The sequence below is a fragment of the Plectropomus leopardus genome, chromosome 6 (genome assembly GCF_008729295.1).
Source record: "Plectropomus leopardus isolate mb chromosome 6, YSFRI_Pleo_2.0, whole genome shotgun sequence".
NCBI lineage: Eukaryota > Metazoa > Chordata > Actinopteri > Perciformes > Serranidae > Plectropomus > Plectropomus leopardus.
In genome coordinates this window covers 16557867-16690143 of record NC_056468.1, presented here as the reverse complement: position 1 = coordinate 16690143, position 132277 = coordinate 16557867, and the positions used below count along the sequence as shown (strand labels likewise).

Below are 132277 nucleotides of genomic sequence, written 5' to 3'. Positions count from 1 at the left end.
TAACTTGTTATGGTTCTTTGTTGTATTTCTAGAAAGAAATATGTTGGTAAGTAAAATAATTTTGAATCTTTGTACCCTCAAACACGCCTAGAACCCTGACCTTACTCCAAAATCATGTTCAGGTGAAATGGGACATTTAGTAAGGTAATGTGGGCCATCATGTGTGTTTGCTATTTACATGGTGAAATCTATTTATTCGCTCAGTCATTAATTCATTATATCATAATGTAACCTGTGGCTGTTCATTTAAACACAGCTTATCCGCCATACTTTCCTGTTCTTTTGTTGCCTGTTTCCTTGGCGCCATATTGGACATGTATGTGTGTGTGTTTGTGTGTGTGAGAGAGAGAGAGACAATTATGGCTAATTCTGGAGTATTGTGGCTGACAGGGACTCACAGCATCATATTTAATATTTTTTCGAACGTGATAAAAATACTAAAAATGCCAGAAATGTGACAGGGTGGCACGCAATAGCATAAGTCATCATTTTATGGCACCTGGTTGCCTTAAAAACAAGCTGGTTTCACTCTAGACAAATGTCCCTTTTTTAGCTTAATTTTATCCCATTTTTCCTGGATGCATTAAGTGCCTGCTCAAAACCCTTTCCCACTAAAAGTAACAATGAAAATTACAATATTTTGATGATAAGTCAAACATTTCATAAAAAAGCAACAAGTAATGTTTGTCATTACCCTTACTATTTTAGCTGCAGTTCTCTTATTACCAATATGAGCAAATAGCATACCACACGCACGTTCTAGACCACTGATTTATTGACTCTTTGCTAGCCCATAATAGTTATCTCAGATCAATAAAAATAGCACATCTGTAATAACAAAGCAATAACATGTATGGTGACTGGCTGCTAATATTTAAAGGGCCAAAGATGTAAAACCTTATTTGTCTAATTTTACCTGATGTCACAAATTACCCGACTTCACCCTAAATTTTGCCCACTGCAGCTGTTTATCATTCCATTATACACATTTCTATTTAACAGTTTACTTCTACTTATGACCTGCAGTCATACATGCGCTTATTAATTAATAAACAACCCACCTGTTATTCCCTGCCGTTATTTTGCAGTATGTTCTCCCTCAGGTGAGCGATGGTGTTATCATGAACAGACAGTAAATCAGCAAACTAAAAGTTACCTAACACCAGATATTTCCTACAAGGTAGCAGACATGGCCATGTCAAAGAAGCAGAAAGCTGACACCGAGGCTGCTCTCAGGAGCTGTGGAAAGTTGAATACTTTTTCGCTTAAAGACACAACAGTTGTGTCTGTGTCATTAGTGTGCAATGTTTTTAATAGCCTCTATGATGCAAGAAGCAGCTGACCCCCAGGTACTTTTACATTATCTAATTTGGCCATCAGTCAGAAAAGGTTGGACATCCCTGTGGTGGACGCTGTCAGCTTCCTGTTAAGTACAAGGCCAGAGTCATTTCTTCTGTTGGTAAATGTCCTTAACTCAGGAAATAAGGAGGAGGACCGGAGTTGCATGTATTTTGAATGCGTTTATGTCTGCCCATGTCTGTGATTTGCATTTTATTTCAGTTTTTGTACCATGTATGTATTTTTTAATGCGGCAGCCTTAATGTTCAAGACAAATTTCCCATGCGACAAATAAAGTAATTTTTAATCTTGAGTGTTAAACCCCTGTAACAAGTAGAGGGAGCTCTAAATAGTGTTTGTGATGTGAGCAGATTGACCTCTTCAAATACTGATTCTGGATGTTCTTGGTATTCTCCAAGCATCACGATGTTATTACAAATTAAATACAATAGTTCCGGTTGTCCTCTCACGGACTGTGAGTGGAAATGGAAAGGTGGAGCCGTACACCACCGGAACAACGTGTGTTGCTGTAAGACTGGCATACAAAGTGAAAATAATATCCTCTTGTGCCCTCGTACACAGGATATCTACGAGAAAGTGATTTCAGTCATGTTGTAAGCATGTTTTGCATTGCTGGAGCACCGGCAAGCCTCTACGGAATGATTGGACTTTGTGTTGTTATTTGAATGTTTTTTTATTTTTTGTTTTGGGTATATCATTTGGACCCAAATATTTTAGCCGTGTCGATAAACTAACTAACTAACTAACTAACTAACTAATTAACTAATTAACTAGTGTCTGTCGGTTGATACAGTGTTATTAACCTCAATTTCATTACAACAGAGGGCAGAAAATGTTAAGACCTTTGACTTCAAAACACTGGTCGTGTATTCCTTGCTCACTTGGGAGGAGACTGGTTAACTCATGTCTTCACGTATGGGGGGATGGGCTGCAGGAAGGGTCCTTTCCAAATTCTTTTAGCTGAGGCCTGAGTCTACATGGCTGGCTGAGCACTGGGTTGCTGCCCCTGGGCCCTGCAGCAGAGGCACAATTTATGCGTCCTTCCTCACTAGCTTATTGCACAGATTCCTGTTGTCTCAGTGGTATCATATTGCCTGTGTGAGCTACAGGCCTTACTGCTGTTTTTTATCTGCAGAGAAGGCGCTGGAGCTGCACTAGCAGTGTACACTGGGAACCAGTATGTTGGAAAACAGTGGAAAATGAGGGAGGCTGTGGACCTCCGATATCCAGCCCAAAAATAGAAGTAAGGGAGAAAAAAATGGCTCACTCCAGCATTTCCAGGCCCCTGGAGCAGAGTACTGCAGCAGACCCCTCAGAGACTCCCGCGGTGGGGTGGAGAGACGCCGACCAATGGGGGCTCAGGCGTTCTGTGTGTGTGTGTGTGTGTGTGTGTGTCTGTGCGGCTAACTCAGCTCCTCCACAGCTCAGATCCTTTTCTCATGGATGAGTTCAGAGATGGTTTCTGTGTGTGTGTGTGTGCATCTGCCAGCATGTGAGCGAATGGTGCAACCACTGCAGCCCTGCTGAAGACAGACCAACCCTTCCCTCTGTCATTTCCTGACAGTTTGTGTGTGTGTGTGTGTGTGTGTGTGTGTGTGTGTGTGTGTGTGTGTGTGTGTGTGTGTGTGTGTGCGCGAGTGTGCGTGCGTGCATGTGTCGGTGTGTGTGTGTCAGTGTGTGTCGGTGGGAGGCTTATTAATAGTGATGTCTTCTTCCGCCGCCCATGGCATATTTAGTCTTAGTTGATGTGATTGGAATTCAGAAAACATTCATAAGAAATGTGGTGGATTTGTTTGCAACATCAACTCATTTAAACAGATCATAACATAATTTGTAAAACTGATTTCGACAACAGAATGTTATTGAAGTAAAATAATGTGTATTTTTCAAGACAATAGTGACATGAACTTGGTTTTGCACTCTGCGTTGCTGTAAACTCAGAGAAGCCTATTACCTGCCAAAATAATCTGTGTAATGTGTAATACTGACCTTGAAAAACACTCACCTGGTTGCCCCCTCCCTGAAGGCAACAGAGGCACACTGCCCTCTGGTGGTGGTTGGGGAGAAGTAACTATTCCTGGGCATGGAAAATTGTTCAATGGTGTGTATGTTATCTTCACTGTCAAAGTAAAAGTCTCACATGTTGGCATACATACTAAAAACAAAAACATACAGCTGAGATTATCTCTCCTGTATAGCCAAGATGTCTCATTTTCTGTAAAAACAAGTGTACACAGAGGACAGTAATGTGCCCATCAGTTGTTGTTGCTTGTTAATGTTAATCATACTAATATATCAAAATGAACACAGTAATGGCAATGAAAATTTATGAAATGATAATAGAGAAAAACATGTGGTTTAAAAACAGGTTCTCTTCATGTTTTCAAAAGCAGTCAGATCATCTTAGAGGTTAATTCGATGCATTAAAAAAATATATAAATATTTATATTACAGCAAACAACCAAATTATATGTATATCCTGTTTTGGAGATGAAGAAATACTGTGGAAGGCAACAGGTTATGCTACAAAGCCTTTTATTTGTTTACTTGTAACACCACTAGATGGAGGCAGAGCACAGACACAGAGGGAGGAGGAAAGCATCTCCACAGTACTGAGTGTCATGTTTCATGGTTTTTATGTATACGCAGTTCTCTTAACAGAGCAGATCATTACAAAGTTGTACTGAAAGTACATCTCTGTGATCCTATCTTTTACACATGGACCTGAGATCTGACTTGGCTCTTGGTAGTCACACCATGTGTTCCTCGTTAAGTCTGCAGTGCTGGACCAGGACACAGACCAAGGTTTCACAGACCTCGTCAGTGAAACCTTGGCTCTCTCTGGTGTTGGCACACTCACAGGGCCTCTGCTTGTTCTGGTCAAAGCCATATTCAATATGTGATGCATTCTTATTATTACAGTAATTCACTGCTTCTAGTCACAAACTTTTGAAATCATCCAGATTGTCATGGTTTCATGGTGTTTGCCATTTGAAGGCACTATGTGCCACAAATTCTCTGTTCTGTGAAAGGGAAGGTAGGTGCGTTTATTATTGCGAAGAACATACAACGACTTTAAATATGCTCATAAATACTGTTTGAACTATTTGTGCTCAGAGAAGAGAGATTTCATTTTTAGATGTTTGTGTTCACTGATATCTGTTATTAAAGGTTCAAAAGCTGGTTTGAAGGCTTTTTTTTATTTGACAGACGGAATAAAATCTTTTTGAAGTTACATGTGACCGTTTCAATGCTTGTCTTCATCCTCAAAGCACCCTGTGCATGAATACAGACATCACAGTGTCTTTAATAAATACTTATCTTATCAATAGGACAGGAAATTAAGAGTCTTCAGACTTCAGTGCTAGTAATTGTTGGTTTATGAGTTGTGATTTTTTGTCCCTTGTGAAATGTCTCTTTATGCTGGAAACTTTGAGGGTGTTTTTTAACCCTCACATAGGCCTAATGGTCATATACTATCCCTTCACATTAAGGTCTGAGCCATTTTTGACCCAGCCAAAGAATTCCAGTATAACAAGCGTCTTTGCAAAATTTTGAAACACAGATCTATTTGGAATTCATAAATAGCCTATGTGGCATCAAAAACAGGTGATTAATCCTTAAATAATGTTTCAGAGAGCAGGGATAGTGTATTAATCACCCATTATCATGTCATATTTTGCCTAAGACATAAAAACATAACAGCTATAATGATCTGAATATATTTTACTGAAACTGAAAATGGCAAAAACAACCTGGGACAGTGTGGTTCACTATAAAGCAGTTTATAACCTTTACAACCATCAGACACTCTCATTTTATTACAATTAATTACAACAATTACAATTAATTCAACATTTAACCAACAGAAAAAAAAACATAAAAAATTATTTCTAATCAAACACTAGTTTTTGCATTTGCAGCAAATTGTCTTATGTCACTCTTTTTAACAGCAAAGGTACCTAACTTTAAAGTCACGACTGTCCCACAAAACATATACACACATGGCATGTACAGTATCACAGTTTCAAGATTCCCTAAAATCAATATTTTCCAGGATTTGACTCCCACTGGTGGATCTGGAATATCCGTTTTCAATAGATTCAAGTCAAATTTGACCTGGAACAGATTTGATGTAGAAAAATAAGAAAAAAAATACATTTCTTAAATATTTCTTCTTTTTTTTTTTGCAAATGTTGGGTCAATTCAGAACATTGGCATTCAGGGTGTTTCTGTCAAATGTCAAAAAGGGTTAAATTTGACCCGAACACTATGTAAGAGTTCATTTAAGCCTAAGAAGTGCTGTGATATTTAGGAAATCCTATTTTGCCATTTACCTCTGACACAGCATATGGGTGTTGTTATTGTTGTCATGTGACAAAACTAAAAGGGACACATTTCCACAATGACGCATCAAAGACCACAAACTATGGCACATTTGGGAGTTGTGCAAAAGTGTTTTGTCTGCAGCATCCAGTGAATGACCGGAAACTTTTCCAGACGATAATAAACAAACAACAACAATTGTTCTGCAGAATGTGTCACTAATCCTCTAACATATGTCAACAATCCACACAACTCTTTGTATGCAGTCATGGGAAACTGAGTGTTGCTATTGGTTTGAAACATAATGAATGTACTTATCATTGGCTCATCGCCTCCAGTGTAATGCTCTGCTGCGATTTTATTATTAACAATAAATCATCTGTTTGCGTCGGAGTCTCCCGGATTACAAGAGCTGTTTACATGTCGCCTTTAATTAGATCCAAATGGCCTGGATGAAGAAAATATCAACAAATGGACTGTGGGTGTTGTGCACAGTTTTTTTATCGGTAGTGTAAGGAACAAACAATGCATTCATTTCTCTGGCAGATGTTGGCGACTCTCATGGAAGAGCCGCAGTGTGTTGTACTAACATGCTATCCAAGAACTCTAAATAACACAAAGCCAAGGCTATAGGAGAAGTGTCTGTAAACGCAGAGCAACAGCCTGTTTCTTATAGTTTTTTGTGCCTAAACTCCATGGGCCAGTGCATGGCAGTTATTATAGTATACATCAGGTTGGACACACGTCCTCCAATATTCCAACGAAATTCAGATATGCTCAAGATGCTATGCCCTTGTAATAAGGTTAATTTGTTATAACTGTGTTGTTTATTTATTTTATTATAATTACACAAAATCCCCGTATAAATAGTTATAACCTGACATGTTAGGCCTCCAAAGTCAATATGTGGAACGTTCGGGGTTCAGTTCCTGAACCCCTTCGTTCATTTTTGTGGGTCCCACTGTATGTTGTGTGTCTTGCATTGGCCTCTCTCCTTTTTGCTGATGTGCTTCATAGGAGAGGTGGGCTGCATTGCTGTCGCACATTTCCATGTTTTAGACATGCTTTAAAAGTTTGGTTGCTAGCTTAAACATCATGAACATGCTGAAATATTGCTGTGTTGTTTAATTTGTGTAGGAGCCGAAATTTGAGGGCATATTGACCGAGAGAAGTTGTGTCGTTCGCCTGTTGTCAGTTGCCAGATTAAATGGAGACGAGGTGGTTACATCCTGGTCCTGTATTTCAGTATCATGTGTGGAAATGTACAATACTTCATGATGCGCAATCACCGAAATCTAACTGATACCCAAATACCTTGGAAAGACATTTTTCCTTGAACTTCAAAAGTAGCACTTTCATGACATATCAATTTCTCACAACTTGGCCCAAATGATGCAATCAATGCTACATGAGACTTTGTTTCAAGTGTGAGCATGACTAAATTCTGCAACGAGCACAGTTAGGGCACTGTACTGCTGGAACAAGTTGATCCACAGAAATGTAAAATACTGTAAATCCAGTGTTTGGTTATCATATTGTCCTTTTGCTTGAATATCATTACAGTCACAGCTGCATATCTGTTTTGCTCAGATTTGGAATCAGTATCTACAGTGGGAAGCAAAAAAGCCTCCAGTTCTGCTGCTTTACGCACATCCCAGTGTCAAAGAAAGTTATTGTGCCAGGAAGCTTGTAAGTCTCTCTTTGTGTCTTCCCTCTTCCTCTGGGGAGTAAATCAATGGATTCTGTGGTCCTGTTAATACTGCCCCCTCATGTTAGGGCAGTGGAGGGAGGAAGTGACCACATATGGACCTTGTTACCATCCCTTGATGCACACTTCAGGTCACAGTACACGGGTGTGCGTGGGGTGATGCATGTGTGTGCCTGTGTGTGAGGGGACACTCTACAAACGTCTGTAATCCTATTGCACAACTACTACAACTCTTATTTCAAGGTACTTACCAATGTAATCGGTACCTCTTATTGGTAAGTATCTACTCTGACCACAGCTTTGATATTTGATGTTTAAAATAAAAGCACTATATGTTTTTTTTTATTGTGTTATGCATGTAGCCTTAACTAAATGGGTGTGAAAGCTGAGATGAGTTTGATTAATCTGAACCTAAACATTCTCACGATTTCAGCAAACAAAAAAGAGAGGAGGAAAACATTTCAAACTCAGGAAACTAACACCCCTCTGCAAGTGTTTGGGCTGAACGCAAACTATATCCTGAGCTCTCTGTAAACCATAGGCGATTATTTTCACCAGTCATCATGAGTGCAAAGTTTTAAGAGTGTGAGCGGTTAAGAGGATGGGTAAAACATCTGCGTGTGGCACTGTTTGTTCCAAACTGTCGAGCAACACCTCTGTAAGAGACAAATGACAATATGGAGTGTCTTTCATGGCCTTGGCCTCCCAAGTTATTTCCAGGAAGTTACAGTTGTGACTTGATGAAACAAGGGTTGCCATTGTGGTTGTTTAGAATTTCTGTTATCAGTTTATTTCAATCTTGGCTCTAATTTAATGACACTTCCGCTGGACTTCCGCTCTCAATACTACTTTCTAAACTCACATCAGCACACTGGTCGTGTGATCACAGCCTTCCCAATTAAATGGGTTATACAAGAATTACTGGCTTCTGTTTATGTGGGAATACACAAAGTGTGGTATGAATAGCGCATGAGAACAGCCTGACTACAGACAAAATGATGAGGTGTGTTAGCCTCTAAATCTATATGACTAAAGTAAAGAGATTTGTTTCATGACTGTTTCTGTTGTGGGATTATAGCAGGGAGTAGGGAAACCTACGAGACATCATCTCCCTCCCCAGCCTGAGTCATGTCTGAGACACCAGGAGGGGACAGAGGAGTCATTGTAGCACTCTCAGTTTTCACATCTGAAAAACTTGCCTCATACGAGCAAAAATATTTCCCCCCTCGCTTGAGTACATGCCGTGTTTGCATGAATGATACGCCTTAATCACAAGTTTGGGCTTCACGGTCATGAAAGATTAAAGGTTCTGGGTCAACTGACAACCTACCCAAAAATTACAAAACGCTAGTAACAAATATCTTAAAGACAATTGATCAACCATTTCACTGTGGATTTTCCTCCTCGCTCAGCAGTTTGAACTTCTTTTTCGTCACTACATCGCATACCAGTCACGCCCATGGACAGAAAGAAATAAATGGCGGTTAGGAGACACAGCAGAGCAATTGGGATAGTAGAGGAAAAACAAATTAAGTCTGTAACAGTGTGGAACTGAACTAATCTCTTAGACCAAGTACACCATCAGAGGGGCTGAAGATATATTGGATTGTAACGCCTGCAAAGAGTTGATTTATGTTCACACAGTGACACTGGACACTCTAAATTTGTTTCAGTATAGCTTATCATGTGTTGTTATGTGCATGACAACTATGATCACAGTGCTATTTCAGTTTTCACCAGTATTTTCTTATAAGTACAACACAGGAAACCTATGTGAAGATATCTCGTTTTTCTACCAGTACTTTTCCGTGCTGTTATTCTGTTTTGTTATCATAAGGATTTAAGGTCACATGAATCCTCGTCACTGGATTTTACCCACAAGCCACTCATTCACACCTCTGAAATTTCAAATATGCGTCAGTGCCCATTATTCTCTTTATATATCACTTCTTCGTGCAGCTGCACATAACGGATCCATTTCCTTGCAGTCTTCCTCAGTATGAACATGTTTCAACATTTGCAGTCAAAACAGAGTTTAGTAGCCAGTGTCGAAGTAGAATTGGAGTAAATGTTCTTCTGTTGGACTAATATTTAGTGTGTTGAAGATCAGTTTTCTTGGCATTGTTTGGGACCCTTAATTTACGATTAGAGCACTGCAGATATGGTATGGATTCAAATATAGCACAGTCTGTGAACTGTACTCCAGCACAGTAAAACAATGAAGAGGTTTCAAGATTAGTAATGTTTATTCCAAATCCCTACCAATAATAATATCAGAAATGTGGCTGTTTTTACATGACAAGAGTGAAAACGGCCATCCTCAGCATTTATTGTGTTATGGTTTCAGACTGATGAAGACAGTTGGAGAACAGTTAGATACAGAATAGGATGTGTAGGCTCTACAAGATCATTTTTGTCCCCTTGACAACTAAAAATATCATGTTCTTCTCCAGTGATGTTCAGATTTTTAGGCATTCTTATATCTAAAGTGCTTTGAAAAATAGTGCTGTCACTGCTCCACCATCACCCTGACTCCCTTCCAAGGTTTGGGCTGAGCCCAAAATGTTTACAACATCTGGCTCCACCCCTGGTGGTGGCCTCAGTAGGCACATTTGGCCCCAGCTTAAGGCAAATATTTAACAATCAGTGCTGTGACCCCCATATCTGTAATTGTTTTGAACCTGTTTCTTAAGCTGTCCATTCACTGAGGTTGTTAGGGGAGTGAAGAGAGGTAATTTTGCACGTAATGTGACAAAAATAAATACATAAATAGTGAAAACAGTTTATGTTTTGGCTGATAACTCATCCTTTTGCTTGTTAGACCTGACAGGGAGTCTTGAGGAGTTTAATTTAGTGGATAATTTGTCCTGTATAGATAAACAGTTTTAGGAAATACAGTTGTCAAAGTGCGAGTGATATTTGGAAACTCCTTTGTGTGCACGGATAAGAGGATATCTCATCTAGAATCTGTGTTACAGATAGATGATTATACTACCTTTAGTACAGCTGAAAGACACTTTTGTTATTGAAGAATTATAATCTACAGATATTAAGTTTTATCAGATCAAAAGTCCTCTTCAGAAAAAAAAATTAGAGCAAGAAAAAGTTGTGGAAAGAAAAATAATGTGTGCCAGATATGGAGTACAGTGGCCAAGTGGCACATTGCCTTTCTTTCTGGGATATTTTAATGTATAAAAAACCCAGCCAGTATGTTACAGCAAATCTGTGCTCTCTGTATTCAAGCCACAGCCCTCCTGCAGTTTCTCCCCAAAACTTCAATTACTCAAACCTGGGGCTCTCTTTTCATTTCACTAATTCATGAAACATGTTTAGTTGAGCAGAAAAACACAATGTTGAAGTCTTATATTTCAATATTCTCCTTCCAGCGCCAGGCGATGACTCGTGGGTGGTGAGTCGACTCATTGTCTGCCTCCCCTTTAGCTCCACCCGGACAAATTTCACCCTATATATCCAGATGACACCGTTCCAGTGTACTCCGTCATACGTTTGCATGTATGACACCCCTCACAATGAGCCCAGGTAATAAGAGATGGAAAAGATGCCTTATGAAATATCTATGCCTCGGACTTCAGCTATAAAAAGTTGCAAAATGTTCTCTAAAGACCCCCAGAATGATCTTTTACATTTTACATGGAGGCATTCTGATGTTGGTTTAACCCTGAAGTCAGTGGAGAAGTTGGGCTCATTGGCTCATGTATAAACATGCAGAGTGCACTAACTTTGGCATAAATAAGAGGGATAGTAAATGGGAAGACCCACCAAGTGTCGAGTGTGAAGATGTGCCCCTCTATCACCCACTGCGTGTTATTCAAACACGTTTACACAATTCCTCAACAGAAAACAGCTTCAGCAAAGCAAGACTGTTGTTACTCAACAGAGAGGAGTATTATTTTCATTGCACAGCCCCGAATCCAGTGATCACCCAAGTGTGAAAATGGCCTCCTACAACGTCACTGTTGTGTTGCATCACTGTTGTTTCCACCATTCAGCGAACTCGCCAAAATATGGAGGGCCAATAAATAAAATCAAGTGATACACATGTAGACTAATTAGAAACATTTCTTTCCTGTAAAAAAGTTTCCATCTGTCTCATGAGGATATTTATTCTCTGAATCCCTGCAGACCCGCTGCATTGTGTGTAGGCTCTGATATAACTGATTACTCATGTTATTATTTTTCAATTTGAGGTTACACCCATGAGTGTGACTCTCAGATGGGCATCTGACAGAAGTCTCAAACTAATGATTTCAAGCTCGTTGGCATGTTTACTTTGGCCAGATGTACCTCGCCACGGCACTGTGAATAGCACTGCTGTCATACGTGTTATTGTGCCAGGACGCGCCTGGCAGTGTCTAAAACTGTGGGCACACTATGCATTAGTCCAACACCAACTTTATACTGCACTGCCTCTGCTTTTATGGAGACCAGTAAAGTAAGAGTAAACTGAGAGAGATGTGTCCCTGCAAGGAGGATCATAGACTAATAAAGTGAGTTATGGTTATGAGGGCAAGTTGTGATGAATCAAAGATGTTTACACAGACTCTTCTTGTGGAACAAGGAAACAGCTTTTTGCACTTTGCATACGATACTGAGCTGCACAACACATTGCACTGAACAAACGTATTAAATTATTATAGTGTAGTATTACTTATGCAGCCTTTAGAAGTAATTTGTTGAATATTAAAGATGTAGTTTGTTGGATTTTTTTTTTTTTTTGCAGAAGGGATCTTCTCCCATGTGTCAGTGAATAGGAGACCTAAGGTGGCTGATGAAGAACGTGAAAACACGAATGGCCTTTTCTAGAGTCAGTGTTTGGTTTGTAGCCAACATGGCAGACTGTGTGTTAAAGGACCCGCTCTATATGTAGATATAAATGGCTCATTCTTACTTAACAGAAGTTCAGAAAATTAAAAACTAATGAAAACATAGTTCTAAATATTATATACCATATATAATATAAATAATATTATTATATTATTCTGCCAATGGATTCCCCTAAATCCTACACAATGGACCTATAATAGTAATTAACACAGGATACAGAAACTTCCTTATTACTGTAATAAATAATGTTCAAATTATATCTTTCCAGCAGTTTAATAGAGGCAAAATGCTGCAGAGGAAGTTTAAAAATACTAATCAGATAAACTGACAACTACAAACTTCTCTTGCAGCAGGGGAGGAATCTTGAAAAAACAATAAGGTTGTTATGATCCTGGATTTTTGGTAATATTCTGTTGTCTTTTGGACTTTTTTTTAGGGTTTTAAGTTTGCAATTTTCCTCGTTTGATGTATTCATCATGGTCAGGTTGTTTTACTGATTCATTTTGCAGGTTGTTTCCTCATGTGTCATGTTTTGTGTTACTTCCCAGTCGATCAGCTCCCTGCCTGTTCTTCTGCCTCATCACCTTATCCCCCTCACCTGAACTTCATCCCCTTGTCAGTCTAGTTTGTATTTAAGTCCTAGTTTTCAGTTCAGTCTTTGTTGGCACCTTGTTTTGGTTGTGTCTTTCTGAGCTCCTGCTGCTGAACATCTCCTGTAATTGGGTTCACCTGCTCTGCACTACATGAAAAAGGTGAATGAGCCCTTTATTTTCAAATCAGACCACACCCTATTTATATCTGACTTATTTGAACTTGTGTGATTTTATCTGTGGTGGTATGGATTTTGTCTGTTTATTGGTTGATTTTTTTCTGCATTTTTGGGGGCTTTTTTGTGCTTTCAGAGGCTGGGCGTGGCTACCTGGTGCTGGAGCTCTGCATGTCCTCCTGTTGCTTATCCTGCTAATCAACTGCAGCACACCTGCCGCCAACTCCACTCATCAACTGCAACACAAAAGGCCTGGACTCACTGTCCCATGCTGCCAGATTGTTTCCGCATCGCTCAGTGGTACTTTCGGCTCTTCAGTGAAGTTTTAAAGCATTTATTCAGAACTAGCTGCAAGAATTTTTCTTTGGTGTTTCTTGGATTTATGACAATTTGTGTCGGGTTTGTTTTCTCCCAGTGCCTCCTTTCTCAGAGGTCCAGTGCCTCTGCCACAAGCCACCCGGCCTCCCACCACCTTTGCCACCAGCTTCAGCTCAAGTGCCTCACCTGCAGCCTCTCACCACCGGTGCCTCCCCCCTCAAACCACTGAAATCAGCCAACTTCATCCATCTGCAAACTCTACAATAAACCCATTTTACCCTTGTACCCCATTGTCTGCTGGTTTTGCTCTTGGGTCCATTTTGTAACCACAGAAAATCGTAACATTATCCTACATAAAAAGTTGTCGTAGATGAATTCACGCATGTATTTCAACCTGCTGGTGTACGATAGATCTTTAGTCATTTTTTCACTTTTGTTTAGTGGACAAAATGTGTTATTTTGTCTTTTGGAAAAATTTAAGATTGTTGGTTTCCCAGAGGTGGAGCTTGGACTGAAGTCTTGATGAAGCAGTCTGAAGGAGAAACAATTGGCTGGGGAGAGGGGTGGCGAAGTTTCACAAGAGAACTGTTGCATTTATCTCACCATGTTCACTACTGGTGGTAGAGGAGTGCATGTCCCAGCTCATGTCTGTGATTGCCTGCAGGTAACACTCTCATGTGTCATTTGAAATAAAAGAATCAAAATCCAAATAATTACATGAAATTGATGTGTGTCATACTTTGAATTAAAAAAAGGCTAAAACCAGCTTTGAAGTTTTGAAGAAAACCTTCATTGCAAAATTGTACACGTCATCAGATGAGTGTAATACAATAAAGAAAATCCAACTTTCCCATGGACTCATGTGCCAAATGTGTGTGGTCATCAAACATTTAAGTCTGTTCACAGACAACTAAAGAACCTGTACAAACCCAATAATGTTTTAATGACAGATTATGTACTGACTCATCATTAATAAAGTTTTATAGCCAGAGAACTTAAGAACAACTAAAGCCAAATCAGCTTTTCATGTCTGCTAGATTTTAGATCTACAACTACATGTCTTTATTAATTCTTCATATTTGTATCTGAGACTGCAATGACAAGAATCCTAGAAACAAATCTGGACTTCTAAAATGTATTGATCTTTGCACATAAAACATGTCGGTTTCATATTTTGAGCGTTGTGTGTAAATAAAATATGTAATTTGACTGCATAGTTTTGCTGTGATGGAAAAGCAAATATGTGAATGAACATGTAACTTGTGATGTGTGTGTTTATCTGTTTATCTGCCTTATTTTTGATTAAAAGGTATTGACCCTTGCCCTAAACAGCAGATGACATGGCATTTTGCTGATCATTTCCTCGTCTGTGTTTTCTTTTTAGAGTCATTGCTTGGAAAAGCCACTTATGGTATTCCCCAGCATTTCAGCCATGGGAGTGTGGATGTTTCCACATACCTGTACATGCAGTGTCTGTAAATTGTGCAAGAGCTGAAGCAACAATATCTCAGCACACTCACTATTGATGTCTGATAATACTGCTCTTCGTCAGCAGGCTTCACTCAGCTCTACAAGCGCAAGCTGTTACTGTATGTGTTGTTCCATCAACTACTCCGTTCCTATGGCAGCTCCGAGAGATGAAGTACAGACGAGCACGTCCCAGCTCATGTCTGGAAACATGCCTGTTGGACTCGAGTAGCCATCTGAGCTGCCAAAGTGGAAACAGTCCTTGGTCTTCCTGGAAGTGATAGAGGGACTTAAAACTCTAGTAGTCAGAAACACTTCCCACCACAGAGTCTCAGAAGCGTAGAATCCTTACATGGTAAATACTAATGTGATATATAGAGTAGTTTTGTGAACGATGCACAACATAATTCTGTCAAAAAGGACTCCTTTAAGGCCACAAATTATGAGGCTCCGAGTCAAACTGAGGAGTGCTCAAAGGCAAATTCTTTTTCATCTTCATTTTATTCTTATCTTTAGTAGGTATTAAGCACAACAATAACCCAAATGTTTGTAGTTTTAAGTACAAGAATTGACATTTAAGGAATTATTCATCCACAAAATGTCCATTTCTATATCAGTGAATTTGCTATGTTACCTTAACTTTGTGAAGAATCCGTTTTTCTCACATGCCCTTATGGAAAACACAGGATATATTGATTAATTGATTGATAGGAGACAGCAGAACTACATCACAACATTTGTTTACAACTCTCGCACAACTCATGCAATATAATCAAAGACTAATTTATCCAGTCATATGCTCAGTACTTCTCAAACACATGCACTTTCGCTAAAACATTAATATTGGAGTCTAGCATAGAAGTGAACATAGATTACATTTTTTGTGGAAAAAAACATTCCAAAGTTTTCTCTCACAAATCCAAGGTAACATGGCATGACTTAGTTGATTCACAAATTACCATTTTGTGGGCAAAGTATTCCTTTAGAATAACAACATTAAATGATCTGTATGGAGGACAAGGACTTACACAGAGGCCAAAACCAGTTTTGAAGATTTGCATACGCCTTCATTGCAAAATTGTTCACATCATCAGAAGACTGGAAGATAAAGTGATGACTAAAACCAAATTAAGATTGCCAAACTTTCACAAACTCAAACATCTCATCAAACAGTTACCAAGAAAAACTGTGACTGTGTTCAGAGACGAGTACAGACGAGACTGAATGTGGCTTTAATGACAGTGATTGAGTACTCACCCATTATTGATGACATTTGGTAGCGAGAGCATGTCGGAACATCCAAGGCCAAATTGTCACATCAGGACTATAAAGCTTCGTCTCATTTGCGTAGGTATGAAGTCAAATTTCAAAGTGTCTACACTTTAATTCAGGGTCATCATTAATTCAGATCACAGTAACTTCATATCTAGTTCTACCACAGACAAATCCCTGCTGGCACAAACCCTGGGCTCTCCAGCTTTGTGGAACTGCCTTGTTACGCAGATACAACTCCTGCCTTGAGCTAATGAGCATGGAGTGAGATGTCCTCTGAACAAACTGCAAATGCCACCTTCAAAGGAGACATGCAGTGCCCCAGTTTCTGTGGCCACAGGGAGCTGTCTGCCAGGACCAAGCTTAAAAATTTCTCTTGTTACCATAAAATATCTGGTAAAAGATTACATGTGGAAGGAGTTAGAGTGACCTAGAAGGCCAGGGTCCCACGTGGAGATGCAGGTAATGTACAGTGTACATCTTTAAACTACCCACTGTCTTAAGTCAATCACACACATCGTCATCAGGCCTGGTGACCCAGACTTGCCCTACATAAAGGATATTGGTGCCTTTCAACTTTATTCTTGTCATTTGTTCCCTCAGAGGCTGAAAACAAAGGTTGCACTTTCCTAATGAGGAAGTGAGGACAGAACAAAGGCTTTACAGTATGAATGTGATGTCAGGCGTTTTCAATCTATCATACTGTGGCCTTTGTAATCCTCCATGTCTAGAGAGGAGTTTGGGGTTGTGGCTGAAACCAGGAGCAGCCACGAGAGAGGACTTGCCCTATCAGGAAGCAAAGTCACCACAATTTCTTAAGTAAATAAATAAGCAAGGAACAAAATATGAGGTCAAAGGGAGGTTGATCACTGAGATACAGCAGTGGTGCAATAAGGACCAATCCTTTCTACTCATGTATTTTCTGTCTTTTTTTTTTTATCATTAGCTTTCTATGCAGGTACCTCTTTCCCTCTGCTCATCTTTCATTCCCTCCAACAACAATCAACCAATCCTTTATTCCAGACTCAGGGTCCATATAAAAAAACAAACAAACATCACATACAATAAATAGTGTAAAATCACGTCAAACAAAAACGTGTGGTGATCTAAACAAGCTCCACTGATCATTTTAAGGGTCAAGGTCTATTTGGACACCTCTGGTCCACTCAGCAGGAGACGGTGGAGACTTTATTAGCCCGATTGGCTTTGAAGTCCTCGAAATGACTGCAAGAATCTCTCCTGCCTGATCAAAGGAGGGAAGAGACAAGGAAATCAGAATAATCTGCTCCGCTGCTGGAGCTGTGTGGATGATGGTGTGTACGGCGTGAATATTCTAGATATGAGTTATTGTGGATATTTTGATATCTTATCTTACAGAGCTGCACAAGGAGAACTACAAATGTCCAATTACCTGCTGAAGGAAAATTTGCAAATGCATCAGCAACTCAGGAGCATCTAGCATTTAGCCTCTATGTAAATGTTCTTATTTCACATCTGAGAATCATTTTCCATCATCACAACAGAAAATAATAAAAAATAAAGTCATCTGGAAATGAAACTGAATGAGGTCGACATGACTCCCGACTATCTGCATCCATCATATTCACCTCTTTACGACACAGCTGACATTTGCTGTAATTATTTGTGTAAATTAATGATGCATGAAACAGCACACTTTATTGGATGAGGTGTTTTGGATTAAATGTCTGAACTTCATGCCACGTCATGCTGTTCCATCTTTGGCTGGTCCTCCAATACGTACAGAATAAAAGGGGTTCATAGAGAGAGTCTCTCTGGAAAACAAATTAATTTGATAAGATAGCACTACAGGTAAGAGGTAAAATATGTGTTCTTTTTTCATTTTAGGGTGAACTGTCCCTTAAGGTGTTGTTTTTAAAGGGGGGATTGTGAAATCATCACAAATTAAACAGTAGCAAAAATAAAGACATATTTGACATCTAGAGCGAAGGTTGCATTACGCTTTTTCATTGTAAAATGCCTTTTCAAAACTTATGGGGCCGCTTAAACAAAATCAATGAAGGTAATAATGTCAAGCCAAACAGAGCACTGACACACTGAGAAGGAAAAAAAGTCTATATGTCCTTTGCCATTTGGCGTCGACTTGGGTAAATTTTGATTAGCCAACTCAAACACAGAAATCAAGACGTGCATTAAGTCACTTTAGAAACAACAAGACCGGTCCAAATGTTGTTTTAGGCATCCGGTCACTGAATCACCGCCAGATATTCTTTGTCATTGCAACTCTGCCCAGAGTTTAAGGAAGATTAGGGAAAATTCATTTTGATTTAAAAAGTAATAGAAGTTGTCAGTTTGTCTTTGTCCTCAAAAGGCCTTTAAGCCAGGCCCAAGAGTCTAAAGTTTCCAACCATTTATTCACTTTCTTATTGTTTTGTAGGATATTATTTAGCACTGCACCAAAAATGACTCAATATTCTTTGTGTTTGTTAATTTTATGTGAATATCCAGACTGGAGATAACAGCTGCTATCACCAGCTTAAGTGACTTCAGGTCCTCCGTACCGTTTTCCTTTCATCATCGCCCAAGACATCAGCTTGGTTCATTGACCCAGTCCCTCCAGTCCACCAGTATCTCTGCTTCCCAAGATAGAGGCAGATGACTGAGAGCCTCCTGCTCCTCTGTGTCTCCTGTATCTGCGTCACTGCCTGATAATCACAACTTTACCGGCAGCCTTCACTCGATGCTTTATCTCAGCCTGGGAGTGCCAAAACGGATGCACACCAATATGGAATCCACGTTCCCTAACAAGGGACTGTGTGTGTGGTGTGTTGGGATCTGGACACTCATCGGTGATTAGAGTATCAAACGTGAGTGTGTCAACAAGTCACCTACCTTATTTAAATCTGTGCTACACAGAAGCAGAAAATGCAAATGGACTTGTTTTTATCCAGTAGTGTTTACCTCTTAAATTTTTCTTTCAATTTCTCCTGACAAGTCCAAACAGCAGTTGTAATATGATCGTAAACAGCACGTCAGATTTGATAAATTGTTCAATTTTTGTGGCTGACGATATAAATCAAGTCAGACGCTATGTTTTGAAGTCAAACCAATTCTTTCACAGGAATCACATAATTTAAGCTTGTTATATGTGTGTGCGAGTTTTTTAAATAAGTCTGCATTTATGCTTCCAAAGTTAAAATATTAAATTGAGAGGATTTGTCATCTAAACCAGCGATTACACTTGGTTGTAACTTTTCGTAAACATTCTTCATGTCCTCCACAGTTCAAAGCATGGCGTAAAAGGTCTGTAAACGCTGTACTAAATTCTAATGCAGCTTTCATTACTACAGGAAAACGGAAATTCAGATAACTCCAAATGTCATGCTGTGTGGTGCAATCAGCTGGCAGCTCTTTGCAGTAAACCCTGTGAAGATGAGTGTTGACTGCAAGGTTATGGAAGAGGTTATCGCAAACTCCTCACTGTCCATCTCACCTCGTGAGGACTGCACTGCAGATGTGATGCACCAATATTTTAAAGTCCAGTGTGTAGGATTTAAGGGAATATATAGGCGGAAATAGAAAAATAACAAGTATATTTCTTTAGTGTGTAATTATCCGGACATAAGAATAATTTTTTCGTTGCCTCAGAATTAGCCATTTCTTATCTAAATGAGGAGCGAGTGTCTTGTTCAAGGAGTCCGCCATGTTTCCACATTAGCCCAGATCGGACAAACTGACGTGAACTGGAGACCTCTGCAGATCATTTGGCTGCTGGTAAAAAACTGTCCAGAGAAAAAAAAGGTGAGCCACATTAGCAGGTGCTGGGCTGACTGCAATGAGCCTAACAGCATCATAAAATCACTGATTTGCAACATGAAAGTCCTTTATTCAGGGTTTTTACAGGTTTTAATTATCAGGTCCATTTGTTTTGGAGAGGAAGAGACCTCTGCAGATACTTCGGCCTCCGATAAAAACCTAAGCAACAACCAACAAAGGAATCCTAACCGTGAGGTGACGCTTGGCACATGGGAGTAGTTTAAGATGGCTGTAATTTATGATCTTCACCACTAGATGCCACTAAATCCTACACACTGTTTCTTTAAGGTCGTGGTTTCCTTATAACCTAAAACCATTCAAGAAACAGTTTCCTGTACTGTCTGCAGTTGTAATCTTACGTATACACGTGTAATTGAGTCACTACAGTGAGAATATTGACAAAAGTTATCATCATGTATTTTGCGTATGTGAAGTCATTATTAGTGACACTTCATCTTACAGAGAGGCATTTTTACAACAGACAATTATACAGGTGTCAACAGCAAAAAATGACAAAAATCAGCCTTCTTAAACCAGATTTCCAAAAATGTTTTTAATAAATAGCTGCAAACTGACTGACTTTAAAAACATCAGAAGCTCTTTGAGGCAAATATGCAGGGCAGTAAGCCACATGAAGAGCTACACTATCATTTTGTTTGCTGTGAAATACGATCAACATTTCTAGGTACAACAAACAGGGAGCCGAGGGTGCTGAGATTATTTAAAGTCACACCTCGTTACAATTCAGTTTACAAATATAAGCCTCCATGTGAATCGCATGATGGTTATGAACGTTTACGAAGGTCCTTATTGTTAAGAATTTCAAACTGGTCGATGCCACTGTGACAAACTTAACGGGGAAAAAATCTGTCTGAAATGTTTGGACAAACTATCGATCATTTTGATCCCACCAATGATGTCAGAATGTGACTTCTTTAAACTAAACGGCAGATGACAGAAAGCGCTGGCCCCCCAAAACACACATACATCCGGAGTAAACATTCCACATAAGCAAACACGTGGACAGACGTGGGAAGTCCATGGAGGGATCTAGAGACACTCTGGGGCTATCAGCTCATCCCTCCCCCAACACAAGACACATTTTCTGTCTCCGTGGCTACGGTGAGCGGTGACAGGTCTCCGTTTTTACATTATCTAAGTGGCGACCACTGGAGGTCCTGTTGTGCTTCTAGGATAGTATTGTCCATGCCTTGATGTCTGTCCATTTCCCCAGTATTTCCATTTGTGGTTTCCTTTAGACTGCTATTGCAAGAACAATATACTGAAAGCCATGATGACACAGCAGCAAGCCACCCAGGGACTCTTCCGCTCACCTGCAGAGAAAAGAAATTATGTAAAGTTCAAGGCTACATCGTTTAGCGGCATTTCATAAATTTTATTAGAAAAAAATATGACTTAATGTTAAAAAAAAAGGGCATTCATAGACTTACCTATTCTGGCACACTTCCAGAAAATTCCTAGAAGCCTTAAAGATAAAATAAGTAAAATTAGAAGCTGGAACAACTGCCTCAGTTTATTTTACTGCTTTTTAAAAGTTAATTTTGCTTTCACTGCAATAAAACAAAAAGACAGAAATGACTCGTAATGACATTAAAAGCTAAAAAGAGGCTGTGTTGATAAGTCAAGGTCGTAGCTATAGTAACTGCTAGTCTGATTCCTGTCACAACTTTACTAGAGGACTTTCCTTTAAAACCCAGACGGCCATCAGACTTCCATGTAAGGGGTGCACACATTGGAAGAGAGGGCCGCAGCCGGCAAGTCTTACCATCTATTGACAGCTGAGGCAAATGTGGCATGCCAGGCCTTCACTTTTCTGATGTGTTCGTCGGCCTGTGTGAGCGTGTCTGCAAGTGAACATGTTTAAGAGCCAACTATCTTCGAGTTTCAGTCTGACCAGATGGTGTCAGCATCTCATTGTGGAAATTTTCTTGTATTGACTTGGGATAAGTTGCATTTTTTACAATTTAAGCAACTTTTTTTTTTTGAATAACATAAAAATGTTTGTTTCTGTACAAAACACAAATTCTTCCCCTCAAATTCTAGGCCTATTCCTACCTCACAAGAAGCATCTGCATAATGTGTGGCACCAAATCAACACAAATAACAGCTCATGTCTTAGTCAACGAATCAATCAAGAGGGAAAACTATTAAATCATCCCATCTGCCACTCTCACTCTCATGTGTTTGTCTGAAGAGGATGTCCCTCCCTGCTCCAATATACTGTATGTTTGTGTGTGTTTGAGTGTGTGTGTGTGCGTGTGTGTGTGTGAGAGAGAGAGAGGAGTGTAGTAAGTTTGTGAGTGTGCCTGGCTGTTCATCGCACTGTGCCAGACTTATAAGAAATGAATCATGGAGTTTATATATCCAAGAATAATAATGATCCAGTGATGATGAACATTGAGGCCTTCTGCTACTTAACTTGCCTCAATAAGGAGTTTCTTATTACCTGAAAAAATAACCAAGTGTCCTACAGAGAGTCACAGAGACCCGTCGCCCTTAAATCAATACACTCCAAGCTGACACTCAGCACTTATATCAAAAATCAGTTATATCACAGACCATTTCTTGTAGGTAAAAAATTAGGTTTTCTACCACAGGAAGAAAGCAAATGGCTCTGAAATAAGTCGCAATACAGAAGTAAAACACCCAAGAATCAACTGATGAAACTGGAAAAGTTGATGGTGACAGGAAAGAAGCAGAAAACTTATATTTAACATAAATCAATGTGTCTTATAATTCCCTTAGTGGACAGTTTTTGCTGTACCACTTCACAGCATCAAACTGAAATTATAGGCAACATAATATAGGATGTGATCTTTTCCAGTGTCTTCATTCCACCCCGAGGCTTAGCCTTAAATGGTGAGTATATTAACACTCCAAAGATTTGGTTATGCCGTTTGATATAACAGTGTGTCCCACTCAAAGAGACAAAGGTGGGTATTTGAGGCGTGAATTAATCACTGGGAAGATTTCAATGGCAGCTTCACTGTTTAATATCAAATGGTATCTGATCATACCCGGTCTTGTTCTTGTCTAGCAGGCTGGGAGCCAGCGCTCTGATGTAAGCACAGGTGCAGATCAGGAGGAGAATCACTGTTAGCAGCGACTGGAAGTTGAAAATGGCCGACTGAAAGATGAAAGAGAATGATATATTTAGTACAGACATGATCAAGTGCAGCTTACTGGCAATAAGTAACAAAAAATAAATAGAGACATTACAAACTCTGCCTTCACTGAGTGTACTTTATTAAATTATACTGATTTTAAACTACTTGTCATAAGGAATATTGTTGCACCGGCTGTTTATTATGTCTGACAAAGAAGTGGGCTAACCCAGTTAGTCACAACTGTCAAAGATTTCACATCAGATTAGGGGACAGATAGTATGTTTTTCCAGACTGCCAATTATAAAAATACAATCCACAAGGTCAACCACTTTCCTTAAAGCTATTGTGCCTTAAGAAAAATCTCAATCTCATGCTGCCATGTAACAAAACAGAATTGACTGACCTGTCGTGTAAAGTTATGAAAATTGGTTAAACTTTAAATATACTAAAATCTAGTTTTGGTGGCAAACAATACTGCGCATCTCAGAGACAAAGACAAGGATGCTCAGAGATTGTATTAACTGCCTGTGCAGGGACTCCAAAGCAACCAAGTAGCTTTGTGATGATAATGTGATAATGAATTGCATTGTAATGTGATAGACATATTTTTTCTGTATAATTATGCACAGAAAAAAAGGACTGATAAAATAATTTAAAGTTAAACTAAAAATACTACTATATATAAAATACTACTACTAATACTAATAATAATAACGATATTTTAAAAATCCTTAAGACAGAAGAGTTTTTTAGGTCTTATCCCACTTCTGTCATAGTAAAAGTACTACCACTGTGTTATTGTGTCCATAATCAATTTATTACAACCATTTTGAATTTTACATGCATGTATTGTATATAATAATTTTGCACATTGTGACGTTCATATGAGTTTAACATGCGGCGATTATTAAAGGCCCTATGGAGTTATGGTGGACACTTATTATTAATAATATGATTACGATACTACGACTTTCAAATAATATCCTTATTGAAATCTTATAAACGCCCTCATAATGCCAATCATCAATATGCAACCGAGACACACATACCGATACATGATCCCTGAACTATTGTGCAGCTACGTGGCACACACCCCAAAATACTGCGATGCTCGCATTCATTTTACTTATTATTTGTTTAAATTATACCTTAAGCCATTGTTATCACACGGATCGCATTGACACACGACCGCAACTCATGCGATGATGTGAAAATATAATACAACGATATTTAAGAAGAGAAATATACGTGGGATCGCTAGATTTGCTAAACCTTTAGCCTATTTTAGCAAGCCAATGCTAGTAAGCTAGTTTAGCATTTACTTTACGTCCCGCTTTACATCAAATGCTAGTGTCAGTTGTTGTCATAGTGTTTTTCAGACACCAATACAAAGTAGAATAAGTGTTAAAGGCAATGCTCGCGATACGCTGTTAAGAGCAAAAACATTTAATTAATAAAAACAAGCTTACCATTTTTTGTTGTGAGTCAAAGCCACATCACACTTCCTGCTCTCCGGAACATACGTAACGTAACGTGAAATTACGTAACGTCATCACGCATTGCGCCAGGAAACCGCGTCTGCTGATTGGCTGAGAGCAGATGAGGTGAAAGTTGAAATATCTGTCAAAAAAGTGTCAACAGAAAGAGCAGGAATAGTGTCAGTTTTGTACACAAATGCCTTCGCTTGGACGTCGCAGTAGCTAGTCCATAAATTACCGTAAGTCTTTGTGAAAATATGTAAGTTAAGCGTTTTACCTAAACCAAACATACAGTGTATTAAGTCTGACAGAGCTGCACGGAATCACTGCAGCACGTTAAAAAAAAAAAATTGGCGCTTTGCAGCCGTTAAAAGTGAATTATCTAACTGTGCCGACAACTTTAGCATACTTTTTTAAACCATGGCACCCCGGATAAAGAGGTTATAATATAGTAAGACAGCACTCACAGAACCAGGAAGTTGTTTGAATATTATATTAGTGTATTTGTAGGCTGTGAATAATAATAAAATCTCGGGGGTAAGAGAAGGAAGTAAACATCTGTGTCACAAGGTAAATGTGGGACTGAAAGTCTGCTCAATTTTGGCACTGGTAGCTTTAGATGGACATTTATTTATTTCTGACTTGTAGACTTCACAGGTAAGCATCTATCTATCTATCTATCTGCCTGTCTGTCTTAAGTTTTCAGCCCACTTATGGCCCAAATTTGCCCCCCAGTGCTGGGTGGCATTCAACCACTTTCTAACTGACAATAAAAATAAAGTGATGGACACTGGGACCATTTTTTTTATCATTTGAGTATACATAAGGTGCCAGAGTGCATAAAGCAGCATTAAAATAAGGCTTGCTTATAAGAAAAGAGATCCAGTGAAAGATCCTAGAAACCTAGAAATGGCCTAAAATCCGAAAAACTTCCTAAAATCCTAGAAATGTCCTAAAATCCTGGAAATATCCTGAAATCTGAGAAAAGTCCTAAAATCCTAGAATAATCCTCAAATCCGAGAAACTTCCTAAAATCCTAGAAATGTCCTAAAATCCTGGAAATATCCTGAAATCTGAGAAAAGTCCTAAAATCCTAGAATAATCCTCAAATCCGAGAAACTTCCTAAAATCCTGGAAACCTAAAATCCTAGGAATGTTCCAAAACCATAGAAACGTCTTAAAATCTGAGAAATGTCCCAAAATCATAGAAACCTGAAATCCTAGAAATGTCCTGAAATCTGAGATTGTCCTAATGTCCTAAAAGTCTCATAAAATCCGTCCTAAAGTTGTAGAAACATGCATGGGGCTGCTGCTACTGGCCCCCTGGCCTCCTGTCATTTTGCAAAAGTGGTCCTAAGCAAATCAAGCTTTATTATTATTGAGTATTACAGCCATAACAGATATTTGACTTGTATGTATAGGTCCATAGCCTCATAGATCCTACTCTCTTCTTTGGTGACGTTAGACTGAAATTTTTGTGGTTCACTTCTTCCCTCAGAGTTTTCACAATGAAGTCTCCTCCCTCCAAGCAGCCACGACAGCATCTTGATTGCATTGAAACCATGTTTCACAAATCCCTGCCAGCCATTCCTTCTGAGTGACTCCTGGAGAGCTCATCATGTAAAAAGAAATCTGTCAGATTGTAAACCACCCGTAATTAAGGTTTTGGGGATGAAGACTTGGTGTAAAAAGAGACAGAAGTCTCAGAATGGAGAGGATGCTTTCTGAGAGAAAGAGATGAGCGAGTGTACTTTAAACAGAGTCACGTTCCTCGTAATGTGATTAGGTTTTATAGTTGACAGTGCGCTGACCAATTTAGGCTACAACAGGCTTCTGTGCAGTACATGCAGGCCTGATCTCTGCAGTCAAATCATCAGGGCTTGATGTAGCCTCAGTGTGTGCAATGTTTTTATTTTTGTATGAGAGAGACCATCAGGCCTAACCCTTCAGTATAACATTCATAGATTGATGCTAAGAGTACAACTTTTCTCAAATAATGGTAGCGGTTTATTTTGAGTTGTGATATTAAGGAAAGTAATGCTGGAAGTGTACAGTAACAGCTGTCAGATGGTTTTGACCCTCAAGGAAAAGATGACTTAGGCAAGTGGCAGAGGAGTTGGGAATGAAAGTTAGCGTAATTGCACCACAAAGATGATGCTTGTTGTATTATACCTGTGTCTCTTTACTTTTGCATAACCACAATCGTCACTGAGAGTTGCCTTACATTTATGTCTGAACACGCCGGAAGTTTTCACTACTGAAACTTATTTCTGTGTCAATATTGGAGATGTGAAAATGACCTGTTATTGTGCAGCTGAATGCAAGTTGAGGAAGATTTTGTATAAAACATTATATGAAAGAGCTGAGGTCAGGAGGACAACCCGAGAAGGCTAGCAGCGTACGTTTGTTTAAAAGGGCTGCCCTTATGTTGAAATTAGTCATTCCTTCAAGGGTGTGAATGCAGAGCTTAAGTTGGTGTGATCACTGTTTGGCTTTAGCTGGCACACTAGATTGCAGTTTACTTTTTCTTTGCAAACAAGCAGTGGTAAAGTTTCTATTCTAAGTCGCGTCAGTGTCTAAAGGAATGTTTATTCCTTGTTTTATTTCAGTGGAATTCAAATTACTGTGCTACACTATCTGGCACAGAGTTTTCTGTGGATAACTTAGTGAGCTAAATGAAGCTGCCGGCAGTAATGCTTTTGCTGTTCAGCTTGTGTTCTTATTTTATCTTTCACCTATTTTTTTAAAAGGGCCATCCCGGCCAACAGGAAAATTGTGATTATTATTACAGATTATATCAAGGGAGTGTTGCATCCGAGGAGTAGAGAAACAAATGCGTTGCCGTAGTTCCAGCTTTGATGACATAGTCTACAAGAAGACAGATTGCCAGTGATCTTAGGCTATAAATCAGAAACTTGTCATCACTGATCTCAAATGATTTTGCTACCCTATGGGGATAAGAAACCCTTTAATTTGTAAGGAGTTGTGTGGAAGGAGGCATATCTTGTTGTCACAGAGGATGAGAAAGAGCATAAACCCGACCCATCACCACTACATCACGGTCTCCTCTGCAAGCACTAGGAATATAAGTAGTAAAAGTGTCCACGAATAAATGTCACTAGTTTTTCAAACCAGGTCTTTATGTCGAGGCATGCATCATTTGATTTATGGTGACACACACACACACACGCTTTAGCCTTTAGCCCTTAGCCCTTGATTTATTGATTTCTAGTGTTGTAGATGTATGTGTTATATTTGATAATGTTTTTTCAATTTAACAAGTGGCTTAAGGCACCCAATACCTGGAAAGAACAATCAATAAAAAGTAGTGTTGTATAACATCGGTGATGGTCCCGATAACAATCTCAAGACAAGTCTCGTCTTGGATTCAGCCTAATATTTATGTAGTCTTGCCTCAGTCTCAGATAAATAGGACTCAGGATTTTATTTCAAGACTGGCCACGGGGATATCACTAAAATGCCTGTGCCAAAAAGGAGTGAATAAAGATGGATTAGTTGTTTTTGGCTCCTTATTGTTTGTATTTATTTTCTCATAAAAAAAGGACAATTCCCAAATGTCTTTTATTATTTCTATTTAGCATTTCATGAAGACATGTCTCATGGGACACCCATACATACACGCACAGTATGACAATAAAAGAGGCGGATGCGGAGGAGTCTTCATTTGTTTTCTGTGAGTGTCTTTATGGGAATGTGGATCTTTTAGATCAATATGATGACTGCCTGTGGTTTGTATCTTCCACATTTTATTCTAAGTGTGTCATGCAGTGTGGGACTCCCACTTGTCTGGTCTTGGTCTTGACTGTCTCGCCCTGCCTCTGTCTCTGTCTTGATAAACTCCGGTCTTGGACATGACTTGATCTGGGGTTAGAGGATACTGACTGCATCACTGACAGAAGGCTATGACACAGTGTGCTGCTGTTTAAAGCAGCACTGCTTTAGTCAGTGACTGGTCATGATATCAGTGGACTATCCAATAAGTTCTCCTTTTTCATCTTGAAACCATTGCATTGGAGAAAGCATGAGGGGAAAGTCCAGTGAAAGGACAATGAGAGGACTGGCCTAATTGTCTGCACTCATTAAAGAGACAGTTAACCGCTTGGCTTTTTCTACTCTGCATGAACTCTTCATTTCAAGACACAAGATGCATAATTAGAGACTTTCTTTGTGACTCATTTGCCTCGCACTTCCTGCACAGTTATGTCTTGCAGTTTTCATAAGCCTGAAGAAATGACAATGAAAAGGTTGAGCAAAAAAATTACAGAGGGAGTAAGAGAAGAGGATAACGGCTGTGTGTCAAAGCTGTAGGAGAGCTTTGGTTGATGATTTAAGCGTTTCAGTGATTGTGTCCGCCGATTGAGTAAGCGAACAGGAAGACTTCGGGATTGACTTTGAAGGTTTTGTGCAGCTCTCTATTTCTGACAGACAGCGCTGTTTATTTAATTGGAGTGTCCTTCTGTCATTACTACAGGGTCATCGTCCCTCCACAACAGATGTTACAGTAAATAATGAGTAGCTGGGCTCACTTTATGAGGTTAAAGTTGAACCCTTCAGCTCCCTCATCTTGTTCAGCCCCTCCGTCCAGCCACACCCCCTTTTGAGGCACAAAGGGTCAACTTTAATCTGCTGCGGTGTTCTTTGTGCATGTGCATGTGTGCTTGCTCAGGTGAGTGTGTGTGTGGAGGGCACGTGTGTATCTGTGTCAGACCTCTCCTGTATGTCTCATTTTGAATCACCTTGACCACCTGCTTTGTCAGCGTATGGGGAGGATGCAAAGAAAGAATAAAAAAAAAAAAGTGCTGTCACGTCCTAACTTATAGCACGGTGTCCGAAGGCGCTCATTTTCATTTTTTCAAACATGTCCAGCTTGGCTAACTGCCAATTTAGCTGTCCTTTTCCCTCAATCTCCACACACTTTGCCCTGTAGTTAAGCAGGAAAGATGGCCAACTCACCTCTCACTTCACGTGGAAGCAGTAATAACATGTTCTAGCCTGGACATCCGTAATCAAGTAAAAGTTTCTCAAGCTCTCTGAGAGCAGGAAAACGATGTGTAACCAGTAAACCAAAAGGACATTCCAGGGACAATCTCATGGATCATATTTTAGTCCTTAGATCAATCACTTTTGTAACTGATCTGTCGAACAACGGCGTCTTCTGACTGAGACTCAACTTTTCAGTGAAGCAGTGAATCAGTTGGCCAAGACTTTAGATAAGCTTGCTTAGCTCATTGAGCAGCGTAGTATTGGCAAATACTGGTATAGTTTCACAGTATAAAGTAACCATAAAAGCATGAATCCCACTGGTTTTGATTTGCTCATTGTGTTCTGGCATAGAAATGGATGAATTAGTTTTAGATGTGTTAGGCTGCGGCAACAGATGATTGGCACTTCTGTCCTTTGATCAAATCAGTGCAGTCCTTCATATGTTATTGGATGACTTGCTGGGCTGTTATTGGTCGTCATATATTAAACATGCTGTTGGCTCATGGCTCCCCTGGAGATTTGATATTCCACCCAAACTAACCACCAAGATCTAAAGAAATATGAGGTGATAAATAGCAGAATCGAGTCACGTGCCTTGGACTAGAGTCACAAATTTAATGACTTTTAGACTTGACAGAATCAAGAAAGACTTGCAATTTGACTTGGACTTTCACACCAATAACTTGTGACTTCACATGGACCCCCTTCCAAGCACAACAATTAAAGAGTATGTTTTTTTAAAAAGCGTGCCACAGATCAGTTCATTTCCCCTGAGTTTCTGAATCAAGTAACATTAACACTATTCAACCCTAGTGATTGATACATAATTCTCCAGATGATCCACTTTGTTTGAACCAAATCTGACAGCATCCACTGAAGTTGCAGGAGAGAACTATGATGAACAAATAGGTTAGTGAGTGCCAGTTGGGGTAAAAATGACACCATATTTCATTCATATCCAAAAATGCAGTGCCCAACAAGTGACAATATAAATCGTGTAGGTTGAAAATTACAAGCAGAGATGAATCAACTTCCAACATATTTTTTAAACTAATAATTAAAAATGTTAAAATGCATTCATAATTTTTGAAAACTGTATTATTACTCTGTTGTTCAAATGGCATTTGTTGAAGAAGGCATTATGTTTTGTTTAAAAACTAAAAGTTTAGGACTTGGAACTTATCAGTTTTGACTTGAGACTTGAGCGCCAAGACATGAGACTTATTTGGGACGTGTAAAACAATGACCTGTTCCCACCTCTGATGAAGAGTCCATGCAGCTGCAGAATAATGGTTCATGTTTCGTCCTGACAATGTAAAATGTAGTTTTAATGGTTGTTTCAAAGCTTTGTGAGTTTAAGAAGCATAATCATGTTTGATAAACTCTCAAGTGGATGTTTCCACGCTTTGATATTGTTGTACAAACTCATGAGTTGTAGTTTGGCTGCATGAGGGTAGAATATTCCGACTCTAAGAAATCTAAATTGTGTAGATCTTTTGGATAAATGCACACATGCTGACAGCAGACAACATCTGGGCCTTTCAGTAATATTCTTCTATTTATCTCTAACAGTGTTTAATTACCTTGCTGGAGGTCAGGGAGCCCACACTCCCACACAAAAACCTGCCAAATCTCTGTGTGATTCCACTGACTCAGAGACCCCCATTAAAGACACACACAGGGTTGTTTATTATCAAATCCAAGAAGTTAAACAATAAGGGTCATTGATGCAAATGGGAGATAACCTTACAACATCAAAATGGATAGAGTGGAGGGCTGTCCATGGACCAGTAGGTCCACTGTAATATCCTGAACATGAAGCAATGGGCTTGTTACTGGAAAAATGAATCACATATTGCACTTTATTAAGAGTATATTGATTTTTATCTTTGATTTTCTGCAGGTCATGAGTGGCACAGTCCGACAGATCACTGTAGCTTCTGACCCAGGCACCCCTTACTTCCTGCGAGTGGACTGGGTGGAAGACCTCGGTGCTGGGTTCACATTAGCTCTCGCTGATGGCAGCTCGGCATGGATTGGAGAAGGTAAATATTTCAAATATGCAAACAGTATTAAAACAGCAGTCTCGGGCCATGTTTGTAGTGTTTGAACCCACATTTCTCAGCTCATGTGCCTACAAAGACTTACATATTTTGACTGTTGTCTAAAGTTGGTTGTCACCAAGTCTCCCATTCATGAGACTGTCCAAACTGTGCAGACACCTGGCTGAACCCCACCTCACAATATTGTAACTGTTGGTCCTTTAAGGGACAGCAGTGACCTTGTTTCATCATCCCTCTTCGCTCCTGTGCTGCAGCTTACAGGTGTAGAAATTAAATTATGCTCTACAAGGCTCGTCTTTGTATGTGCAAGTCAGCGTTCAGTGTGTGTGTGTCTGTCGTTACATATGCACGTGAGTGCATTTCCCTGGAAGGACACCTGGAACACAGCTATTCCCTAGTTTTCTATTGCTGTCCATCTGCAGAGTTGACAGGCAGAGATGAGGTTGTGACAGCTATGCGCGGGCTTGTGGGTCGTCAGTGGTTCTGCGTTTGATGTGTTAATTGGGACCCTCGGCCCTGTGTGAGCAGCTGTGCAACAGCTGACGACATTCCCCTCGGTTGCTCTGCATGCTTGCTTTTAAATCTGCTTTTACGTGCATCCATGCATTGCTACATAATTAATGTTTGTAGTTTTGCTCTGCAGTCTGCCATCACTTCTTTGCCCTTCTCTCAACTGTACGACTTTAAAATCTCACAAAAATGAGAAAAATGCCATATTTGTGTTCAGTTTCGGAAGATGAGGTGACAAGGGAGGCCAGTGATATGGGAGCCACAAGGAAAAGATATGTAGAGGATCTCCTTAAAGCGCTAACAGGAGGTGAAGGAGGAAGAGGAGGTGGAAGGAGAGGCGGCGACACGGAGGTGTATTCTTTCCACATCACTCCAGATCACTGTCATCTCTCGTATCGGAAGACCTGTAATGACATCTCGGTGAGCAAAAGCTTTGGCTAGATTTTTATTTTTATATCCTGATTGTTGTGAAATCTGCAAGGTTTAGTGAAGTCTATCAAACAAAACACCATTTATTATTTAGGTTTTAAAGTTAATATGATAAATAAACTTCAAATAGACACACAAGCACCCACTCTATGGCTGTATTCATACAGACAACACCATCATTTATTTCAATTGGACTAATGCCTCGGCACAGACGTAATGCCAACACAAAGGGCTCCAGCTAAAATAATGGAGGGTTGTCAGAAAAAAAAAATTGTCTTAGCTTTTGCTTTAAGGCAGTGCAATCAGTCGGTACGTTGCCCTTACAAATATGTACAAGTGCACATTCCTGGTAGACTGCTGTGTTATGTGGAGGCCATATTTCTGGAGACAAAAGATAATTTAAATGTATGTCCCTGTGCTAATGTTTTGCCGTCTGACAAACCGTCAAACTTAAAAATTTATTTTTCTGAATTGTATTTTAGCATCTCATCAGTACCTGATAAATCAGGCTAACAGCAACACCACAAACATTAGCCACATTTCTACCAAATGTTTTTGGTATAGCACGCTTAGAACTGGTGTCTAACGGATATGAACATGTACCTAAATCTAACATCAGTGTAGCGTTTCCACCACAGACAGTGCTCTTACATGTGGTTCCTTCCAGATAGTGATAGCTGTGTCACTACTCCATCCAGCTCTAGCTTTATATCCCTCTTCACAGGCGATGCAGAGAAATGTCTGCACCTCAGTGACTGACCACAAACAGGGTTGCATGTGAACATTTTCAAATTGAAAAAAGAAGAGGCCGTCGTGCTTACTGTCTCTGTAGCAATCATAGGGATATTTGAAACTACCAGGTTTATACATTGAGCCCTTTTAATGCCAAAATGATGATTTTGTCTTGACCATTTAACGGACTGCAATGTTTCTAGCCCCGGCTTTTAGTATCAGATTAGTGCAGTAGGTACCTAAACAGGGGTTTCGGAAAAACATGGCATCATGTAGTGCTTCTAATGTTACCATCCACAATTTTTGACAATGGCTTTACAAATGGCAGAAGGCTGGACTGGAACTGCAGATCTGAAACTGATTTGACTATGGCTCAATAGTTGGATAATAATTTCTCGAATTGGGTACTTTGCATCATTGTTCAGGGACACGTGTAATGTACCATCTAGAAAGTTATTGCAAACTCATAAACTGAAGTGGGTAGCATGAAATTGTCGATCTTCTGTTAAGGATCAATTTTAGAAAGTTTAGAAAGTTTCTTAATGATGTAGACCTTTCAGTAGTTCACCCTTAAATTCCACATCTTTTACTTCCCCCTTGTCACTGTTCCCTGAGGATAAATGCATCTAATGACATACAACAAAATAGAAAGGAAGTCTTAATTTTTACAGGGGGCTGTTAAAAAGATAAGGTTTATTGTGTCCCCTACATTAAAGCAGATTTAGAATGGCTCGGTTGCCTTCAGGCCACTATGGAAAAGCCAGACGAATCATTCAGACATCCAAAAGCAACAATATACAGCAGTTATCTAACGGCTAAGGCTCATAAACCTTTGGGGAAAGCAGCTTGCTGATGGAAAGTTTCTTCAATAGTAATGTGGAGCCAGCTTGTGTTAATGTAAAGAAACAACAAGTACAACAAAAGACCAACACATCTCTTTTTTAATTCATGCAGCAGTCACTGACAGACATGTATTACACGCCTTGCTGAGGTGACTCTCACAGTTCTCAGTGAGTGGCAGGTTTGATGGAGTTCAGGTCACGGTGCTTTCAGGGGATTTTGGTGTTATTCTTACACACTGTGAGAGGATGCTGTAGCCTCCAGGGAGAAGGTCACTCGGGGTCCTGGGACCGCTGTGCAGGTAGAGGAGGACAGAGGGAGAAAGCCCGGGGGTTCGGAAAACTGTAGTGAGTGAGACAGTAAAAGCCTGATTTATGGACAGGGCTGTCCCCATCTAACAATGTTAAACAACAGTTGATTAGAGCCTTTTTCCTTTCTTTCTCAAAGTCCCCCTGGCTTTCTTTGTCTGTGGGCCGTGTATACAAGGGTGCCTAAGCGTACATATGTCTGTCTGGACATGTGTCAACATACTGTTGGTTTTAGATGAGGTGGCCAGGCCAGTGGCGTTTAACGTAGTTGACATAACAGTTACTTTTCCTGCATGCGACTTTGTCACATGTACATCTCATATTTCAGTAACAAAATTATGATATCAAGAATATAAGATAATGGATATTTTAACAACACGTCCTCATTATTGCAATGAATACAAGACAATTGAACATTTTGTCATTGAAAATGACTTTATGATGTTTATACATGTATGTGTGCCTTCCAAGCTGTCTGTAGTCAGTGAGCACCAGAATGCACACACACACACACACACACACACACACACACACACACACACACACACACACACACACACACACACACACATTTTTTTTGTATGTTCTGTCAAACTTAAAAACATATACAGGTACACGATTTTCCGAAATGTAGTTTAATTTAACTGTAAATGCAAAATAAATGTCAGATGGATTGACTAGTATACTGCTCTGACATTTGCTATAATTTCCTGCAGCGCACCGAAAGCAACCAATCAGAACTGAGGAGTCTCTAACACAGCTGTCAATCACTGCTCTTTAACTGTTATCAAACAGCAAAACTAGACAGCACTCATCAAACATGAATTAAGATTCTGTTACTGCATTGCCTATTTCTCGCCTCTAATGTTTTCAGAAACACATTTAAGTGCACTGTTTAGCTGTAAAATGAGTTTGTGACTTGGCCACCATGTTGAAAGTAGTTGACCAAAGTATCAAGTGCCACCCACTGGTTGTACAAACTTCCTCATTTTACAGCTTAGGGGAACACTAAAGTATTTGTCTGAGATCAGGTGAGGTGACAAAGAGGCAAGTCAGTTACAAAATCTTGATTAGTATTTGATCAGTGCTACCCAGCTTAAAAATCTGACCACATTTCATGAGCAGTGATTGACAGCTGCGTTCAAGACTCTCAGGCTCCGACTGGTCGTTTTCCTTCACTTGTAGTAAGGCTATTAAAAGTGCCAAAAGGCAACACAGTGGGCAGAGGAATATGAGTTTTGATTATTTATGATGATGTGTCTCATTTAGTACTATTTGAATATAGTTTCAGCAAATATGAAAAAAAGTTATTTTTTAATTAAAGGTACCAACTACAGCTTTAATGGAGTAATAGATGATCTGTACAATAATTTGCAGTTCATCTCTGATGCCTTGGTTATTGTAAGTTTTTGTGCCTCAGTGCGCTTAATCAAATCAATCACAGTTTTCCCAAATGCATGTCATCACCAGGGAGAGAACCTCAAGAGAGACAATTAAACAGCAGCCGTCATTTGACTTTTGTATTCCCAAATAAGACCGTTTCTCACATGACATAGATTAACTCCCATTTTTTAAGGTGGAATTAGTTTTTTGTTTTTCTGTGTAGGAAAAAGTTGCTGCCAAAAGGAGCAACTAGACCACACAAAATGATTGACACAGTGGCCCAAATCTGTTTAGCCCCAAGTGTGCTTTTTAAACTGTAATCCTTTCTCACATTGTTACTGACAGTAATCATCACTGTGTGCAGTATGTGTGTGGTAGACACACACACATCTAAGAATCCTGTGGGGCTATTTGCATTTACTACCACTCTTGTCTTAACACCTGCATCTTTTCTTCTTTTTTCCTCTTGCTCGCCCTCGTTTGCCTTTTTTTCCCCCCCAACATGCCAGAGGTTAAAAAGTGGAACATGTTTTTCCCAGCTGGATAATTTGAGGGTGCAGAAATGACCAAAAATGAGGCAGGTTTCCTTTGGGAATAGAAAAAAAGGAGGCTAAAGACAAAACAGGTGGTGAACTTAACCTGACATTAATATTTTATGAATATGACCCCAGAAGTTGTAATGATTAATGTAATTTGGGTGTTTGTAGTTAAACTGCTACTAAGCAGGTGTTTTACATGGCTAAGTCTGACATTTTCTCCTCCTTAATGTCTGTTTAAGTACCAATCTGTCATTGGTGGAAAAATAAATATTCTAGTCACTGACACTTGCTCATACAGACACTTGATGTTGTCTTAGATGAAGGACTAAACTAATGAAGTAACTATTTTATATCCATTTAGGCCTGATTGTGGTCATTGACCAAAGTTGATTACACAATAGATACTTTAGTTTTTAGCATTGCATGTTTTATTTGACATCAATCAGTTATTGCATGTGTTGCCTCTCTTTTTGTTTAATAAAAAGTGCGGAATATATTTAAATAGATGACGAAGTGCTGTGATAAGGAGCTTGATGATCAAACAGATGTTTGAGCAGTTATTCGGAGACTTCCTGCCATTTTACAAAAAGTGTCTCTCTCTCAGTGAGCACCACTTAACTCAGTTCTTACTTCAGACAGTTTCGATCCCAGGAGATTGAGACTCTAATTCGTAACAGTCGTGGTAGTTGAAGCCGCAGAAATCTGTGGATGCATGTGACACTGATTGTCGATGTTTTATGTTAGTCAAATAGCACTTGTGTTATAGTTCACTGGGGACTCCAGCTGCACAGCATGACGCCAGTAGTTCATGTTTTGTCATATTCTTATTGGATCATCCCAAATTCTGAAGTGTGAGATGATACAAGATGTGCTCAGACATATTGAGTGTGTTTGCACATTCACAGCATGGGCTTGTTAACATTATTTACAAAAACTAACATTTATAAATTGTGTGCATGATCAACTTAAAGTGTGGCAGTCAGAAACAAAAAAATTCACAGATAAAATGATGAATATGCACCAGATTTTTCATCGTTATTTATCATCTGTACCCTTATGCCAAAGGGCACCCTTTCCTTGTGAAGACTGGTCTTTGTAATCTCATTGGTGATTGTAAACAGTGGCCATGTTTTTGTCGGCACAAATACACACTAAACCAGTGAGCCAGCACTGTGGTGGTTTCTTAAAACAAAAGAATAAAATCCGCTATCATCCATGATTATATGTTTGGCTTTTATGGTTGTAGTTTCTGTTCTGCTTTTAGTGAGTTTGAAATTTATGCCAGATTTTTATCCTTTGAAGTGTGATCCTCCGACACATCTCTCAGGGTTCCCATGGTCTTGGAAAACCTGGAAAAGAAATGGAATTTCCCAGTCTCATTTTCCTAAACCTGGAAAAGTCATTGTTGGTTGGCGTCAGTAAAAATCCTGAACGCTTTGGAAAAGTCATGTAATGTAATGAGGAATGTATGTAATGACATTTTTCACAGTAATCTTTCGTGGATAACCCTCCATGTAATGTAACATAACGGAAAATTTACTTTCCATAGCTGCCGACGGAGTGTTGTTCTCGTATGTGTCGATGTGTGACAATATTTTGTTCACCATCTCGTACGTTTGTTCATTTTCTCCCCACGTCCCCTCTCTTCTCATGTATGCCAGCTAACTGAAATTATTTTTGAACAGAGTTTGAAAAACATCTTTATGGGTCCTTTTAAAATGGCAGTTTTGAAATTTTGTCAGTGAAAATGTGTAGGAACCCGAATCTCTCCTGCTGTCGCCACCAGCAAGTTCCACATCACAGTAGTTTCTCTGTTTGAAAGTAAATCTTAATGATGTCAGATATAATCGAAGATACCTAAGTGAAATTAAGTATTTGAACTATTTACCCCCCTCTATCTGCTACCGTGCCCAGTGTTTATGGGAAAATCCATGTTATCAATGACAGACTGAGTGCAGTCGCCCCTCACTTCCTCCTCTTTATCTGGCCTCACGCCTCTGCACGGCAGACGAGGGAGCTGATGGGACAAGCTGATCTCCACTCCATGCCCACATTTCCCATACTGAGCACCCTTGCCCAACCTCAAACAATGTGCCTTTCATCAGGCACACCCACTGACATCCCTGTCCTCCCTGGAAATTTGAAATACAAAAAGAGGAGACATGCTAACAATATGTTTGTCCTCATAAAATATTTATAATATCACTTCAAAAATATTAAGATCTCATTTTCTTTCTTTTTTTGCAAATGAATATACCAACAGTTTAAAGTCTTTGAACTTTAAAGATGTCATCTTACTGTGATACCACTGATCACTTTTTATTGATTGATGGGCGTCATTGTCCTCTGATCTCTGGGTATAAAAGGTGGATTTGTGCTCCAGTGACGTGTTGGACGGCGTGATAAGGAAAGCTTTGTGTTCTCTGTGCCCACAGTGTGTTATGGTATAATTTTCACTGGGACTGTGTTCTTTTGGCTTTGTCCTCCACACCTACGTACCGTCTTCTCCACGGGTTTGACCTTATGGTCTGCCTAGCTGTCTGGAGACGCACTCACAAACAAACAGTAAGACCACACACACATCGGACTGTGTGCAAACGAACAAACTTACTCTGCAACCTGAATCCTGAAGGAATTTAAATTCACATGTTTTGCTAAATCTTTTGTATCCTTTTTGTTGTGTTCCATGCAGTATGTTTCACCTCAAAGAGTAGATTTGTGCCGATTTGCAAGGTCGTGATATGAAATCTCGAAGAGATGAAGGAAGCATTTCATCTCGTTTTAGAGGGCTTCTTCTTTTCTGTTTGTCTTGACTGCATCTATCTTTTGTCATAAATTACCCCAGTCTGTCATATAAAAGCCATGCATCTAGTGCTGTTAGAGGCTGAAACAACAATTACAAACAGTTTACTGTTTACTCTTACTCATTTAATTGTTGTTTTAGTTAATCAGTGCAGTAGAAAAATGTGGTAGAGTGGGTCGTGGATCACAGACAAACAGTCTGACCTCCCACACCTTGGCAGAGACTGGCAACAGTGCGCTGACTGACCTTTAACTTTATCTCTGTCTCAAGAGAGAGGCTCGAGAAAATAAAGGGAGATTTTTAGCCTTTTTCTGTCTTTAGACATTCTTATCAATTAAAAAAAACATTACTGGTATGACTCGTCTGTCAAACTAAAGCATGCTGTTGCTTTACATTTCCAGATTTATTTTTTGTTTGGTGCATCCTTCCCCTTTCCGTGCTGCACAGTAAGATAAAGGTAAACCTTTGGTGATCTGGAATTCACATGTTTACTTGCCGAAAGCCTGAAAGTAAAGACGGTGAAATACACATCCTTTGGTTTTTAAAAGGAAGGGGCAGAAAAAATAAACAGCAGCTGCAGTGTCATTTCCAATTTTAATCCAGTAAATACAGGTTGTGCTTTCAGCAGTTTAGATCTCTGTATCAAGTGTCTTAAACTGGTAATACCATGTTAACATGCTGCTCAGGAAGATTTATGGTCTTGAACAGTGTCAGGGGGAAAAACTTTGATGACAAAGTTTGGCATTTGACATTATAATGGAGTGAGGCTTGTGTAGTAAATGTAGGACATTTCAGAATTCCTTAAAGTGTTGAATTATTAGTTTACTCAGTGTGTCAGAGTTGAAGCCTTCACGTTATCCGTCCTCACGTGGCTGATTTATTGCCAAATGGCTTTCTTCTGAAGGCACAGCGAAGATTTAGCGACAGGTAGCAAGAGGAAGAGGAGAAGTCTGAGGAGAAGATCAAAGCTTTTACAGACTTGACACCTCACAAATTGTGCAGTTCCTTATGTGTGCAGGGCTTTACTGAATGTTTGGTTTTTACATTCAGTGCTTCTGTGTAGTTTTTTTCTAATGAATCTTTTAATGTCTGATGTCATGAACCTAAAAAAATGCTTTAAAAAACCTGAAACAAAGTCCCTAACCGAGTTTAAAGTAAATGGACAATCAAGAATGAGGCTTAACAATCCCGGACTATTGGGTAAAGCCGATGTGTGCATGGTAGTGTGTAAGTTAGTGTTTCCTTGAAGTTTTATCATTCATTATTCAAATTCACAATTGTGATAAAGCCAAACTTCAGCCATTCTTACCGGGCCTCTCCCTGCACCAGTCTCACCATTTCCTTTTAACGGTTGACCATCTTACACAAACATTGAGTCGCTTTGTCAACTTGCTGATGACTTATGAAGGTCGGCGTCACACAAATGTCCTCTAAATCTCTGAGAGGAACCTGCACTGTATCACTGTGACATCCTAATGTTGTTCTACATTTTTATGAGTTCTTGGGAACCTTGTCCTCCTTGGATCCTGGGTGGTCTCCTCTGTGTCTCGATCCCATTATGTTGACTTTTGTTAAATCACTGATTTCCTTGTTTTGATCAGACTGGCAGCACTGAATAAGAATTATATATATATTATATATTAAGAATTATCTCTTAATATATAGGCCCATTGAATTTATTGTGGAATGAAGTCATCATCTTTGGTGATTTTAAATCTAAAAATGAACTTAGGAGCATATGAACCATTGTTAATTTGGTGATAAGTGGTCCATGTTTTGTTTACTCATCATGCTCATAATTCACGCGAGGATGCACACGAGCCCCTGTGCTAATAAAGTGCATTTTTGCAGAGGGCAGAAATGTATCAAAGCTTGGTGGTGTTCAAGCCCCCAAAGGAAAAAAAAGATCCAGGGTTCCCACACTCATGGAAAAGTCATGGAAAAGTTTTGAAATTTTGTCAATGAAAATGTGGGGAAACCCTGAAAATCCCATGTAAACAAGACTAAGGCTAGATCTACAACTAAAATTTCCATTTAAAAAAATCCTTTAAAATGCTGCTGATCCCATTTTAGATTGAACACTTTGGGGTTTTGTTTAAGTCTGGAGAAGTGGAGACTTTTGAAAGTGATGACGCAGACTCTCACATTTGCTTCCCATTTGGTCTGATCAGTTACAACTTGTCAGAGCCAAAACATTATTGCTAAGCCAACATACCTTTTGTGATTTTATAGTTCCTGTGTTGATACTTTATTACTCTTTTCCTATTGCAATGTCTTCCTCCGGCAATGGATAATGCGTCTGCCTAGTACTGCCTTAGTATTTTGCAATATTTGCACTCGCAATTTGTTCTTTGTCACCTCAGTCGCCTTACACTTGTGTGTTACTTTCAGTAACAATTCCAGCTCTTTGTCACTTTGTTACTTTTTCCATCTTTTTATTATTTTATGTAACTTAGCAGCTAATAACAGAGTAAACAATCTGATCCTGTCACATCAGCACGTACATACCCAGTATACAAGAATAGTCATGTAATGAAAACTTATTAGTATGGCTGTAGCCTAAGAGTCTGCAGTTACACTAGTGGCTTTGTAAAACTGTTAATAGGGACAGTAGTACTTTGCACAAAACATTGCAAAAAAGTTTGTTTTGTCAGAGACAAAGTCAGATGGAGGTGTAGAATACATAGTGAAGAAGAAGAAAATGTTATATTTGGGAGGAGGACACTACCAAAGACAAGATAATAGGCTATAGTAGTGAAGCTGTGGGAGCGACATAAAGCGAATGTCCACTCTGCGTGTGCAGGTTCACCAGTGGAGGAGAAAACAGCTGTGTGGCCTGCCAGGACAGCATCGGCCCTGAACAAAAATGACAAGTATTTTATGAGATCTTTTGAAGATGGCGGCTTTATTACAGTGGGTCTGTGACCTTGACACAACCCAGTGAAGATTTAGCACCTCGTCACCTTCTGGTTTCCCAGTGCATCACGAGCTGTACCTCTGTGTGTGCATGAGAGAATCTCCAAGGCAACAGGCAAACAAAGATTGTGCAGGTATAAAATATGTTTTGCATGGCAGCTTTGATGAGCAAACTCGCCTCTAGCTTATGTCCTGTTTAGCCCATTTAAAATTGGAGTGCTAAGGTAGAATTTTGAAAATTTGACACATCAACTAAATGTTCGAAAACATCCGAGTTTTTCAGCCCCTCTCTATGAGCAAGTGTCAAAATGCAAACCAAATGAGGAATGTTTTATTACATCTGAAGTATGTCTGTGATTCCAAAAAGCCAAGAGAAGAAGCAACAGAGAGGAAACTGTGTGCTCACTTGCATAGTTTACTGGTGACCAATGAATTCATCCTGTATTACTCCCAGACAGAAGAAAACACCTCAACATCTTAAAAAATCTATCACATCAAAGAAAATGTGATGTAATGGTTTGTTGCACCTCTATACTGCAGAGCCTCCTGGGATGACGTTAAGGTGCAAATGCTTACTCACTTTTTACTGTAAGCAGGTTTTGAAGCAGCTTTAGATGACGTTATTCTTTTAATCCACTAATCTGTGCATCAGTTTGTAGTTTTATTGGCAGATATGCTTTTCTCAGGTAACTTTCCACAGCTTCTCCCAGAGGATCACTTGGTGCTCCTGGAGCAGCTGGGAGATGAAGTCTTAAAACCGTCTTGCTGTCTCCTCCCAGAGTCGATGCTTCACATGTGCCATGCACTATCTTAACTGTCACCTGTCATTACAGAGGAAGACCGGTCGAGTATAGAGGTCTCTCTCATAAGATGTTCATGAATAATTAAGCCTGCCAATCTGCAGAGAAAAGGATATTGCTTTAGCCGGGGTTTTCAACAGATTTATTTTTTGTGGCGGCCCGCCATGTTAAAAACATCTGCCACCACATATTTATTTTATAATTTTGGAGCTGGACCATTATTGCATCACACTCTCAGAGCACAGGGAGCACTGTGGGCACAGATGGAGTAGAACATCATACACAGTGAAAATGAAACTTAATCATTAATTACGCTCAGCCTAAAAGATGGCATTAACTCATCTCTGTAGCAGCTGCACCTCGAATTCATCACGCTGATTTAATCAGCTCTGACCGGCTCGCTCAGTTATCCACCTCATGACTCAAACTCCACAAACTGCTGCTGAGGAAAAAAGAAATCATGAAGGGTATTGCCTGTGCTGCATTCACAGACCTGTAAAAAATGTTTGAATTTAGAAAGGGGACAGAGAGTGATGACAAAAAGGGACACACACACACACACACACAAGATAAAAAAGGGGGGATTTTTCTGACCCCCCTGGGTCTCAGCTACTGCCAAATACAGCATTTAATTCTGTGGAAAACACTGCTTATAAATGAATTCTGCTCATACAGCGTGTAGTTTTATTTGATCTTACTTTCATTTCCCTCTTCTTTTTCTACTCTTTTTGCTGCAGGTGCACTTGGGTTCAGTTGAGCTCCAGCCAGCTCCAGATCCTCTAGAGCTGAACCGGGCGATGATTGGCCAGTCCCTAAAGCGCAGTTCAGATTTGGAGTCAAAAAACATCCAGCTGCTGGAGGAGAACTGTAGACTGAAACAGGAGCACAAGAGAATACGTCGAGAGTAAGGATTGGCAGCTTTGTTTTTTGTGCTGATGAACTTATATGTGTGTTTATGAGACAATAAGTGATGGAAAGCAAATGTGAAGTTTGAATGGAAAATACCCTGACAGAATCAAATAATTTTCTTAAGATGTTCAGTGCTGGTATTTGTTTGCTGGTTGTCTTGTTTGCATGCAAGCTCTCTTTGCGTTTTAAGTTGTGCTGCCAGCTGTTTGTATGCACAGCAATCAGCCAGTATGACATCATCACTGGTCGTCCATTTGAGAGTATTAAGGGTTCCACCCAGTGTTGCAAACTGGGCTTGTGATTTCTGGGATCCGACTTCAGAACTTGTATGTCTTTCATTTCAAATATGAACTCTTTTTCATTTTTTGTGTAATTGTTTATCTGCTTGTTTGTTCCAGTTAATGCCAATGAATGGAGTCTTGCCAGAGGTGGACAATGAGGGTGAATTATGTCTGTACCGTATCATTCCTCTTAGCAAATTACCTTAATTAATTTCTCTCACCAGGCTGGAGCAGCAGGTAAAGGATAAGGAGATGTTGGAGGGGGCGCTGTACTCACGTTTTGTCATGGTGTTAAATGAGAAGAAGGCAAAGATCAGAGGCCTGCAGGAGGCTTTCCGACAGCTCCAACAGACTAATGACCAGCAGAGAGATGAGGAGCAGAGACAGAGGTCAGCAGACTGATTTTTCGTGGCTTCAACCAATTCTGTGAAGGTCTGGTGTGACTGGCTAGCTATGCTACTTTAAAATGCCGGTGAACCTGTGAAACATGTTTAATTTGTGTTTCTCACATATTCTTATTTTTTATACAACTGTAAAAAAAATATATGTGCTCATCACAAGAACCTCTGGGTCTGATGACTTGCCAGGTACTTTTTGCGGCCTTTAAGTATAGACATACAGTTTGTTTTATATTGCATTGGGGATTTATACCATATACTCGCAAGGTGCGGTATATTTGATTAACAAACATTTCAGACCTTGGGATTTTTAATTACGAAGCATTAACTTAAAAGGAAAAAACTCTTGACTGTTATTATCGCTTAATCTGACGATTATTTTCTCCATTCATTATTTGGAGAAAATTTTAATATCTGACAAAATGCACATCACAATCTCCTAGAGCCCAATGTGATCTCATAAGATGTTTTGTGTTATCCGATCAACGACTTAAAACACAAATATAAAGTTTTTACTATTATGTAATTCAAAATGGTCTTATGGTCCATCTTTATGCTGGTGACCATGGTGATGTCTTCAGTCTTGATAGTAACAGTCATCACAACTTAAATCTTGAAGGGGATCTTCAAGATTTAAGTTGAGGATTTTAACCACTATCATGGCAAAAATTAATTCAGGTATGCAAGAACTTGGCAAAAGATACATAGTAGTTAATATTGCTCTGGGTTTCATTAGTATTTTTAATGTGATGTCTTGTTTTGTCTGACCAACAGCCTAAAACACAAAAATATTCAATTTACTCGAATGCAAGCCAAGAAAAAGCAGCCAATTCTCACATTTAAGAAGCCGGAAACTTCAAATTATTGCAATGTTTCGGAACACTGACATAAATCAATTATAAAAAAATAATTGAAATTAATGCTGGAGAAATTAATTAATTAATTTTCAGTCGATCAACTAATTGTTGCAGCCTTTGTTTTCTTGTAGGTACGCAATACTTGAGAATTTTGTATAAGTAGTAAATGAACATATTCAGGTCATTGCTTCAGCTGCACATTCGCATTAAGTTTCCAAGCAGATCAGAGCACACTGCTGTTTGATCTGTGTTTGCCACACCTTTGGCGTTAGCAGAACACAGACGGCGGCTAATTTTTTTCTTTACTGCAGGCCACAGTGAGTGTATGGGTGAAGGATTGTCCTCATACAGTAATCGCTGCTTATGTGTCTGCCTTTGCCAACGTCCCTTATGGTCAGTTATATACAATATTGAAAGATAATTATCCCAAAGGTTTTGCCAGCATCGTAAAATTAGATGGGGTATTTTTTAGAGCATATTTGGGCATTAACTTAATTTTTCTTTTCCGTTTTTCTGTGCTCTTCCTTGCACACACTGATTGTTCAAATAAAAACATTTTTTATTTCCCTTAGTGACAATGCCACAACACATAGTGAAGAGGACAGTCAGGAAAGAAGAGAGGAGACAGTTCAGAGTGTCCATCCATCTCAGGAGCCAACAATTCTCATCACAGGTATGTGTGTATTTGTAGTGGTAAGTGTTTTGCTTTCAGAGGCAAAACTGTGCCAAAGCCAATTAAATAAGCCATTATCTGCCAACTCAAAATAAATAATCAGTTATTGCAAATGAATTATGCAAAAAAGAAAAAAAATCTGTTGTTTTCATCTTTGCCTGCGTCAGAATATGTTGCAACAGCAATATCAATGATAATAACCAGACTGAAACATCTCCTTGTCCCTCAATTACTCAGAAAGAAAAAACAAAGGCTTTTCTCTCTAGGGGTAAGGCAGAGCCTAACCAATGCAATTCAGAGCATGATGACAATTGGCAGTTAGCCTTGTATTTTTGAGTACACATGCACAAATGTGAGATGTTAGAACCTGAAGTGTCACTTGGTTTCAGGTGGATTATTATTATAATGCTGCACATCTAAGTGTTAATGCAGAGCAACCAGGCAACATGTGAGTCAGTTAGAGGGGGTAGAAGATGGGCCAAAAAAGCTAAATACACTGTAGGATGTTTCAGAAAGTAATTTAAAAAGACAGTGCACTCCAAAATCAAATACATATTTTTCCTCTTAGCTGTAGTGCTGTTCATCCATGTAGATTGTTTTGGTGTGAGTTGCCAAGTGTTGGAGAGTGCTTGCTCTTGAATATAATGGAACTTGGCTTTTTATGCTTAAAGCACCATAAAATGCCTTTGAAAAACTCAACAGTAATGTTTCCTTCTGTAAATCATGACCCAGTTACTTAAGATAATCCACAGGCCTTATTTTGAGCAGTTTCATGTAGGAACTATTTTCTATCTACCAAACTACACCAGCCAACGGGCTAAGGGTAGCAAGCATCATAGCTGAGAGACCAGTGCTTGTGACAACATGAGGTGTAAACATTAATAGCATCGTCCTTGGCTGAGCTGTAATGTTAGCTAGTCCAGAGGTGCAAGGTGAGCTAGCGATGAATGCAAGTATCCTTCTGTGTAGTGACGGGGTTGGCAGGTGTATTTCTGTAGAAAGAAAATAGTTGCTGAATGAAACTGCTCACAACAAAGTCTGTGGATTATCATGAGTAATCGGGTCATGATTTTTTGAAAGAGACATTGCTGTTGAGTTTTTTGAATGTATTTTTTGTATAGTGCCATTTAGTTCCATTATATTAGAGAGAAGGCAGAGATCTCTACGGACAATATCTCCATCATTCGACACCTCACACCAAACCAGTCTAGATTGATAAAAAGCACTCCAGGTTTAAGGGGGACAATTGTATTTTCTATTTGGGAGTGAACTGTAACTTTGGAGCCCTCCAAGGCTTCATCATTTCGCACTTTGGTCGGCATAATATGAATTTACTGTTAGAATGACACATCAACAACACTTTGTGCTCCACTGATTCACTTAACATACAAAAAAGGAGGGTGCAGGGTGTGCAGGCTATAACTATGGCAAATTTTCGCCCATTCCTGGTACTCCATCTTATGTCATAGGCCATGATGTGACTCAGTCCTGATGCAGAGTCTTAAGTAAAACTCTTGAGTTTTAGCTTTCCTTGAACTGATTTTACTGTCTAATAAACTTGACAGTTGAGTGTAATTGATTATGTAAGCAGGGGGTTTTAATGTAAACTTAAAAGCACACACAAGCAGAGAATATACCCTGGGGTAGCCAGGTTCTGAGAAACACTTGTCAGTGAGTCATAAACCCACCCAGCAAAGTCTGCTGTGATTGCTTCAGCACGGCCAGCAGCGAGGTGGTCTTCCTTTTCCTGCATCATGCAGAGCCAGCATGACGTCACATTTGCTGAGTCATACCCCCCTGTACTACAAGTTGCAATCTGCTGGGATAACCTGCTGACCGCTTTCTCAATGGATGTTTGTGTTCAGAGCCAAATTTAAGCCCCTCCAGTTGCAAGACACATAGATGCTGTGGCAACTTCAGTAGGTTTTGTTGTTTGGCTCTAAATTTCTACACTTTCTCACACACACACATGTACACACACCCATCCTTCAGTGAAGATGGATGGAGGTTGTAGATTGCGCAGTTTGGGTTTTGGCTCATGCATTTTGTTGTTTGCAGTCCAGAAGTGTTTTACAAAGCTTTTTTGTGTTTTTAGCCAGTACTTATCTCTCATCTTTATGCCTTTATGAATTTGCCCCCATATTCTCTTCACATCCAGAGCTTTTTAACATTATGGGTGTGTTTCCCAAACTTGTTGTAGTATTTACACTAATCCAGCTGTCCAACAAATCCATCTCTGGGCGTTTCTCTCTTGGCCATCACTTAGTGGAAACAAGCCATAAATTCAGTGGCTGTTACAATATGTTAATTGCTACCTAATGTATTGTTATTCCTTCTTGTTTATATTGCACAGTCTTAGTCTGGTAACCACGGTAACCAATAAATTTATAGCCACCTTCACAAGGATCTGAGGAAATGAAACATACAGTTGAGACACAACTCTTTGTGTTTACATAAAACCTAAACACATATCGTAAGTAGATTCAGTTAACGCTGGTGAATTTGAGACCTCACTGGCATGTGTTGTGTTCAGCTCGAGTCCCCACCCATTTAGCTGTTGCAAAGTTTGACCCAGATCCCAAACTGTGTGCACAAAAGCAAAATGGTATTTCATTTGCATTTAGAAATCTTCCTATACTTAACTGACACAGTGGGCTACTCAATTCCCCCTTGACATGCTTGGCCCCAGTTAACCCCTCGTGCCTGGGGGTGTGTTTTCATATTGCCAAGGCCTGATAAGAAGGAGTAATGACAGAGTAGAACTGGAGACAAAAGAAGAAACTCTCACTTTGACCTGTCCCCTCCAGTTTAGCATCTGATGGTAACACAGGAAGCATATCACTCAAAATGGGCTGACTTGAGATGAAAGAGATAGAGGTAAGCAGAGGAGTGAAAGGAGAGAAGGGAAGCAGTGTGACTTAAGGGAAGAACGGGTGTCTGAAAGGGAAGAAAAAAGTGGATAAAAACAATAGAAGGGGCCTTTTTAGACTGTCAGATGGACTGCAACATCAGACTTGACTTGTTCCTTATTTATTTTACTATAAAAAATCAACAGAAGGAAGCTTTGATTTCACTGTCTGCATTTAAAGTTTTATCTCCTAATCAGAAAGTAATTGAGCTTTTAAGCATTTCTTTTTATCTAACACAACTGCTCAATCTGTCGATCTTTAATCTGAATAGGCTAGTGGCAGTGTGAAAGGGCAGACAGGTGTGTTTGTGGGTCTGTCCGTATATAAATGATTGTATTCGAGTGTGATGGGGCTTGCAGGGAATGCCAGATCTCTATTCCTGATAGGCACTTTAGGTGTGGAGATGTCGAGGGTTAACAGAGGTTATCTGAGGCAGTATGCCCCGAGACTGCCACAGATGTGCCACAAATGACACTAATGGAGCTTTGGTTTAAGCAATGAAGATGGAGAATTTGGGCTTTGGTAATGAGACCAAAAATTCCAAAAATGTAGAGCGAGACAAGACATCAGCATGCAGACACTTTGGGGCATTTGTCTCCAGGGGGTGCTTAACGTGACTCGGGACAGACTCAGCAAGACATCTCTCAGTTCTCCAGCATAGCATCACACCTTTCAGTATAAATAAAGGCAATCATTTTGAAGGATTGTGTTTTGCAGTCAGTCGGCACTTTATTAATTTCAAACATGTAATGTCTAATGTGCATTGCGATTCAGTGAGTCAGTGCCACATAAAATAATTTGTTTTCTGTGCCCTCAGTTTAGCTGCTTTTGATCTTATCGTGGATACATTTTAGATGTAGATACTCATACATAATAGGGTTTGATTCTGAGACTGTGCCTGACAAAGTGCTGTGAAACAGAAGCACAAAAGTGAAGGAACAGCATAGAAGCTCCAAAAAAATTACATTTCCAGACAAGGCTGCATAATTAATGGAAATATTAATACCATTTACACTAAAATTACAAGGCATATGGCAGTCACAAGATCTGTCAAAATAATCACTATATAACTTTACTGGATATTATGCAGCCCTAATATCAGATTTCTATTTATAAGATTTCTATTTATTTATAATTTATTTATCGTGATTTCCTAAAAAAGAAAGAAAATTTAATCCAAAAACTGAAAACAGAATACCTAAATCTACAAAGGAGTATCCTAATAGACAGTTATTTTTGGTCCAGTTCTATAAGAAATGTAATCAACATAACGGTGCAGTAAGACCTTCAGTATCAGTGGTGGTTTTCTGATCAGTTCTATTTTTGTGTGTGCCTCTGTGTTTGTATGTCTGCTGTTTATATGGTATGCAGGACATAACCTGGCGAGCCAGGGCATCTCTTTGGACCGGACTTTTTCAGATGAGGAAGATGAACAACCAAGGCGGAAGCGTAGATTTCTTGACACCCAAAGCCCAGAACTTTCTGAGCAGGAGTGAAACAGCAGGTTAGTCAGATAAAAGATGCAAACACTGCATCAGCGTGTGCGGTATCATAGTTGTTCTTGCCACTGTTCCCTTTAAATAACAGTAACATTTTTTTAGTTGATTAAACTGTTTTGTGGAGCCTCTTTTCATATACAGTAGCAGTACAAGAACAAAACAATATTATATGTTACAGACTTTCAAGTAGCTCGTATTGAGATAGTGTCAACATGAAACAAAATCTCTTCAGTCTTCTTTGAGTTAAAGAGTAAGCTGTTCCATGTGGCCTCAAACCAGAGTCTAACAACGATGCAAGGAAATCATTTCAAGCCTCTTTTTATGGCCCTGTGAAACATCTCTCTCTTTTCCTCCCGAATTATCATTTTTCTTATTTTCTGCAGTCAAACTTCTGAAAAACCACCGCAGTAATTGATGTGGGGCGCCCTACGAATTTTTATCCCCTATTCCTTCCTCTCCTCCCATTAAAGGGGGTTGAATCATCATTTTGTCGTTATCATTGATGTTACAGAAAAGCCCACACATGCACACTTCCCAGCATCCGACAGTTTCAACTGTTGCACATTTCTACATAATTATCAGGTTTTATGTATCGAGCATTAGTTGCATTACTCATTTGTGAAATAAAGTACTCCTCCTTTTGCTTCTGACCACAGAACTGGTCATAGATACTGAAGTGTATTTAACTTCTCTCCTAATAAATAGGATAGGTTAAATGCAAAAATGTACTTAGCAAAAAAAAAAAAGAAACAAAAGTAATTTTTATGTTCTTTTTATGGCAAAAAGATGGACTTACTGGTGGGTCTGACAGAGTTTAAGATATTAATCAGCTTTTGTTAATGTTTGGATTATCAGAGGTGTCTCGTGAACATCCGGCTCATACATACAATGTTGTGAGGTCTTTCCACATTCAACAGCTGCATGATTTCTCATACTGACGCACTGCAATAGAATGATCAGAGCTTCTTGGACTGCAGATATGATCAGTCTAACATTGCATTGTGCTTGTGCTTGAACAGTATGCTTCAGTTGCTAAAAACATTTAAAAGCAACACTTACTACTTACACTTACTTACTGTATATTCAGAAAATCCACAAATAAGTATTTTTAACACAACAGTGACTTATCCAGATTCTGTGGTTGAATTTGGATAATAATGTGATCACCTCTCCTATATTTGCTTAAGTGTTACTTCTTTGGAAGAAGTACACAGAATGTACTTATTTTTTGCATGCAACATTAATATAGCAGCAAACAACTATTTGTTATGCAAAGATATAGTGGAGTTATGGCGTCCTGAGCTGAGAATGAAGTCACGCTCCCTCTGTGTGTGTTGTAATCCGAGCTTCTCTGTTTGTTTTGGTGGTAGCCGGGCCAGCTGTGTGTGCATGCTAGTGCATGTGAGTGCATGTGAGTGCATGTGAGTGCATGTGAGTCCCTGTGGATGTGTCCAACTGGCTAGCTGATTGCCGCCTCTCTGCATTGCACTTATACAGCAGTAACTGCTAATGACATACTAACCCAAGGTGGTGGAACAGCGTTGTCGCCATGTGGCAACCTCTGAGGTTGAAAAATTAAGCCAATGCTGAACTGCCAAAAACTGCAGTTATTTGAATGGCTACCTGAGGCCCTTTTCAGAAGAAAGAAAGTCCCCATACATGCTTAACTGCCCAACTTTACAACAGAAATAAACATATTTACAGCATGATACAAAAAAAGCTGTTTTGGACTGAATATCTAATTTCCACCTTCATGACAGATATATGGAGGATACATTTTTACACAACTCACCCTTTTCATTTAATTAAGGCTTAAAATTACTTATATTTAATGGCGGGGCCAGTAAAGGACAAGCTGTCTGTGAGGCGTCACCACAGTGTATGAGTCAGATCCACCCACCCGTGACATCGCCCACCCTTTGGTTCCTCCTCCCACGTCAGCACTGTTAGCTCTGTCAGCACTGTTGCTTTTGTTAACATTGTTGACACTGTTTGTGTCATCAGCTGCTAGCCGCCTCAGCTAGTCAGCTCTGCCGCCTCCATTTGAGAGCCAAGTGCAGGAACTCCTGGCTGAAGATTTGAGTCGTAAACATGCTCTGAATGTGGCATACAGCTCCTTTAAATCTAAAACCCCATAACATCCTCCCACAGCTTAGATTTGGGTGTTGGCTGGCAAATAAACAAAACAGAAAATTACTGCAGTGTGTAGTGTCGCTTGGTCCAACAAACCACTGACAGCAGTTTTAGTTCAGTGAAAAGATGCACTTCTTCTTCTTCTTCTTCTTCTTCTTCTTCTTGTCCTCATTTGCACCCCCGCCTCTGCATTCGATCAGATTTGCATTTTACGCACACCTCTTATTTCATGAGCTTCTTTGGCAAAATACACTGTAATATTACAAGCCTTGGTTTATATCAAGATATTGAACTGTATTTCCCACAGTGCCTCTCCATATTAAGGGGTGAAATTTTTAATTTGAAATGTGATATTTGTTTTATTAGTGAGAATTATAAACAACCTCTAACTTTTCACTCTCAATACTCCCTGCTCCCCTTTGTCTTTGCGTCTCTTTCTCCCTGTCTTGTCTCCACCCTCCTCATCAATGAATAGATGACATCCAGGAGTCATCATCAACATGATTAAAGCCCTAAATCTAAGGCTTTTCTAATGAACAGGTTTTCTTGATCCCTTTCCAGTTGTGTGGCAAGCTACTTTCGGCCAGTCACCCCTCACCTCAATACACACTACCAAAACAGTGACAACCAGGCAACAGTGTCCTGGAGGTGTCCCCAAATTTGATGCCAGATTTTGTCCCAGATTGAGAAAGCAATTCTCAGAAAGCCAGAGCATATCACTGCCATCTGGTTTCCTTTAACTGTGACAATTACCTGCCACAGCTCTCAGGAGAGACTTGCCGCCTGTCTCTCGTCTTCAATAAATCAAAAGACGAAACACTTAATGACGCTATCTTTTCCCACACGCTCCAGACTGCATGTTCCATTCGGAGCTGCCGTCAAGACTTTGCCTTGACGTGTTAGCGGCCATGTGATAACAGGCACTTAACGCCCTCCAGTGCTTCCTCAGGAACTGCTGGTGATGCTAATGACTTGGAGGACATGGTACAGAAACTGGACCAGGAGTATGGAAGCAATTTCTCAAAACTTGACGTCGCCCTGAGCTTGTATTTGCCTGCCAGGCCCCTCGGCCTTGGCTCTGTGTGAGACCAGAGAAAGAGTAACAACTACTGAGGGACAACGGGCTACACCCAGAAAACAGGGTGTCACCAACAACGAACCGAAGCTGCTTTGTTGCTGCTTATTCATCATGTCTTGCTGATGTTTTCCTCCCTCTTTTCATCATGAAAATACACTATGCGCCATCTCTTTCATTTCCACTTTCTAAGCTAGCATTTTGCGAACAATAATTTGACCTCCCCCTCGTTTCTCCTTTTCATCTGCCCTTTTATTCCATAGATGTTCTGTGGCTCAAACTACCTGAGGGGTGTTTTTGCAGAAGGTTAATAGGGTTATGTTGTCACTTTGTCTTCACCTCCTCACCTCTTCTTTTACCTCTGCTACCAGCTTTAGGTCCTGAGGTCATCACAGTGTGTCTTCACACTGACAGTAATGAACTTATTGAGACCTATTCAGGGTCCATATCTGACCATTCTACCTTTGACATCTGGAACTTCCTGCCGTCTTTTATGATTGTGATGATACCGAAATGTCAGCTGAAGACCACGGGTGGCCGCCAGGATAATCCCACAACACGCGCTTGCTGCTTTAGTAATCCCCACAGGAATGTTACACCCTCTCCTCCATACATCCCATAAATAAGGCATTTTACATAGGGAAAGGCCCGATCAGTATATAAGGATAATTTACAGATGAATGCATGACAATGTGCAATGGAGGATGAGACAACGTTTGAAAGATTAGGCAACTATACTGAATATTTCAGTCAGTGGATTCATTTAGAATATTATGATAACGTGCTTAGTTATTGAATGCAAAATGTTCTTGAACAGGCCTGTTTGTGTTGATTCCATGTTTTTATTTTGACATTTTGCTCTTTTTTTTAAGACAATTAGTTGATTCAAGAATACATATTTTTATTTGATTTAAGATATAACAAATGTCCACTTGGAGATGTATTTTTAATTCATTAAGAAGAGAGTAATTAATTTAATTTAAATTTTAATATTGTAAAAAAAAGTGATCAAATTAAATTTTGGGATAAATATCTGCTGTGAAATGTCTCACATGACATGGCTTGTTAATGGCAACCTGATTTAAATAAAGATTTTACTCTGCAGTGTTTTTTCCTTTTCAGTGTTTTTCAAATCATACATAATTTCCCAAGAGACAAACATCACGCAGCTTTGAGGATCATCCATTTTGTGAGTAAAATTTATTGGATAATTTAAAAAGAAGTGTCATTTAACATTTTACATGCGTCAAGTTGTTGTCATGAGCGGTTTTATATAGTGAAAAGACGAAATACACAAAATTCAGTGCAAATCAGCATGATGAAGACTTTTTAATGATATTTGCTAAGTAAAGATATAGTGAAGTAATGGTGTCCAAAGCAGAGAATGAAGACAGGCTTCCCCTGTGTGTGTTGTAATCCGAGCCTCTCTGTCCTTTGTTGTAGTAGACGGTGTTTATTCTGGGTTTTTCACACATTCATTTATTTGTGGCAGCCGACCACGATCAAAACATCTGCTGACACGAATAGATTTTCTATTTTTGGAGCTGGATCATTCATTTGTAGCGCTGTTGAAATACTTATATTGTTTGGTTATGCATTGCACCTCTCAGAGCACAGAGCATACTCTGGGCACAGATGGAGCAGTAGAAGCTGGGTCTAAAAGATTTCATTCATTTGCAGCAGCTGCTTCTGTCATCCATTGATCTGATCAGCTCTGAACGGATCGACAGATTTAATTATCTACAGGCTCCACCTGTGCTGCATTCATTTAAAAGAAAGACGAAAGTTTGCTCTTGCTGCCTCTTCATCCCTCGTAAGCCACTGCCAACTGCCGCTGTCTCTCTGCACTGCGCTTATATAGCACTTACCGCTGTTAAAGGGATGGCTTTGTTGTATAGATGTAGTGCCAACCCTCCAGTCCCCCGACGTTAACTATGCTCTGTTGGCACTGTTGCCATTGTTAGCACTGTTATCGTGTTAGCACTGTTAGCTGCTAGCCGCCAGCTCTGCCACCTCCATGTTGAGCCCCATACTGTGAATCATGCTCTGAAGTTGCATACAGCACCTTGAAAGAGTCCAATTAATTAACATAGTGATTAGGAGAATCGACAGGCTATTATGCAACACATTCAACAGTCTATTGTGTTGGAGCCATAAAACAGTTGCACTTAAATTTCCAATCGCATAAGACTTTAGGGATGAACTTGCTTTGTTTTGGCTTGTCGCACTCAGTTTAATCAAAGTGCAACCAGTCAACAATCAAAAGTTGGTAAATGTAAGTGCTTTTTCCACATTTGATAGCATTTTGGAACAAAACCATAAAATGATAACAATATTGCCCTCTAGCAAGGGCACTCTACATGAACAGGGCTATACAGCAGCCCATACAGCTGAAAGGGTTAACTGTGTTTGTGAGAGAGCGATGATGGCTGTGCCGGGCTGAAATTAAACGTTCAGTCACTTGCTTATCATCGTCATTCACTTACTGCATGCACCTGTAGGATTCCCATCATCCAGGCAAATGACAGGAGTCTTCCTGCTTTCCCGCCACGGAGCTGCAGTGAGACAGAGTGGTCTTTGTGTGTCGTCAGGCTGTGCTGCCCTCTCACTGCTCACCGACTTGCACTGTAATGTCTGAAACAACTCAGCCTTTCGCAAACAATGTTTGAAAACTGTAGATGACAACCTTTTGAGAATCAAATACTCTGTCATGAGTAACGGTTTCCTCATCCTTCAGATATGTTGGACCAGTTGGTGATTGCTTCCACTTTTGATTATTGCATTGCATCGCTACTGCATGAATCAACCAGATTTTACAATTCAATAAAAAAGCAATAAAAAAAATCTGAATGCTACTTTATCTGTTCGTTTCTTTTTATAACTCAGACATTATTTGGTTTTATTGAACCAGACATGCAAAACTGCATTATCTGGTGCTTCTTTTGCTCACAGTGGGCAGTGCCGCTGTTTCTGCTGGAGGCGGCACACATATGGAAGTAAAGCAGTGGGCAGGCTGTTTAAAATTGAGGGAATATATTTCAGGGCAATACAAAACCAGCAGTGAGCCTTCCTGCTGGACCACTTTGAATTAAATGTCTAAGCTTCTGCTCTGTGGGTAAACTGTGTGTGAGACCAAAGTGCTAGTCTATTAACAGTATACATACATTTGACTCCTTGCACAGCCGTTATCCTCTGGTATAGCAGAAAAAAAACATTATATAAATATATTAAACACCTATCCAGATGTTGACTATCCACTGATAATGTGGAAAAACTATAGTGTAGGTGCATCTATTGCTTTATTCAGTGTCTGAACCAAACAGAAACCTCTCATGGAATCTTTTCCGCTTTGGTCTACTAGTTTTGCCAGGGGGCAAAGACTGTCTGCTTTGTTTTAACCCGGTCATTTAAACAGCCTTTTGATCATTACAAATAATGAGTGGTTACCCTTTGAGATGCTGGTGTGAACTGATTGGTCTCATTATTTGAATTAAACCAAATGTTCTGCAGGTTTTTAAGAGGATGGTGGCTGAACATTTAGTGTGTGGTAATGACAACCTGCCACAGTGTGCTCCTGGGAGACTTTCTCTTTATTCACATTGTGAAGCAGTTTGGCAGGTAAGGTTCTACATAAAGATATATATTTTTTCTTCTTTGGTTACTCATGCATGTATGAAACTAATCAACCGAGGTTTAACCATAAAAGTTACCACGTTTTTTTAAATTACCCTTAAAAGTAGAAACAGACCACTTTTCCACTTTTAACTTCTTATAGTTTTCAAGAATTCCTGATGGTGACGCTGTTGCAAAGACAACTAGATAACTTTACATTGTTATCAGAGCCCAGCAAATAGTCGCACTAATATTTGGGTTTCACTTATAAATCAGCACACTCACCTTCAAGCATTCAACCTCAGCAATAAACAAAGGTGAATTGTGAAAAAAACAGGACAGGAAAAACATTGTCATCTAAATATCCATCACAACAAAACAAAATTGAGACTAAATCTCATGTTGCCAGCTCATCGGCATGGCAGCTCTGATGATGTCACTATCAGAGTAAGTAACTATCAGAAAAACAACAATGCTGTAATGCAATAGACAGGCAAACCTATAACAACATTGATACTGGTAATTAGGGATAGCTACTAATGGCACTGGGTTGTGTAGTGACTGACATAGGGAACCCATATAAACACTGGTGGTGTCTTTATTCTATACTCATCATTGTGAAGTTAATTTTGTTTGCACAATATAATAAGTTAAAGCACAAAAACACTTTATTTCCATTGTAAGTAAAAGAAAGCTGAGATTTGACAAGTATTTTTGCTTGAGATGAATTGTGATGTTTGCATAAATGTGCTGGTGGCTTGTGTCACTATCACATTGGATGTTTTAACATCTGCCAGTGCTACTTGGAAATTTACCGTAATGTATAGTTACCACCAAGCAATTTTAAATGTCAGTGTATATGCCACCCAAGCACTTTAATTGATGACTGAAATTGACTGACATTTTTTAGTGCAGCTTTACCAAAACATCTTTTAAGATGGTAATTGGAACCAAAGAAACCAAAATGACTTTCTACAGTTGACTTGGTTCTCTCTCATGACTGGGAATGCATTATGCTATTATCCTGAGTTCCTGTTCGTCAGGGACTAAAGGATCGACAGGCTGTCCACATTGCCTTCTCTCGTGTATAGGCCTAATTGCTGCCTGTTTTAAAAACTGACTCTCATACACCCTTTTTTGTCTGTGGTTGAAGTACAGTAAGAAGCATGACTCCTCTGGGAATACTTACCATAGGGACTTACGCAAATAGATCACATAGTTTTAAATAGGTCGCCGTAAAATTGTCAGATATGACACAAATATAGGATGAAATATTGTAAGCGGGAGTCCCCAGAGGTCATGTATAGGGTGATTACAGCAGAAGGGATGAGGTTAGAGAATTAAATGGTACCCACAATGCTGCATTATGTTAACTGCAATTGGCAAAGATCTGTGATGTGGGAATGGTCTGGTTCTGGTTATCAACCCTCCCACCCGCCCACCACCCCCACCACCACCACCTCTCTCTCTCTCACTCACTTCCTCCTCTTGTCTTTGTTCCTCTGCCATCCTCTCAGATTAAAGTGGTTTTCTAGAAGGTGGCAGATGTGATGATTCATGAAGTTCCAGTCGGCTGGGTTTCTCAAACAGTCACCATGAGAACTCGATCCTTTCACAAGGGCTTCAACGCTGAGGTTTGGGTTGGGTGGTGGAATAACAATCTGATGAAATATTGTTATCAATTTGCCAGAGTTTCACAGAGAAATGTGTTTACATGTATTACATTTTACAAACAGGACTTATTGTCTTGGTGATGCAGCCTCACCGCAGCTCATGTGCTATGATTTTACCCCTCACTTCTCAGGGCCAGGATTTCTGTAGTTTAGAAAGATCTGCGTGACATTTTCCTCAGCTTACCTGTACTTACTGAATTGACTTTGAGAGACAGAGACACTTGCCTGCAAGCTGATCTCTACCGGGATCCTTCGTACTGTCTCTTTAGTAGAGCTGGTGCTGTCTTGCCCCTACTACTCAGCCCTTACCTCTCTTTTTAGCATGTTCGTGTCTAGGGGTATGGTGTCTCGATTCTTGTTGGAATAAAGGGGTAGGGCTAAGTGTAATGCCTGATTCATGGTAGGGTGCTCAACACTTTTTATAAGTGTCCCTAATCAGACACTAAACAGTCATTTGTCCTTTCAATTTTATACTTAAGTGAAAGGTTTAAAGTTGTCTTGACCAAAGACTCCCTCTTTGTTTTTTTGTGGTCCAAGTCTAGTTTCTCTCATGTTTAGTGAATTTAATTTGCACAGACAGCTCTTTATGTATATGCTGTATATGTGTTTAACCTATCATAAATTGATGGATCAGTTCCCAGTCTGTCTGAGCAGCAGATTCCCCTCAGTCGCCACTGTGGACTGAGAAACAAAAGCAGTGGGGGTGAGGGGGGTCAAGACCTTGAATAGACATGTCTTGTGGCTTGTCCTTCTGAATCATGTTCTGATGCAGTACCTTAAAGTGCAGGATTCTGGGGCGTTGGGGGCTCAGTGGATAGAGCGGGCGCCTCATGTCAAGAGGCTGAGTCCTCGCTGCAGCGGTCGCAGGTTCGATTCTGGCCTTGGCCCTTTGCTGCTTGTCGTCCCCTCTCTCTTCACACTTGCACTCTGTCCTATCGAATAAAGGCAAAGAAAGCCCAAAAAAAAATTTATATACTTTTTACAGGAATAGAATCATTTGTCTCTATCACTCTACTTATGTAATATTTTAGATAGGGCATGAGATGGCCGTCTGCCACTTCTGTAATGAAGCACAATTGAGAAGTGCTCACAGTGTTCTCTTAAACTGTTGTCCGTGAGCTTCTGCTACTTCTCATAATAAAAATTCTCAGTGATGTAGCAATAATTGACCATGATGTGATGCATACTATGCTGTGTTGGGTCCTTAGTTTTGAGGGGCCTGAAAAGTCTTTGCGAATTCCTTGAATTTGATGTAACAGAAGGTGTGGGAAACCTTGGTAATGAGATGTAATATTGTTAAGACAGAAGTGTGGAGGGGGAAAACCTCTGTCCACCAGCTGTCACCAGCATGACCGACACCTGCCTGTTGATTGACACCTTGTACTGAGGCCTCCAGACAGTTATGCCACTAGTGCAGCCGTCCTCACAATGGCAGTGTGCGGCTTTTCTGTCTTTCTCCTTTCAATTATTTTAAGTTGCTCAGAAGTCATAGAGACATGTGGGTGGGTGTGTCATTTAGCTGCTGCTGTCTGGTTGTGTTTCTTTTAAAACACTGTAGATAGTTTTGTGTAAAATTGTCAAGATGCTTATAGACCTGGATATTTTATACATGATGTCATAAAGTACCGAGACAGCAATAACCTGTATGGACTGTATTAGACCCTGACCGATATATTGCCAATATGCCAATATGACTACTGACTTACTGTTAGTGCCATCTTTATTACTAGAGTTTATTTTGAAACTACATTCATAAACAATAAATACATCTTATCTGTGTGACTCCCAAATACCAATAGCAATATTGGTGTCAGCCAGATACACAATTAATTTTTCATCAAGCTTCCTATGTGGTAGTTTTTCTTGAGAGAATATTGTTAAATATGGTATGGAAACACACAAGAAAAACCTCACCTTGGTCCCAATAAACACAATTAAAATCAGTTCCTGCACGGTCGCTCACCTCTCTTGGCCTTTCACTTACGCTGAAGGGATCAGCTTCGGTGGTCTGGGCCTCCATACTTGGCTCCAAAGGATCAGTGTCCATGACTGTCCAGAGACAACTTCATTTTCCCACATTTTCTGCTCTAAACAGGGCTTTCACTCACAAAACCACACACACACACACACACACACACAAACACACACACACACACACACACTTGTCTCACTGTACCTTGGGAAATCACTACAAGTTGTTTTTCTCTCTGCCTGTCACAGGTTTGGCTCTTGTTTGACACTTGAATTGTACATCTTGTTTCACATCATTATTTATCAGTGGTGTTTATTTATACAGGAGCAAACTAATTGTCCAGCATATCAGGTGACATTTTAGTGATTTCATATTTCCGCTATTCAGCTTGTGCTTGAATATTTTGAAGCTTGAAGAGATTGGATGATTTCCTTTTACCGGACCACAAAAACATCCAATTATGGATGCTAACTGTATGGCTTGTAATTGATAAAACACTAAAAATCAGAGGAGCTTAGGCCTTAAAAAACTGACTTTCAGTAGGACAGATCCCTCAGGGTCAGAGAAATTTGACGCCCATTTATGCTGTCTGAGGTGGCATGGGGCCGGAGGTAGACCACCTTTATTGGTCATGTGATATGTGGGTCATCTTGGGGCCCGCACAGCGGATCTTCAGGATCAAACACTCTTTGATTGGCTCTTTGACTCATTGATTTATGGGTACTAAAAGGCAACAGGAGTTACACAGTTACACATACAGTAGAGACGTTTTACATGGCACTCAGTGACTTGCAACTTTTAACTTAACGATGACTCAGTTAAGGAGGTACGGTAGTAAAATGATTAAATGATTCCCGTAACTCTAAAACTGAGTAGTTGTAATTATGCCGGGGTCAGGTGGCAAATTCCAGCCAGAATCAGGTCAGTTTGAGCTCCTTGTCAAGTCGTTCGTTAAAGTATGAAACCTGTTTCCTGGAGCTTTGACATCTGAGTGCAGTCTGTCTTTGTCAGAGTCTGTTATTGATTGCGGTGCGTGCTCCTTTGTGTTCTTCTGCATGCTCAGAGTACAAACATGTCTCAAACCGCTGTTGATGAAGATGTGTTAAGGTGTCATTTTCTAATAGTCTAATGAGGTTGTAATGCCACAGTAAGTGGCAGGTTTTACATGTCAGATAGGAAATTAGTCAAAACTGACAACCTGTGAACTCCAGCCTTCCTGTTCTGTCTCACCCCTTGTCTCCTCGCTTTCTCAGAGACCGGCTGTCCAGACCAGTCCAGCCTTGCAAAAGAGAGATGTATTGTGGGTAACTTGTGCAAAGCCCTGAGATGATTACAATGCACGCAGGTATGGTAAAGGCACCTACGACTTTTTTTTTTTTTTTTTTTTTACAAGGGCCCTGGGGCTTCAAGGGCAGTCCTCTGTGTTAGAGACTTATCACCTCTGCTCTGGCTCTCAGCTGGCGAGAGCGCCTTCAGAAGGCAGCAACATGATTTTGAACAATTAGTCCGCCCCACCCAGACCTACACATCAGTTTGATTCACATGCAGAAGCCTTTATGTCTCTGTGGGTGTTATTAAGAAACACTATAAACATGATATCATTGTGTGTCCTGCTAAAATCATTCATGACGGTGAACTGTTAAAATAAAGAAATACTTCTTTGTCAAGTATGTTGGAGGGAAAAAAATCTGTCTCAGAAAATAACTAAGCTGAGATAACTGTTAATTAATTTATTCAAAGAACAAATTGATAAACAGTCAATCCTCATATTGGCAAGTACCCCTTGCTATACAGTACCACTGTACAATCACTGTATTGCGTAAGTTTAAAGCAAAATCATTGCACATGTAATTACACACTTAGAATCTTACAGAGAGAATAGGCCTGATCCAGGAGTCAGCAACCTTTAATTTCAAAAGAGCCATTTTTGACCAAAAGTAATAAAACAAGTTTGTCTAGAGCTGCTACACATATTTGTGCCTTGTAATGAAAGTAACACAGCCTATTAAGTTTAAATTATACTGTGGCTCCCATGGGCTATTAATATTTTTTTTCTTTGGTACTTAATTTTGCAGTGTTAACAGTGAAAACAAAAAGGCAAATCTGCCCATGCTCTTTAAAATTATCATTGATTCTCTGAGACATTTCCTTTTTTCACTTTGGAATCCATGGCTTGCCTGCATGGCAAAGGAAACTCAAGACTATTCACTGCAGAGGTACGACAAATGTAGAGGAAAAGGTGCCAGGCTGTAGACGTTGGAGATGTAAAAATATCTTGAGGCCTACAACAATAAATGAAAATTAAAATATTAAAAAAATAATTTTTATTCATTTTCAAATGAGTTTTCTGAGGATAAAGAGCTGCATGTGGTTCTGGAGCTTCGGGTTGCCAACCCCTGGCCTTTTATATAGATGAATCTACTTTTGAATAACTTTTTTAGGTATATGAAATGTCATTGGCTCAAAGAGGACTCTTCATACACTGATCACAACAAAATGGATTTTTAGCAGATACAGATTACAATCCAAGAACAAGCGATTTAGTAGTAACAAATTGAAACTTTTTGCCATAGCTTCAGTGTGCTTATTGTGCAAATTAAAAAAAAAGAATGTCACACATAAACAATGTTTGCACTGAACACCATTCTAGTTGTTCAACAGATAGACAACAAATTTCATTATTCTGTTCTATTTCTGTTTTTCCTGCACTAGAAATGTAGACTCTATATTCAGTTCAACTCTTTACCAGGCATATTTAAATTTGTTGCTGTCCTGTTAAGACAAACCGGAAGGAACACGTGTTATCCCACGCTGCTGGAAGTTGTAATTACTGCCTGGCTAAAGATTACCTACCACACACACATGCACACACACGCACGCACACAAGTTAAACTCACTCAGCTAAGCCCTCCTACTTATCTAGCAGTAGCCAATGATTATTAGGCAACAGATGATAAACTGTGGTCCGGCCTCTCCCCCGTGTGGAAAAGCCAAGCACAGAGGAGTCTGCAAACAGTTAACCACTGTTTGCAGACTCCTCAGTCAGGTAATCGTGTTCATCAGAAATAACCCATTTCCATTTAAGACAATAATTTTCTCAGTTTTTACTATCTCAAAAATGCAAAAAACAAACAAACAAAAAAAAACAAACAAAAAAACCCACCAAATTTTAATTACAATTTATTCTTAAGGTGAACTTTGATATTTTTTTATTTCTGTGCGCAATATGATAGGCATGAAACTAGAAATTTCAAAAAGTGTCCAAAGTGTCTCAATGGGGTGGATGTGAAGTACTCCCTCATAATATTGACAGAAATGTGTTGCTGGAACAAACAGTCGTCTGTGACTCAAATTCAACCAGAGACATGCCTGCACCACCCCGTTTCCATTGCGCACGCTTGGATACGGCTGGTGCGCCGCAGACAGGGCATCAACATGAAACTTAATCATCAAAACTTGTTGATTGTGTCCTCAAGTTATAGAGAAAGCGATATTTCAATATGATGTATCATGACACGCCTTTATAAAGGGTTGTGGTTGGCATAAATTCATGTATGATATGAAAATATGTGATTTGGAACTTGTCTGCTTGTCAGTGAAGATGCACTTACTCTGAGATGACAGCCTACCTGCACAAATGATCCACGTGATTTCGGATCAATCTGATTGGATACACCTCTCAGGCGCAGAGCCAAATTAAGTTGTCCCCCTCCTTCCCAAGGTGTCTCATTCACTTTTCAGATGGGCACTCTGCCCCTCCTCTCTGACACTGACGAAATAACAGTGTGCGTTAGGCAAAATTGAACTTGTTGCTTGCCAACACTTCACAGTTTCTGTCGCTCCGTACAGGACCAGGATCATCCCGGAGTGGGACCCTGCAACTCTGGAGCATCAAGAGGAAGAGAGAGGCGCGCCGGGAAGATAAGTGCTGCTGCGCCGATTTGGAGTGGACATAGTTGGGCACTTTTTACGCATCCATGTTACGCACCGGGACTAACTGGATTTAAGGAGATATATCGATGTTGTGTATTTTATGGACTAAAACACATGTAAACGTGAGTATTTTTCTGTTTATTTTCAGTTTGAACTATGAATGTAGACTGTTACTGCAAACAACACAATAGACCGAACAATGCAATTATTGGCTTATTATTTTCTCAGTATGTAACATTTTCTCATGATATGAAGAAAGATAAACAAGTACATCTATTTCAGTCAACTTCTCAGTCTACAAATTGTTTAACATGGACGCACCCAGTGATGCCTCGTTGTCCTTAGATAACCTACACCGAGTCCCGATTCCGAGAGGCAAGTGAACTTCCCAAAGTCCCCTCTGAGAATTGAGGATTACTCTTGACAATTTAAGCTGTAAATCAACTCTTTACAAATTAAAATGAGAATAAAGGTATGTTATTCGTATTTTTATCGATCAAGCAACAGGTGTTTCTGCGGAAAAAAAGTCTTAACGACTCCAAAGCCCGAAATCAAAGTTTTACTCAACTCCGAGATGGATGACAGTATTATTATTTTAGCGTCCAGTAGAAAATATTTATTGTTGAGCATCTCCGAGTTGCAAATCAAGGACACTGGCTCCAAAAATCTGCAAGCAATTACCCGCCCGTGTGATGCTGAAGTGCTTTCTTTGAATGACTTTTTTTTTCCTGCTTCCTAGAAATCCATCTGCGCCTGCCTGTAGCTTGCACACATTATTCTACAAATATAAGATAATGATTTTACTTTAATGATGGGACATAGATACACAGTGAGATATGAAACTTTATTAGATTTGGACCTCTTTCTTTTATTGTCTCCCCAAACTCTCATTTCATTTAGTTTCCATCAGGGTGGGTCTGCTGACTTGGGATTGACTAAGTCACAATCACAGACTCGATCCACCCGAAATATTTTAGATGGAGATCTTTTGTTATTGCCCATTTCCATTATATAGTGTCTCGTTTTTATAGAGTAAAACAGCTCCCACTTCGACCCACCACTTGTGTTTATACAGTGGGGTGGAAATGAGGACAGGGGACTCACTGCTCTTGTGCTCCTGTATCCAAAAGCTCTGCAGTTCGACCTCACAGGAAGTTTTACCGCAAGTGACTGAAAACAGGAGCCAGGGTCATTAAATGTTTCAATTAAGTGTTTTTTTTTTAATTTATATTATTTTTTCCCCATCTGTTGTTAGTTATTGCAATATCACAGGTAAATGCAATGTCCCAGTGTGCCCAAGAGCTCTTCAAAGTGTCAACACATTTTTAAATTTTAATTGTATGATTATCTGTAATAGAAAAATGCTTTATTAAAGTTTATTTATATTGGTAAAAGTTAAGATTATGTCATTATGTGTCTTTTTTTTTTTTTTAAAAAAAAAAAGGTTGCATGCATCTGTTAATTGCAATTTTTAGATGAATCAATGTTTACACCATTTAATTATTCTGAAACCTATGCATGATAAAAAAAAAGATGTGAAGCAGACTTGTCTGTTTTTATCCAAGAAATGTAAGTGGATGAACAAAAGCCCCTAAAAGAAATAGCATAAAATGTGAAGACTTTATATGAGTTGTTTCCTAATTCACATTTATATTTTTTCCAACAGATGATACAATATATAAAGTATATCCTGTGGTTATTCTGTCTCTGTGAAGCTGCAACTGCAACAGGTAAGTTCTGAATGAGTAAATGCTTCCCTCTCCTCCCCATATCTCCTCTCTTTCTCTTCTTTTACTTATCTCCCTCCCTCTCTCCCTTCCGCTCATGTATTGCCTTCCACTGTCCACCTCCATAAATTTCCCCATTTCAGAGTCATTTGACATAATCATGCTCAGCCGGCGTCCATACTCCACAGCCTATCAGCAGAAAACTGACTGATGTGTCAGCTGTGCCTCACAGGATTAAGGCTTCACTCTGTTCTTAAAGTAGCAGACTATGATAAGCCCCTTCCTGTGAAACCTGCGACACTTTTCTCAATAGTGAAGATGACAGTTGTTGACCACTGAGGGTTGCGTCTCAGGCCCTGCTGGTCCCCCTGGATCTCCAGGCCCCCTCCTGGTCTCTGGGTATGGATGGACACCTTTCAATTAGAGTCCCAGTCTGGAAATAACAGCTGTTTTCACCCCTCATCCTAATAAGGCCCTCTGTTAAAGCACACACACTCATGCCTCTGGGGCTGTCCCACCACTGATTCCAGAGCATTCCCCACATTGTTCCCTGTGAAACCCCCTCCCCTTGAAAAAGAAGGTGATTTCAACCTCTCTGCAGTGTGATTCAGCCTGTTGCCATTTATTTATGTCTGTTGCCCTGTCTGACATCCCCACTGCTTTGCCCCGTCACATAGAAGTGGCGTGAGACTGAGATACAGTCAGCTTTAACTGTGGTCAGACCTCAGGGGGGAAGGAGATTAAGCAACAATTTGCTTGTCTGGTTTAGCAGTATTGTCAGGTTTAATTAAATTTCCTGACCCGGAGTGACAATGACGGTGTTCGACATAGTAGTTTTCAGCTGAGAATACAGTAGGAGGTCACGGGAATTGAGATACATAAATTGCCCAGTGTGCGGCATGCTGATGACGTACTTCGCCTCTTTGTGTGGGTCTACCTGTAAACATGATGTAGTTTCAGGTGGGATTATTTCAGATGGAACACGCACAGAACTCAGCAGCATGAACTGATGCAGCCATGACTCCACTTTTTAACCAATTATCTTCAAACAAACATGCTGTACATACACTGCTGTCAGTGTTGAATGTGTTCCCACACCCATCGTTTTAAGGATGAGGTTTGACTTTCCGAGAGCTGTTTTCGGGGCCATGATGCATGTTTTCTTTTATTGGGCTGGGTGTAGCTGTCACACCCCGCCAATGTACAGTAAATGAGTCGGGCAGTTTATAGTGTCTACATGGATCTGTGAGAATTAGAGTAAACAGGGGAGGCGTTCATTTACATTTACAGTAGGGCTGGGGCAATATATTGATATTTTGTTGATATAGTCATTTTAGACAAGATATCGTGTTAGATTTTGGATGTCATAATATTTTAACTGTTGAGTTTGGCTGCATTACAGTAAAATGATGTAATTTGCTACCAGACTGTTCTAGCTATTCATAATTACTTTCTTTTAGCCATTTAGTCATTACATCCACATTTCTGATGATTATCAAAAATGTCATTGTGTAAATATTTTATGAAAGTATCAACTGTCAGCCCTACAATATCTTCATAATGTCTTTCTGTTTGGCCAAAAATATCAGGATGTTTGATTCTCTCCATATTGCCCGGCCCTACAATACAGTAATGAATATGTTTATATGATTTGAAAATACATTTAACCTTTTCACTTTTTGCCTTTCAGCCTCCAACGCATTATCGATAATCCGACCGATCACTGGTTCGCTTTCGGGGAAGGTGAATCTTCCCTGCTTCTTCTCCACAATCCCAACCTCAGCGCCGGTGGTCAGTCCCAATGGAACTGTCATTTATAGCAGAGACTACCTGCGGATCAAATGGACCAAAATAGATGGAGAGTTGGAATCCACAGTGCTGGTTGCGCAGAATGGCGTGATCAAAATAGGCTCCATCTACAGGAACCGTGTATCAGTGCCCAGTCACCCTGAGGATGTAGGTGACGCCTCACTGACAATGGTCAAGCTGCGTGCCAGCGATGCTGGTACCTATCGATGTGAGGTCATGTATGGCATCGAGGACACCCAGGATACAGTAAACCTTGATGTCGATGGTAAGACGTTCATGATATCCTTCCTCCGTCATATAAAAAACTCTGCTTCCCCAAGATACACCCTGAACGTAGAGGGGGGTTGCTGCAAGGGTTTAATAATAGTGAAATTCAATACAAGTGGTGATAGGAATGTAAACGATATGAAAGAACTACGGGCACCCTTCTGCTTACTTTGATAGCAGTAGCTACCCGGTAGTTACACAGGATAACCACAGTTTTCAGTTCTTATTTTAGAGCTGATGCACTCTTACAAAAAGATGAGACTTTGGGTCCATGTCCATATCAAGCACTGCAGTGTTTTAATTCCAGTGTTCAACCCTCTAACCCAATAAGACATTAGAGCCCAAATATGGATGGTATTGCACATGTTGGCAGAATAAAAGCTATGTTATAACCTCATCCATCCCTGTCATCTTGGGTGCCACCTTGTCAGTGGGGATTTTTCTCTTGGTGGGGCACTCAGTGGGTGTTACTAAGCTTTTTTTCTCCCTTTGCCTTTCCTTAGTGATAACAACATTCCCCGATATCCCACCTCAATTTACATAATCTATATGATAATGCAATATTAGTGCTCTTTGTGGGCGGAGGGTTCTTACCTAGTGTCATTATGTGCACTCTGTCACTTGAGAAGTATTCTGGGAGATATAACTCATGTTTTGGGGATGTACAAAACATGGGTGGGGTGGAGGGGACACTGGGATAGTTTTGGTTTTCGCAGCTTTACAATCTGCACAACCTCTTTTCCAACTATTTGCAATCTTAATTAGGTCTATCAATCATATCCTCTGTGTCTGTTTACTGTCCACAAATATGGGGATTTCAGGGCCATGGCATCATCTGCACTTATCATGTTCATTTGTGGTGAACTGTAGAGTATTTCGCTTATCCTCTTGGTTTATTGCAAAGTTCCCCCTTTCCAAAGAAGCTGAGAGGCTCAATTATTTCACCCGTGGTGTGTGCTTTATATGACATTTGACATAATTTACAGCATTGAAATTATGCTGATGAATTCCAGATCACTATGTTCATGTTTCTATACAAAACTTCATTAAGTTTTGTTCTTAAATAGTCTTGTTTGTTTCCAGGTGTTGTTTTTCACTATCGGGCAAACACCAGCAGGTACACTTTGGACTACCAGAAGGCCGTCAAAGCTTGCGAAAACATTGGAGCAACCATTGCTACATATGACCAGCTGAAAGCAGCCTACGAGGATGGCTTTGATCAGTGTGATGCCGGCTGGATTGCTGACCAGACAGTGAGGTTAGCTGGGTTTTAATTATCTGGCATGAAGTAATTTTGGAATTAACAATATCTTTTTTTTCTGTGCTGTGTTCAGATGCCTTTCATAGGTATACAGGTATTTATACCTTTGTATCCTGAGCAAATTAGTTTGATTTCTTTTGCAAACACTTAAAAAAGGCAATAAGCAATTTGGCAAGACATGTTTTGTAAACTGAGCGAAAATAGTGGAGTTACAAAATTATTTAACAAAAAAAAGAAAAACAGAAGTCCAGAAAACCATATTTATAATTATCATTATTCTATATTTACAATTATGTTGCAGAACTCTATGGTAATTTTCTTGTTCTTTTTTTTTCATTTTTTTTGCTTTTTTTTCAGTTATTTCTTCTTAAGTTGCTCATTGCCTTATTATTCCCTGAAAGAAATCAAGCCAGTTCGCTCAGGTTTAAATGTGTCAAACAACATTGCTGTTTTATTATATCACATATATTTGATTGTATTCTGATGTGTTAAATGTTTTTGCTACGTGTTATAGTGGCTCTTTTTTCTGTTTGTGCAGATACCCAATTACAAGGCCAAGGCAGGGCTGCTATGGCAACCTACACTCTAACCCTGGTGTTCGGTCATATGGGACCAGGAAACCCACGGACACCTATGATGTATACTGTTACGTAGACAAACTTGACGGTGAGTCAGCCCACAAAATGAGACTTTTCTAGTTCTAAGCAAGTGTCGTTGAGAGGCACCGGCACGCCCTCTAAAATGACGAAACCTCCAAATTATCGCAGTGCCAAAGCAAATTACTTTAACAGCTTATAAAACCACTGTGAAAATAAGCTTCACTGTTTTGTTTGAAAACAGCATTGGTTACAGTGTGTGATCTTTTATATATTTTGTTGTGCCAACCAAGTCAACATGTTGTAGAAAGGACGTTAGGATTAAAGAGAAGCTCCTAATTATTTGATTCTGAAGGAGGAAAGTCATTCTTCACCATTATGTTTTTTTCTTTTATTTAAATGTCGGTGACCAAAATGTGATAATAGGGTTTTAAATTTCTCTGGCACTGTTTATGGGAAGTCCTCGCTTCTCAGCTAACAGTCTCTGTCTGTCTGTTCATTATCCAGCTGGTTACTGTTGATGGACTCAGCTGTGCTCAGAGTGTTTTATGAGCGTTAACATCTCTCTTGACACATCTTAAACTCCAGTCTTCTGTAGCTGCTTTTCTTATCTGGGATTTTTACAGTGCAGCACTGCTACAGCACATAATACCAGTTTCAATTATTTCAGCACAAGTTGCAAATCAATTAATTGTGAATATAAAGCCATCATTTAGAATGATCACATTTATAAGTGTTATTAACAGTTGTAGACAGCCAAGAAACGTCACCTCATCCCACAGCCATCAGGGACGTGCACATACATCTTCAACTTAGTGCTTTGATTTCTCCAAGAAACTATGCATGCATCTTTGACGTCACTGTACTCTGGGCCATGACAAGTAGGTGTGTTCTTATTAAACTGTGAGTCATACAAATACATCAAAACATTCGACTTAAGAGTATATTGCTTTAATTTACTTAGATGGATATTAGATACTACACTTTCTGAATGGAATTTTTATCTTTATCAGATAGTTTGATTATAGTTGTACCTCATTAAATAGTTTGTGTTTTGTTGCTGGAGAAGCCAGCCACCCAAAAGAGCCCCACCTAAAACATCAATTTTAAGTGTACACTGTGATTTGAATATTTCCACTGGTTTGCCTTAATGTCAGACAGTGATTTCCATCTGCAAAATGAGGCTTTTATATCACTCTCTTCATAACCAGACTCCATTGAGAAAAACAGTAATTCAACATCACTTAACACAGAAGCTGCTGGTCAACCACTGTCTCAAACAGTTACTTTGTTTGTTAGTGTGGGACTTTGGCATTTAAAAGGGCTAGCTTGCATTCACCAAAGTCACACAATAATAACAGAAAGCAAGCTAAAATCACTGTTTTTGTCAGTGGAGTCTAGTGGCTTTGACAAGAGCAAAGATGAGGAACTGATACTGTTAACAGGCTTTCCCAATGAAACGGGCTATCTGACGGAAAAGTAGCGTGGCAAAAATAATGGTGTATGGTGTGCATGTAAACTGATTTTGATTTTTTTAAGGGTGGGACATTTTTGGGTGGCTAAAATAGGTTGCATTTTGTTGCTGACCCCTGTCCTCAACAATACATTGCTTAGCTTCCATGTCGAACTCTTGCCTCTTTTTCGAAATTGGAGGCGTGCTGTATGTAATACACTGACTATGGCTAAGTACCCCATACAGTCCCACTTCCAAAAATCTGAACTATCCCTTTAAAGTAGAGTGTGGCCCAAAACATACATGAGAGAAAATGGGGCTGGGAATAACACGCTACAGAGGTTTTCCACTGGAACTGAGTGGGACATTGTGGTTACACTGGGACGTGTCTCACTGCTGGCACACCACAATGCCGTGGATACTCAGTACAATAATGTTAATTAATATCAGCTAAGTTTTCTGCCCTTTTATATGTTGTAGGAAAACAGACATGTTTGGCTGATGTGGTTTGATGTGCTTGAAGTTAAATGAAAATGGCAAATGCTTTTAGCTAACCATGATAATTTACTTAAATCTATGGTGGCTTTAAGATGCATGCTGAGTTAAAATTTATTTATATTCATATTGGCAAGAAGAGTTCAAGATACAGATGGAAAATATTTGTTATTATTACCAAAATCTCGTTTGGTAGTCATATATTTTTTCGGGTGGAAAATGTCAAATAAAAAATAAATAAAAAACATGTAATAACAGTTTAGTTTGGTATTTCAAAGTGACTGTCTTTTTTGCTTTTGAGAGGAAAGACATGTCTGGGTGGAAAGCATCTCCTAATCTCATTGCCATTGTAAATCAATGGCATAAAACCAACATGGGATTTTTGAAATGTTACGCCCAAGACTAACTAAAAACATGTACTCAGTCAGTCATCCGTTCTTGTAATGTTGCTTGGTTTCAATTAAGATGTTGCTTTTCTGTAGTCTTTCATTTATATTGTCCTGCAGGCAGAGATAAATGCCCATAATATTCATAATGCAGTGACCTTTCTGAAGGAAAGACCCTTACATGAAGAGCGTGAGGGAGGACACATAGAAGGTGTAATTTTATTCACTCACCCGAGGGGAAATGTCCTGCATTACAGATGCATTCATTGACAGGCTAGGCACATTGTCTGCATTGCAATCCCACCTCAGATTAATATAATGAATGAACTACTGTTGCCTAAATATGATCGGTGGGAGATGTTTTGGGTTGGTGCCCTGCACAGCTGTGACTTTTGTCAGCTGCTTTTGGGCTATGTCTCTCCTGAAAGGTCAGAAAATCTGGAGCTTGAGATTACTCCATATTGGAGCCTTTTGGCTCTATTTCCAGTTAAAATAATTTAAAATGAAATATGAAATGCATCTGCTAGTGATGCAGCACTGATTTATGCCAGTGTTTTGGTTAAATAGTGAATTGCATACTTTGGGCCTGTGTGTCTGTGTACTAAGAGTAATCCAATTTGGTTGCCATGATCCCCAATGATTTGTTGCCATAAGTTAGTGCTTTCTGTTAACTCTTTATTGCATTTATCCATCTGTATTTCAGGTGAAGTGTTCTATGCTCCTGTGACCCAGAAGATGACCTTTGAGGAGGCCAGTGCAGAGTGTAAGAGGAGGAATGCTGTCCTGGCAAGCCCTGGCCAACTCCATGCTGCCTGGCGAAAAGGTTTGGACAGATGTGACTATGGCTGGCTCTCCGATGGCAGTGTGCGACACCCTGTTGCAGTACCCAGAGTGCAGTGCGGGGGAGGCCTGCTGGGTGTCAGAACCATGTACCGCTACAGAAACCAGACTGGCTTCCCAGAACCGACTAAGAAGCTTGGAGCTTACTGCTTTAAAGGTAAATTCGCTTACTGTATATAGTCTTGTTAGTATAGTACTTAGTATATTTACAGTATGTCACAGAGCAAAGTGTTGCCTGCATATAGTGGTTCCTATGTGTTTATATTTTGGTGTAGACAGCAACAGACAGTGGTCGGAGGCACAGACCATTCTCTGTCAAAACCAGGCCTGGACTGTGAGGAGCTATGATCTCATCTCCTATTTGCCTCTGCTCCCCCGCCCTTTGATTTTCTGCTTCTTTGCATTGCTGTACACATTCCCACATCTGAACCAGACGAACATTTTGAAATGTTTACAACCTGTCTAATCTTTTGTCCATTGTTCTGGAGGAATTATTTTGCTAGGAGCATTGCATGTTATATGCCAGACAGATTGCAGTGTCCAGTTGACCCCACTGTCTCACACCGTAGTCTTCCACCCATCTCCATGAAAACAAAAGTTAGCCAAGAGGAGAGTAAAATCATAATGGTAAACTCTGTTTACTTTAAAGCAATGGACAAGGCAATTCTTACTCTAATGGTGGGGATTAATGGCCAATCGCTTGCTTGAGAGTTTGTGAACAGTCAGTATCTGTCTGTGTTTTTTTTTTATCTTTATTACTTCCAGCTGGGCTAATCAAGGCTTCTTAAGCTTTATCCTCATACAACCTCACCAATAATGTGAAACAACCAAAACAGTTTGTGCTGTTAAACATACAAATGCTTCATTTTAGATCATATCAGTGACCGAAAGCCGAATTGATTTTTAATCCAATCATTTTAAAGTCCAGATAAATGTAGTTGTGGAAATTCATCATTCTGTGAACTCTTTCTGTGGATTTGCTTAAAAGAAACATTTAGATATGCATGGAAACAACTTCTCACCGCAAAACGTGTTCATTACTGACCATGGGAAGACAGGAGAATATAGCTTTGGATCCTTATAAATACTGACACTTCATGGTTCACTGGAAGTTAGCAGAATGATGCTAATCCCTCCTCAAACTGTGTGTTCCTAACTAATCAGTATCCCCAGGGTAAAACTTAATGCCAGATGATAGTCACCGTCTAGAGAAGCAGCAAAAGTAGCTAATACCTCACCTGTCAGCTTTTTCTGTCTCACTATCTTAACTCCCTTTTCGCTTTTCTCATCTCGTTTCCGCTGTCAGAGTTTGCCCTCCGTCATTCTCACTTGTACTTATCAGAGCAGACGTTTGGATAATGGACAAAGCTACTGGCCGACTTCTAAATTCAGTCATCCTTGGTGACCCCTGACCTGGCCTTTCCATCTTTACAAATGAGAGGTTGGACAGATAAGCCATGCCCTGCCTGGCCATTTACTGCCCCTGAGCTATGCTAGCTCTCGCGGTGATAAGTCCCAATGGAGTTCAGAGGCCACACAAACACGCCACCCTCACCTCCCGCTCTGTGTATTCCACGTCAGCCCTCTCGATCCTGTTGTATATACGCCCCTGTCTAAGTGCTTTTCAAGTACCCTTGTTTGGATGGACTCAATCTATAGTTTCCTGCTTTCCCTCGCTCAATAATATCCCAAAAAAAATGTAAACTTATGCTAGTTAGACTACACAGAAAGAGAGACAGGAGGTTGGTGCAGTGGGAAAAGGGGGGATAATTGGTCTCTGGTTGGTCTCTGTAGTGGCCTGAAGAAAACAAAGGCCTCAGTAACAGCATTGGTGAGATAATGCACTCACTGAGAGCAAGCCCTATTTTTTCCTGTTAGGGAAAAACGTGTCTCACACCTTACATCAGAGATAGATTCATGCAGAGAGAGGGCTAGTGCGTAATGGTCAACAGCTGGCTTTACGCAGTCTGTCTGCAAGGAAAGCTTTCTAAGTTTCTTTTTATGGGTGTGAGTAAATGAGAGAGCATGGGAGTACACAGGGGTGGGGGCAAACATAAAGGACTAACTAAAGGCATTAACTCAATGTAACCTAAAGGAAAAACTGGACAAGTCCATTCATGAGTATTTAAAGACCATCACTGTGAGATGAAAAGATGAAATCAGGGACTGCTGCTCAGTGACAGGATAAAATACAAGTTAACAGCTGACCAACAAGACAAGAGGAGAGACAGTGCACAGAGTACAAGAGAGGACAAAAATAGTCAGGGCAACAAAACCACAACACTCGATTCCTTAAAGTTTATATGCTGTTTAATTCCTCTGGTACAGTCATGTGAATCCTTTCAGGCAGATCCGGAAATGTTTAGAAAAACATTCAAAGCGCACTTGGTTTTTAGAACGCTTTGAAAATGACCTCATCTTCCATGAGCTGACGACAAACTATCCAATTTCCTCAGATACAAGAGGCAGACTTTTTAATCAGCCTGATGAAATTGGCCTTGCTGAAACCTTCAGATAATTTAATCCATTTCTGGTGTGGATAAGAACTTTTCTCAGAACTTCTGTTGTTTTTTCAAGGACATTGCATGAATTAATGTTAGTGCAGGTTGTAAACAACATAAGGAGTTGAGAGAAGAAGTCCTCCACTAAGATTTCTAGGAAACTTTTAACTCTGGGTAGTTTAATGTTAAGTGTCACACTGTTAGCTGCGGCTTTTGCATATTGCTCTTTAACTGTTTGTAGACCCATAAGGCTAGTCTCACAAACATACATTCATTCATCATGCGCATCATGTTTGTGGAACATTGAAATGAAGGAGTTGACTGACAATTTGACTGCTGGATTTTTGTGTAAATCTGGAAATACACCTCAGCATGCTGTCTGTGAAATCCCTTTCCCACTGCACAAAAAAACCCACTAACATCTGCTAACATCTGGCTTTTAATGTAATGAAAAAGGTGACAATCAGCATTCACACCTGCATCAAAAGACCAAATGTGTAAGAGAATGAAAAAATAAATCACCGCCATAACATTTTCACTAACCTCCATGCTGTTTTCTTCTGTTTACTTACGTGTTTTTGCCTGTGATGTCAAACACCAGAAAAAAAACACACAGACAGACATACTCATTTGCTGCAGAGCTGTGTGCACAGCCCTAGTCTACTGGCAATGGGAAAGCAGTCTATTGCCTATTCTTAGCAGGTTTTCCCATTTTTACAAGAACCCCTTAAATGTGCGAATTTGGTAGTACAGTTCTGCTTTATATTTAAAGGTATACTTTACAGAAATTGTCAGTTATTATTTGTAAACAAGAAGTCTTGTGTGCTATATTTGCATTTTGTTCTTTTAAAGATTTTTTTTAAAGATCCTCTTTGATGCGTAATGTTGGCTCTTGCTACCGTTTTATCTTCAAATGTCACCTGTGCTTGTTGCCCAGGAACATTTTGAACACAGCAAAATCTTAACGCACCACCACACACTTCTAGTGGTCACAAGTGATGATTGAGCACAATTACTTTTGTATGACTCTATATGTATACAAAATTTTCAGGCATAGTATACCTTTTAAAGGAGTAATACTTTTTGGCAGATGATTTTGATTATTTTTGCTTTGTTAATGTATGTGCGTATTTGTGTTTCTTAGGAAGGACTAAGGTGATCAACCAGACTTCCTTTGTGGATGTGGCTTTAGTAGGAATAACCACCACTTCCATCAGCTCCACTACTTCCATCCCTTTATTGGAGGCAAGCACCACTGCGCTCTCCCCACCATCTGAAACAGTATCAGAGGCAGAGGAGTCTACAGACTCTGCAGCTTCCACAAACTCTCCATCTATGTTTTCTACCAGTATGACTCCACCTCGCCCCACTCCAAAAGGCCAAGAAGAAGAGTTAATCACCACAGTTGCGCCCACCATCAAAGAGGACCACGAAGACACTGATGGTGTAACAGCCACCCCAGACTTTGATTTGGACGACTTTGCACAAGAAAATGTGACTTATATAGCTCCCCACCGTGGTGACACATTCCCAGAACCTCAAGACAAAACAGAGAGCACAGAGACAATGGTCAAACCCTCAGAGGAGCCAGACGACAAGTCAGTAATTGAGATCAGCACAATCCAACCCGATGTCCCCATACCAGATGACTCTCTCAGCACAGAGCCAATGTTTGCAAAGGGGAACACTGAGGAAACCATTGTGGATTCTGCAATCACCACAGCAATGACCTCGGATCTCACCGACACCCCAACAGAATCAACTGAGCTGACCAGCGAGGAGGTGATCAGCTCCTCAGAATCAGCCACTGGGCGTCATTCAACATTCCCTGACTATGATGAGATTGAGACAGATAGACATTTTGTAGAGGGACTTCCACCTACCCAACCACCCCAACAGGACCTCTCATCCAGCACACCTGACAGCCAGTTTTTCATCCATGGAACAGTTCCCTCAGCCATTCCCACTGACACCACCTTTATGTGTAACACCCGACCTGGTAGTGAGGTGGAGATCACGACCACAGAACCGCCACTGCCAGAGCCCACTAGCACTGCTGCACCAGCCACGTCTCAAACACAGGAGGTAGAGACAACGGCTGTCGTTCACAAAGAAGACACCTCATCTGCCACTGATACAGGCACCCCCGCCCCGATTGATGTTGAAACCTCAGCTGAAGATGTGACGTCAGTTACAAGTGTGCATGTCTTTGATGAGTCCACCACGCCGGTTCCAGAGCAAGGCGATGACTTCCTGACTGAGGATGACACAGCAACAGAGATGGGCACAGAGTTCTTTACATCTGCTCCTGTGGTTTCTGCTGTGGCTGACACGACCACCACTGTCATGCAGAATGCATCAGGTAAGACATATCAGCAATACATTTAAGCTCTGGAGTTTTATTTAGTAACTTTGTATTCACTGCATATGGTTCTAATTTAGGTGCAGTTCAGATTTGGTTGTGTAAACAGGAAATGGCATTACTTAAGCTTTATTTAAAACAACAATGAAATGGTAAAAAACAATGGAGGAGGGTCTGACTTAATACATTTTTAAGATGTTGGAGACAGTTGAAGCTTTTCCCAGCATTGTTTTAGTCTGGCCTCTAATTTACTGATGTCTAACAAGTTCTGTTATTTGATCTATCCTAAATCCCTGTGTGTCCAAAAGAATTTTTAGTACTTGTGCTTTATTTTGTTTAGCTATATGTTACCAGTTGTGTTGATTTTTGAGAATTGTATAGCTATTGTGCCGTTTTGCATTCTTTACAATAATGCATTGTACAGTAAATGGGAGTAGGGGGAGGCTGTGCTGTCCAGGGTGCTGAAGTAGAGGCAGTTTGATTTTGACTGGCAGTGAAATGTATAGTGGCGCAGTACTCTAATGTCATGTAAACACATCATTGGCAGTGTACAGCTTAGAGCACTCTGCTGTTGGACAATTGGATTTTTGTCATTTAACCTAGCCAGCTCAATTCAACGCTCAAACAAATACTGCTGTTGTCTTCTTTTCCTGTGTGACTTTACTTTTATTCCTAGATAATTTTGACTGTTAAACAGCAAGACTTTGTTAAGGTTCAGTGACTTGCTGTCCAAATTACTATAATATATAGGGATAATTGTAACCTATATATACATTCATACACATGCAGTTACAGCATACAGGTGCTCATGTCTGCATGGTGAGTCAATTCTTTGCATGTCAGTTCTTCCACAATTAACTAAGTTGAAGTGTTTTGTGTTCCGGTTTCCTCTGGCTCATGTTTGTGTGTATTCACAGAGTGGACTGCAGCTGAAAGACTGCTTAGCCTCAGGACCTCCTCAGTCAGTCCAGCTGAGCAGATGTCCTGATAATCATTGTGACATACTGTAGACAAGCGAGAGAAGTTGGGAACGAGACAGGGAAGGAAAAAAGTAGTTGGCAGTAGAAAGACAGAGAGAGTCTGGGATCAGGAACATATTATAAATAAAATATTAAAAATACACATGTTTTACACAATTTGCTAAGGCTGTTTATATTAATTTTGAATACATAATCCATAGTTCTGCTTATTTGTGGTGATAGATGGATGACTAAAATTTTCCTATTTGAGTTATGTCAATTATGTTACTGTAGACATGGCTTGAGGATATTTTGTTACAGCAAATTGCGAATTTTGAAATACATATTTAGGCCATGACTTTCAGGTCCACAGCACATGAATTCACATGCAAACAGCAGCTGCATCATTTTGTTTTCCTTTAATTTGCTCTCCATCTGAGCTGCAAACATTGCCATGGTGACTCATTCCCTATCCCTGAAGAGCAGCTCTCGTTGGAGGAGAGGGATCTGTTGAATTGGAAAGGACTCAAGTGAATGAATTGGTCATTTGGCAGTTTGGGGAATTTTTTCTGGATTCGTGGTATAGGTGCCTGAGAGAGCAGCAATCTGTGCTGTAGGTTAAACACACTCTAAACTGCTGTTGTGTTCATAAGCACTTTGTATGCAGTGCAGTCAGTTTAGTTGCCAGAAGTATACATGACATCACTTGTTTGTTTGTATTTGCACGCATGTGAAAGAGATAAGAGTGTGTCTTTGTCTTGTGTGTATTTCTGCTGCAAATCACTAGGCGTTTGCAGTATTTCTCTCCTTGTGCGTGCATGCACTAGCTCACTGCCAGCCAGCCTGGCAATAACAGAGCTATGTTGGCAGTCTACCTGAGTAAGCACAGATGCCTGACTTCGGCATAGACTGGACACCACCTCAAGAGGTGATGTCATTGCTAACGAAAAGTCTCACCTCTCGGTGAGGACAGCTGGAGGCTGCTTGACCAAAGCGAGTGATTATAGCTTCATTTACTGCTTCATCATGTGATGTGGCTCAGCTGAGGCACTCAAGTCTTTCAGCCCTCCCAGTTTGTGTGGCAAAAGCTTGTGGAAAATATTGTCGCACAGGGAGAAGTGTGTTGTCTGGCTTCATGGTAACAAAATGCACAATAATATCAATGAATGAATATTTAGTGTTGCCCAACATCTGTCAGTGTTATTGTTATATGCACAGTGCCCATGTGTTTCTGATTAAGTAAGGACAAGTAAATTCACTGTGCACCAAGTGTTTATATGTCATATTATCAAATATTGATCCTCTGAGGCGTGCAAACCCACGTCACAAAACAATTCCCCAACCTTCAATGGTACTTTCTTACTGTAAAAAAAAATATATTTAAAGGAATAGTTTGGATCTTTTGAAGTGGGGTCGTATAGGGTACTTATCCATAATCAGTATATTATCTACAGTAGAGGTCGGTTAGAACACCTCCAGTTTGAAGAAGCAGACAAGAGTAATGCCCCAGAAGCTAAGCAATGTACTGCTATGTATGAGGGCAGCAACAAAATATATTTTAGCCATCTAAAAAACATCCCACCCAAAAAAAATTAATAACAGTTTAAATGTATGCTATATTTAAAATATATTAACCTCTTTATCTCGCCGCAGACAGCTCTTTTCAGCTATGTTCTTATCAAAGCCACCAACCTTCATTGACATATGAAGAATTTTAGCTTACTGAGCACAGGAGCTGCTGTTCTGCAATTGTTTAGATCAGTTAGTTCATTTGGGTCATTGTGTGACTTTGGTGTATCCAGACTAACCGTTTCAAACACCAAAGTCACACTATAACAAAAGATATCTGCCCAAGGCTGTGGTGGACCAGCAGCTCCTGTTCAGCAAGGTTGAATTAATATTTTTCTCAATGAAAACTGGTTTTAAAGAAAGCAATATAACAGCTACAGTTTCTGGTTAGAATATGCTTTCTGACTGCAAGGTAAAGTTGACAGTTTTCCAAATATTGCTATAACTTAAACTTTTTTTAGGTGGGGCTTTTTTTAGGTTGCTGAAACACATTCTGTTGCTGACTAGTCCACAGCAGTACAGTACTTAGCCTCTGTGTCAGTACTCCTGCCTGCTTCTATTCTACATAAAGCACTGACTATTAATAAGTATCTCGTACCCCTGTTTCAAAATGCAACATTCAGCTGACTAAGGCTTGCTGAATTGATCGTTAAATCATTGACATTTTGGGATACACATATACTTGTTCACCGTTTTAGGTGCAATAACTTACTTGAGTCTGTTGCACTGGAACAGTTCCCGTCCAAGAAATGGTAGGGCTGCCCCTTAAAAGTCGAAACTTTGAATCAGCAGTTGGAGACCACTCAGTTGGCTGAGATTGCTTCAAGTCGAGCAGTCCTTCTTTTAGTCTTTTTCTTTTGGTCAGTGTGCTGTGTTGTGTACTTCTGGGGACGTTTTGGTCCCCAGACTTTTGCAGTGGAGTTAGTGCACTTGATGTCCATGCTGCTCTGGCTTTTGTTTGATATCTAGTGTCTGCATGTTGTTGCGCATATCCGATTTGCCGTTAGTACCATTAGCTTGTTTACTGTATTACATGAATGCTGCTCGTATTTAGCAGCCGAATCTGATTTGTATGATACAGGCCAATTCTGAGTCAGGTACAGCCTGTAGCCCGTTTGATGGGCTATCATTCATTTTCCTGCTTTTTACTGATTGCTTACTGATGCATATTTTTTCACGGCTGTGTTTATGTCTAACCCCACTCTGAAGATAAGCAAGGTGCTTATCTTGGTGCTTCTGTGAGCTACTTCAGCACAGTGAACTGACCAGAGAGAACGGCCTGTGTGAGAGATAAAGGTAGCGTGTGAGTGCAAGTGTGTGTTGGTCAGTCAAGTGGGTCGTTTGCCTGAGTTCCCATGTCTGACCTGGGATATAAACAGGTGTCTTTCTGCAGAGCTGAGCTGGTGCAGGTGTTTTTGTTTGCAACCAATAATCTTTCTGAATCGCCATTTGTGGGAAACAGAGAGAGGTGACAGGGGGAAAGAGAGAGCAAGAGAGAGAGTAGTAAAGTTTGTATACCAAAAGATCTCATGATGGTGCGTGTGAATAATCTTTTCCTTTTCTTTGCTTGTACTACTTTATGCAAACACTGATAAACAATTCTGACCCAACAGGACCACGCTGTTTATTATAGGATTTACTATGTCTTTGTTCTTTTCGCCGCCTGCCTAATGCATATTACCAGATTTGTCAAAAACTTGATGCTATGGCTCACTTTCAAGGCTTTTTGTAAATAATTGAAGGAAAACAAAGCTTGAATGCCTGTTCTGGTAAGGGAGAATAGCCAAGTGAATTAAGGAGATGAAGATGATTTCCAGAGACGAAAGTCTATTGTTGAGGCCACCTTTCAATTTGACATGTTCCCTTCTACACATTATATGGACATTAAGTGGGTGTAATCAGGGGTTTTCCCGCACACCAATTTTTCTCTTTTTTTCTTTAAAGAGAGGGACACAGACTCACACCCTTTTCTTAGCTACAAAGGTTATGATTAGCATCTACTAGTTGACAAATGAAGCTGTAATAGCTTTAATATCTTGGCAGCTATCTTTCAAAGAAGATTTTTTTTTTCCAGTCAGACAATATCTTGTTTATTTATATAAGTAAATAAAACCATTTGAGGCAACATAGTGCTGGTGGATGATGACAACATTTTTACACTGCATGCTGTGAAGGAAAGTGTACACTGCTTCTGTGTTACACTTTAAATCAAGAGCAGGCAGCTGCTGACATCTGAAACCACTTAGTGTGTGGAACTCTATAAAGATAATATACAGCGAGAGGACATGATAGCATGAATATGTCTACAATATGTTGTAAATGTCTAAATTAATAGTCCTGCTATAAAAGAAAAACAATCTGTGTGCTGGTAATGATTTGTATTACAAATCGGACATAAATGTTTCTAAGTTTTTATGAGGTAGATTGTGGTGATGGTTTTGGGTATTAAATGCTATGGTGTTCATGTTTTTCATATTACATAAATAAGAACATGTTTTGAAATGGCTGATTATGGGATATGTCATAAATGTTGTTGGCATACCTATATACAAAAAGTTAGAATTATTGGTGTGTTATCGTTGTTTGGTGAAGACAGGACCATTTTACCGTTGATGTCATTTGTCTTGTAAATAATACTAGAAGTACCTTTAAATCAACTGATCAAGTTTTTGTTAACATTGTTGAAGGACTTGGCAATGTCTGTGTTCGAGTGGCCTCTTGATAATATTTTCTTTTCACGTCAATTTAGAGTATAAATCCTTGAATTATGGTTTGGATGAAGTTCAGACACAAATATGATGGAGAGAGATTTATTTGCAGTGTTTTGTAATGTCTGTTTATTTCAAAATGTTAAAAGAATTATTTTCTGAGAATAATAATAAGAACAGTGAATGCTCTGTTACTATCATAACCACAGCTATTTCATTTTAAATAACAATTTAGCACATTGAAATTAAGATCAACATTTTATTTGTAGTCTTCTTTTAATCCACTGACTTGTGCGCTGATGAGCTTAAAAAGATGTAGTTCATACATCTTGTTTTACAAGTGTTCAGACACAGAACTCCCCAATCAATTTAAACTATTTTGGTTAGACCGTTTCTGCCATGTAAAGGTCCATGTCTTTTAAATGTTTCTAACACTGGCTTTTCGTGATAAAATATGTTGCTTCCTCAGACAAGACACTCAAGACAATCCGGTTGACATCACGAGGGTTATTTTCATAGACTTTTTTGGACAAAATTTCCCCCAGAGCAACAATCCAGGGCCACCAAAGTCAGGAGTAGTAACCCTTGTGTCTAATAAACCAGGTGTCATGTGTAAAAATGGTGGAGTTCCCCCATAAAATTAATCTTAAATGAGTCTTTCTCAAAGCTGTCAAGTCTTCTTTCTCATGAAGTGATGTGTTAGTGCCTTCTTATTAGAGTGCCCTGTAACTTAAGGAATTAAACTTTGCTTCCCAGAGTTATTTTTTAATCCATAAAATACACTTTCAGTTTTTTGCAATCAAATTATCACAATCTGCTCTTATTTTCTTTCCTTTGCAGTTGACCTGACTCAACAAGATTCTAAATCTCCCACCGTACCAGTTGTGCCCGACCATCCCACCCCCTCCATAGCTGATGGTGAGCCCATCCTGCAGAGTGGAGACCCAGACCTTTCCTTCCAAGCTGCGGTAACCATCACTCCAGCTATTAGCTTTGTAAATGGTAAACATGAGATCACACTGGAACCGGAGAGCCCAGACGATAAAGAGGCCAAAGGTACCCAAATCCTGACAAATGTGACGACTTTGGGAGCAAGCGATGAAATGACCACAGTGTTTGATTATAGTTGGAGTGATCCCCCGGTTGATAGCTCCACAGAATCTACAGAGGAACCGACAACAATACTGACCTCTACGGAGGCCCCAGATGTTGATGAGTATGACCCTGATATAATCCCAATAATGGCATCAACACTTCCTCACTTACTCCCTGAGGCAGATGAGGTGATCACAGAAGGCCCCACACAAAAAGAAACAACCTCTGTTCCAGCCTCAACAATGGAGGAATCAAAAAGTACACAAAAAACTGAAGCTGCCACAGATGCTACAGAGGGGATGAGTGATGTCACAGCTTCCTCTGCTGACATTGTTCCTACAGTAACACCAGCTGAGCCACAGATCACCAAAGCAACTGAAGAAACTCAGACCATAAAGATTGATAAGGAAACCACCTCTGTCATCACCACGTCTGTACAAGAACAGGTAGGCGAGTCAGTGAGGACTCCCACGTATCTGAAAAGTGACTCAGAAGTGACTCAGACTGAGAAGGCTAAAGATCAATCCCCTGTTACTTCTTCAACTGAACTTTACACAGCCGGAGATAAAGCTGAAACCACAGAGGACACAAAGAGCACATCTGCCACTCCAGCTGCTAAAGACAGCACTCAGTCTACGTTACAGACTGTGTACACTCCCTCCTCTGATGACGCTGATGGGAAAACACCAATATCAACAACTAGTGACTCACAGAGCTCCACTCAAGATGTGGAGGGAGGGGATGAGACCCAAACCCCAAAAGAATTTGCCTTCAGCACAACGGCTCCTTCAGTATCTAGTAGTTCAACCTCTCCTGAACAGACAGCCAAGACTGAGATAACACCAGCTATAGATGTAGGAAGCACTGAATCACTAGCATCTCTTACACCCACCCTGGCTGAAACTTCAGAGGATACAGTCACAAGTCAGGGAGGGATTACAGCCAGCCAAATGTCTTCCGTCTCACCTACTGAGAAAGTTGCGACTGATGCAATGTCTACACCCGAGGAGGAGGGTTCAGGAGTTCAAACAGTAAACATGTTTACAACTGGCCCAACATCACATACCTCTGCAGGGACTGCAGCATCATCTTCAAGTTTAAGTGCTACTTGGGAAAGTGAAGTGGCATCACAAACAGTACAAACAGCAGGGACTGATAAATCATCCATTCCTGCCACTGATGAGTCGGAAAAAACGCCAACACCTGCCACTGTGCACGAGGAGTGGAGACAAAGTGAGACAACAACTTCTCCCTCTCATAAATCCACTGCAACGACTGCTTCCCCCTTGTACAGTGCTATTGAAATGATCAAGACAACAATGGCCTCATTCACTGAATATTTCGGTCTGTACACAACACAAAGTGCATCACTAATGACTGAATTACCAAAGGAAACTATCAGTGGTGCCACAGATGAGCAAACTTCAATACAACAGACCTCCTTACCTGTGGTCTCCTCTATTTCTCCAGACATTAGCGGAGCCAAACCAGATGAGTCCATTTCAACCGTAGCCTCAACAGTAGAAATCTCAAGTGTAACTGAAGACACAAAAGAGCTACAAACTCAGGCAGTGACCTCAGAAAGTGGCATTACGGAGACAAGTTCATCACATCCTAGCACTGTGGTACAAATTACAGATGACCAAACTTCTGGCACAACAGCTGGTACAGCAGCTACCATGCTCAGCACAGAGAAATTAGTTATAGGAACAACACAATACAAAATGGCTCATGGATCAACCACAGCTGGCACTGTAGCTCTCTCTGCTTTTAGTGCTGAGATGCCTACATCAGTATCACAAGAAATGTCACAAATCACCACCACTGAAAGGATATCAGTTATTTCTGAAGTTAGCTCCCTTTTCACACCTACAGATGAGGTGAGTTCTGACGGCCAGACAATATTACCTGAAACATCAAAGACTGGTATTACAGAAGGAACAGACTCAGACACGCCCACTCAGACATATTTTGCTCCAGAAAAGGCATCTTTGTACAGCACTGAGATATCAAAAACAACAATGTCAACCGGAACAATTACAGGTCTAGAAACAGAATCAACGATCACATCACAAACACCATCACTCACAGCATCATTTGAACCTGAACATAGTGATACTTCAGCTGTTACTCCACCATTGTTACTCTATATAACTGTGAAATCAGCAACAGTGTCAACTAAAACAATACAGACTCTAACCACAAGTGAGACCAAGAAAGCATCAGTAACACCAGAGGCAAGTTCTACTTCACGAATAACAGATGAAAAGGGCTTAAGTGAGCAGACGACTGAGATGTCCAGCAAGGATGCTAAAACTTCTACATCTTCTTCATTGTTTAGCACTAATAAGCCAACAGATCTGCCAATTGGGGAACAAGACAGTGCTGTCACAGCTCAGACAGAAAGGTCCTCAGTCTCTCCCATTACTGATGAGACAGTTCAAAGTTTAGGTTTCATTCCAGTAGATCAAGTTGGCTCTGGTGACGAAAACCTTGACATGTTCACCCCTACCTCTTCTGTCACAGGTACATCTGATGCACCAACAGCAATGCCACGTGGAACATCAGACATTCCTGAGTCGGATAAGACAAAACTGCCAACACCTGCAGGAGAGCCAACAATTTCTCCATTCTCTGATGAGACACTCACAAGATCAGTGACAATGTCTCCAAAATTAGCTTCGGTTACATCATCTGTTGTCACAGATGTCAAAGGTGACACTATCAGCAGTCAGCCTACAATAGTGGAGTCAGTTCCTTCAATCAGTGGATCAACCATAAATCCTGAAACTGAAACAAGTGATACTTCAAAAACCGCGATTACCCCGGCATCATCATTATACAGTACTGAGAAACCAACCTCACTGTCACCTGAAACAGGAGGGACTGTGACCACGAGTGAGACTGAGAAAGCATCAGTAACACCAGAGGCAAGTTCTGCTAGGCTAACAGCAGATGAAGAGGGCTCAGGTGAGCAGACTACTGACATGTCCAGCAAAGATTCTTCAGCACCTACAGCTTCTTCACTGTTTAGCACTGAAAAGCCAACAAAACTGCCTGTTGGGGAACAAGACAGTGCTGTCACAGCTCAGACAGAGAGGTCCTCTGTGTCTCCCATAACTGATAAGACAGAGCAAAGTTCAGTTCTCATTCCAGTGGATGAAGGTGGTTCTGGTGACGAAACCCCCGACATGTTCATCCCTACCTCTTCTGTCACAGGTACACCCCTGTACAGTACAGATGCACCAACAGCAATGTCACCTGGAACATCAGAGAGCCCTGAATCAGATAAGACAAAATGGCCAACACCTTCAGATGAACCAACAGGTTCTCCAGTCTTTGATGAGGCCTTCACAAGCCCCATGACAGTGTCTCCAAGTTTGGCTTCGGTTTCATCATCTGTTGATGCAGACAGTGAGGATGATATGATCAGCAGTGAGCCCACAATGGTGGAGTCCATTCCCTCCATCAGTGGATCAACCATACGCCCTGACACGGGATCATTCATCAATACCACTGAAGGCGAGAGTTCTGTAGACAGCACTGATGATTTTGCTGAAGAATCAATCATCCCAGCAGCTACAGTGTCCTCAGAGTTTAGTACAGAGTCACCATCGGTCACAGCATCACATGAAACTGAAACAAGTGATACTTCAAAAACCGCGATTACCCCGGCATCATCATTGTACAGTACTGAGAAACCAACCTCACTGTCACCTGAAACAGGAGCGACTGTGACCACGAGTGAGACTGAGAAAGCATCAGTAACACCAGAGGCAAGTTCTGCTAGGCTAACAGCAGATGAAGAGGGCTCAGGTGAGCAGACTACTGACATGTCCAGCAAAGATTCTTCAGCACCTACAGCTTCTTCACTGTTTAGCACTGAAAAGCCAACAAAACTGCCTGTTGGGGAACAAGACAGTGCTGTCACAGCTCAGACAGAGAGGTCCTCTGTGTCTCCCATAACTGATAAGACAGAGCAAAGTTCAGTTCTCATTCCAGTGGATGAAGGTGGTTCTGGTGACGAAACCCCCGACATGTTCATCCCTACCTCTTCTGTCACAGGTACACCCCTGTACAGTACAGATGCACCAACAGCAATGTCACCTGGAACATCAGAGAGCCCTGAATCAGATAAGACAAAATGGCCAACACCTTCAGATGAACCAACAGGTTCTCCAGTCTTTGATGAGGCCTTCACAAGCCCCATGACAGTGTCTCCAAGTTTGGCTTCGGTTTCATCATCTGTTGATGCAGACAGTGAGGATGATATGATCAGCAGTGAGCCCACAATGGTGGAGTCCATTCCCTCCATCAGTGGATCAACCATACGCCCTGACACGGGATCATTCATCAATACCACTGAAGGCGAGAGTTCTGTAGACAGCACTGATGATTTTGCTGAAGAATCAATCATCCCAGCAGCTACAGTGTCCTCAGAGTTTAGTACAGAGTCACCATCGGTCACAGCATCACATGAAACTGAAACAAGTGATACTTCAAAAACCGCTATTACCCCGGCATCATCATTGTACAGTACTGAGAAACCAACCTCACTGTCACCTGAAACAGGAGGGACTGTGACCACGAGTGAGACTGAGAAAGCATCAGTAACACCAGAGGCAAGTTCTGCTAGGCTAACAGCAGATGAAGAGGGCTCAGGTGAGCAGACTACTGACATGTCCAGCAAAGATTCTTCAGCACCTACAGCTTCTTCACTGTTTAGCACTGAAAAGCCAACAAAACTGCCTGTTGGGGAACAAGACAGTGCTGTCACAGCTCAGACAGAGAGGTCCTCTGTGTCTCCCATAACTGATAAGACAGAGCAAAGTTCAGTTCTCATTCCAGTGGATGAAGGTGGTTCTGGTGACGAAACCCCCGACATGTTCATCCCTACCTCTTCTGTCACAGGTACACCCCTGTACAGTACAGATGCACCAACAGCAATGTCACCTGGAACATCAGAGAGCCCTGAATCAGATAAGACAAAATGGCCAACACCTTCAGATGAACCAACAGGTTCTCCAGTCTTTGATGAGGCCTTCACAAGCCCCATGACAGTGTCTCCAAGTTTGGCTTCGGTTTCATCATCTGTTGATGCAGACAGTGAGGATGATATGATCAGCAGTGAGCCCACAATGGTGGAGTCCATTCCCTCCATCAGTGGATCAACCATACGCCCTGACACGGGATCATTCATCAATACCACTGAAGGCGAGAGTTCTGTAGACAGCACTGATGATTTTGCTGAAGAATCAATCATCCCAGCAGCTACAGTGTCCTCAGAGTTTAGTACAGAGTCACCATCGGTCACAGCATCACATGAAACTGAAACAAGTGATACTTCAAAAACCGCGATTACCCCGGCATCATCATTGTACAGTACTGAGAAACCAACCTCACTGTCACCTGAAACAGGAGCGACTGTGACCACGAGTGAGACTGAGAAAGCATCAGTAACACCAGAGGCAAGTTCTGCTAGGCTAACAGCAGATGAAGAGGGCTCAGGTGAGCAGACTACTGACATGTCCAGCAAAGATTCTTCAGCACCTACAGCTTCTTCACTGTTTAGCACTGAAAAGCCAACAAAACTGCCTGTTGGGGAACAAGACAGTGCTGTCACAGCTCAGACAGAGAGGTCCTCTGTGTCTCCCATAACTGATAAGACAGAGCAAAGTTCAGTTCTCATTCCAGTGGATGAAGGTGGTTCTGGTGACGAAACCCCCGACATGTTCATCCCTACCTCTTCTGTCACAGGTACACCCCTGTACAGTACAGATGCACCAACAGCAATGTCACCTGGAACATCAGAGAGCCCTGAATCAGATAAGACAAAATGGCCAACACCTTCAGATGAACCAACAGGTTCTCCAGTCTTTGATGAGGCCTTCACAAGCCCCATGACAGTGTCTCCAAGTTTGGCTTCGGTTTCATCATCTGTTGATGCAGACAGTGAGGATGATATGATCAGCAGTGAGCCCACAATGGTGGAGTCCATTCCCTCCATCAGTGGATCAACCATACGCCCTGACACGGGATCATTCATCAATACCACTGAAGGCGAGAGTTCTGTAGACAGCACTGATGATTTTGCTGAAGAATCAATCATCCCAGCAGCTACAGTGTCCTCAGAGTTTAGTACAGAGTCACCATCGGTCACAGCATCACATGAAACTGAAACAAGTGATACTTCAAAAACCGCGATTACCCCGGCATCATCATTGTACAGTACTGAGAAACCAACCTCACTGTCACCTGAAACAGGAGCGACTGTGACCACGAGTGAGACTGAGAAAGCATCAGTAACACCAGAGGCAAGTTCTGCTAGGCTAACAGCAGATGAAGAGGGCTCAGGTGAGCAGACTACTGACATGTCCAGCAAAGATTCTTCAGCACCTACAGCTTCTTCACTGTTTAGCACTGAAAAGCCAACAAAACTGCCTGTTGGGGAACAAGACAGTGCTGTCACAGCTCAGACAGAGAGGTCCTCTGTGTCTCCCATAACTGATAAGACAGAGCAAAGTTCAGTTCTCATTCCAGTGGATGAAGGTGGTTCTGGTGACGAAACCCCCGACATGTTCATCCCTACCTCTTCTGTCACAGGTACACCCCTGTACAGTACAGATGCACCAACAGCAATGTCACCTGGAACATCAGAGAGCCCTGAATCAGATAAGACAAAATGGCCAACACCTTCAGATGAACCAACAGGTTCTCCAGTCTTTGATGAGGCCTTCACAAGCCCCATGACAGTGTCTCCAAGTTTGGCTTCGGTTTCATCATCTGTTGATGCAGACAGTGAGGATGATATGATCAGCAGTGAGCCCACAATGGTGGAGTCCATTCCCTCCATCAGTGGATCAACCATACGCCCTGACACGGGATCATTCATCAATACCACTGAAGGCGAGAGTTCTGTAGACAGCACTGATGATTTTGCTGAAGAATCAATCATCCCAGCAGCTACAGTGTCCTCAGAGTTTAGTACAGAGTCACCATCGGTCACAGCATCACATGAAACTGAAACAAGTGATACTTCAAAAACCGCTATTACCCCGGCATCATCATTGTACAGTACTGAGAAACCAACCTCACTGTCACCTGAAACAGGAGCGACTGTGACCACGAGTGAGACTGAGAAAGCATCAGTAACACCAGAGGCAAGTTCTGCTAGGCTAACAGCAGATGAAGAGGGCTCAGGTGAGCAGACTACTGACATGTCCAGCAAAGATTCTTCAGCACCTACAGCTTCTTCACTGTTTAGCACTGAAAAGCCAACAAAACTGCCTGTTGGGGAACAAGACAGTGCTGTCACAGCTCAGACAGAGAGGTCCTCTGTGTCTCCCATAACTGATAAGACAGAGCAAAGTTCAGTTCTCATTCCAGTGGATGAAGGTGGTTCTGGTGACGAAACCCCCGACATGTTCATCCCTACCTCTTCTGTCACAGGTACACCCCTGTACAGTACAGATGCACCAACAGCAATGTCACCTGGAACATCAGAGAGCCCTGAATCAGATAAGACAAAATGGCCAACACCTTCAGATGAACCAACAGGTTCTCCAGTCTTTGATGAGGCCTTCACAAGCCCCATGACAGTGTCTCCAAGTTTGGCTTCGGTTTCATCATCTGTTGATGCAGACAGTGAGGATGATATGATCAGCAGTGAGCCCACAATGGTGGAGTCCATTCCCTCCATCAGTGGATCAACCATACGCCCTGACACGGGATCATTCATCAATACCACTGAAGGCGAGAGTTCTGTAGACAGCACTGATGATTTTGCTGAAGAATCAATCATCCCAGCAGCTACAGTGTCCTCAGAGTTTAGTACAGAGTCACCATCGGTCACAGCATCACATGAAACTGAAACAAGTGATACTTCAAAAACCGCGATTACCCCGGCATCATCATTGTACAGTACTGAGAAACCAACCTCACTGTCACCTGAAACAGGAGGGACTGTGACCACGAGTCAGACTGAGGGAGCATCACTAACAATGGACTATGTTATCAGCAGTCAGCCAACAATGGTGGAGTTCACTTCTCCTGTCAGTGGATCAACTATGAGCCCTGAAACAGCATCAATGGCATTTAATACATCAATCGTTTCCACATTTTTGGAGGAAGACAGCTCAAGTGATAAAGAATTTACAGCACTCACAACAAGTCCCTATATACTTGCAACTTCTCAACCCATGGCAATCCCCAGTGTCACCATGTATGTTACAAAGGAAACCTCTACTTACATTGACATAGAGAGCTCTGGTGGCTCACCTGATGAAGATGATTCAGAATCAGGTCAAGATGGATCTGGTGCAGAGGTTCCCATTGAGACTACCACAAAACCGCAGGATGAATTTACTGTGGCCACAGATGAGACTGAAATAGATGACACAGTGAGCACATCTGACACATTAAGTGCTGCATCCTTGACTGACTCCAGTACACAGGTTACCGAGGAATTTATCTCATCATCCCAATCACCACAAATGACAAGCACTGAGGTTTACATTACTGAGCAGGGCAGTGGTGTCTTCACAGATGACTCCACAGTAGAGGATGAGAGTTCAGGTGTTGACCTTTTTGACCAATCAACTCGAAGTTCTCCTGTGATACCCACTTCTGCAGCAGCTACAAAAGGAATCACTTTGTTATCTAGTGCAGTTGTTTTCACAGAGGAGAGCTCAAGTAAAAAGGAATTTACACACAAACCCACTAGCACTGCAGCTTCTTCACTTCACAGCATTGTGAAGCCAACAGCAATGTCTCCTGAAATGCACAGTTCAACAGTTCAGGAAAGCCCAGATTATATGGTTTCTCAGACATCCTCTTTGTCACCTTCAGCTTTTTATAACACAAAGTCTCCTGCTGTGACTTTGGTTACATCCTCAGCTTTATTGGATACTGAAGATAAGGAAAGTACAGCCTCTTCCCTGTTTAGCACAGAGAAACCTACAACAACAGTATTGCATGAAAGTGGATCACCTGATGTCCTGAAATCTGCTGTTACTGCAGCTTTTGGTCTCTACAGCACTGAAAAGCCACACATAACAACAACGGTCACATCTGACCAGTCAGTTGTCAGCATGTCTGTATCTGCAGCTGATAAAGTAACGCCAAGTTTGGCCTTTAATTTGACAGAGGGAGAGAGTTCTGCTGACCAAACCACTAGGATGTACACCTCAAAGCCATCAGTTATGGATAGTCTCACATTTGGAGAAGCAACAGGTGAAACAGAAACCTTGGTTTCAGTCACACCAACCTCTGACGAGCAGGTTTCGTTCCAGGAAGGTGAAATTATTCCAGATACAGAAAGCCTCATCACTCCTGAAGCAACAAACCTTCCTGTTTTGAGCCAAGGGAAAGATGAAGCTACTGTATCTGACCACATAACCCAATCCTCCTACACAACTTTGTCTCTCCATACAGTTGGAGCTTCAGTTAGTGATCACTCTACAATTGATTTCACCACAGAGAGCTCTAGCAGTGAACGTAAGCAAGATGGATTTGAATCATTGTCCACCCCTATTCCTTCCATTATATATCATGGCATTACAGACCAACAGGTTGTGATCATTACTCCCAGTAGCAGCCAAGCCAATACTGACCTAACTGAACAAACACCTACGATGGTCCTTCATGTGTCTGAACCATCAACCAGCACAACTATCATATTCACAGAGGATGCAACAGATGAAGATAAGCTGTTCTCTCAATCTACAGACAGTATTACAGAAGGCAGCCCCACTTCCCAGCTTGTCACCAAAGATGATAACATAATTGATGCAGATACTATCTCCATAGTTCCCTCTTCTTCATTTTACCCAACTATCCAGACAGAGGAAGCTGGAGGTGTCACACCAGTTACGATTACCCAAATGTTGGAGGTAACAGAAGAATCAGAGGGTTCAGGAAATGATAGTGCCACCTTTACTCCTACACCGGTAACTTTCCATGCAGCCTCCACTGATTCACCATTAGCCTCAACATCTTCTGAATATTCACAATACATTTCAAAACTAACAACTGTTAAAGGTATATCTAGTATGGAGACATCCAGTGAAGAGGAGGTCACATCTGCACCACAGGCCACGCCAGCTACTACGCTGTCAGGCTCTGAAGAAACATATGATTTATTGACACCACACACAGTTTTCCCTGTTGAGACTTCTACCAAACCAGTTACAGAGCTGGTGGAGGATGATTTACTAGGCGAAGTCACTCCTTATAATGTTACTGAATCTATCACTGAGATGGATGCTTCCTCAACTTTACCTTCTCAAACTTTAACTGAAACAGCAGACACAGGCTCAGTCACTCCAGTGTCTAGTGAAGAGTATATGGTCAGTGCAGTTGAAAAAGAAAAATCTACGGCCTCCTCACCCACAGCCATTACCGCCACAAGTCATGTCACAACAGATGAGTCAAGTCTGACCATTTCCACCACCGTGCCCTCATTAGCTGTCACACCAGTGTCCTCTGAACCTGGCACAGTGAAATCAACCAGTAAAGTATCTGATGATGAATCTTCAGGTGATGATGACTCAGAAGAGGGTTCCTCAGAGGAAACAGCTTCAGGGTCCTCTGACGAAGGACGAACAGCATCTGAAAAAACAGTGACATCTACGACCTCTTCATTGATCACCACTGAGAGGCCTATCATTTCCCCTGATTCTGGGCACACAGATAAAGGGATTCCAGGTGACCAGAACCAAACCATGTTTAGTGAGGCCATAATTACAGCAGATAAGGCAGAGCACATCTCACCAACCTCAGCTGGAATTGCCACAGGAGAATTTGCACAGTCACCAACCAGTGCCTCCTCCTCTCTCTACAGCACAGTGAAACCATCTGACACAGAAGCAACAGACATTACTGATACAGATGCTTCAAGTGATCAAACTTCTGATATAACAACAACTTCAACGGTGAAGACAGAATTGATAACATTTTCAGTTACTGCACCTGAGACCTCAGATACCTCAACTGCATCATTCAAGACAGTGACATCTGAGAGTAAAGAAACTGTAGCCACTCCACTATCCCCTCAGGTCAGCACAGAGAATCCCACCCAAATGACCCCTGATGATGAAACTCAGACAACTGAGATTACAACAAAAGTAGAGAAAGCCTCATTGTCAGAAACAGTTTTACCCCCTACTGGTGGTGCAACATCAACCCTAGCACCTGAAGACAGCACAAGGGACCACATGACCTCTATATCTGCAAAAGAATACATTTCTACATCGGCAGTGTCTTCTTTACAAAGCACTTCAAAGCCTGATGTATTGATTCACTTTGTCACCACTTTTGTACCAGAACCAGATACAACACCATCTGAGGTGTCCTTCCAACAGGCCAGGTCTGAGATCACGTTCACTGATCATCCCCACATTGATATCTCCTCTGAGGAAACTGTGTTGGCCACAACCAGCCCAATGCTCCCCAGTGAGGAGTCAAGCCAGCACTTGAAACCTAAGGATGTGACTCCCCCGACTGGTGTTACGACCATGTCACTGGAAAATAAGACAGCTGAAGCACCAAGCCAAGAACCTATAACCCAAGAAGTTTCAACTGATGCTGAAGGTAGCACACAAGATGGCGAAATAAAGGAAACATCTACTGATGCTGCAATAACTTCAAGTCATACAGATGAAATAGATTCCAAGGGGACAGAACCTGCTGGGGTTGAATATACAACTCCAAAACTTGCAACCGACAGATATGCAAAACCTGAGGAAGAAACTGCAGTGGTCGAAACTGCATCTTCTGCAGACTCGATCTCAGTGAAAACATCTGCAGTGAGTTCAAGTGAACAAACACCAGAGGCAACTGTCTCTTCACTTTTCAGCAGTGAGACTCCATTGACTTCCATTTCAGATGTTACTGATCAAGTGCTGTCTGAGGAGTCATCAACAACGCCACCCAAAATGGTGACAGGAGAGAGTGAAAAGACTGCCATTCCCCCTTCTGAAACAGAAATCTCTGCGAGCTCAGAGACTAAAGTAGTGGCCACCACAATGTCCGCTGAACACATTTACATTGAATCTATATCAAATGTCCTGTCATCATCAGCACCATCACAGCCTGATGTTATGGTTCAGTTTTATACAACAGTTTCCCCTGTACAACACCTGACAACTCCCCAGGAGTCCTTTGAACATGCCAGGTCAGAGGTCGCACAAACACACCGCCCTCAAACCAATCTTTCTTCTCAGGATATATCAATGACCACAACTCGCTCTATTTTAACAAGTCATGAAGCAAGCCAGATCACAAAAGCAACAACTGCTTCCTCTTCTTCAGTGGCTGTAGCCGTATCTGCATCAGTAGAAGTTGGGACAGTTGAACCTGCAGTTGATCTGGTTTTAAGCGGAGAAACGATTGAACCATCTTCAGATACAGATGCAAAAGAAATAATTTATTCAGATACTATATATGATGATAATATGGATTATCCGACCCCGGATTATGACTCACACAACCCCAGCCTGATTGAATCAGATCCACTGGGCAATGGAACTAAAACGTCAAAAGAAGCAGCATTGTTCAGTACTGCACCAGCTGCTGTTTCTCCAGTGTCTGAGAGTCAGCCTGCTGAATCAGTGAGCAGAACTGAAAATAGCTTAGAAGAAAAGTCAACCAAGTCAACTATAGCAGCAGCTGCTATCACAGTCTTTCCTTCTTCCTCAGCTCCAGTTAGTTCAACATCCTCCTCTAGTTCTGAGAGTGGTTCAGAAAGCATCAGCAGCTCAGAAGAAAGCATATCAACAAAAGGCACTGTCAAGCAGCATGGTGATGAGGTTGAGAAAATCACCTCTGAGTTTACATCTGCCACAACTACGTCACCCTACGTCCTTAGCACTGGGACTGAAAGTTTGTCTGCCAGTTCTGAGAGTTTATCTGCCAGCTCTAAGGGTGTGTCTGGTGAGGTGGCAATGACAAAAAAACCAAAGGACAATATGGAGGGACAGTCTCTTTCCCCAGATGAAATCCAGACTATATTTAAGGTAGATCCTACCACAGCTTCAAGGATAGAGTCCTCTAGTGTTGGTGACACCTCTGGGAAAGAGGAAATTTTGGGCAGAACTGAGGGAGATGTCTCTCCTCACACTGATATACCCACAAGGACTCATACAGAGTTCACAACGACGCCAGCCCAAGCACAGAGCCAGCCAGTTTTGGTTGCATCTGTAGTCACCACACCGTCATCTTTTCCTGCGGAGGAAGACAAACCAGAAACTGACATGCCACTCGTTGAAGGAGAACCACCAATAAGAGGGGAGGAAACAACTGTGATACCTGACACAGGACTCGATTTGGGCCACACCGTCATTGGCGAGACTGTTGAAATCCCAGGTATGTTTCTCTTAAAAAGGCTTTCATTGGAATACGACAAAATATGTAAGATCGGGATTAATTTCCTTTTAATACAACTTTTATCTTGCCTCTTTAAATTTTAACAGAAATTTACACGTGTACGGAAAATATTTGTCTGAATGGAGGATCTTGCTACAAAAGTGGCAGCATCTACTCATGTACCTGTGCTCCTGGTTACTGTGGTCATCGCTGTGAAATAGGTAGGATATTATCAAAAATTCCACCACACATTATCTCACAGCCTTACAGGAATACTTCACCCCCCAAATCATTATTTGTGCATCGATTACTCATCCAGTGTTTCATTGAATTTGTAAAGAAAACGTTTTTTTTTTCGCATGCCTGTAGTGAAAGAAGAATCTTAAAGCAGATAAAACTCTTGACAAACTTTAGTCTTATGGTTTCGAGTTTAACAATGACTAAACTTTCTCTAAAATCTGTCAGTAAACGTTTACACAACTCGTACAGTGTAATCCAAGTCTCATTAATCCAGTTGTATTCTCAGGATTTGCCGAACAGACAGCACTCTCTGATGGGGAACTGATCTGAAAGTGAAACTTGAAAGACAGTGTCCAGTGACAAATACAGTAATTTTATTTCACTAAACACGGGAGCCCCTGATCCTGGTTTTTTAAGAGCTGGTTTGAGTACATCGAATTCACACAAAGTCACAAATAAATTATCAGTTGAGGCAGTGGTAGGCCAGTAGCTCTGTATTTGGTTAGGAAAATTACTTTTAGTCAGTGGACCCTGGGTAGAAACAAAGCATTGATAAGTTTCGCTTTTAGTTTAATTTCCTCTTATAAAGGATGTTCTCTTTGGGAAGTACTGGATAAATGAGACTTTAAACATACCACACATGTTGTGTGAGAGTTTGTAAACAGATGTTTTGACAGTTTTGCTGTTGGTAAATGTGAACCCCTTTGATATTAATTAATCAAGAATTTCCCCTGTTTTTCCATTCTTTGTTCACCGAAGGCATGAGGGGAAAAAAAAAACCTCACGAATTCAACATAACACGGGATGACTGATTGATATACAAATTGTCATTTTAGGGGTGAAGTATTCCTTTAACTTTCACCCAGGAATCATCAATTAATCTCAGCATTGGTTTTTCGGTTGTCTCTTATTATTCATTATGTCTGTTTCTTGCATAGATATTGATGAGTGCCAGTCAAACCCATGCCGCAATGGAGGTACATGTGTTGATGGGTTGGCTTCCTTCACATGTGTGTGCCTCCCAAGCTATTCTGGGCTGTATTGTGAGGAGGGTAAGTTTGTGGTTAATTTGATGGATTCCCTCCGTAACTTGTTTCTAAGTATTCTGTTTCAGATTAACAAAAGCTTTTCATTTCATTGGTGTTGTAAATGGTTCCAACCATCCATCTAAAAATGTCTAGACTCAGCTTAAACTATTTTTAAAATGACATGATAGAATAAACAATCTAATAGGCAAGTCTTGCATTTGGTAATGTGTTTGGACAATCATCGTAATCACTCACCTGAGTCTCTGGGAAATAAAGGGGAAAAAAATACTATGAGTCATTTGAAATTCAGCCACACTGCAGAAATACAATTAAAAAGTATTGTCATAGGTTTCTGAAGGGCATTGTCTGAGTCATAGATACCATATTTATCTCATCATCATAATTGCTTTTTAACAGTCTGTTTTTAGTATTGCCTCAAAGTTTTTCATGTCAGATAGCACCCTTGAGCTTTAGTTTCCTCAAGTTTCAAACACACAGACTATTGACTCATTTTCAGTGAATCCTATTTCAGACATTCATTTCTCAGTGCCAAGTCAGATGTGGTGTACACTACACTGCAGGTACACTGCTTGACATCAAGTGACATCCTGTTAATTTCCATCTAGGACAAGACAGTTAGACTAGTCATTGAAGTTCTTGGGTGCTCTTCATATACCCAAGCTTCTCTATACAAACAATTAATGGAAAATATACACATTTATTCTGAAGTTCCTATATTCCCATAATTTTACTTTATTTTCACAGTTGTGCCCAAGGGAATCATCTGCCTTGGCTGATTTCTCTAGACCAGAGTCTACACCCTAAATTTTGTCAGGCTCGCTCATCGGTGAATCACACCCATTCACTGAACTCAGACACAGCTGCTGTCTTAGAAAGTTTTGGCAGGAGAAGGGAGGAAAATGTAACTTAAAAGAGGAACAACCCAGAGAATGATTCTGCCTCCTTTTTGTCTGTTAATGTTTGGAAGTTGGATAGAGGAGTGATAAACAGACAGTCAACTGAGTTTATGTTGAGACTCATACCATAAGTAGGGTTAATATGAGGATGGATGTGATAGACAGTATCTCCAACCTTTGGTATAATAAGAAAACCTACACCCATTTTGTAACTTCATTATACCCATTTTAAATCTCATCATCTCTCAAGTTTCTCTGATCAACATAAAATTGACCACTTTCATGTTCCATTAATTCACCTGACTATAATTTGGAATCTTAATTTACTGATTTAGTTTTGCATGTATTGATACCTGTGACATACTGTGAGAAGAGCCTTCCTTAGTATTATAATCACACCTCTTAGCAGTAATTGGCTGTTAATAGGATTTCTGTTTGTTTTGCCTCCCGTCCTTATAGTGCTGATAATAGAGGCTGTAGGAACTAATCCATCACAAGGGTTCCTCCTTCATCTTGATTAGAGACAGTAGTTAGAGATAACAGCAGGCCGGGAGGCTCAGTATACTCAGGTGTTAAGAGTACTGTAGATGCAGTAGACTAGATGATGTCATGAATATTAAGGTGGTGAGGTAAATATATGCATGGATGGAAGTAAAATGTTGTCTTTTGAAAATGTTGATTCTTTTATGTCTGTCAATTTTTTGTATGTATCTTTTTCCTGTATTCCTCATTCCCTCTCATTTTCTCTCCCATCAGATACAGAAACATGTGAATATGGCTGGCATAAGTTTCAGGGCCACTGCTACAAGTACTTCCCCCAGAGAAGAAACTGGGACACAGCAGAGAGAGAGTGTCGCATGCACGGGGCTCACCTTACCAGCATCATCTCCCACGAGGAGCAAAAGTTTGTCAACCGTAAGTTAAAGATCAGTGTTGTTGTTAAATCCTACTTTATGAAACACAGTTGATAAGACTGAAACAGTATAAGATCTTTATAAAAGCCACATCAAAAACACAAATAGTTGTACAGTAAATGCAGGACAATTATTCAGGCATCGAAAATGTCATCGCTATCTCTCTCTTCCTCTTGAACTTTATGTAACTGTACAGTCCAAAAAAAGAACATATGGCAACAGAGAAATGTAATATGCTGTATTTCACTCTACCCTGTATGGCAGGTCTTGGACAGGACTACCAGTGGATTGGCCTGAATGATAAGATGTTTGACAGTGACTTCCGCTGGACTGATGGCAGCCCTGTGGTAAGACAAGTTGCTTTCTCACATATTTTTGTCTCAACAAATGTGGCACAAAGACAGTGTAAATATTTGGAAGAGTTGCTGATGACAGATACAGTCATCTAGGGAGAGTCGGTAATTTCAGAGGCTGTGGTGACTTTCTCATGACGTATTCTCCTCTGCCTCATGTTGCTACACCCTGCTTGGTGACTGCTCTGGTAATAAATCTGAAGTACTCTTAAGGCACCATCTTTTAATCAGTGTGAGTCCACTGCAAGAAAACAAATAGCTGCAACAATGCAAGAAAATGACAATCCAATGTAACAGTAAGGGAGGAAATAGCACACTTTCCATAAACATCACACAAGTGGGAGCGTGTTCTGTAAAGTGGCCATAGCTGCTGAAGATCCTCCTCACTAGACAGGAAAGTAGCTAATTACTGTGTGCATTGCTATGTGTCGTTCAGATTGATGTCCTCACTTCAAAGATAATCATCCAGAACCAGAGATAGGGGAAGCATAGAGGCGGCCTGGGGGTACAAAGATAAGCACAGGATGCCTATGGAGACCCTTGCTCAGCTGAGAGATGCAGAGGTGATGAGGGTGTCAGTGACGCTGTGTAGAGGGGAGTTTGGCAGGCGTAGACAGGTATGGTCCCCTTCAACCCCCACGCATGTCAGAAAGTCCAGCCAGCAGGCAGCCACCCGGGGGAAGGCCCACCAGGCAGGCAGACACACAGATGGACAGCACCTGTGCTCAGCTGCAGAAAGAGCAACACACTGGATAGAAGCAGCTCAGGGGGTCTGCGTGGGTGGTCACCTCTTGTTGATTTAAGTGTAATAAATAAAACTACTGTTAAATGACTGTGATGTATTTATATTTGAAAACATTTAAAGAAAATTGATTATTATCAACACCAGGGCACAATCAAGTTGGTGTATCTTTGTGTGTGGGGGTGATCAAAGATTGTTTGATTATTTTGAGGAGGATGCAGGCCTGTTGTGCAGTTGATGGGTCACCCATTTGTTAACTTGTCGTGAGCTGAGGAGGAAGTCAGTGTGTGTTTTTTAACCATAATGACAGAGTAGCAGAGCCTCAGGGCATGATTGGAGAAGGGGGGGATGTCACAGCTTTGAAGAGACTGTTTGAACCCAGAATGTGCTGAAAGACTGCAGGTAGCATCAGCTCCTGGTTGAATGCCCCTCGGCACTACAGCTGTGTGTATACTGTAATAATGTGTAAATACACTGTACATCTGTGTTTGTGTTGATTTTTGAGTCTGCTGAATTACATATGAACAGTAATGCTTGGCATGCTGACTGTGTGATGTAATGACATAACACTTATGTTTTTCCATTATGACGAAGCCCCCTAGTGCAGTAAGTATGTAGCATTTAGGCTACTGGATACCAATCATGTCTCATACAAGAAGCGACATGTTGCTGCTTATCGATCTTAGCAAAAGTGCAATGGGCATGGCCTTTCAGAAGGATGTTAAAAACATGAACATAAAGTGCTTGTTCTGGCTTTAGTGTGAGACTGGCTAAGTTTACAAGCCCATTTTATAAATGTGTTGGTTTCTGTACAAGTGTTCTGCAGGGCTGAGCTATGATGAGGTCGCGAGGTTGCTGAGTGTATTTTGGCTTGTAGAAATATACAGTTGCTCCCTCTTGTGGCCATTGATTAAAATAACAATAATGGAACCTGGAATGGAATCTGCTGCCAAAAACAACACAGGATCTTCTTCTTTTTATCACATCTGTAGAAGGAGATACTTGGTGGTAACAATACTCATGCTGATTTGGTAACCTTAAATGTGCTTTGTCAAGCAGGCTAAATATACATAATAGATAACTGCTGCTCCTAAAATAGGTTTTGATGATAAATAAAATACTAAAATCCAAAATACTGAAATCATAGCATCTGTATCAATGTTAGTGTTTAAATTATTGTTTTGTTTTTGTGCCAGGCATATTAAGATACATTTACATCCAAAGACAGTTCCTTTAATGACACAAAATCATCATGATGTCTTACTCTTTATCCTCTGTTCTACTTTTAGCAATATGAAAACTGGAGGCCCAACCAGCCTGACAGCTTCTTCACGTCCGGCGAGGATTGTGTTGTGATGATATGGCATGAGGACGGCCAGTGGAATGATGTTCCTTGCAACTACCATCTCACCTACACTTGCAAAAAGGGCACAGGTAAAAACACTTTGCACAAATCACATCTTATTTTACTGTATGCATGGATTTCGAGAGAAGAAAATACAAGTCCTCTGTTGCTGTAAAAATCATCACTAAAATGTAATTCTCACCTCTGCTTCTCAGTGGCTTGTAGCCAGCCCCCTCTAGTGGAGAATGCACATACCTTTGGTAAGAAGCGTGAGAGGTATGAGATCAACTCGCTGGTGAGGTACAAGTGCCAGACAGGCTTTATTCAGAGGCACCTCCCAACTATCCGCTGTCGTGGGGATGGACGATGGGATAGCCCTAAAATCACCTGCATGTACCGTAAGTACAAGTATTCGTCTTAAAAGATTTTTCTGATTTTGACACACTATCGTTATTAGCTAACATATGAATTTTCTCTGAACAGCATCGAGCTATCAGAGGACCTTCATCAGAAGACATCAACACAATAGTTTGTACAGCATTCACAACTTCAAGACAAGGCCGGACGAGGTCTTGCACTTTCAACATTCCCTCTATCGGGGAAGAAGAGACAGGACTGATCATAAGCGGAAGAGACAGTAATTGCCATCTAACATGGCACAGCTTCCCCGAGGTGAGAACACATGGCTGACGCTTGTGTGGAAAGAGGAGAAGGATTCCCTGAGGAAAAGCACAAGAGAAAACTCATCAAAGAAACCAAGAGGATAACCTGCAGTTTTCTTGCATTTCGGATGACAAGGGAATCCTATGAAGTGCCTTTTAAAAAGATGTTGATACATGACTTTTCTTATCAAGGGGCACTGTTTTATAACAATGCCAACGAGGATAAAATACTTTCAGCTGGCTACTGGAAAAGCAAAAAAATTCTCTCATCATTCTTTTTTTTAACAGCAGGAGTTTGCTCTTTGTCCTTAGCTTATCAAATAATAAATTCATGACTGTCATCTAATACCTTTATACACCAACTGTGCTATTTAAAATCACCGTAAGTGTTCCTTATTCATAGAAAAAAAATGCTATCGTGAAATTATAGCGCTTATGTTGTGTAAAGGAATCCATTATGTTATTGCGCTGTTTTAAGCTGGACTTCATTTTAATGAGCATGCATGCATATGCATATATACTGAAGTCCTCACATTTTTATATTTGTTTTATGTCAAGACATCCAAATCTCAGACTACAAATGGAGGCAGAGCTGGAAATGACTGATAATACAAAGGGCTCACAGTAGAGTAATAATATAGATCACAAATATCACAAACTTACAGAACTGTAAACCTTTGAAAAGAATCATTCTGCCATCTTTAAACCTAATCAGCACAATTTATTAGCTTTGCTAGTGTTAGTTTTACGTTTGAGATTAATAATACACCGATCTCTGTGGGAATTTCACCAAATTGCTCAGTTAGCTGCTTAAGACTTTCTTTGTGGTGGCATCTTTTAAAGTAACAAATTACTGTCTTTCATTCGCTCCAGCTGTCAATGCATGTTGTCGATGTCAAGATAATTGTTTATGGATAGATTTCTATACAGAGATTTTTTTAAAAAATGTATTGATATTTCTTTTGTGTGATTTTTTGCAATTTAATTTGAAAAATTGCTCTCTAAGTACTTACCGACAAAGCCCCCTGATGGAAATGGATGTCCGTCAGCTATTTTCAAATGAAAGAACGGAGGTGTGGCTTAAGTAGCCTGTATTTTCTGCTTATGTGTGTCCAGTGCATAACTTACAATTAGTCGCTACAGCATGTTTACAAAAACTGTAATGTTGTTCATAATCACATGCCAAAGAGTCTTGCTGTCATCTGTTGCTGTTGTGCCCTGGCTTGTGATGGTTTAATGTTTTTCTTCTTGACACTTAACTTTTCTGTTTTTGTGGTCAATTGAAATCAGCCTTTGAGGGAATGTATTTTGTGAAACACTCAAAAAGACTTGAACATAACGGCTGTTTAGGCACAGATGCATATAATTTATTTTCAAGCTGCTCTTAATCTCCTTACTTGTTCTGTACTCACAGGTGAAATACAGTATGATGCTGTCACCTGTTCCAGCAGTTCTCTTCGTATATTCTCATTGTGTGTTCCACGGGAGACTAGCCACAATCACAGACTGTCTAAATGCATTGAAGATGAAAAGTTAGTCAACAATACAATGGATTTATGCTTTTTGTTTGTTTGTTTTTACATCTTTAATACCAGCAGTGGACCAAAGAATACAGAGGGCCCCATCGGCTGCAATAATGTTCTGTAACATTAACAATATATTTGTACATGTGGATGATTGTGTGTATCACCAGCATTTTCTTAAAATGGAAAAATGTTTGAAAAATTTTTCTTGTCTGCCCGTGAATGTTTGTGTGTGTGCCTTAATGTGCATATACTTTAAATTTTATTTTTATAAATGTTTTTTTTTTTTTATTTTACAAATGTGAATGTCTGGGATGTTTGTGAAATTTTTTTTAAAGAGATCAAACTGATTTTCTGCTTTAAATCACCAAAGAAATAAAATAAATATATGGATATTATATACTAATAGTATTTAATTTTTTACCTTTTAAGGGAACGTACCGGGAACAGTGTTTGGTGTTTAACTGTTTTACATGTGCTCCCTGTTTGTGTAGCTTTTCTCCAGATGTTGTGGTTTCCTGTTCGTCTTCAAGGACATGCAGGTTTTGTTGAGTGGAGAGTCTAGTTGTCCATATGTTTGTCTTTCTGTTTTATAGCATGTTTATGGAGTAGCGACCTTTTAACAGTATCTGGTTTCAGTGTTTGAATAGACAGGTAAAGAGCAGTAGTGGAATGTAACTAAGTACATTTACTCAAATACTGAAGTATAAATTCGAGGTATTTGTACTTTATTTGAGTCTATTCGTTTCATGCCACTTTATACTTCTACTCCACTACATTTCAGAGGGAAATGTACTTTTTACTTTGCTACATTTATCTAAAAGCTTTATTTACTAATTACTTGACAAATTAATATTCTTGCATAAAATACTTAAAAAGAGTTATAAAATTAAACTACCCAACAGTTTATATAAGTGCAGCTCCGATGACTGGTTGATTAATATCTAATCAAACGACAGAAAATGGCAACTATTTATTGTAAACATTTATGTAGTTTTCTATTGTTTCTTTAGACTTTTTATTTTTAATACTTTAAATACATGTTTCCGATTATGCTTTTGTAGCCCACAGTAAAAGAAAAAGGGATTAAAAGTTCAATAGATAAATAAATAAAACCTTAATTATGTAACCATTGTAATGATAATGTGTGAGGAAATACTTAAAATGTTATAGATAAAAGAAAATAACAGTCGATTTAACACTGTTTAAATAAATGATTGTACATTGTTAAGTTTGATTTTGATGAGCAACCAATTGTTATCTGGTATCGTTCTCGTTGTCCAATGAGATTGTTTGTCCCGCCCACTATGTGTCAGTTTAAATGACGTTGCTGAGCTGAAAGGTCAGAGAATCAGTTTGAAACAGCTAAAAACAATAGAAAGTGTCCCTTAAAGTTAATGTACAAGTTATGTTTTATGTCGACAATATAAAATACATTGTGGATAAAAAAAAAACACACCGCATGTCGCAGCGTGTGCACCGAGGCCTGACGCCTTTTTCAATGCTAATCTGCCCACTGGTGAGTTGAGTTGGCCGCTAGCAGTGATGCTAATTTTCGCTGTGCTAAACTTCTTTAACCTGAGCTAAAGTCTTTAGCGTCTAAGTTGCGCTAGCTTCAATGCTAAATGAAAGTCACGTAAAATCGCAGTCGACTATACTAGATCCGTTGGTGACTTAAAAGCGTTAAATTTAATAGGTTTTAAAATACTGCCAAGAAGCAGCATGTTCTGTTATGTTGGTACAGTAAGAATATTGTTGTTTATGTTTTTTTTGTTCATGCACTCTGAGTACATTACTGCAGCCTGGCGACGACAGATGTGCTTTGCGTGAATTTAAATGTTTTTTTTTTACCATTAGCATGGGGATGTTTGTTAACTGCCTATAGTGAATTTATGAATATTTAAAAGTAGGGATGCACAGTAGTGATTTTTTTTCGCGTATGTTCCATATGCTGATGTGTAACTCATTTGGCCAATTACCGACCAATACTGATATATCCACTTTTTCCACCACCTTATTTTAGTGACCTTCAAGTCACCTCTGTCTTGAAATTAATGAATTAATTATTATGCATACTCTTATCATAATGGCCCACCAGCAGGAGACCTGAAATACAATGCTTTTCAATATACAGTATGTAATGTTCATTCTGATGTTTTGTACGTGTTCATTTTGTTTATTAACAAAAGAAAAAATACATAGTTTTTTATTTATATTGGCAGAAATAAGCCTGTTGGATTATTCTGATATTTCATTTTAAAGCCTATATCTGTGATTAGTGATGATTCGGCTGTGTTTTATATCATGCACCTTAACTGCAATTGGGCATTTACTGCAAGTGTAGTTCTCTAAATTCGTTTTTTAGTTTGGATATGAGAGAAATTGGGATTTTTTGAAACTGAGTTAAACTACACATGTTGTACAGAAGTTGTATAAGAGCATATAGTTAACACAACTCAATTTAATTTCATTAGCTGTTCTCTAGCCCATAGAATTAGCATAAGAGTAATAATCTGACCTCATTTATAGATCAGGTTTTGTGGGAGTCCCTCTAAGAAGAGCCAAGATTGTGGAGGAAATCTCAGAGCCATTGGAGGAGATTCCTGAGATCCGGAGATGATTTCAGAGAGGACTATTTTCCAGTACCGGATGACGAGCCCAGCCCACGAGACTGAACACCAGCTGGCAACTGAACACCTACATCAAGTGAGGTAGGAGTGAACTGTACATGCACATCTAGCTCACAGGAAAGAGAACATACATACCAGAACTGTGATTTATAAAGAGACATTAAACCATATATTGTATATATGTATATATTCATATATGTATTTTAATATATGTGTGCACTGTTTGTTTTTTTTAGTTTGTTATTATTTTCTAAGTTGATATTCTGGCTTGAACGTACCTTAGGGATTCCACCTTTTTACCACTTTTCTAAGCACTTAATATATGCAAACAGTATCTATATTTGAGTCCTGTGATTCTGTCATCCTTGGCTTTCCATCCTCTTGGCTCACATTGTTCCTAGTTTTTCTTTAATGTGGTACAATCGTTACATGTACCTGTAACATCCCTTTTCAACATTTTCAAAGCAGGACTTTTACTTGTAACAGAGGATTTTCCCAGTGTGGTATAAGTATTTTTACTTAAGTAAATGATCTGAATAGGCTACTTCCTCCACCACTGGTACAGAGGTGAAATTAATGAAAATGCTGGGTCCTCTTACAATGAGTTAAATTCTGTATGGAGGATGTAGTGCTGTGGTTTCACCAGAAGGTAGTGCTATCACTCCAAGCTATAAACCTGAGTTTTTGTCTGCCCAGTACCAAGGAAAAAGGTAGATATTTCATTTCCTTCCACGAAGCACAGACACAGCTCATGGTAACTCTAAACATAATGTAAGGAATTCACACTGAATTCTGTGTATCACCATCACGCTCTCTAGAACATCACACCAGTGTCCCATTTTCAAGTATTGCGGTGTCTTGCACATACATCAAACACTTTTGAAAAACCCATCAGACATGGTAGCATGGGAGCAGATAGGAAGTGGCAATGTGAATTATAGCAAACATATGGAGTAAGAAGTGGATTAGGTAAAAGTGAATGCTTATGCTGAAATGGCTGATGCTGCAGAACTGTGAGCCTGCATAAGTATAGCACACTACAGTTTTTTTGTTGATAGCATGGCTGTAGGTTGCTCCTCTTGAATGTCAAACACTTCTTATACCTACATGATGGTGCATAAGGGAAGCAGATGAATTCCCTTGGTGTAAATACAGAAGCTTTTTGAATACATTGCAATGCACCACAATTCCCACAGCAGCGCCTCCTTATACAGCAGTGACTTGAGGCTGAGATTGCCTAATAGCACGAAGCACCATTACCAGAGTAATAACATCAAGTTGGTCGAGCTAATCTTTGTGTTAGTTTGGTTTGCTGTGGTTTTCACTGTGACTGCCCACTCTGTCATTAGAGTAGACATGACTTGTGATTAAAGGCTGCTCCTGGGTGCCCCAAGGAAGAGCAAAACCTATATTCCTGCCTCATGAAATGCAGATGTTTCATGGGTGATCAGCGGAAAAACCTGGCTGTCTCAGCCAAGTTTTCTGTGGGATTTAACAGGATTTCTTGGTTTGTTTTGGAAAGGAAACCCACCCTGGTTCCTCCTGATGTCTGTAGACTCCGTCTAGTCCGAGGCAGTGTCTATCACTCAGTCATTACTCTGCTATTTTCCCGTCCGTTATTGGGTCTGGGTACCTGCGATTGACAAGCAAGCAGGATGTAGCATTGTCAGACTTGCTGAAAGACAGCACAACATGCGATTAGTTGAAAACCACAGAAGCAAACAAAATTAAATGTGCAGCATTACTTCTGCAAAATAACATTTTACGAGAGCAATTGCTCATCAGTTTAAACGTGTGCTTCCAGCATAAACAAACCCAGAGGCAAAAAAAGCTCACTTTGCAACAAATGTTGTGTGCATTTAGTGTGTAGTGTGTAATAGTATAGTTTACTCCTCAGATTTTCTTTGAGATTTCAATATCATTATTAGACTTTTCTATGCTGGACTTAAGTCCTCTGTCGCTGCAGCATCAACAGAACAAAAGTTTGCCTCAATGAACTTTTCACCATCTCATACATTTACATTTGTCTGGCATTTCACTGCTGAATCAGCCTAAATCTGACCCCATTCCCATGCATTCCCACAAGCACTCTTAAGCACTGTGTTACTGTTCCCTTTGTCTAACTTAGTGGTGGGCTGGCAGCCTGGCACTGAATAAAAAAAAGCCAAAGAATAAATAAATGAGAGGGGAGTCTAATCTTAAATCCTCTCTACGACATGGGTTCATGCCAGATACATGGCCTCTAATTTGGCATCTTAAGCAATGTTGTTTCAATCTCTGCTTAAACCTCTTTATCTTCAAATAATGCCTGCTGATTTTGGTCCAGTGGAAATAGATTTTTATTTTTGTTGAAAAAAGGGACAGTTCAAAAATTGATTTAAAAGTCTTTATTTTAAACTGCTTTGTTGAAAAAGGTACATGGCGATAAGATACAAAAATACCTTCACCATTTATTCATGCACGAGTGTATACAAATGCACAAGTGTGAGAGACATTTTGAAGTTTTGCTTTTTCAAACAATGCATCACCATATTACCAAATGTGACTTGCAGTAAGTACTGTATGTCAGTGCCCAGGGTTAGAAAAAGTAAAACACAAATATTTTGTATCTGATACCTAAGAAGAGTGCTATCTCGTGGTTGTGGCACACCTTTACATTATCATTTTTTGGCAGTTTTTGACTTTTAAATCCTAATTATTTACTCAGATCCAGTCACTACAGCAGTACTACCAAGAATCTTTATTTAAGAAGTCAGATTGGATTTCAGCCCACACGTGTTAGTTGTAACAACTGTAATATTAGATTTACTGTCGAAGAGAATTGCTAACGCTGTTAGACAATCAGGGGTGTGTTTTGATAAATGTTTGTGTTGGGGTAAAAGGTGAAGATCTGTACTTATTCTGCATTCACTGTCTGACTGAAATCTTTCTGTTTTGTATTGCTTTCTAAAAACTACACTACTCACAAAAATATCTGAGTGGCAAAATCAGTTTTTTTTCTTTAAAAAAAAACCCATAAACATGTAAAAAACTATAGTGACAAACATTAAAAAAGTAAAAAAAAAAAACATTTTGTTAAAACAAACATACTGCACAAGGTTACAATAATAGAACTGTTTTTCAAATTGTAATTTGGAGTTGATTTAATGGAGGCTATCACTGCAGAATAGGTCACAGTCCATCAAGACATACATTCATTTTCTTGTTAAACAGTAAATTTGATCACACCTCCTCAAGCTGAAAATACTCCCTGCAGTTTAAGAGATTGTAAAAGAGCTTTAACTCTTATTAGAAAGGAAACCAGTTGAATACTTACTGCAGTATAACATGTATATATCCTTAGCTCAACAGTGATAGTTATGCTCATGCCTCTGTAATCAATCTAAGGTTTTTCATCAATGTGATACATGCATGAGATATCACATTGCTTTGTTCTTTAGATAAATTTCAAAGCAGCAAATATCTTCTGCACGTGAGCGTAAACTTCACACATCTAATCATTCTGTGGAGGACAAACTAAACTTAAGTCATGTTTCACAACCGTCAAGTTCTTGTCTCTGTCACATCACTCATACATAAATACCGTTGCCTTCTCCCCAACAGTCCATGTAAAATTAATGAATGCACAGTTAGAGAAAAACAAAACAATGGCTACAAAATATTTTTGTCATTCAATGCATATGGAAGTAAGGTGTACAGTATTTGTGTTTTACGGGGTTAAAAAGGGTTATCACAGTTTCAGAAAGGCATTGAGCTCATGCTAGTTAAAATTCAAAGCTTATTGGCTTTATTGTTGATTTTATTGGTTGTGGTTGTTTGCTGCTCTTTGGTGGTTATGGCTACCCGACTCCTATCTACTGCCTCACTGCTCATCCTTGTAGCAGTAGACGCCATAAGACTTTAGCATCTTGTCTGGGAATCCGACAAAGCGCACTGCAGCTTCATCGGGGCTGCAGTTCTTGCGGGGCCTGGAGATGGGGTAGCGGACACTTCCGTCAGCCAGCCAGCCGGCATCGCAGCGATCGTAGTTCTCAAGCTTCCAGGCGGAGTAAATGTGACCCACTTTGGCGATCTCCGCGCCATCGTCTAAGCATGCCTGCACAGCCTCGTCAAAGGTCAACCTGTCAGGCTGGACCAGCCAATAGAAACGTCCTGATAGAAACAAAACAGATGATCAGGAGAAGAACTTTCTTGATAGGATTTAACTAGTTAAAAGTATAATTCCTACTTTTGCACCACCAAGCCATAACAAAACCATAAATTGCATTATGTTTTTGGATGCAAGAATGTCAAATAACAAAAACAATGTATGAGGACAACTGTTAAGCAAATCAAAGAAACTCACCATTAAGTGCAGGAGTGAAGCAGAACACGTCGAAGTGGCCTATTTGTTTGTCACGGAGGCCATAGTTTCTGACACCAGGTCCGTTTTTGGTGCCACCACAAGGCTCTCTGGGTTTGGTGATGGGATACTGCACAGAGCCATCAATCAGCCAGCCAGCGTTACACCAGTCTAGGCCGCCTTTCCAGGCCTCAAACAGCTGGTCATAGGTGGCGACAGAAGCATTCTGATCCAGACAGGCCTGCACAGCTTCATCAAAGTTTAGGCTGTAGCGGCCCAGATGGGTAAAGTATGGGAACACGACACCTGAGCGAGGCAGAACACATGAAGTGAATAATATGTGTACCTATCAGCCTTTTTTTTTAGTTTTATGTTAATGAATGTAGGCCTGGTCTTTCAAGTCTAGTAGCTTGCAAAAGGTCCGCTGTTGTCTCCAGAGGGCAGATTTTGCTAACTTATTCATTTTGTGCTTGTCTAACTATCTGCATGGAAGAAAAGATTATCATTTGCTAACTAGATGTTTACTGCTGCAGAACTAGATAGTTCTGCAGCAGTAAACATCAGAGCAAAAATACTCTTAGCTGCTATGACTGTACAGATCCAACAAGAAGTAATATTATAATAACTCAAAGGTGAATTTAAGCATTAGTGCAGTCCAATTCAAGAGAAATATGAACATGATGCTGCAGCCTTAATTGCACTTGTCATCATGGTGCCTTTCTCATACCAAGTTTTACCTCAGTACACTGCCAAGTGTATGTCATTATTAGCAAAAGATTTTGCACGTTCAAACAGCTGTATGAAAGTAGCAGAATGTTAATATCTTGCCTCAGATTACATGTGCGTGTCCAGCCTCCACCCAGATTGATCCTTCACACATGTGGTAAGACTATCAACAAAAGGTGGCTGGGAGCCGCCCTTTAGTGCAGAAACTCTTAACACACTGCAGTAATTTAGTGCGTCACCATGCATGGTTCCAGGGATCTATGTAAGAATATGTTAATAGCCCTAACTTGCGTGAAAAGCTGTTTGTCTTCGTATGGCACATTTTAAAAGGAATACAATTTAGTGATTATAAAATCTGATGAGTCAGTCAGATGTTTGAGGATATGGAGCGGAAAAGATGGGAAATGTGTTTCTGTTTACTGATGTTGAACAGTATTCAAATGTGATCATGGCTGAATCATTACAGCGGTTGGATAAATCAGCACAAGCTGTCTGTTCTTTGCCTTTTTACCACAAGAAAAGAAAGTGTGGATGTTTTTAATAGCTTTGAAAATATTTATCTTGAGGTATGCATTTTAACAGGAAAATGACACATTTAAAATAACTGATGAAATGTTATGATTGTAAACAACTGGTACATTAAAGGGGAACTACACCCATTTTCAAAATTCATAGATGTAATTCCTAGTGCCAAGGACAGTCCAAAATTAGTAAACATGAACAGCTCTCTCCCAAATAAATACAACTAGAGTGCTTAAACTTAAATTTGTGATGTTGTCAAGTATAAAGTCTGGAGCGGCTCCATAGACAAAGCAGTGGCAAAGATGTTCTAGATGACACTGATTGTACCCACGGAGACATCCTGAGTATGTATGGGTACAATTTCTGTTTCAGAACCGAGAACACTACAGTAGTATAAAACTCCTTTGGGTATAAAAAAGAAAAACAGCTCCAGACTTTACACTCTATGTCATCACAAGTTTGAGAACTTTCTGGTTTATGGCTTTGAGAGTAGCTCATGTTTGCAAATATTGATTTAACTTTCACAGGCCGTGAAAATGTTCCACCTTGAACTAATACTGTTAAAGCCCATCCTCAAAAACAGGATTTACCATCAGTGGCGATGCTTTCCACTTCCAAAGTAACCTCTTGCACGGTGTCTTCCATCCCATTGATGATCTCACAGCGGTATTTTCCCATGTCGTCCTTGGAGACGTCAGTTATTATTATGGAGGCATCTTCATTGTCAAACTCCTGCATAAAGACACGGTCCTCGAAGCTACCGTAGGTCTTCTTGTGGAATCCCATTGAAAGCAGCACATCCTCATTCAGTGCTTCATCATCTGCCACCTTGGTCCATTTGACTCGGACACCAGTGTTGCCAAAGGACACGGAGTCTTTGGACAGGAGCCGGCAGGGCAGGGTGACGTTGGCACCTAAGTCTGCAATAACCTTAACTGGGAAAGAGGAAACATGGCATATTCTTACTGGGGTTTGATGGCGAGAGGCTCATAAGACTTGGACTCATACCGGAAAATATGATGTAATGTTTATACAAATTAGAAGTATATTTTACACAGTGGTTCCAATGACTGCATCCAGAATTTTTTGATTTGACTTTGTGCTTGGCATGAAACTTATGCAGTGAGAAAACACCAAAAAAGGAAAAAAATGCCTGAAAAATGCTTTGTCCCATTCTTCTCTTTTTATTGGTCTTTCTTTTAGTACATAATTGTTCCATGGTATGTTTTGGTGTACTGTATGTATTATTGTACAACATGACATACACATAAAAGCATTCTCCCACACATAGCTATCAAAGAGTCTGGGTGTAGCCTGTTTGGTTTAATAGATACAGAACTGGACACCAGCCAGTCTTCAGCCCCTGGAGCCAATCATCCTCTTCAGTCTCTTTGCTGCTCTTGTCAGTCCTGGCACTTATAAGCCTTCGTTCCTCAGCATTAACTCTCAAAATGAAGTGCTTATCTTTCATTTGCTCCATCTGATTTATGTTAAGCATATCAGGCACCAAGTGAATAACAAGAAAAGTAATCAGATAATATAGTAAATGATACACAGAATCTACTAGTCATCATTTTTTCTTGCAGGTATTTCCTCTGTGCACTCCTGTCCAAACTAGACCACCCTTTAACTCCAAACGACAGATCATTTGTGTCTCACCATGGGTTCCCACAATCTCCCTGACCTCTGTGTTTAGACCCCACAGGGGTTGCTTTGTTAACAGGACCCCAACCAGCTAGGGGCTGCCTGTGCCAGGCAATAATAAGCACCAGATGGATGGATGTACACGACCCCTGACCCCTACTACCACAGGTATAGCCTTGAATAATCAGCTCTGTAAGTGGAGTCAAACACTGCAATGCACAGGACTTGTAAGATAATATGGTAATTATACAGCTAAGTAAATCAACTGGCTTTTTAGCTATAACTGCATACTTAAGCAACCAAGCAATTTTTGGCTGGTTAGTCCCACTGCAAAGTTTAGTATTCACTAAAAACCTGAGAGCTGCTGTATTTCTGATTTATTGTCCTCCCACTTACTCAATATGAATGACTTGTGTCTGTCTGTCTCTCCTGTCTAACTGGGGTTGCCAGCATTTGTGTGGAGGCGCCTCATTTTGAGCAGCAACACTTTGAGCCATGACTTGAATACTGTGTCACTAGCTCTTCTACAGGGAAAACGTTTCCCACATGGGTAATAGGGGAAATAATAGGAGCTGCTGGCTCACTGCCTGTCGCTCTGATCAACCCATTCACCCCCCCTCGCAGCACATGCACACACAGAGGAGTGACACCGAAATGACTTATAATCAACCCCATGTCAGAACTGTCCCAAACCTCCATTCTCACCACACAGTAGACACGTGTCTGGACTTTGTTCGGTGGTGCTCAGATCATTAGTATCGAGCTCTCCTACAGAAGGATTTAATTAGCAGAAGCACTGCTGACAGACCTAATCTACCCTTCAGTCCAACCTCGTGCCACTTTTCCTTTCATTTTTTTATTTCTTTCATTAGACTGCAAACTTTCTCATATGCCAGAGACTACTTCTGTTACCCAGACACCACGCCCAGTAGCCTCACTTGCCTCTTGACTGGTCAGCAAGATGCCAGTTATTTTATGAGGTAAGAAACAAACCCCTTTTTTTGCTGCTGCTAATTACGAATGTCTTCAAAAGCAGAGTTTAAAAGCCGTCTGGACAAGAGACCTCTTTGCCTGCTCTGTCAGTGACGAATGACTCACAGCTTTGCCGTGCCTCATAAATTCTCTGCATGGGTAGCAAATGCAAGAAGTGTGATTGAAACCTGTGGGATTCAGAATGACTAAACTGCAAGCAAAAGCCCTTGCCAAGGTGAAGCTGATGGTGACGTCAACATTTATGTCTAAAAATTTCCAAATGATTTAATCTCACATAGAAAATTAGAGCAGATAGAACAAAGGGGTTCATTGTACTGTCTAATGGAAACATTGTTCTGTACAGAGAGAAAAACCACCCACTGGATGTGGTTTGTAATCCCAATATGTGAGATGGAAGGAGGGGGTTGATTGGACATCACAGTGCCAACAAAATGCACAGAAAAGCTTGGAATGAATAGCTGCTTAAGTGGTAACCTAATATTGATCTTTAAATGAGAGCATAATAAAGAACTCAGTCTCTCTGACATATCATATATTCTGGAACAACCTTGAAGGTAATAATTCCTGCGAGACAGTAGCAGCAAGCAGACAGGCATGTTCAAAGTAATTCCACTCTTTCCTGCTCCTGCATTTGCCAGCAGACATGTCCCACAGGAGAATGTGGCCCCGACCATGTGGGGCACACTACGCTCATAAAGCAACAGCCTGTTGTGTGTACTCAGCCTTTCAGGAGAGAAGGAAGCCTTTCTTTTCTTTGTCACACCTTACCCGCATAAGTCTCTCTGAGGTCAAAAGTGACACCACAGATTGTCACAATTAACATAAAAATGAGTTGTCAAATAATTAGGTAAAATGGTTTTCTATCCGAAATCTTTGTTGAGTGCAGCTGGGAATGTGAACACAGCAACAGTGTAAACGAACACATGTGCATGACAATAAAAAAGACCCGCAGCTGCAGCCAAGACCCACTGCCATTTTATGACCGAGCACAATTCTCTCTCACTCTGTTAAAGGTTGTAATAGCAAGCGATTGGAACCATCTGCTTCATCGTAACACCAAACCATAAACCAACAACAACATCACAGTGGTCCAAGTCTAGTCAGTGACCTATATTTTCTGAAACTACAACAGCATAATTATGCTGTTAAACCTCGAAACATAATTTGTGCTTAGAGTTAATTGGCTTAAATCCCTCCTCTATGAAAGGATGGAAATCATGAAACAGCAGCGTTGCGTATCAGTGCGTGCCACAATGTGCCACGCCCTCTGACGGAGCAGCTAGATATGAGATGCTTTGCAACATCCCACAGCTTTAGTCTCTTCTGCTGCTGGCCCGCTTGTGTCAATATGGAGAAAGAATTAACAAGCACAGCTGGGACAAACACAGCAGGCCAACTCCTACACACCAATTCCAATAAACTCTTTCCTGCTGTCAGTCATGCAGAACCGGCACACAGTGTGGGTGTACATCGCTCACATGGGTTCACAATCCTCAGCACACATGTAAAGCAGACTGTCATCACAGTCATTTGTGAATTAACACAAATGCAAAAGCACCAAACATGGCTCCATCAGCATCTTCATCCTCTAGCCTAAACACATTTTCAACTTAGGCCCCAGCCCCAGCCCATATCCGGCCAAGCTCCTTTTCCCACCCAGCCCTAGCAACGGGGCCAAGCCTCAGTAACCAACAACTACAGTGAGCATTAGACTTAACAGACTATTACCTCACAGGGAAAGACAGAGTCATTTGGCTGCTGTTCAGCATGGGGCTCTATACGTTTGGCTGCGGGTCATTAATCTTAACTTTGCTCCTGTCAGGCTGCCGGTTACCGTAGTGGATTTCCAAAAGCTCCCAGTGCCAGAGTGAGTCAGTAGGTATAAGGACAGGCAACGCCCCGTGAACAGACAGAGAATACACCACTCAGATGGCCAATGAAAGCCATACTGTATGGAACAATGATTAAGGCGGCCTGAACCTCGCCAATGCGTTTACATCATGCAGACGCTGAGGTCATGTATAAACATATGTGTACTTTATGGACACAGACCTGTTACATCACTGTATAAAGGGAGCGATTGCAGTGTTGGGATAATACAACATCATCGTCTCCTAGAGCAGAACCATTCTCCCCACAGACAAACCATTTCCTCCCGTCCTGGAAGAGAGAGAGCTGAGACACCCATAATTTGACATCTACTGAGTCAGCTTGCAGGGCTGCTGAAAGCGCATTAAAATCATTCATATGACATAAGAGTGTCTACTACAGTTTTTTTTTTTCCCCCTTTCACCACAGCGGTAGATCTATTCTGGTATTTCATAGCTTGCAGTTGCAGCAACAGTTTCAGTGTGTCATCCTGTAGGCAGGTGTGAATTTGAATTATAACAGCCTCACGATGGAATGCAGGTGCTCTCTGATAAGATGTCTTTTATTTAAGTTTTTATTTTTTGTCTGTTACGACTGAAGAGGACAGGCTGATAAAATGACAGGAAAAAATGACAAAAGGTCAAGACTTAAAATTAGGAAATTCCTGTTGATTTTTGCATTCTTAGTGAGAATTTACATCCAAAAGGAGGTGAGCACTACTAGCCCAGTTTCAGCCACTGAGGCACATGTGACCCATTTAAGAGTACAACCAGTAGTATTAGTGGTTTTCATTCAGTAGTGCAGGCAGTGAGCCTCTGTGAATGGCAGTTCATGCTGTGGTGGTCTGTATGCAGCAAGTCAATGAGTCAATGGTGAGTCAGTGTGTGTCTGTTACCCCAGAGACGCCTCTGTTACCTACTGCTACAAAGACCCTGTTGTGCACAACCCTGAGCTGTGGTACCACTTTACTCATCCTCCAGCTCTTCTTTTTCTTTGTGCATGGTAACACTTGCACATACACACTCATGCATTCAAAAAAGATGGCAACAGACACACAGTATCACCCACATACTTTGATATCAACCTTTTTTTTCACATGAATTTAATCTTACCTGTCAGTTGTGGTGGTGAGGGAGAGCTCGTCGGCTGACTGTACGCACTGCCAGCAAGGGTCAGGGAGATCATTGTGATGCACAGCAGACTCGTCATTTTCTCTTTTTTTCACACAAATATTTTTTTACTCCAATATAAATACAAATATAAGACTTTTTTTTTAAACTGCACTAAGTTACTTTAGCTGTTAATATTTTAGTAGAGCCACTAACTTTTCTTCTGATTTAATTTTTATTCATCAAGCTTTCCCCTTTTCTGTCTGTCTTTGTGCAGCAGCAGCCTGTGGTGCTACTGGAAAGTTTGGGCTCCTCAGAGGTCCAGACAAGTGCCTTTTATTGAAGCCTTACATGGTTAAGACCACTCCCCCCTCCCATCAGCCCATCACCATGCACAGCTCTATACTGGCTCCCCTTTGCCCCATTATTTACAAAAAAACTCCCTCTTCTCTCTTGGGGGATGAAAGGATACGGGAAAGACTTCAGAAAATTAACCTGCATTATCCTAGCATGTATATTAGATAGGAGTGGAACTAGAATGATTCCCATGAAGAATGCAATACAGTAAAGATTATACAATTTAGGTACAAGATTATAATTCATCACATATACATTTGTTATCATTAAAGGCATTTATTGAAACATTATCTTAAAATATCAAAATTATTTTGTGCCAAATCCGTTGTCTCATGACTCGCAGCCTTTTCATTCTATTAACTCTGATTAATTCTGTTTTACACCCCATTTCACTTTCATTATGTCTGTTTTATGGTCTCTTCACCAGGTTTCAATTACACAAGTAAAAGTTGATGTCCATAAGGTAAATATTGTTGTCAGGCATAACTCTGAACTCTGTAAATGGCCTGAACCCTCCTCTCTGTTCACATACACATACATTCTTGTGCTAAAAGCAATGTGTAGCCATGTTGTAGCCTTGTTGATTTATACGTACATTTGATACAAGACCATTAAATGTAAAAGGGGTCATAAAATGATGCAAGTTATACTTCGCCTCATCCTCTTTTGCTCTTCTTCCCTTTTTCCCCCTGTTGCATTTATTCTGTATATACATTCATGACCAACCCCCTAACCCTTTAAAAAAAGGATTTAAAGTTGTGTTATAAACATCAGCGACTAAGAGGGTAAGAGACTCATTTAGCTGATACCCACACTCCCCACAGTTAGAGTCTTCTACAGTTGCTGAAAATTGTACGAGTAAGTTTCTCTCACTCTCTACTGATGCTGTGAAGAAAGCAGAGACGACAGAGTAGCTCTGGGGAGTCAGGACATGATTTCGCGACCAGCCATGAGCACAGGGGGCCTGTGTGGTCTCTCCTAAACGTTTTCTCAGCCGTCCGGATTGTCTTTGAAAGATGGCGAGGCTGGGAGAAGAGCGACACACTGCAGATGCTGTTCTGGACCTCTCCATCACTGGAGTTATTACAGCTGGGACAACTCTAGCTGTTTTCTTTCCCTCTGTCTCTCTCGTTCTCTCCTCTGCCCCGTCTGCCAATCCTTCAAACCCCACAGAGATGTCAACAGTGTACATGGTGGGCCTCGGTTGTATATTCTAAAGTCCCAGCGTGCCCTGGGCACATCCTCCCTGCCCCTGCCTCCAATCCTCTGGAGATCTAAGGAACTGTTATATAAGACGGCCATAGGCCCCGGTACACAGACTGAAATTATAAACACACATGGCCCTAATGTGAGGGCACAGAGACTCCTGACTCACACTGTGAGTTTAAACCAGAGCTCCGAGCACCTATGGCAGCATCTGTGAGGTACTTGTGAGAATTTCAAAACCAAACGTAATCCCCAATTACAGCAATTTTACTGTTAGCGACAAGATTGCTGTATACTGTAAAAGTGAGAGCATCCTTCCCCCTCAGCAACCAATCATATGTGAGAACATAACGTGAACATGTGTTTGAAAAAAATTGACGTTTGTATTACAATATTCCCATTAAGTCCTTCTCGACCACAGAATTTGAAGAACAATAGGCAGCAGCAGCAGCTTTGGCAGTGTTCGAACAGGGTATGTGCATGCATAATGGAGGCATATAAGAAAACAGCACAATCAACAGAAAGAGCTACTTGGCATAACACTTGTTGTCAATCCATCAACACATATCTCAACCGTATTATGAAACTGTAAATATTTGGGTGGTCAACAAAATTGTTTTTGAAAGAGCTTGGCATTTCATATGACAAAAGTGCGGCTCTGGGTTTGGAGAAACTGCATGGCTTGGACTCAGTGTGCGATTTCTGCTCAACATAAAAACTCAATCTTGTGCGCTGATGAAATGTGGGTGATGAAATGTTACATAATTGTTATAATTACCAGCTGCAGGAAGGGAAACATGTACAGTACTACAATGGCATGACTGAATCAAAAAAGGTGATGGATGGATAGACTTTCCACTTTCATAAACTCAATCCCCATAACATATCACTTCAGCTTTCATTTATGTTTCATCCCTTTTTCCTTTTCCATCTGCATGTCTTGCTCATCTACAAAAGCCAAGTAAACAATTTTTGACCATGACATGTTCTTCTTGACTCATGTAATAGAAGTAGATTTTTGTCTGGAGAGCTTCACTTGTGATGACTTGTCCAGGCAAAGACCTGGCTGATAAACTCTGACCATAGCCAGGTTTCCACCCCAATATCTAACAATAAAGCAAGCACTCATGTATGCATGTATATATGTATATATGTCTTTCATGCATGTCGAGAACAGTTCATATAATGTACTTCACATTTGGCAGCTGTATTCCTGGGCAACCAAGGACATGCAGTCAAATTTGGTCTCAGGGTACATTCAGTGTTAAACAAACAGCGTTTTTTTGGGTCTGTTGAAAAAAACAGACAAACAGTGAGTTTCCATCCAATACTGTATAATCAATATTAGGAGTCTGCTCATCATGATAAGGGTGATGCTAATTCTCTCGACAGATCCTATTATACAGTTGCAGAAAAAGGAGGAGCAACACAATGATGTAATGAAAAAAAGTGACACTCAAATTTAAAATATTGAAAACGAAATTCAAATATGGCATTATTTCAAAGTATGTTCATAGACCGGTTTGTATGACGTCTTACAGAAATTCATGTACAACTGTTTGTATGATTTCATACGAATTAGCAATTCACAGATGGCATTACGTTCTTAAAATACAGTTACATAATTAATGTACAGTAAAAGAAGTTAGGTTAGGTTGAGCAGGGAAAATTTCTATGCGTCTTTAAGCTTAGGCAAGTACAGTCACTGTGATTATGGTCGGGAAAAGAAACATGGTGAGAACATATATTAAAATGACTCAAAGTTCACTGTTCAGGACTGCTTCCTTGTTAACTCCGGTCAGTGCATTGCTCAAATGATCGCAGTCTTTCGAAATAAATGGTATATATACAAATTTTAAGTGCATTCATTTTCCCAGGAAAAGGTATAAATCATTTATGAGAATGTCCTGGTTATTTAGAGGAAATGCACCCACTGGTGAAAAAAAATCCAATTGAGAACAGATTTGAATCCTTACGTTTACGAACTTACTGAGAACTTTTAGAGTATATATATTTATCAATACGTAGACCTAGGCCTAACTTTAAACATGCTTTATTGGGAGTCTCTGTTACAAAACAAGCAGCCCTGGAGAAAAGTATTGGCATCGTGAAGAATAGCACTTTTCTAGAATTGGCAATGTTAAGTAAATCTATTCATACAAGACATATCACAATAATGTATGTTCATTGTTATATATTTCTTAACACTGTATAATCTTGTGCATCTGTATGTGTGCACATTTGGGAGTACAGAATGTACTGGCCTGTATAGATGTAGATTGAATGTCTTGTGGCTTAGAGGAGACCCACCCAGAGACTCCTTCATGGGTCTGCTGTGTCAGAGCCAAGTCTCAGGGCCATGAGCACATTCACAGCTGGCTCTCTGCAGCCTGAGCTCCCAGCTCTTAGTGGTGGTACGGTTTTTGTTAACATGTAGCAGCTCTTTTAGTCCCGCGCCACCAGAGGCACGATGGTACGATCATGTCTGAAAAGTGACAGTCAGGACCTTTGGGGAGTATATTGTATAAACATTTCTTTAAGGCTGGACAGGAAAAGGTCAAAGCTGAACAAGCATGGGCTATCTCATGTTAGCCACATTCACATTAGCCTCCACCAAACATGTGGTCCTCATTATCTGCAGCAGTACTACACGTGATTAGACTTGGAAACATTTCTGAAGATGACGTGGGGATAATTCGCTGTTCGCTCCTGCTAACAAGGCAGCGATGCAACAATAAAGTGAGTGACTGTGGCTGTGAAAGGTCTGGGTGGGATGCGAAAGCAAAAGGGGTACATACGTGAGCAGAGCAGTTCTGACGCCACACAGCTGGTGTGTCACCGACTCATCTCCTCCATGTCAGAACAGGGAACAAAAGAGCATGATTTTTGTTTTTGTTTTTGTAATGGATTTTCTCTGTCATCAGATCTTGATTAGACATGGTTCCACACACGGTGGCCTTCACTTGGCTTCTCATGCTGTTCTTCGTGCTACATGTGGTCAGTGACTGAGTGATGGCCAGAATTTCAGTGGCAGCAGCATAGTGGAACTGTGGTTGGGTGTTATCAGCTGGCTTTGACACAGAGAAGCACAAGCCACAGTGCGGCAGTTGGGAAACACAGAAGGTGTAAATGATTTTTCATAGCCAAGTTTGTCAAAAGATCAAAAACCACATATTGACATTTTTTTAATCTAACTTGTGATGGATGTCTGATAATTGTGCCTGGCTAGATGCTTCAACATTATTTCTTTTCTGGTGTGCTGGGGATTTGTTTGATTTTGTTTCTCCTTTGTACTTGGTGTCCTTCCATCTGACATATCAATATCCAGTGTTGGAACGTGATTAAATACATTTGCTTTAGTACTGCACCACTGTGAAATGTTGAGGTGCTTGTACTTTTCCTGAGTGCTTCCTCTACTTTATACCTCTGCTCAATTACGATTTAGAAAAAGTATACTTTTTTCACAGCTGAGATTAGTTTGAAGATCAAGATTTTACATTCATGAAGCACATGATCACCTCATAAGAAGTGCAAATATGTTATAGAGGCAGTAATGTATGCACATACATCCATGTGTTCATGCATTTACATAAACAGACACACAATCTCACAAGGGGGAAAATGTGGCCATCAAGCCATGGGGAAATTTTTGCGGACTGATCAACTGACAGAAAGCTGCTGGGTGAGCTATAAGTTGCACAATATACAAAGTAGTTAAAATGAGCTTCACTTGGACGATTTATAACATTAAAAGACTGCTTTCACAGTACTACATTAGTAGAATACAATAATGATAACAGTCTAAAAGGAGGCATGCTGAGAAGTAGGAAGTACTTTTGCTTTTATAAGCCCATTGTAGGTACATTTGGCTTCGGTACAATTTTTTTTATCTACTTAAGTCAAAATATTAATATTAATCTTATACTTGTAATGGATTATATGTACACTGATGTATTAAATTATATTTAAGTTGTACTTGAACCTGCAAAAAATTAGCATTATTTTTTGGGACACCTGGGGGCAGCAGAAAAAGTTTTGAAGAGAACATTGACATATTCTCACCTTTTTGGTTTTTTTGGTTCCCAGACTTTTGCTGCAGAGTGAGTGCTCTTGACTTTCACACTACTACTACTATTACGTACAAGCAGCTACATGCATGATGCAGCAACACAGAAGAGGACGAGACTCTGCACCTTGCGCTCTGATATAACATTGTCTTGTCTCTTCTGCTTAGAAGTGGTGAATTTAAAGATCCCAGCAACTAGATACGGCACAATTTCTGGCTTTTCCTTAATATACAGTTTCAACAAAAAATGTAGTTGTGCATATACGATCTGCCACTAGTGCTGTTAGCCTTTTGACATGAATGCGGTTTTTAAACTGAACGTCCTGCTGGACCCGTTCAAACTTAAAAACTCTACATGGAATAAAAGCAACTTGTCGAATATTCGATTCAACTGATATAATTCTGAGTGAGGTACAGTCCTAGCAAACTTGTTTGCAAACAGCAGCTTATTTACATATCCAGCAGTTACAGAGCATAAGTTGCCAATGTTTTAGAGTTTCTGGGCATCTAATTTATATATCCCAATAATGACTCTCTTTGAGCTCTGTTTTTGGCCTCCACCAACTCCTGAAGGAAATATTTGGCTCTGTAGTGGCTAATTCATTGTAAATCACAGCCTGCAGGCCAGTGGCAGCCTGTTCTGCCATTCTGTGTGCCCCTGAATATGACATAAAATGCATGCATTATATTTTAACTATTTGCATTCCATGTCTATACTTTTCTTTCAAAAGCTTACATTAAATGCTGGAGACTTAATCAAACTGTGCCACCTTAAAAGTGTCTGTCAGATTAGAGATGACAACTTGTGAAAAGCTAGTTTCTAGTTGCATGACAATTAATAGCAACTCAAGAGTGTTGTGGGAATTACATTTTGACATCAATGCTAGTGCTGTTAGCTAAATTTAGCGGACAACTCACAACTGCACTTTTTCCTGTGTGGCCCTAAATCATATGCTGGCTCCCTAAATGGGCACTCAGTCAAAACGCTGAGCAACCCTGCGTTAAATGCTTACTACATGTTCATCTAGTTGCTACCTAGTAGTACATGGGAGGAAAGGCAAAAGATCCCAATAACTCTCACAGCACTGTTCATACCCAATTAACCAGATGGGGCCACACACAGTATTCAGCATGCAGAACAGTCAGATTTAGGATTGTCTCTTTTTGGCATCTTAAATAGATAAAGGAAGCCAAGTCTCAATCAGTCCTCACTGAAAACCGATAGTTCTGTTCCAAAGAGTGTTATTTCTGTCTTCTGTCTTGAGATCCAAGCCAAGTTTCTGACATTGATGCATCACATACAATAAAACCTGTGTTATTTATATAAATATGTACAGTAGAACACACACTGGATTGCTTTACATCATAAGGTAATTGTTTCAATATTTAAATACTGCTGTGTCACAAGTAGCCATTTCTTCTGTATCCCTCTCTTCTCGATCCATCAGATGGTTTTCCTTCTTTCACTTGGCTGCCAAGTGCTTACTGCGGGGGGTCACGTGGGTGTATGGCTCCATGTTAGCTGCAGCTGCAGAGGACTGTGGGATAGTCACTGCAGTTACACGAGTTGAGCAATCACATGCGTTATGTCAGCTCACAATATTAAATAATGTAATCAAGGGTCATTGTTCACCATTGGGTGCCTGGATATTGGCAGGGAGTTTACTGTCAGCAGCAAAAAAAAAAAGGTTTTTGATAGAGTTCATAAAATAAATTAATTGTGTCAATATGGATTGCTATGGAAAACAAATGTGATGACTTTCATTGTGACACCACTGACATTTGAAAAACTGAATCTTTATGGAGCCTCAGAAATGTCCAGAGATATTTATTGCCAGCATTTCTTTCAGTCTGTCCTCATAAGTAGGTTGGTGAAGATGCAGACAGCTTGAATTGGAAAGAATTAGTATTAACTTTTCTCCAAACGTCATCTGTAGTAAAAACTTAACAAGTGAGAGTGTGCAGCAATGTTATTGGCACATGCACATACACTCAGTTACTGACAGAATACACCCTGAAAGTACCTTTGTTGGACATGACTCAGAGCGGCATACGTATATCTGAGTCACAGCTCACAAAATAAATGGCCCATGGTTTGAATGCATCGGGAGGTTTAACTGGAATCTGCAACTGGATTCATTTGACCTGTGTTTGAGGTGAGCTAATGGAGTCTGGGTAGCCATAACACAGTGAGAAACACATGAAGATTGCCATGCTACCATGCAGAGCTAATATAGGCACGCAGTCTCCATCATTAACAGGAATCAGGAAAGAGGAAAAAATGAGAGGATTGTCATCGAAAGTGCATGCACAATAGCTGCCTAAATCTGCCAGTGTGGTAAGATTTTCACTGACAAGGTAGCATTCACAACAACACTGCTTAGCTTTTATAACTTTTTATCTTACTAAGTACATATCATACAGCAGTGGGCAAGCCAATGTCATATATAGTCCACAAATAACAACATACAGCATACAGCACCCTTTGTCCTAGACCTTCAGTCAGTTCCTTGGATCACTACTAGGTCCAAACCATATGCAAATGTTGGGTGTCGTGGTTTCCAACTTACAGAGACTTGACAGCTGCTTGAGACAGCTATTTCATCACAGTGAACTACATGTCTGCTTTCATTCTTGCCAAACTTGCAATATCGTCGTGTGGTAATGCAATGCAGACATTTCAAATCAATCTTCTCTTACAAATTTACAAAGTGGAAATATATTACCGAGCACTGATAGAATGACTTTGACAAAAGACATTAGTGTCCATCAAAACCACACGCAAAATGTTGAGTTATTTTAGTCAGAAAATTGACATTTTGCCTGCAGAAGAAAAAAGACAGAGGATTGTAAAGACAGGGGAGAATTTGTTTGAGCATAGAGGAGTTGGTGAGCACACTTGTAGTCATCAATTTTGAAACCATATCCCAGGTCTCCTCGTGCAAATACTTGGGTGTTTTTATCGATAGCTCACAGACCTGGAACATGCATGTTACAACAATATCTGGACTTCTTGCAGCAACTCAGAGTTTATGGTGTTGATCAGACGTTTATGGTGGTCTTTCATCAGGCTATCTTTGAGAGCCTAATGAGATATGGCATCACAGCTTGGGTCTCTGTCCTCTCTGTGTATATGAAATCCAAAGTAGTTGGACTCATGCAGACTACATGGAAGATAATTGGTGTAAGACAGTGTCCATCCCTGCAGTTTACCAAAATTCAGGCTGCTCAGAGGCAAGCCAGGAGAATAACAACCAACCCCTCCCATTAGATGATAAAGGGCTGATTAAATAGATTTAATAACTCATTTAACACTACTTATTTCATATCTGCTTTGACAATGTTTGACTTTTTTAAAATGCAAAGTGTATGGTATTTGTTCTTCTATCTCATTATGCTATTGCTCTTGTTTTTGATGTGTTTGTAGTGTTTTGAAAGTCCAGGAAGGCTGGGTAGGTGTTGGTGCATGAGACTGAAAAATGAATTATCTTTCCTTTCCCGTCCTTTCATTGTCTTTCCTTTATTTTACTCTTCTTACTTTACCTTGCCTTGCATTGTCTTTTTTTTCCCTTACTTGAATAAAAACAAATAAACGGCGGTAGATCAAATTAGGATGAAGTTAAGATGGAAACCAACAGAGCTTTATTTTTACTTATTTATTGACATGTGATTTATTTCCAGTGGCTGCAGATTTTTTGAAATAGTTTTTTAAGTCAATTTTTTGCATCAGTGTATCTTTTAGTATTATGTCCTTGAATGTGTTTCTTGTTTCCTGTTGCTGGTCTACCCTTGACTTTTATGTGGAATCTGTTTTATTAATGCAGCATGGTTGGAAGTCCCATCCAAACTTCCTACAATGTGGTACAACAAAGTGAATCATGACTCTTGAATCATATAATTTTGTCAAAATATGTTTGAAATTACTAAGTTTAAGAAGATGTTCATACTGTATTTAAATTAATGGATCTGCTGTATATAATAGACTGTTTTAAAGAAAGTGTTAACTGTAACTTTGCTACATCTGTAGTAAAATGGGTTGTACACTAAGATTTAAACCCACTGGCATGGTTCTTTACAGCAATAACAGTACGTCTCTTTAAATATTTTGAGTGGAAAGCTATAAATTCCACACTGATGGAGTTGTGTAAAAGATAAACAAAATGGCGCCATGGAAACCTAGATGTAATTACAGTATGTTGTCAAAGCCCACACATTTCTCTTTAGGTTTTCTGGGATGCATTCACAGACCACACTGGCACAGTTAGGGAATGTAGTTGCGCTGGGAAATGTGTACATTCATCATTTATGGGAAGCCATTCTGAATCTGTTTTCTTCTGGTAATTTTTTTTGAAAAAGTTAGCACTAGTGTGACCTATAATGTGTCACAGTTTAAATGATTGCTGGCTTTCTTTGTCTTTACTAGGTCCTGCGGGCCTGTTTCTTCATTATTACTCATCTGTGCATTAAACTGTCCTTCCTGAGCTATAAGTTAGACCTCTTGTACTGGAAAACTACTGTAGAAGTTGTGCAGTTAAAAGGGAGAGTATCTTAACATGCAGGTAGGAATGAAAAACTTTTGCTTTCCAGTAATGAGGTCTCTAAACTCAATTTCCTTTTATCCTCGTGAAATCATTATCACCCAATTTATTGTATTTAAAGAGATCTATGGTTGGAGTTTTAATAGATTTTTTGAAAAGCCTTGTTGAGCCACAATGAGTCTGGAGGCCAGAATGTGGTTGAAAACCTTTTACTTGAGAGGAAAGTTTAGCATTAAATTACAGTTGCAATATTGAGGGCTGGAATTGGAGATAGTTTGGGTGGATTCATAGCAAATTAATGCGACCTTACCAATTTAATGAATAACACAGGAGCCAGTACTACAGCCATATGTGTTTTTTATTCATGATTGATTTAAGGAGCCATAAAAAGTCATATGATCTATGTAGACTTCAGGATCCCGACCAGAGTTTTGTCCAAGGACATGGGTGGGGTCACTCAGCCACCTGGCACTGTGAATAAAAGACAGACATCAGCTTCAATTCCCAGCATGCTGTTTACATTTCGCTTGAAACTAAAAAAGCAGGCTTTAGCACTGATTTGCAGATCAGAAACAGATGGTGTCTAAGCAAGAGCAAAACAACTGAAACTATAAGATGATCTAAGATAAGTGTCAAAAAAGTTAAAACTATTCTGACTTAAGGGAATCATAAGGAGCTGAAAACTGTCAGTTAACCAGTAGATCTGTAGCAATAAAGAAATCAGTTCACAGAACAGCTGGACAGGCATGTGAGTCGTCAAGTGATATTAAATCTCTCCCAGACCGGTAGTATGTGGTAGAAGTTATTTATACCATATGTGTTTGGAGGCTGAAGGTGAGGACTTGAGGAAGAAAAAGGCTTCAAGATAAGCTATATGATTTGTTTCAAGGCATGTGTTTAACAGAGAGCAGTCATTACTCCAGAGCAGTCCCTTCATTTATAAATGATTAGATTTAACAAACCCATTTAGTGAGCCAAACACAAAGGAAAAACTGATGAAGTTCTCTGATGAACAGCGCTTCTGCAGATGTTTAGAAAAGTCCCTCACTTATTAGCACTCATATAAAGCTTTTATCAAACAAAGTAAATGCCAAAATACACACACAACTAGTTATTGTAGCTCAGAAAGCAGTGTCTTGTCAGAAATACACAAATATTTAATCAAATACATGAAATACAACCTATAATGTTAAACAACTGCTTCGCCCAAGACTGATATATATGCAGAGAAATGTGTTTTGTTGAATGAAGTCAGTGAAGATTTTTGGACAATTATACCAATTCTCTAATGAAAGCTCACAATCAAAGCACAACATATGCAGGAACATGTTTTGCATGCACTCAGTTGCACCAGTTATTGACATGATGGCAATGCTTTCCACACATGGGTTGTTGATATTGGTGTACTTTGAAAGAAAATACACAGTGTTTCCAGAGTGTTTAAGCTGGTGATGCTGACCTGACCCGATATGAACTTTCCATTCATGATCAGAGATGAAAAGAAGACTTCTGCCTTGCATTGTGAGGTAAAAGAGCTGGGTGTGTTTCTGTTACCATGAGCTGTCACTATTTTGGCAGTTTAACTGACAATTGACATCATATTGAGTTGGAAGTTTAGATCTTGTGTCACAGATCCTGGCATTGAAGCCAAAACACATTGTAAATGTTGACATTAAAATGAATTACACCTGTTGTGAGTTGTGATATTGCATCTCTCAAATAAAGATTCTGGATTCTCACCAAGGTTTGCTATTTACCTTTTGTTTTTCAGTAAACAAATCACAGTCAAACTGTGTGCTTGCAGTCTCCATGTAGCCTCTTAGTTTAATCCTGGGGGTAGAACTGTCTGTAATTGTTTTCACTTATCGTTGCATATTGTTTACTCTGCCAAGGAGGTTATGTTTTTGGATTGGTTTGTTTGTTTGTCAGCAGGATTTAAGAAAAACCACTGACCTGATTTTCTTGAAACTTGGTCAAAGGGGTTAGCATGGACAAAGAAAATATTTCAATTTTAGAGAACATTTGAATAACACTGCAAATACACAAATTATGTCTAATTTTGTCAAGATTGCATGATAGGGCATTTGGCCTTTGCATAATAAATGCCATAAATCTTAAAATCCAGTAGATGGTAGGAAAGGTCAGTAGTGACAAACATAGTTAACTGTAGAAATACCACGATTCCTTATCACAATTCACATTCATGGGTACCAGTAATCCTCCAGAGCAGCCCAGACCGGTAGTTGTTAAAGGTGTAAAATGAGATGATGTCCTGCATTTTGATAGGCTCTTGGTTAAAAGAGTTAAACCCCTGCTGGAAATCTGGCTTTTATCTCATGGCTTTGAAGAAAGCAGGGAAGGCTGTCATCGGGGGCTGTGTTTCATGTCAGACTATGCACATGTGGGTTAAGTGCAGGTTTACCTGTCACCATGTTTGTTACGCTATGC

The 132277-nt window shown here is 40.2% G+C and overlaps 3 protein-coding genes across 4 annotated transcripts; 2 read left to right on the top strand and 1 right to left on the bottom strand.

Moving 5' to 3' along the window:
• The first annotated feature begins 24602 nt into the window (after window positions 1–24602).
• LOC121945058 (DNA repair protein XRCC4-like) lies at window positions 24603–54350 on the top strand. Of its 2 annotated transcripts, XM_042489064.1 has the most exons (9): window positions 24603–24701; window positions 28955–29149; window positions 31370–31511; window positions 32257–32459; window positions 43527–43693; window positions 44204–44368; window positions 45807–45907; window positions 50188–50320; window positions 53895–54350. In XM_042489064.1, the coding sequence occupies exons 3-8, from the start codon at window positions 31373–31375 to the stop codon at window positions 50310–50312; spliced, it is 900 nt and encodes a 299-aa protein (XP_042344998.1). In that variant the 5' UTR covers window positions 24603–24701; window positions 28955–29149; window positions 31370–31372; the 3' UTR covers window positions 50313–50320; window positions 53895–54350. The 2 variants fall into 2 exon arrangements, with proteins under 2 accessions (XP_042344998.1, XP_042344997.1); XM_042489063.1 differs by lacking the exon at window positions 28955–29149.
• Window positions 54351–66379: 12029 nt separating this feature from the next.
• Window positions 66380–106072, top strand: vcana (versican a). The gene is made up of 16 exons (XM_042487811.1): window positions 66380–66443; window positions 68131–68514; window positions 69600–69774; window positions 70316–70443; window positions 73411–73704; window positions 77193–78410; window positions 84487–85665; window positions 87268–94904; window positions 94941–98103; window positions 98211–98324; window positions 99282–99395; window positions 101045–101203; window positions 101467–101549; window positions 103587–103731; window positions 103858–104040; window positions 104126–106072. The coding sequence occupies exons 1-16, from the start codon at window positions 66380–66382 to the stop codon at window positions 104281–104283; spliced, it is 15198 nt and encodes a 5065-aa protein (XP_042343745.1). The 3' UTR covers window positions 104284–106072.
• Window positions 106073–110829: 4757 nt separating this feature from the next.
• On the bottom strand, window positions 110830–119947 carry hapln1a (hyaluronan and proteoglycan link protein 1a). The gene is made up of 4 exons (XM_042488067.1): window positions 119666–119947; window positions 114638–114982; window positions 112803–113105; window positions 110830–112609 (listed from the first exon to the last, which is right to left on the bottom strand). Exons 1-4 carry the CDS (start codon window positions 119760–119762, stop codon window positions 112320–112322), a joined length of 1035 nt encoding a protein of 344 aa, XP_042344001.1. The 5' UTR covers window positions 119763–119947; the 3' UTR covers window positions 110830–112319.
• Window positions 119948–132277: the final 12330 nt, after the last annotated feature.

Coding starts and splice junctions, on each gene's coding strand:
- LOC121945058 (XM_042489063.1), top strand. CDS start 31,373: ATGAGTGGCACAGTCCGACAGATCACTGTAGCTTCTGACCCAGGCACC. Junction 31,512..32,256: donor CTCGGCATGGATTGGAGAAG/GTAAATATTTCA, acceptor ATTTGTGTTCAG/TTTCGGAAGATGAGGTGACA. Junction 44,369..45,806: donor GATGAGGAGCAGAGACAGAG/GTCAGCAGACTG, acceptor TATTTCCCTTAG/TGACAATGCCACAACACATA.
- vcana (XM_042487811.1), top strand. CDS start 66,380: ATGATACAATATATAAAGTATATCCTGTGGTTATTCTGTCTCTGTGAA. Junction 94,905..94,940: donor CACCACACACAGTTTTCCCT/GTTGAGACTTCT, acceptor ACAGAGCTGGTG/GAGGATGATTTACTAGGCGA. Junction 101,204..101,466: donor GGAGCAAAAGTTTGTCAACC/GTAAGTTAAAGA, acceptor CCTGTATGGCAG/GTCTTGGACAGGACTACCAG.
- hapln1a (XM_042488067.1), bottom strand. CDS start 119,762: ATGACGAGTCTGCTGTGCATCACAATGATCTCCCTGACCCTTGCTGGC. Junction 114,983..119,665: donor CTCACCACCACAACTGACAG/GTAAGATTAAAT, acceptor CCTCTTTCCCAG/TTAAGGTTATTGCAGACTTA. Junction 112,610..112,802: donor CTTCACTCCTGCACTTAATG/GTGAGTTTCTTT, acceptor TGTTTCTATCAG/GACGTTTCTATTGGCTGGTC.